This window comes from Oenanthe melanoleuca, chromosome 23 (assembly GCF_029582105.1).
Source record: "Oenanthe melanoleuca isolate GR-GAL-2019-014 chromosome 23, OMel1.0, whole genome shotgun sequence".
NCBI lineage: Eukaryota > Metazoa > Chordata > Aves > Passeriformes > Muscicapidae > Oenanthe > Oenanthe melanoleuca.
Window position 1 is genome coordinate 6,175,420 of NC_079356.1, and position 116,847 is coordinate 6,292,266.

At 51.2% G+C, this 116,847-nt stretch overlaps 4 protein-coding genes and 1 non-coding gene across 20 annotated transcripts; 4 read left to right on the plus strand and 1 right to left on the minus strand.

The window, feature by feature from the left end:
* The first annotated feature begins 1,183 nt into the window (after positions 1 to 1,183).
* FAM76A (family with sequence similarity 76 member A) lies at positions 1,184 to 15,540 on the plus strand. 2 transcript variants are annotated; one of them, XM_056508996.1, is made up of 10 exons: positions 1,200 to 1,314; positions 2,431 to 2,495; positions 3,252 to 3,306; positions 3,867 to 4,019; positions 4,922 to 5,079; positions 5,482 to 5,568; positions 6,379 to 6,510; positions 11,672 to 11,807; positions 12,259 to 12,360; positions 13,667 to 15,540. In XM_056508996.1, exons 1-10 carry the CDS (start codon positions 1,234 to 1,236, stop codon positions 13,751 to 13,753), a joined length of 1,056 nt encoding a protein of 351 aa, XP_056364971.1. In that variant the 5' UTR covers positions 1,200 to 1,233; the 3' UTR covers positions 13,754 to 15,540. The 2 variants fall into 2 exon arrangements, with proteins under 2 accessions (XP_056364972.1, XP_056364971.1); XM_056508997.1 differs by lacking the exon at positions 6,379 to 6,510 and having other exon boundaries at positions 1,184 to 1,314.
* A 4,262-nt stretch (positions 15,541 to 19,802) lies between these two features.
* On the plus strand, positions 19,803 to 26,468 carry SESN2 (sestrin 2). Of its 2 annotated transcripts, XM_056508999.1 has the most exons (10): positions 19,803 to 19,955; positions 20,765 to 20,830; positions 21,577 to 21,771; positions 22,086 to 22,268; positions 22,534 to 22,728; positions 23,480 to 23,630; positions 23,775 to 23,890; positions 24,656 to 24,846; positions 25,252 to 25,396; positions 25,470 to 26,468. In XM_056508999.1, exons 1-10 carry the CDS (start codon positions 19,878 to 19,880, stop codon positions 25,554 to 25,556), a joined length of 1,407 nt encoding a protein of 468 aa, XP_056364974.1. In that variant the 5' UTR covers positions 19,803 to 19,877; the 3' UTR covers positions 25,557 to 26,468. The 2 variants fall into 2 exon arrangements, with proteins under 2 accessions (XP_056364974.1, XP_056364975.1); XM_056509000.1 differs by lacking the exons at positions 19,803 to 19,955; positions 20,765 to 20,830 and adding an exon at positions 21,024 to 21,440.
* Positions 26,469 to 28,095: 1,627 nt separating this feature from the next.
* LOC130262137 (regulator of chromosome condensation-like) lies at positions 28,096 to 92,570 on the plus strand. Of its 14 annotated transcripts, XM_056508949.1 has the most exons (18): positions 64,704 to 64,967; positions 66,644 to 66,864; positions 71,470 to 71,646; positions 72,069 to 72,149; positions 72,862 to 73,026; positions 73,155 to 73,514; positions 76,309 to 76,864; positions 77,474 to 77,697; positions 78,124 to 78,274; positions 78,847 to 78,902; positions 79,816 to 79,877; positions 80,606 to 80,743; positions 81,625 to 81,701; positions 82,244 to 82,629; positions 82,663 to 84,148; positions 84,536 to 84,577; positions 84,947 to 84,996; positions 85,086 to 85,650. In XM_056508949.1, exons 2-14 carry the CDS (start codon positions 66,660 to 66,662, stop codon positions 82,257 to 82,259), a joined length of 2,268 nt encoding a protein of 755 aa, XP_056364924.1. In that variant the 5' UTR covers positions 64,704 to 64,967; positions 66,644 to 66,659; the 3' UTR covers positions 82,260 to 82,629; positions 82,663 to 84,148; positions 84,536 to 84,577; positions 84,947 to 84,996; positions 85,086 to 85,650. The 14 variants fall into 14 exon arrangements, with proteins under 14 accessions (XP_056364929.1, XP_056364930.1, XP_056364927.1 ...); XM_056508954.1 differs by lacking the exons at positions 64,704 to 64,967; positions 66,644 to 66,864 and adding exons at positions 28,096 to 28,148; positions 49,021 to 49,067 and having other exon boundaries at positions 84,947 to 85,650; XM_056508955.1 differs by lacking the exons at positions 64,704 to 64,967; positions 66,644 to 66,864 and adding exons at positions 28,158 to 28,197; positions 49,021 to 49,067 and having other exon boundaries at positions 84,947 to 85,650.
* LOC130262370 (small nucleolar RNA SNORA73 family) lies at positions 84,222 to 84,426 on the plus strand. Its single transcript, XR_008842104.1, has one exon. It is a non-coding gene; the product is annotated as a small nucleolar RNA SNORA73 family (small nucleolar RNA).
* Positions 92,571 to 92,862: 292 nt separating the features above from the next.
* Positions 92,863 to 103,660, minus strand: OPRD1 (opioid receptor delta 1). The gene is made up of 3 exons (XM_056509345.1): positions 103,304 to 103,660; positions 96,726 to 97,075; positions 92,863 to 96,048 (listed from the first exon to the last, which is right to left on the minus strand). Exons 1-3 carry the CDS (start codon positions 103,579 to 103,581, stop codon positions 95,516 to 95,518), a joined length of 1,161 nt encoding a protein of 386 aa, XP_056365320.1. The 5' UTR covers positions 103,582 to 103,660; the 3' UTR covers positions 92,863 to 95,515.
* Positions 103,661 to 116,847: the final 13,187 nt, after the last annotated feature.

Consider the following 116,847-nt stretch of genomic DNA (forward strand, 5'->3'; position numbering starts at 1 on the left):
ACAGAGGTTTTCCTTTCCCTGCAGACACAACCTCCTGCCTCATTCTCTTCCTCTCCAGCCACAATATTCCCACTGCCCCTGCCCTGCTGGTGTCTCCAGCCCTCGCTCGAGCAGGCGGCTCTGCTCCTTCTCACCTCCATTCTCAAGGTGGAAACACCTCCTCCTCCTCCTCCCTAAATTCCTCTGCTCTCCTCCTTCCTTCCTCCAGTCCTGACCGTCCTCCATGCACCTCCACAGAGACCTTCCCTCCTGCAGCAGCTCATCTCCCCAGCCCAGCCCTAGCCCAGCCTCCCACCCTGCTCCCCAGCCACAATCCAGCTCCCCTGCCCCGTCCCAGGCCAGCCAGGGCTCTCCCTCTCACCTTATCCAGCTTCAGCCCTGCCACCACCCCCTTCACCCTCCCTCAGCAACCTCCTCAACCCAGCTCAGCCCCTTCTAACCCGGCCTGGCCTGGCCCAGCCCAGCCCAGCTCAGCCCAGCCCCTTCTAACCCCGGCCTGGCCCAGCCCAGCCCAGCTCAGGCTCTTCTAACCCTGGCCCGGCCCGGCCCAGCCCAGCCCAGCTCAGCTCAGCCCCTTCTAACCCCGGCCTGGCCCAACCCAGCCCAGCTCAGCCCCTTCTAACCCCGGCCTGGCCCAGCCCAGCCCAGCTCAGCCCCTTCTAACCCCGGCCTGGCCCAGCCCAGCCCAGCCCAGCTCAGCCCCTTCTAACCTGGCCTGGCCCAACCCAGCTCAGCTCAGCCCCTTCTAACCCCGGCCTGGCCTTGCCCAGTCCAGCTCAGCCCCTTCTAACCCCGGCCTGGCCCAGCCCAGCCCAGCCCAGCTCAGCTCCTTCTCCTGGGCCAGCCCTGATTTGCTCAGCTCAGTCCCTTCTAACGCCAGCACTGTCCTGGCTCAGCTCAGCCTCGATCCACTTTAGCCCAGCCTATGTCCAGCCCCTTCCCCTGCCCATGTCCAGCCCCTTTCCCCAGGCCCCGCCCCTTTCTCCACACGAGATCTCGCGAGATATTCCCCGTGAGTCGCGTCACGCGGGGCTGATAGGCTGACGTCACCGTGCGCCCCGTGACGCTAACGCTTCCGCGGCGTGGCGCCCCGCCCCCTGAATGACTGCACAGTGACCAATGAGACTCTGCAGGGGCGTGAGTGACGCGGCTCGCGGCCAATGGTTAGATGGCGGGGGCGGGGCCGCATGGGCAGGGCGGGCGGCGGGCCGCGCCTGTCAGCGGGGCGGCGGGATGGCGGCGCTGTACGCCTGCACCAAGTGCCACCAGCGCTTCCCCTTCGAGGCGCTCAGCCAGGGCCAGCAGCTCTGCAAGGTCCAGGAGACGGGCTGGGGGCGGGCTGTGAGGGGGCTGTGGGGGAGGGTCTGGGAGGGAGCTTGTGGGGGCTGATTTGGGAGGAGGCCGAAGGGAGAGGAATCTGAAGGGGGCTGAGGAAAAAGGGGGGTGATCTGTGAGGAGATTTGAGGGGGATGGTCTGTGAGGGGATTTAGGGGAGGTCTGAGGGGTAAAGGGCCTCCTGGAGCATTGTCTGTGAGGGAGAACAAGCAAGGCAGTGGTTTTAAACGTTCTGGGGGCTCTTAGAGGGACTGAGGATAATTGTGGAGCTGTTTGTGGGGAGATCCTGGGAGTATTTATTTATTAAGAGTGGGGCCTTGAGGTGTCTTCCTGGGGTTGGTGGGTGGGCAGAGGGAGGGTGTAGATGCAGACCTGGGAGCTGTGGAGAGGTTTTGAGGGGCTGGAGTGTGGGGCTAAAGCCTAGGGGCTGCTAGGGGAATGTGCTGAAGGGCTGCTTTAGGGGAGCTGTGTGTCAGGGTGACCTGGGCGCACTGCAGGCAGTTTGGAGGTGCTGGGGGTATTTGGAGGCTGTTAGAGTGGAGTTCCTGGGGTTGGTGTGGGGAACAGAGGGGGAGGTGGGAGCTGTTCCTGAGCAAAGGCCTGGGCGGATCTGGGGACATGGGTGTCTTGAAAGGAGTGAGGTGGGTTCTGGAGACGATCTGCAGGGGTGTGGAAGAGCAAAATAGGGGATGAAGTAGGTTACAAGGGGCAGGACCAGGAGTAGCCTGGCATCACTGAGGCTGGGACAAAGCAGGTGAGCGCAGGGGAATCTGGGACAAGAGGAGAGTGCAGGCAGATGTACAGGAAACCGGTGAATAGCTGAGGCAGAGCTGAGTGTTCCTGCCCTGGGAGCCAGGGCACCCCGTGACCCTGCTCTGTGGGTGTGGGGCACAAATGAGCCCTGCTCTGCTCTCAGGTCATGCCTGGCTCACCTGTGACACATGCCATTCCCATCGCCCTTCCTCTTCTCTCAGCATGACTGTGCAGGGAGGAGGTGTTTTGCAGGCCTGGGGATGTGGTCAGAGTGGAGGGCAGCAGGAGATCTGGGGTTTGGGGAGCAGCACTGCACCTCATGGAACACTTCTGTTGTTGCAGGAGTGCCGGATTGCTCATCCCATTGTTAAATGCACTTATTGCAGGACTGAATTCCAGCAGGAGAGGTAAATGCTTGCTGAACTGGGGAGATCCAGGTTTCCTGTAGAACGATCACACCCTGGGAGCTGGAATGCTTCCACACCTTCATTGTGTGCTTCCACACCAGCCTTACCTGTAGATTGTTGCAGTGGAAGACTTGGGGGACCTTTGGCTGCCTCCAAAGGTCTTCTGGGCAAGGTGGAGTGTCTGTAGTGCACTTGGATTACACCTTTTGCTTGGGTTTTTTTTCAGTCAGAGCTCAGGTGCATCTTCCATGAGTTTTCCTCTTTCCTTGTCTGGTATTAATTTCCTGCTGTGTGTCCTTTAGCTGGGCTCTTGTCTGTTTGCATTTTGACAAGTTGTGTAGCTGTCAGAGGGAGGATTGGTGAACCCAGAGCTGTGTGTGGCCGTTGTGTGAGGTGTTGCTTCCTGTGTTTGTTGGACAAATATACCTCTGGCCTCTCCTGTGACCTCCCAAGTGGAGCCTGCCCTGATGCTGAATCACTCATGCTGCCAGTTAGTCAGTGATCAGATCTTGTGTTTGTATGTACAAAAATCTGGTGTCATCTGGGGATGCTTTAATTAAAAGATACTCCTAGTAATGCGACTTTTTGGCCATTTATCTTTAGCCAGGTGGGGACAGGAAAAGCACTTTGGTATCTGAGTCCCTAGAGAAGTTGAATCCAGCCTCATCACCAGAGACACAGCTGAGGGAGGCTGGGATCCAGAGGTTTCATTTTCTGTTGGAATGAGTTAACAGAATGATCTGTCCTTCTTCACAGCAAAACTAACACGATATGCAAGAAGTGTGCTCAGAACGTGAAGCTCTATGGCACAGTAAGTGAGGGGGGCTCAGCCTCTCTTCCTTTCATCTCTCTTGTCTTTATCCTGATGAAATCCCAGAGCAGTTTATGGATTGGCTCAGCTGTAAGAGCATGACTGATCAATAATATGGGTCACTCAAGTGTGAAGCTTTGACTTTTTCTCTTCTTTTAGCACAAAAAAGAGCTTTGCATCATTTGAGGGCAGGAAATGATCTGTTCGATACCTAGTAGAAACAAGACTGTGCTTACACAGACTGATATTGCTGCAGGAAGCAGTGATAAACCTTTGTTTCCTGCTTGTCTGAAATCTGAAATAGACATTTTGATTGGTTCTATTTTGGCATTAGACATATTTCTAAATATTTCACAGCACTTGATAAATGGTCTGAGTGCCATGGCTAAAAACACTTAGCTGGAGACCAGGGATCCAAATGGAGTTTTGTCTCCTGGATCAGTATTATACTCTGCATAGAATAAGGAAGTAAATAAAAGTTTGAAATTATGGGGAGAACGGGAATGAGCAGTGTATTATTGTAGTTGGAAGGCTGTAACAGTTGTTCTTATTTTTTAAAGCCAAAACCCTGCCAGTACTGCAACATCATAGCAGCATTTATTGGAAACAAATGCCAGCGTTGCACCAATTCAGAGAAGAAGTATGGCCCTCCTCACTCGTGTGAGCAGTGCAAGCAACAGTGTGCATTTGACCGCAAGGATGACAGGAAGAAGGTCAGTATTTGTGTAAAAGAAGGCTGAAAAGTTAAAAGGGCTGATCACAGTGATCCTCTGTCCATCTTCTTTACATCCTCTGCAGCATTTCTGACAGGACAAGGAGGAAACACTTCCCCCTGCCAGATGGCAGGGTTAGGTGCAACATTGGGAAGAAATTCTTCCCTGTGAGGGTTATGGGGCCCTGGCACAGGGTGCCCAGAGCAGCTGTGGCTGCCCCTGGATCCTTGGCAGTGCCCAAGGCCGGGCAGGACAGGGTTTGGAGCAGCCTGGGACAGTGGAAGTCCGTGGCAGGGGGTGGGACTGGATGAGCTTTAAGGTCCCTTCCATCCCAAACCATTCCATGATCCACGTCTCTCGGTTGTGAAGTGTTTTTCTAGAGCTGAGCTTTGCTCTGGTTTAGAGCTGTTTAATCTTCGAATCGCTATGTACCTCTGCCAGTTCTTCTAAGAAAGATCTCTTGTATTTGGCCCAAGAACTGGCAGAGGAGCAGAGACCTCTGAATGAAGTGTGAGGTGCTGTCTGGGAGAGAGGTGGGAAATGGTATTTGTCCATAGCCTGATGAGCTACAGGTGTCATACCTCCACCAGGAAACCCTTCCATGTCTTCTGTCCACTCTTTGCTTCCAGCCCCCGAGCGCTCTGTAGGAGGCGTGTCTGTTGGAGGCAAACTGTTAACGCCTATTGTTTGGAACCATGCCGAATAATGGTGCCCTGCTGAGTTCCTGGAGCAGACACCCTGGCAGTTTTGGTCTCCAGTGGCTGCCTGTCCATTTAGAGGATTCTTTTTGAGTCCCTGCTTGTTCATATGTCACATTAACCTTGAAAGTGCTTCTTGTCTTTTCTGTATTTGATTTGTGGGCAGGAAGAAAGACCAAAACTCCTTTCTGTCTCCTGTTCCAGGTGGATGGGAAGCTGCTGTGCTGGTTGTGCACACTGTCCTATAAACGAGTCCTGCAGAAGACCAAAGAGCAGTGCAAACACCTGAGCAGTTCTTCACGAGGCAGCCTGCAGGAGAAGGAGCAGTTCAGTAGGCTCAGCAGTGGCAGCCACTATAACAGGTGACCTTGGGGAGGGCTTTGGGCAGGGTCTGAGTTCAGGATAATCTGGCTGAGTCATGCTTTGCTTTTTTGCAAACCTCACTGTGCTGGTACAGCCTTGTGCTTTTAGTGATCCAACTTACTGAACTTGTACATGATGAAAGTGAAATTGCATTTGTAAAATGTAATGATTAAAGTGCAGGTTTTAAGCAGGAGTTCTTCACCTACATGCTGCTCTGACTCATTGTTTTCTGTTTATTTTTAGTCTCTACTCTGCTACTCTTCAAGGAATGAGTTTTTTATCATTTTAGCACTGGGATATATTGTTTTAATAGGATCAAAGTGGGTGGGAATATTTATCTGCCTCTCTGTCTTAGTCTGAAAGTCATTCAGGTTCTGACATACAGTTTCCTCCTCTTCTAGCCAGAAAACCTTATCCACGTCTTCCATTCAGAACGAAATCCCAAAGAAGAAAGCCAAGTTTGATGCCATATCTGCCAATGGTGACAGGTGAGCCTGTTACATGAGGAAATTGTGGGCGGGTGGTTTTGTTTGCTGGGTTTATATAAGACAGAGTTGTGTGTGAATATCAGGAAGCTCTTATGCTAGAGCAGGGGCCTTGGGCTTTGAGACCTCGAGGGGCTGCCTTAGGACCTGGCAGAGCCAGTGCTGCCTGGAATCTAGATACAGATTTGAAGAGGAAAAGAATACTGAGCACCTGTAGCTGCTTGGATGGAGCAGGATGGAGGTGATGGTTGGCTGAACTCCCCAATGGTCAGGAAAACTGCAGCCAGACCAACGTCATTGTCTCTCTTGCAGTCACAGGGAGAGAGGGGCTAGTGAGGTCTGCAGGTTTTGTGCTTTAAGATCTGTCAGACTGATTTGCAGGGAGAGCCTCAGAGGACAGGAGAAGATTCAGACCCACTTCCTGTGTCCCCTCCAGCCTTTGTGGGAGAGACAAGCAATCAAACAGCTTTGCTTGAAAGGTGGTGGACTCCCCATCCTGGAGGTGTTCCAGGACGGGTTGGATGGGTCATGGAGTAACTTTGTCTAGTGGAAGGTGTCCCTTCCCATGGCAGGGGGATGGAACAAGATGCTGTTTAAGATTCGTTCCAGCCCAAGCCATTCCATGGTTCTCTGATTCTAGGGAAGCATCCGACCCCATTCTGGTGTCACACTTAGTGCTGGATCATGTTGATGCCAGCTGCCTGTGCAGCGGAATGGGAGTCACTAGCAGAAACAGGAGATTGAGGTGGATTTGTATTGTTATGATCTTGTACATGCATATTTTCATTGCTGCCTTTCCTCTCTGATTCTCAGCGTTCCTTCCTCTCCCGAGATGCTTTGCCCCCTTATCCAGAGGGCCCCGTCCACGTTGGCGCAGTGGGCTGCTTCCCAACAGACTCTCGGGGCCCACCATTGTCCTGTTGCTCAAGGCATTGACATCCTGAAGTGAGATCACCTATTGTCTTCTCCCCTCCCTCCCTGGGAACTGCCTCATACACGGGAACTCTCCCTCTCAATGGATCTCTTTCTAAACAGCAGGGATTTGGGAGCACGGACCAGAGCATAGTTAGTGCCAAAGGTGGTAATTAATCAATCACTGCCTGCCTTCAATGTCTCTGAGATCACAGATCTCTCCTACAGATCCTGTTGACACCTTGTTACTGTAAAATGCTCCCATGGGAGAGACCCCATCCCTGAAAGTGTTCATGGCCAGGTTGGAGGGGGCTTGGGGCAGCCTCACGTCGCGGAAGGTGACCCTGCCCATGGCAGGGGCCAGAATGAGATGAGCTTTAAAGTTCCTTCCAACCCAAACCATTCTGGGATTCTATGATTCTGTGAAATAGAACTTTAATAATTTTACAGGGCAGTGGCTCCCATGGAGTGGTCTGAAAGACATTTTATCATCTGAACAGCATTTTCAGTTAAAAGCTGGAACAATTTAAGGATTAATTGTGACTTAGGAGCTGTGGCTGAGTGCAGAGGGGTAAGAATTCAACTGCCTTCAGTGCTGGTGGAACCAGAAGAGAGAGTGGAAGCTGGGCCCTGATAGAACTGGTGCAGCCTGTCCTGGTGCAGCTTTGTTCTGGAGAGGTGGCTGCTCTGGGCTGTGGAACAGCACCGACTGTTTTTATCTCCTCATTAAATCCTGGGCTGAGATCTCACAATTTATTGTAACAGCCCTGCTGGCTTGAAAATACCCAAAAAAGCAAAATGTCCTGTGCTCTGGGTTAGTCAGCTATTTGTTTGGAAAACAAGAGCATGTGTTGAAGGAATCAAGGGTCTGCCTTTTGCTCTCATGTCAGATATTGTCAGTCTGGCTCCTGTCGAGGCTGTAGGTCTTGCCACAGGCTTTTTTTTTATGAGTTCCAGTAACAAACCAAATGTAAATTTATCATCTAAAGAGCTTCACCAATGTGCAGCAGAAAAGGCAAGCTGCAGCTGCCTTAAGTAGACAAATAGCTGCATGCCTTGAGTGGAATAATAATGGGGGTTCCTTAAGTGTGGGTTTGGAGTTGCTGAGGGTTCTGTCATGCACCCCCCAAATCCCTCCCCTTTCATACGGCTATCAGATTGTCCCTCCCAGAGTTACCTTGGTGTCTGGGGCACAGCCTGAGCACGCAGTTAAGGTCTGCTGCAGCACAAGGGTGTTTGCAGCAGCAGAGTCTGGAGTAAAGTGATACAGCCAGCACCTCCTCCCTGCCGAGATCAGCCCCAGCTTCCTGTACTCTGGCTCCTGGCTCCAGCCAAACCTCTGGTGTAGTCCTCAGCTGGGCAAAATTTGGGCATGTTTGAGCTCAGCTGACTTTGGGAACACCTTCAGCCAGGGTCCAGCTTATCTGGAATTACTGTTTCTAGGATATGGTAGAAATTCCTTCACTGTGTCGTACTGAATTCCTTCTGTGTTTCTGTTCACACATTTCAGAGTGGCTGTTGCTCACAAGGGCTGTGATATGTGGACAGGGTGATCTCCAGCAGTCATTCAAAGGGTGATGTTGGATGGTCTGTTCTGGGTGAGTTCTGGGAGGAGCAAACAGCTCTATTGCTGCTGCACTGGGAGTAGTTTTATCTGCCAGTGCCTCACAGCACCTCTTACAGCAGACCTGGCCTTATTAATCCTTCTGTGCTGCCAGTGCCCCTTGGCCTTGTGCTGCCCAGCAGCCAGCTTCACCTCCAGCCCCTGGAGCTGTGCTGGTCCTGACTGGGGCAGTCCTGGTGTCCCTATCCTCTTGTGCCAGTGCTGGCAAAGTGTTTTTATGCTGCAGACTCTGCAGAAGAGCTCACTGCAGTCCATTCTCCTATCACTGCAGGCAAGGTGCTAAACTGTGCTTGTAACACCTGGCAGTGACAGCACTTCTGGCAAGGGGAGGGCAGCGTGCCTCAGGATGCTCAGCAGTGAAGTTCATTTGTAAAAAGATTCTTATTTGCATAGGAGAGTCCTGGCACAGTTTAAAGCTCTGTGACTTGGGCTGTACTGCTCTGAGCAGAGGATGTTTCTCATATAATCCCAGAGTGGTTTGGGCTGGAAGGGACGTTAAAGCTCATCTCATTCTTCCCCCCTGCCATGGACAGGGACATCTTCCACTATCCCAGGTTGTTCCAAACCCTGTGCAACCTGTCTTTGGACACTTCCAGGGATGGGGCAACCACAGCTGCTCTGGGCACCCTGTGCCAGGGATCAACACCCTCCCAGGGAAGAATTCCTTCCCAATATCCCATCCATCCCTGCCCTCTGGCAGTTTGAAGCCCTTCCCCCTTGTCCTGGCACTCCAGGCCCTTGTCCCAAGACCCTCCAGCTCTACAGGAGCCCTTTTAGGCACTGGAATGGGCTCTAAGGTTTCCCCAGAGCTTTCTCTTCTCCAGGCTGAACACCTTCAGCTCACCCAGCCTGGGTTCAGAGCAGAGGGGCTCCAGCTCTTCGAACATCTCTGTGGCCTTCTCTGAGCTCTTTCCAGCAGCTCCACATCCTCCTGAGGCTGGGGGTCCAGAGCTGGAGGCAGCTCTGCAGGTGTTTTTTGTCTGAAGTGAAATGTGGATGCTAGTTTAGTGCCTGGTCTGTGCCTCTTCACGACAGCCTGACTTGAATAGCAAAATCTTTAGGCTTGGCATTTGCTTTGCCTAATTTCTGCCATTTAGCAGGTGTGAAGTTTAAGGTTTCTGTTCCAGTCAGTAGAGAGAGGCAGGTGCCTTGGGAGCAGATCCATTTTTGTCCTCTGTCTCTGCTGAAAAGAGCAGGAGCTCATCATTTCCCTTTAATTAGCGGTGTGCATTTTAGGCTGTTCAAACAGGGAGAGCTCATATCCCCCTGACCCATCTCAAGGGACTGGATCTTGAGTTTATTCAGTTTATTTGTAGAAGAAATGGCTTTTTTTTTTTTTTTTGGTTGGTTGGTTGGTTGATTGGTTGGTTGGTTGTTTTAATTCTTGATCTTGTTTGCTAAAGGAGAGGACTGACTTGTGTTTGGCAGTTTTCCTTCGGATTTTGGAGTCTCAGGCTGCTTCTGTAACATGGGGTTAAAGACAGAGGAACCTTTCATTACTTTCTTGTCAGTCTTTACAAAAATACAAAATAAGAGGGGAAGAATACCTGCTTCTTAATTTAGCACCTTAACACATTTGAAGGGGCATTTTGCAGCAACTGGACAGGAAAATACCTGCCTGGTATATATATTTTATACCCCTCCAGGAGGAGATCTCAAGTTGCCCACTGGTGGATGCAGAACCCTCAGAGCCCCAGGGACAGGTGCTCTGTGACAGGCTGTGACCATCCTGTCCCTTCCTTCTCCTCACGGGGTGGCAGGCAGGGAATTTCTCCTGCTAGAGCTGCTCAGGGAAATGTGGACATCTCCTTGCACTCTTTGTCACCCCAGGGCAGGGCAGGAGGGAAGTGTGCCTGGCAAAGGAATGTTGTGTCAAGGGTTGTTTCCAGCCAGAGGGAATCAGTGAGGAAGTCTTTGTTTTCTGTGGAGGCTATTGTTTTGGGTTTTTTTTTTTTTGTTTTTTGTTTTTTTATTTTTTTTTGGTTGTTGTTGTTGTTTTGTTTAGTTTTTCCTTCTTTCTCTCCTCCCCATCATATTTGCACTGAGTGGGAAATTAAAGCTGCTGTTAATAAAGTGCTTGCACACAGGAAGGTGCTGGAGCTCCCACCATTATTTTGCACAGCCTCCACTTGGGAAAACCGCTGGGAAAGTTTTAAAATGGAGTTGTTCTGTGCTAGTGTGTGGGTCTGGATGTCTCTGCCTAGCACAGAGCTGGGTCCAGTGTGCCTCTCCTCAGGGTGGGTTCTGCTGTCAGCGTGTTTCAGCCATGCAGGGCTCTGCTGTGGGCTGTCTCCTGCAGGCCCTCGGTTCTGAGTTTTCCTCTGGCAGGTTTTCTCTCCCAGTGCCTCAGGGCCATCCTCTGACTCTCCGATCTGGGAAGCTGCTTCTGCTTAGTTTCCCTCTGTGGATCCCCAGCACAGGGGGGAGCAATCCTTTTCCCCTGCCACATCCTTACTAATGAGTCCTGTCAAAGTAGACTGTAGTGCTTTTAATTAGAAAATTGATCATTTCCAGGTGCTAGAGGAGACCCCGTGTGAAGTGGGCAGGAAGTACTCTCTGCCTTAGGGTACAGGCTGGGGACTGGGAAACATCCTGGAGAGAGGCAGAATTTTGGGTGGAGACCATGCCTTCCCCAGTCTGCTGCTACTCCCGGCTTTAGAGCTCGGTATTGACCTACTCTGGAGACTTTTAAAAAAAAAAAAAAGTCAGGCTTTGGGTGACTCTGACAATATATTTGTCTGATAACAGCCAGTCTTGAAGTCACCTTCTAGGTGAAGGAAGCTTTGTTGTCTTATTACTGTTCAGTTTTTGTACAGCAGTTTCAGGTGTGTTTGGCTGGGAGTGTGCTGCCCACTTAGCACAGTGAGATAAAAATCAGCTTCAGGGATGGGACAAGGCAGGGAAAAGTCGGGTGGGCTCCACGTGGCTGCAGCTTGTTGTATGCTGTGCTCTGGCAGATTGCTGTGGCACAGGGCTGCTGTGCCTGCCTGGGGCACTGCGTGTCTGCTGGGGAGCTTTGTGATTTACCAGTGCAGCAGTGACTCAGGCACAGATAAGTCTGCTGCTTCCTTAGCTTTAAAGCACCTGCAGGTGTACAGGTGATGTATGTGCTCAGCTATTTCTCTGATTTATTGGAGAGTTTTTCCTACTCTGAAATAATGAAGCTTCTCCCTAAATTGCTTTATCGTGGCAGAATCCTATTACAAAGTCCAGTATGTGTTTTATCCCTTTTCCTTGTTCAGGACAATGTAGATGTTTCCCTTTTCTCTGTTTGTTGAACTTGGAGGTTATTTGTTTCTCTTTCATGTTCCCTCCTTGCCAGAATATTTGTTTACATTCAGTGGGAAGTTTTGCAGTGCATCCAAGGAGTGCTTGTGAGCAGAGATTTCCAAAGGGATGCATAAAGTTTAATTATCTCTCTGATTGCTGTCTTCTACTCTTTGGTTTGAAAAAGGATCATGAATGATCATTAAATGATTCCCACTCTCCTTTGAGTGCATCTGTGGGAGTTTCCCTGCCTCAGTGAGGAGGAGGGGTTTGTTGAGAGCCTCTCCCTGTTTTTTGCCGCAGTTTTTCTCCTGACCTCGCCCTGGACTCCCCGGGCACTGACCACTTTGTCATCATTGCCCAGCTGAAGGAGGAGGTGGCAACTTTAAAAAAGATGCTTCACCAGAAGGATCAGATGATTTTGGAGAAGGAGAAGAAGGTACAGTCCTTGGCTTGCTTCCCCCCAGCAGGCTGACGTATTCTCACAGTTCAAATTCTGACACAGCCTGGTTTTTTTATCTTGGAGTTAACATGTCTGGCTGTTTCCAGGCTGCTTCCCTTCCAAAGCCAAAGAGGCTCTCTGGACCCACCCAGAGGATCTCATTTCATACAGGGTCATTTCCTGACCACTTGGAGACCTCTGTGTGTGGGCAAGGCTGGAATAAACATGCTGCTGCTTGGAGAAGTGCAGTGCTGGCCCTTGCTGTTGTTCTATGCTCTCAGCCACACAGTTCTGCTCTCACTGCAGTCCCTCAGCACTGCCAGCATGTCTGTGACATCAGGCAGTGTCACACATCTTCTGTAGAGGCACTTTCCGTGGCAAGGGGGGCTGTGGGGAGGGCAGTTGTTGCATCTTCCAGCTCACTTGCTCCTTCCTGGTTTGTGCCCAGATCACAGAGCTGAAAGCCGACCTGCAGTACCAAGAATCACAGATGAGGGCAAAGATGAACCAAATGGAGAAGACACACAAGGAGGTCATGGAGCAGTTACAGGTGACAGCATTTTTTGTTGAATTTGCTGAGCTGTTCTGTAACCAGGAGTGACTGAGGACATTCCTGAGCTGTGTCCAGAAGGGACTGAGGACACTCCTGGTCAGAGCAGTCCATGAGCTCCTGCACACAGATCTCTGCTAATGCTTCTCAGCCCTGTCTTACAGCCTCTGTGCTGCCAGGCAAGCCCCTCCTCAGCTCTGCATTGCATCCTAACCACCATTTACACCTACCTTGCTGCTCTCTACTCGGGCTCACACTTGCTGTGTTGTAAAGTGCTATGTTATGTCCCTTATGGACTAGACAGGAACCATCAAACTCATTTTTCTTATTGCCAAAATCAGGTTTGAACCTGTTTCTCCAGTCTGCAGAACCTTTGTCAGCTCCCTGAACCTCTAAATCACCTCCCTGTGATTTGTGTGAGAAGTAACCAGAGAGAACAAAGGAAGAATTGGCAGTTCTTTTACCCCTGTATCTTTAGTCCAAATAAAGAAGTCCCTGAGCTGATGGAAGCAGGGAGGGCAGGATTCTTGTCATGGCTGTGGAAACCCAGCAAACTATCAGCATGAATAGCTTGAGCCACTGAAGGGATCAGGTCAAAGGGGAAGAAATCAGACACAGAAATGAACTTCGCACCCTTTAATTACTCTGGGTGTATAAAGATCTAAAGCCCCAGCAATGAGAGGTGGGAGGGGATGAGACAAAAGGCTTCTGTTGCCCCTGAGCCCCTCCTCCATGCACACCCGCTCTGGGGAAGTGTCCCAGTGGAAGGCAGGTTTGGGGCCTCCAGCTGCAGTCAGAGTGCTGGTACCTGTGAGAATCCCTTCACAGGGCACGTCCCTCTGCCTGGCTGGAGTGTGGGAATGTGGTGTGCAGGTGCTGGATGTGCTGGTTCTGAAGGTCAAGGAGCATCATATCCAGGAGCAGGTGTGCCCCAGCCATCTCCCTCTCTTGGTGCTTTCCATGTCTGTGCTCATCTCAGGCTGGGACTGCCCTGAACTCTGGTGTCCAGACATTTTCTTTCTGCTTTTCAATGATTGCAAAAGCAAAGTTCAGATCCTCTCAGTGTATTGTAGGTGCCTTGAACTGTTCATATGATTAATTTTTGAACAGCATTGTGGGTTTTAGCATTTTGTCTTTGTCCTTTCTGGTGGGGCTGGGATGGGAGAGCCCTCCCTAGGGGGTTAGAGGTGAGCTTAACATCTGCCCCCCTCTGCACCTGTGTGTGGGATGTCAGCAGCTTCTGCATAGGGATCCCAAGAGCTAATGATGATCCATGACACTAAATATCCATTTTCCCCATCTCCAGGCCAAGAACAGAGAACTCCTGAAGCAAGCAGCTGCCTTGTCAAAAGGCAAAAAGCCTGAGAAGTCAGGAGCAATAACCTCCCCTTAAAGCCAAACCCCCAGCCTGGGAGCTTTGGCCAGCATTAGCTGAGGAGCCTGGGAGCCCTGCTGGATCTCTGGAAGCCCAAAGCTCTGGGTTGTCACTGTCCCCCTGCTGGGAACTCCGTGGAATTCCTGGTGTGTTACCTTTGGACAGCATGCCTGAGTGTGGCTGCTGTGATCCATGGGGAGAGGTCCCAGCCTTCCTAAATTCCCCCTCAAGTACTGTTTGCTGGAAGAAATATTTTCCTAGCCAGTTGCTACCACTGCCAGCCCTTTCCATGAGCAAGTAGGAACCTGCTGCATTAATGGCTCCTTGCTGGTTCCCAGCCTGCTGCTGGGAGGGAATTGCTGTGGCCAGTTGTTCTGCAGATAAAATGGGAGCTGCATGTGGTGGGAGCTGGATCTTTTCTTTCCTTGAACTGTTCCTTTTTCAAAAGAGAGCTGAGAACTCACCAGCCCAACAGATGTTCCTGGAAGGTTGTGCCACTGCTGACAACAGTGATCCAGCTTTTTGAAGATGCTTCCAAAATGGGGGCCATGTATTTATCCTGGAAGATAATTTTGTGTTTTGTTTTGTTTTTTCTTCTTTTCTCTGTCACCTTGGCAAACCAAACTGCCTAGTTTTATGTTTCCTTGTTTTTCTGATCAGAGCTTCTGGGTTGGGAGCTAAAGTGGAATGATACAGCCCCCAACCCATCCAGAATTCCCCTTCCCAGTGTCCTGGTTACATGGTGACCTCTGGGATTTTTGATGATTTTTGTAGCTTGGTGCGATCAAGTGTCTCTTACTCCATTTCTTTACATAGAGAGAATTCAAGGCTCGGATATTCCCTCTCTTCCCCCTTTCCTTGCCCCTTCCAGGTGCAGGGGCCAGGTTGGCTCCAGGAAAGCACTTACTCAGGCAGCGACCCAAGCCAGGGAGTGTCTTTGGGGCACTCCAGGGATTTTTCTCACTGCTGATGCCAAAGCAGCAGGATCAAAGGGCTATGAGAGTTCCTGTACCAGGGATGTGCTGCCACTGACCCTGACAGCCAGAGCAGCTGGGGTGGCTCCCCCTAGGCACCTCTGCTCGGGTGCTGGTGGTGGACAAAAAGCACTTGGAGGGGGAGCACCACACAACTCCGGGCTGGCAGGAGTTCCTCAACATCCCAAACTCCAGACAGGGAGTGGAGAAACATCTCAGGGCTTGGAGAGCCCCAAGCAGGGGCTGGAGGTAGGTAAGAGAACTCATGCTTTTGCTGCAGGGTGGCTGCTCCATCAGGGCTTTGATGAAGCTTTTAACTGAGCTTGTGATTACTTTTTTCATCCTTTTGTTTCTTATTTGTTACTAAAATTGATTTTACTCAAAGGCACTTTTTTGGGATGATGTTGGCTTCTGGCACGGAAGGAGCACGTTTCATTGAACACTGCCGTGTGTTTGTTTTTGGTTTTTCTAAGAGACTTTTGATGTGAAAACAAGCAAAACCAGAAATGGCTACACTTTTTCTGAGTGTGGCAGCTGGAAAAACTCACCCAATTTTATACTTTTAGAAAATGAAGTGCATTGGTGGGAGTTTTTTTAACTGTGGACTTTGCTTTTTTTTCGTTCCCTCAACATACAGAAATAAAAAGAGGGAGAAAGGCCCTGTAAATACTGTTCAGGTGGGTTTTTAATCGTGATCAATTGCTCCTGCCGTCGCGTAGCTGATTTGTAGCACCAACATCGTTTCTTTGTATGTTTGTAATAATGAGATTTTCAAGGGACGCTTTGATTTGTACAAATGATACCTGTAAAAGTGGTTTAAAAAAATCCTCATGCGTGGCTGATACTTTGTTTGCTTTGAAAAGGGAAAAAACCAAACCAACCAAAGTACCTCTCCCTGCCTGGGGCTGATTTATCTCCTGCTCTAGTGTTGGGAGTTAGGGGAAGGAGACACTGTTTTCCCATTGTTTGCTCTGCTCCTACTTTTTTTCCTATCTTTAAATCCTCCCATCAAGCCTGTTGCTAGGATCCTGGTTACTTGGTTACATCCAGCTTCCCAGGACCCATTGGGCTGTGTCTGATGAGATTTATTCCTGATCTCAGCAAGGGGGTGTGACTGGCACAGAGAGACCCAGTCCTTTGGCATGGAGGTTTTCCCTTTTCCCATGAGATTTCCATGAAGAAAATTCAGCTTCCCCTTGTCTTTTTGCAAGGAAATCTCCAGAGGTCCGGGAGTCTAAAGGGGATTTAGCTTTAACCCTTTTCTTTATTCATATCCAGTCCCCTGGAGCACATGGGGATAGCAGCTCCCTCCTACTGCTACTCCCAGAGCAATGGGGATCACTGACCAGTGCGGGAGACTCCTGGATTCTTTGTATCAGGGTGGACGCGTGGAACAAGACTCAGACGCTTTGTAAATGCTAAAAGCTACAGTTGCAGTTTATTATAAGAGAGTCTGCTAGGAGCTGCTCGGCACAGCCACGTGCAGATTAAAGAGATAAAAGGAGGGAAAGACAGAGAAGAGGGAGGGTAGAGAGAGAGAGTTAAGAAGGTAAAGAGGGGAAGAGAAGAGGAAAAGAAAAGAGAACGACTTCCCGTTTGTAACACAATAAATCTACTTCCATCATGACTATTCTGATTCCCTAAGAACCAATCCAATACAAAATACTAATTCTATAGCATTTACATGTAACCTATAGGAATTCTTACATTAGCATAGCATGTGACATTCTAAACTCTAAGATCTAATCTTTGGGTGCGGGTCAGTCTTTTGTGTCTTTTGGCCTTGCCCTCTGGCCAAAAGCATTGTTTAGTTAAGAGTGGATTAGCTTCGGTGAGCCATCCTGTTGTATACCTGGTTATTTAGTAACTAGGGCTTGGTATCTCAAACGTGGCTTTCATTTCAATTTCATTCATGGTTTCTATATTCCCAGAATCTGAGCATTCATATTTGCAAGATTCCTCAGTTTCATCTTCTCCAACAGACCAGTACAAACCAGTACACACCACAGTTTCTAATGTTTATGTTGCTGAAGCCACGTCCATCTGCCTGCAGAGCCGAAATCCTGATGGAGAGCTGGCAGCTCCTGTGGTCCAGGATCACCTTGGGAGTCACCTTCCCTCCACACCTCTGAGCAGTGCAGCTGCAGAGGAAATGAGAGGAAACAGCCTCAAGGTGTGCCAGGGAAGGTTTAGAGTGTATATCAGGGACAATTTTTCCATGGAAGGGGCTGTCCAGCCCTGGCACAGAGTGCCCAGGGAAGTTGTGGAGTCCTGGAGGCATTTGAAAGTCATGTGGATGTAACATTTGGGGACAAGGGTTAGGTGGTGGCCCCAGTGCTGGGGGAGCAGTAGGAATGGATGCTCTTAAAGATCTTTTCCAACCTGATTGATTCCATGATTCTAATTTCCTTTTCCACCCCACAAAAGCTCTGGGCTTCCTTCTTCCAGCCCACAAAGCCCTAATGCTGCAGGTTTTCCCATTGGAGTCTGTAGTGGGTGACCAGCCCCAGTGACAATCCAGCTCCTGATCTTCGAGTGGAGCACATCAGGGAAGGAAACACTGAGACAATATTCCATGTCTTACCTGCCCCAGGTGTTCCCTCAGAGTGTCCTTGTATTGGTCTCTGCTGCCCAAAACTGCCAGCTGGTGAAAAGGGCAGGAGTTGTCCCCAGCCAGCCTCCCTCTAAGGTGACACACCTTGAGCAATTGGCCTTCCCTTGCTGTTCAGCTTTCCTGGAGCACCAGACTTGTCCAGTCAGCAGGATGGTGACCAGGGCACTGTCAATCCCAAAATAATTACCTACTGTTGCTTGTTTTTAAATCCCTGGGGAGATTTAAAAGCCATGTGGATGTGGCGCTTGGGGACAGGGGTTAGTGCTGGGGTAACAGTTAAACTTGATGACCTGAGAGGGCTTTTCCAAACTGAACATTTCCATTATTCTGTGGGATGCTGGAACTGTTTGCAGTGCCCAGCATGGCCTGCCCCTGGCTCCCAGCATGGGTGGCTGGGTGTTCTGCACCAGGCTGCTGGGGGAGCAGGGACACGTTGCTGCAGCTCGAGGCAGCTGCTGTGTGAGAGGAGCACTGGGAGCCAGCTGGAGAGGTGCTGAGGCTGCAGGGAGCCCAGTGCTTGCTGGGTGGGCTGATGAAGGTGAGGAGCAGATGTGGGATCCTGTGCTGCTCCAAAACCTGGAGCTCTGTGCCCACCCGGCGGTGCTGGGCCCCTCCTGCCCCTGCTCCACATGCAGGAGTTGTCTGTGGGACAAATGTCCTCCTGGCACAGCCCTTCGTGTCTTCTGACGGGATATTTTTATATTAAATATTTGGCAGTGTCTCTAGCCCATCTCTTCAGCTGGTTCATTGCCTGATGCACACCCACAGCCCTGTCCCTCTAATAGCCAGAGCTTTTTGGGGAGCAGAAAGGGGAGAACAGAGGCAGCCTACCCCTCTCAGCTCCCCCTGCTTTGCTTGCTCTGTGTTGCCTTTACTGATGCAAAGGAAGAGATGTGTTCACCCAGGGCAAACACAGAGCTCATGACCTCGGGTGGAACTCAGTCATCATGGAATGGCTTGGGTTGGAAGAGACCTTAAAGCTCATCCTTGTTCCACCGCCCCATGGGCAGGCACACCTTCCACTAGCCCATCCAGCCTGGGACCAGCAGCACCTCTGCTTGTGCCCCGTGCCCAGCAGCTCTGGGGTGTGACGGTGCCAAAGCAGAGCTGAAGGAGCTGGACTGGGCTGACAGAGGCTGAAACAGCACCTCTGACCCCAGGGCAGCGAGGGGCCACACTCCCTTGGATCAGGTGAAATGGAGCCCCTGAACTGTGCCTCTGAAGTGACACAAGTGGAAATACAGAAGCGGAAACCTTGAGGTGGCCAGAGGCACCCAGACCCCACGGCTTGGCACAGAGCCGTGTTTGCAAAACACCCTAAAAATAGCCTCAGGAGGGGAACAAGGACAAGGAGCAATGACCAGGGACATCTGAAACTGGCTGTGTGCTCTCTCCCAGCCGGGGCTGGGGCTGTGGGCTGTGCTGTGGTGCCTGTCCCAGCCATGGGCCAGTGCTTCTGTGCCAAGGAGCCCTGAGGTTCCCTCTGCTGGCAGCAGCTCAGCCCGGAGCCAGAGGAGGCTGTTGCCAGGCAAATCCTGAGTTGTTTGTGCAGCGACTCCTGTTTCCTGGACTTTGCTGTGTCAGGCAGCCCCAGATTGGTACCAGTGCTGTGTCTGGGACAGCCCATGCTTCTGTGGGTGGGTTTTTTACTTTCTTTTTCCCTTTTTTTTTCTTTATTATTTTTCTTCTTTTCACTTTTTCTCCTGTCCCTTTGGTAAAACACCAAACCCAGTAAAAGTCAGAGAATCCCAGACTGTTTGGTTGAAAGGGATTCTAAACCCCATCTCATTCTGCCCCCCTCCATGGGCTGTGACATCTTCCAGTATCCCAGTTTGCTCCAAGCCATGTCCACCCTGGCCTTGGACACTTTCTGGGATCCTGGGGCAAACTGGCCAAACTCTGCCAGGGCCTTCTCACCGTCACAGGAAAGAATTCCTCCCCAATATCCTATCTATCCCTGCCTTCTGACAGCAGGAAGCCATTCTCTCTTGTCCTGGCACTCCAGGCCCTTGTCCCAAGTTCCTCTCCAGCTCTCCAGGAGGCCCTTTAGGCACTGGAATGGGCTCTAAGGTTTCCCCAGAGCTTTCCTCTTCTCTCCCTCTTCTCTTCTCTTCCATGAACACCTTCAGCTCTCCCTGTCTTTCTCCAGTACAGAGGGTCTCCAGCCCTCTTTGGAGCATCTTGGCCTCCTGGGCTCACTCCAGCAGTTCCATATCCTTCTGATGTTGGTGGCCCGGAGCTGAGCGGAGCAGACGTAGTTTCCCTCGGCTTTCCTCTCGCTTTAGCCGCAGGACACATTCTCAGCACTCGCAGCGTTCAACGGTCGGGCAAGTGCGGCCGGCTCGGGGTAGATCTGATGTCCTTGTGTTGGGCCGTGCGGCCACGCCCCTGTTGCCATTGGTCAGATTGTCTCTGGGTGATCACGCCCGCGAGCTCCCATAGGCTAAAGCGGCCCAGGGGGCGTGTCCCCGTTCGCGCTATGTAAGCGTGGCGGGCGCGGGGGTCGCTGCGGAGTGCGGGGGCGGCCGGGGGTGTCCCCGCCTGTCCCGCCGTGATGCTGCTCGCCGGCTCGCCGTGCTGCCCCGGGGGGTCGGAGGAGCACCGGGGCTGCGGGGCCCGGCGGGGCGGCCAGGTAAGGGCTCCCGGCTGTATCGCCGCATCCCCGGGCACACGGGGCGCAGCCCGCACGGGTCCCTCGGAGAGGCGCTGGGGCTGTGCCCTGACCCGCGGCCGCTGCCGGGGTCACCCCGCCCCGCCGGCTGCACCGGCAGCTGCCCCGGGCACTCGGTGCTGTCCCGCAGCCGCTCGCTGCTCGGGAGCGGCTGCCGGGCTGCACCTGCCGCAGGGTTTGAGTTATGCCACCGTGTTCCCTCTGTGGGTCTGTGGAAGCGGCTCGTCCGGTTGACCCAGTAACTGAGTGGGCGCTGTGAGAGCAGCTGCCTCTCCAGCCCTGAGGAGTGTGGGCAGAAAGGACCCGAACCCCGTGTTTGGAGCAGAGGTAGCCCCTGTGAGCAAGGGCTCATTTCTGGATTAACTGTGTTAATGAATTTGGAGGAGGGAAATGGTGATGTTGAGTGGCATTTTGTGCCCAGGGAAGGGTTGGTGGCCCTGCCGGGGACCGTGTTTCGCTGATGGCTGTAAGCACAGTGCTGCTGTGCTGCTCCTGATCCCCGTGCCGTCCTGCGAGACCCGCACCCCGTTTCTCCCTGTTTTCCCATGGCGGGGGTGAATCCCGGCTCGGCAGCTGTGTCACCCCAGCCCCGCTGTCGCAGTGTGTCACACAACATCGCCGCCCGGTTTCATCAGGCGCTGCCCGCCTGACGCAGAGGGTGCGGGTGGCCCCTGGCCCGTGCCGGGTGTCCGCCTGAGTCACCCCTTCCGGTGACGCTGCTGGGGATGTTCCGTGGCCCCGGTGACTCCCGGCTATGCCTTCCTTCCTAGGAAAGAGGAATCCAGGCTCCCCGGGAGCTGGCGAGGGGCCCCAGCGTGTTCATTCCCCTGGGAGAGGTAAATGGGGATTGACTTGGGTGGGGGTCTCCTTCACCCTTCCCTGCTGCGGGTGGGGGGACAGGAAGGATTCCCAGCCCCCCAGTTCCTAGTACCTGGTGGGGGTGGGATGCTGAGGAAGGAGGAAGAGGTGGAGAGGGGTCACTGACCCCAAGCAGATCCTGGTAGCATTGTGGGGGAGTCATTCTGGAGATTGGGAGAGCAGCTGTATTTCACCCTGGTGTTTGCCTGCCCTGCCTCAGTTTCCCCACTCATCCAGACACGTCTGTGTACCCCTGTGATGCAAAGACCCACACCCCTGCCCTGCCCGCCCCCCAGCATTCTGCCCTGAATCCCCCAGGGCACCTGGGCGCTATCTCAGTGCCCACATTCACTGTTCCAGATGTTCCTGCTCAGGCAGAGATAGCGCTGTGGTTTCGTCACCACGCTGGGGGCTGACCCCATCTCCTCCCCTGCACTGCAGAGCCCAAACAAACAGCCCAGCGCACAGGCTGAGCCAGACGGGCTGTGAGGGCTCTGCATGGAGCCCCCCAGGCAGGCTGTGCCCCCCGGGGTGGGCAGCGGGGGCGCCCGGCGCTGTCCCTTCCGCAGCCGGGGCGCTGCCAGTGGGGTGAGCATCCCATCCTGGTGCTCTGGGCTGCCTGGTCCCGCTTTTGGGGTGTCTCCTTTTAGGTTAGGGGGATGTTGGGGAGAGTGGGGGCCTACAGCTCACAGCCCTTCACTTCCCTGCTCTCCTCATTCTGCAGATCCCGCAGAAGCGTGGGGACAGCAGCCTGCACCAGCTCCTCAAGGCCTTTGTCTCAGCAGGCAGGGTGGACCACGTCGCCATGGTCATGGGGCTGCACCCCCAGTACCTCAGCAGTTTCTGGAAGACCCAGTACCTCTTGCTGCGCATGGACGGGCCCCTGCCCTACCACAGGCGCCACTACATCGCCATCATGGTGAGCACTGGGCCCTGGAGGCTCTGGGGGTCCCAGCACTCCTCGGGAGGCATTTGGGATGAGCGGCCCCTCTGTGGTCTGACATCCCAAAAGCTTAGAAGCCCCTTTCGGGTCAGCCCACCCAGGGTACCCCAAAACCTTCCCTCCAGGACCCCTGGGAACTGGCATTAATGGTGAGGGGGAAATCCACACTGTCTAGAACTTGTATCCCAGGGAAAATCCTCCAGGATTGCTGTGGGAGCAGTGGGCTCCCTGCCTTGGCAGGGTGGGGTCCCCCAGCAGTGCTGGGGGCTGACTGCTGGCTCTCCCTGCAGGCTGCAGCCCGGCACCGCTGCTCCTATCTGGTGGGCTTGCACATGGGGGAATTCCTGCAGGTGGGGGGCAACCCTGCGTGGCTGCAGGGGCTGCACTGTGCCCCCCAAAAACTCCAGAACCTCAATGATATCAACAAGCTGCTGGCACACCGGCCCTGGCTCGTCACCAAGGAGCACATCGAGGTGAGAGCTGGTGCTGCCAGCACACATCCTCCCCCAAAGTACAGTGTGACCCCAGGGGCCAGATTCCTGCTTGCCTCAAGGTTTAACCCTCTGGGGCTGAGGGGGTCAGTGGGATGGGAAGGGGTGAGTTGGCCCTGGCAGGTCTGTGGGTGAGGCACTTCCCAAACTTTCCTGTATCCCTGCCACTGGCTCGGCCCAGCACCGGGCTGTGGTGGGCGTGCAGCTGGGAGCTGGGGGTCTGTCCAACCCCTGCTGTGTGTCACAGGCCCTGCTGAGGCCGGGGGAGGACAGCTGGTCGCTGGCAGAGCTGGTGCAGGCGCTGGTGCTCCTCACCCACTACCACTCACTCGCGTCCTTTGTCTTCGGCTGTGGCATCAAACCCGAGGAGGAGCAGGATGGGGCCCCCTCACCCCACAGTGACAGCAGCCCTGCCTCTGAGGACAGCATGTGGGGCTCTGGGGTAAGAGGGGTTTGCCTTGCAGGACTGTGAGTGCATCCTGTGGTGCTGGATGCTTCGTGGGTCTTCCCCTGGGAATCACAGATGGCTTGGATTGGGTGTGACCTTAAAGTCCATCTTGTTCCACCCCCTGCCGTGGGCAGGGACACATTTCACTAGACTGGGCTTGCTCCAAGCCCTGTCCAGCCTGGCCCTTAACACTTTCAGCAATGGGGCACCCACGGTTTCTCTGGGCAAACTTTACCAGGGGCTCCCACTGTCACAAGGAAGAATTCCTTCCCAATATCCCACCTATCTCTGCCTTCTGGCAATGCAAACCGTTCCTCCTTGTCCTGTCCCTCCAGCTCTTGTTCCAAGTCCCTCTCCAGCTCTCCTGGAGCCCCTTTAGGCACAGGAAGGGTCTCTAAGGTCTCCCTGGAGCCTTCTCTTCTCCAGGCTGAACGCCCCCATCTCTCCCAGTGTTGTTTCCAGAGCAGAGGGGCCCAGCTCTCAGAGAATCTCTGTGGCCTTTGTTTGGAACAGCTTTTTTTTGGATGCTTTAGAGCCATGCAATACCTTCCGCATCCTCCACAGGACTTCCCCCTCCTTGCAGGCCTGGGGCTAGGTCCTGGGAGCTGCTGGAATCTGGGCAGGAAAAGCCCAGAGGGAGATGCTCATTTGAGTAGCCCAGCGATTCCCCCAGGTGCCAGATCTGGGCTTGGGGGCCTCTCTGGGCGACCAGGGGCAGGGCTGACCCTGCCCTATGCTTCCCCAGGGCACAGATGCCATGCAGGAGGTGGAGATGCTGATGGAAAGGATGAAGCTGCTGCAGGAAAACCAGCTGGAGGAGGAAGGAGTCACACAGGAGGAGATGGCAACACGCTTTGAGCTGGAGAAGATGGAGAGTTTGCTGGTCCCTTCCTCAGGTGAGGAGGTGCAGGGGGTCCCCATGGGCCAGGGGGGCCTGAGGAGGGGGAGAGGGACCAGAATCAGCCTGAGAGAGCAGGATCAGCTCCTCAGTGCAGCGCTGACTCCAGCTGGGCTCATGGCTGCTGCCTTGGTGCCTGTAGATCCCTTGGATCCCTCCCTGCAGTCCAACATCCGCTGCTTCCTGGAGGACCCCGAATTCGGGTACAAGGACTTCACACGGAGGGGGGAGCAGGCCCCCCCCACCTTCCATGCACAGGTGGGTGCCAGCAGTGCCTCAGGTCTGGGGGTGCCTCCTCCTTGTGTTGGGGTTGTTCCCAGGATTGGGGACAGGGGCTAAGGGCTGGAGCTGAGCAGCCAGGTGCTGAGAACTGAGGTGTCAGCTTAGGGGAACACCCCACCTTATGTCCGTGGTTTTGGGGGGTGTTGTGGTTTAATACCAGCTGGAGATGAAACATGGCACAGTTGCTCACTTAGCCCCCACTTTCTTCCCCCCAACCCAGGGAGGAAAATCAAAATAAAACTTGTATGTTGAGATATGAACAGTTAAATAATTGAGAATAAAGCAAAATACAATGATAATAATGATAGTAATGACAATGAAAAGGGAAAAAACAAGTGATGCACAATGCAACTGCTCAGCACCTGCTGACTGATGCCAGATCCCCCCCTTCCCAAACCCAGGTTGGCCCCTTCCAGGTAACTCCCCCCAGTTTAAATACTGGGCATGACATTCTCTGGTGTGGAATATCCCTGTGGTCAATTTGGGTCACCTGTCCTGGCTATGCTCCCTCCCACTGGCAGAGCCTGAAACAAGAGGAATAAAGTCCTTGGCTCAGGATAAACCCACCTTAGCTAAAACACCAAACCATCAGTGTGTTACCAACACCCTTCTCATTCCAAATCCAAAACCACAGCATTGGAACAGCTACTGAGAAGAAATTAACTGTTCCCTGCCTGAGAGCAAAACAGAGGGAGCCCAGTTTCCCCACCCAGGCCCTACCCTGGCGTCCTTTCTCACCAGGATTACACCTGGGAGGACCATGGCTACTCGCTGATGAACCGCCTGTACCCGGACGTGGGGCAGCTGCTGGATGAGAAGTTCCATGTGGTTTACAACCTCACCTACAACACCATTGCTATGCACTGTGGCGTGGACACCTCTGTGCTGCGCCGGGCCATCTGGAACTATGTGCACTGCGTCTTTGGCATCCGGTACATCCCCAAATGGGCCTGGGTTCCTTCTCTGCCTTGGGAGGAGCCCAGGAGCAGCTCCAGTGCCTTGGTCCTGGTTAGAGTGTTGCTGCTGCTGCTTCCTAAGGCAAAGTGATGCTGTTGGCAGGCTTGGCTGAGGTTCAAAACAACCCTGGGAAAGGAGAATTTAGTAAAAAATTACAGTAAGGGTGTTGAGGCTCTGGCAGAGTTTACCCAAAGTGTGGTGGAATTCTCATCCCTGGAAGTGCCCAAGGCCAGGCTGGACGGGACTTGGAGCAACCTGGGATAGGTGTCCCTGCCATGGCAGGGGGTGGGACTGGATGGGCTTCAGGTGCCTTCAGCACAAACCATTCCATGACTCTGTGAATGCACAAGGCTGGGAATAACACATCCTCCTCTCTCCAGCTATGATGACTACGACTACGGGGAGGTGAACCAGCTTCTGGAGCGCAACTTAAAGATCTACATCAAGACAGTGGCTTGCTACCCGGAGAAGACGACCAAGCAGATCTACACACAGTTCTGGAGGCACTTCAAGCACTCAGAGAAGGTGCTGCCCCGTCCCTTCCTCCCTGGCAGGGTGTTTGGGTGCTGCCCCGTGCCTGACTCTGCTCTCGCCGTAGGTGCATGTCAACCTGCTGCTCCTGGAGGCGCGGCTGCAGGCGGCTCTGCTCTACGCCCTCAGGGCCGTCACCCGCTACATGACCTGAGCTCCTCCTCCTCCTGCCTGGCTGTGCAGCAGGGCCAGGGCCAGCTGGTACCCTGGCAATCCGGGAGTATTGTCTCTCTGCTTAATGAGCTGTGGAAGTGAAGTGGCAGCTTCCCTGCGCTTTCTCCCAGGAAAGGGGAGCCCCAAGAAGCTCCCAGTGCTGGGGAGACCCCAGAGTGCTGCCCTGGTCTTGGCGAGTGCTCTGCTGCTCTGTGTCTGTCTGGGGTTAGCCCCAGTGAAGGCAGACGGATGTCTGTGGGTGCAGTGCTGGTGTCTCACCCCTGTGACCTCTCCTGGCACCATGCCTGCCACCGAAGAGCACTGTCCCCCTGCCAGAGAGGGCAAGAGATGTCTTGGGTGTCACCCCTGCTTTGTGGGTCCTGCTGGGCTGGGAGAGACAGCTGCTGGTGGGGTTGCTGCCCAGGCACCCCCTCCCACCTTTCTGCCTCATCCCCTGCAGTTTGGGATGTGAAGTGCCTTTAACCTAAATGCCAGGGCAGGAGCAGGGAAAGGGTTGGAATACCTGAGTGTGTTTTACACCTTTTTGCATTGTTTTCCAACCACTGGCACATCTGCACTGCCTCACCTTTAGGGGCTGAGGTGGAGAGCTGTGCTGGGGCATGAGGCTCCCTCAGCCCCTGTCCTGCTGTGAGGGTGCAGGGTGGGATGGGGTCCCCATGGCTTTATCTGGGTGTACCAGAGCATTTCCAGCAGCACAGGTGGCTGTGGAGGTGCCTGGTGGGGAGCAGGATCCAGGGCCAGCAGCATCACCACTCTTGGTTTGCCTGTTGAATCATAGCTCCAGTTAACTTATTTCTATATTTTTTGGGTATATTAGCTCCTGACTAGGCATGGAAAGGCCTCTGTAACTTTGCTACTAATCTTGTTTGAAAAAATAAAATAGTTTTTTTTTTTTTACTCTTTTTCCTTTTTCATTTTCCCTTGGCCAGCCCAGGGGCTAATCCTGTAGGCATGTGTGGAGTGCAGGGGTCGTGCTGCTCTGGGAGCATCCCTGACTGTCCAAGGGGGTTGTGGGAGGTCTGAGTACTCCCCCTTTGCCTCTGGGGGATAGGCTTGACTTCAGTAAACTCTCCTTGTGGTGACTGTTTCCAGTCTTTCCTGGCTGTGACATCTTCCTCGTCCGGCAGGAATGAGGGGTGACACTCGTCCCACTGTGGGTGTCCCGTGGGATGCTCTGACCCACACATATAGCTGAGCTGCAGCCACCCCGACCCATGATGTGGAGCCAGCACTTATCAGGGTGTGGGCAGGAGCCCCTGGGAGCTGCTGATAAGGTCCCCGAGGAGGGGCAGCTCCTCTTGGAAGGTGCAAGATCCTGGCTCTGGGGCAGCCACGGGGGCCCTGCCCCTTTGAGCAGCCATTTGGGGCTGGAAGGGAGGCTTGGGGCGAGCTTGATGGGGATTTATAGGGCAGAGTCTATTTAGGGGAAAAGAGGTTTGAGGGTAGTTTTTTTTTTTGGGAACTGAGTCAGGAGGACAGGGCTCCCTGGGCTTTGCTGGTTGTGTCCAAGTTCCTGGGGGAGGAAACAGCAGAGCCCCTGTACAGTGCTGTACTTTTAGGGTGTCACTGTAGCACCAGGGAATTTTGTGTGGGGGCCTGGGGGACTTGGGGAGCTGAGCCAGCCCTGGGATCTCCTTTAGCTCCTAACCTGGATCATTGCATCACTTTAACCCCCTTTGTTTTGTCAGTTGGTCACAATTATAAACCAATAAATTCCTCATCTAGTGCATAACCAAAACCTGCAATTTGTGTACATATATATAATTTACCAGCAGCTTTCACTGTTGTCCTGCAGGGCAAGTGTGTGAATAATCCCCCTACCTATAGCTGATATTATGATCCCAATACATGCTATTTGTTTGGTTTTTTTTTTCACTACACTTGTCCTCAACTTAAAATCATAAAGTGTTAGCGGTATTTTAGAAACATCAAAGCAACAGGAAATAATAGTAGTAATAAATAATAATAGTAATAATAATAATCTGTGCTGAAGGAGCCCTTTAAGACTGATGGAGCCCAAAGTGCTTTGCAAAGTCGGCATTCCTGGGGCATTGCTGCTCGCTGGAGATGAGAACTATCCGCGCCCGGACAGAAACCTGGATCCGCGGCACGGGCTGGGAAGGGATAATCGATCCCAGCCGATCCCAGCCAATCCCAGAGCCCGGGGGGACCGGCCCGGGCTCGGCTCGGACTCGCCGCTCGCCCCGGGCCCCTCCCGGGCGGGCAGCGCCGCTCGCTGGGAGCCCGGAGCGCGCTGGACCCGGCGCTGCTGCGACCCCAAACCCCCCTCGCTCCCCGCCCTCGGAGCCTCCTCCACCCTCCCCCAGCACCCCCCACCCCGAGTCCCCTCTTGCCTCTTGGCCCCAAACCCCCTCCCAAATCCCCCGACACCGAGTGCCCCGTTCTCCCCGTCCCGCGGGGCGTGTCCTCCTGTTCAGCGGGGCGTGTCCTCCCGTGTCCGGGGGGCGTGTTCTCCCGCCCGGGGCGTGTCCCCATACCGCACTACATCTTCCGGCATGCCCCGCGCGCAGCTTCCGGCGGCGCGTCCCGGCGGAGGCGGCTGTAGGAGCAGGTACGGACCGACGGACGGACGGGAGCGCCGGTACTGCTGAAGGACCCCGGTGCGATCGGGGAGCGCCGGGAGAGCCCCGCCGGGGCAGGGACGGGCCCGGAGAGCCCCGGCTCGGCCCTGCCCTGCCCATCCCCCTGCCCGTGGCAGCGCCTCGGGACGGGCTGGGGGGCGAGAGGCGGCGGGCGCTGAGGGGAGCCCCGGGAGGGGCCGGGGCCGTGCGGGCGGAGAGGCGGCCCGGAATGGGCTCAGCACGGCTCAACCCGCCTCAAACACAGCCCGCACGGCTCCAAGCGCAGGCAGCGGAGGGCTCTCCCTGCTTGCCGCTGTCCCCTGAAGGACAGTTCGGAAACCCTGAGCGGCTCGGGCTGGGACTACGATAAAACCCGCCTTTGGCCCTGCTGCCCTCCTGTGCCTTGCCGTGAGTGTTTCTAGCTTCTCCAAAGTTCCCTCTGAGGCAGCCCCGCTGGTATTTCTTTGTTTGATCTCTCCTGCCTTAATGTTGACTGAAATTTGAAACGTTCCCGTTCTGCTTTCTGGCTTAATTGTTCTTTCCCTCTGTTTGCACGCAGATGAATTATTTACCTCTGTGCCTTGCACTGGCTTGTGTTTGTCCAGGTGGAGGTAGGCGAGGGCCTGGTGCCCTTCTCTGGCGCTGAAACACTGCAGAAAAGGTAAATGATATGAGAAGGTGCTCAGCTGAGGCTGAAATCAACGATAAAGCTCCGTAAGCTTTAGGATGTTTAAATGCTGCTTCCACAAGTCTAGAGAGAGGAGTCAGAATCCCAGAGTGACTTGTGTTGGAAGGGACCTTAAAGCTGCTCTTGTCCCAGCCCTGCCATGGCAGGGACACCTCCCACTGTCCCAGGGTGTCCCAACCCCAGTGTCCAGCCTGGCCTTGGGCACTGCCAGGGATCCAGGGGCAGCCATAGCTGCTCTGGGCAGCCTGTGCCAGGGCCTCACACTATTGCAGGGAAGAATTCCTTCCCAATATCCCATCTAAATCTCCTTGTTGAGTTTAAAACTGTTCCATTTGTCCTATCACTTTGTGCCTGTATAAAAAGTCACTCTCCTTCTTTTTATAATCTTCCATCTAGTATTGGAAGCTTTTGGTGAGATTTCCCAGGAGCCTTCTCTTCTCCTCATAATTGCTTAAAGAAACCTGGAATTGCGTGAGTGAGTGTTAAATTTGAAGTTTTGTGATGTTCCTGTTTTTCAAAAGGAAGTCCCGTGCGGAATCAGGGGAGGGGAGTGATGAAGTTTCCATAGCCCACTCCTGGTGGGTAAAGGATGTTCAGCTGAGTCAATTTGATGTGCTGCAGAAATGCAAGGGAGTGTAATGAGATTCCTCTGCCTGCTGTGATTTCCTCAGGAATGCCTGATGCTCTTCAAACAGATCTTTTAAATCAACCCAAATTGTTTTTAAGAGTAGACTACACGTAAAATTGTAAGCTTACATGGTTTAAACTACTTGTTGTGCAGGCTGCAAAAAAGAGCAAAACAGAGCCAAAATGAGGCCAATTTTGAGGTATGGGGCTGGCACAGTTACACCAGCTGAGGCTGGGTATCTGCACAGTGGTGGCAACAAAAGCCTTTTCTAACTCAGAGTAGGTTTAAACCTGTCCCTGCCGACAGTGCTGGGAATGACTGCGCTGTTCTGACCCAAGACTACATTTCAAATGTGTCAGTGTCCTTTCACAGGTGATACTCTGTTATCTGATAATGTAGCAGTGTTTTTGCAAGGAACATTTTTTTTCTGGGTTACCAAGAAATGCGCTGTATGAGGGACAGAACATACTCAAGTCCTGGGAGATGCAGTGGGAGTCCTGTTGGGAGCCTGGGGCAGTGCCACAAACAAGGGGAATGTGATTGCATCCTTGTTTTCCCGCTGCTGGATCAGTGATCTGTGATGATACAGCCTTCTACTTCATTCAGCCACTGGTTAATTTGATTTCCAGTTTAATTTGATGACAATTTTGAGAGCCAAATAATTTGTATTTAAACAAATGGCTTCTATTTTGATCAAATTTCATTGTGTTTGGCATGTGTTGAAGCATTACATGTATTAAAAAACGCTGAGACTGCGGTTCCTGCAGGTTTATTAGCTGGTGATGAATATTCAGTTACAAGCTGTACAAAACCTGTGACTGGCCAGGGTGGGAGTGTGGAGGGGCTTAAACAACTGGGTTTTTCTGGCTGGTCTCAGTGATACCATGAGTGAAGAAAGCTGCAGATATCCTCGGGATCATTTGAATTGCCTCAAAACATTTCATTTTTTAGGCAAAACCAGAACTTTGGGCTGCAGGGAAGCTGGTTGGGCTTTTGGGGGCAAAGGCATCATCTTGCTCCTGCATCCATTAAGGTGGGGGTGGAGATGCTCCAGGTCATTCATAATGAGTTCCCTAACTCTCTTTAGCAGCGATTTTATACATATAAGTGCCATGTGGGTTTATTTTCCTGAGTGTGAGAATGCTTTTACTTTTTGCTGGCAAGTTTGGAGCCTCTGGAGAACTAATGGATGTGCAACTGTGGCAGCATTGGGCCTCAGCTTTGTGTCGAGGGGAAAAAAGCCCTTTCAGAGATCTATTTTTATCAGTTAATTAGTAGCTCTCGCTGACGTGTCAGTGCTTGGTGATAACTATTCCAGCTCTTCCCTTCAAAGTGGGGTCATGGTTAGGCAAGGAATGCAGCAGCCAGCCTGGCTGCTCATCCATGGCTGCAGTTTAACTCCTTCCAAACTCTGAATCCAAGGGCACATTCCATGGGAGGAGCTGGTGTATAGGTACACAGAATTTTGTCAGTCTTCAGCAGAGCTGCTTTCCCACTGATGGCTGCCCTTAGTTTTTCCTCTGTCCAGAGGATTTCCTGTATGTCAGTAGGAGCTGTGTGAGGTGTGGAGGTTGCTGTGATTTGCCAGTGGCTGGGTGACAGGCATGGAATCAGAGGTAAAAGGCTGCAGCTCTCCCAATTCTTGCTCTTATCTGCTGGTTTTGAATGACTCAGAACGATCTGTCAGGGTTGGAAGGTGACCAGGCAGAACATCCAGCAATGACACATTGGTATTTTGCTCCTTGAAGATGAGGAATTGCTGTTTTCCTGATTTCAATATGACAAAGCCCTTAATCTGAAATTCTTGTATTGTTCTTTCTGTGGCTTGTGGTGTCACTTGTTTTTGATTCTCAGCTGTGATGAGATAGGGAGGTGAGTGGCAGCTTTGGTCTCAGCTATACCCTGGTTGTCACTGTCTGAGTTTCTTTGTTTATTGGTGACTCTGTTCTTTCTGCTGAGGTTGGGATGGGGGAGGGAGGACTAATTATCTCCAGAGAGAGGCTTTAAATGCTATTAGCCAAAAGAACAGGCTTCATCTCCTAACTTGAATGAATTGAGAAAATAACACAAAGCACCGTGGCAAAGATATGAAAATTGAGAGCAGTCCAAATGGTTTCTCTCTGCTGAACCCTGGAAATAGATTTATCATTTCTTTTTCCTGAGCCTTTGGCTGGTAGCAGCTTTGGAGGAGTGAGGGAAGGGGAAAACAGATTGTTAACTTTATTCTTTTGTGTTTGTGCTTTTGGCATACTGATTCCAGAGCACGGTTAGGGATCGCTCACCTGCCAGCTGAGTGCAGTCGTGATGGGCAATTCATTACCAAGGACTAATTAACCACAGCTGCTGAGTGTCATGGGGTAAAGCAAGGTGCATACTGATGAGGTCGATTTGTGCAAGCCTGGCACTTCTGTGCAGTTGGTGCCTTTTGAAGCACTTTTAGGAAAGATCATTGGACTTTGGTAAAATTAGTGCTGTTAGACCTGAGGGTTTGAAGGGTTTGAACCTGTTCACTGTCAGCTCCAGAAAGCTGCTGCTAAAAGCAGGAATCTCTTGGCTGCTAGTACCTAAAGGTTTTCCTCCAGTTAACCAAGCCCCAAAAGTTAACCCCTTAATTAGAGCTGTGTTGCCACAGACTTAGCTGTATAAAATCCATCCAGATTAATCTCCACCATTGATTTAAACCATAGGCTGCCCTGTATGGGCTTGCTTCATCACCTCACACTTGTCTGTGGGAAGGGTGAACCTCTCTTCATGTGCTTTTCCTTCCTCAGTTCTCTCCCTTAGCTTTTAAGGCTGCAAGGAAGAAGAAATTGGCCCTAATCATACAGAAAAGCCTTGATTTGTAAACTGGGAAAGTTTGGGAGGCACTGACTTGTTTAGTGGGTCTGTGCAGGGATAGAAGCAAGGCCAGGAGGATTTGAGCTGTTCTTTGCTGGCTGCCTCAGGTTCTGTGGGAATGTATTTTCAAAGCTGCTCTGCTGCAATGCTGACAGTGAAAATCTGGATGGATCCACAGAATATCTGATCTTGTTCCTGGATGGATGACCTTGTGCTGATGAGGTTATCTTTATCAGCTGGGACTAAGGAGGAGGAGGATAATTACTGAAATAGTGCTAAGCTGTCAGATTTGGGGTAGTAAATTTGGGCTTTTATTTTTGGCAATATTAAGTTTAGTGTATGTTGCAAACCAGGTGTAATTTACTTCTATGTGGGAAACAGAAGAAGCAGGAAAAGAGCTGTTACAGAATCATGGAGTATGCTGAGTTGGAAGAGTCCAACTCCTACTAGGTTTGTTCTCTTGTAAAGGGTGTTTGTGTGATGCCAGAGGAGAACAAATAATTAGAAGCAAAGTCTTCTTGCCTTACATTTGTTGCTTGGCAGCAGGTGAGAAGTGGCACGTTCCTTGTAGGGTCATGGAAGCTTCGTTTCTCTTGTGCTGAGAGTTAAATTAGTGCTTGTATCCTGCTCCTGACTTACTCTGTGTCCTGCTCCTCCTGCCTGTGGGTCAGGGCCAGAGGGGAGCAAGGTCATAGAATTTTTCATCTTGTTCTTCCAAATCAATTTTTAACAGGCCCACATTTATGGACAGACACACTGTGATTGCAGGTGTCTGTACACAGGATTTCTCCTGACTCAACTGCATCTTCTTAAAGCAGTGTCTGCCTCTGGGTGAAGGTGCCAGATGAGAGTGTCCAGGTCTCTTGGCTCATACTGTTTTCCAGTAGTTTTGGAGTTAGTGATGGTGTCAGGCCATCTGCCTTTTCTGTACCTGTTTACATCAAGGTAAAGGCAGTTGAGAGTGGACCAGCAGTGCTAGAGCAGGAAGGGGAGCTTGAGGAAAACTCTTACCAGGCACCTAACATTATAAAAAGCATGATTTTGCTTTATTGTTCTGTTTCACTTGTCTTATAAAGACAGGATTTTTCCCCTGACTGTGAGGATTAATAGTTCGCAGGGAAGAACTTCCCCTGAACTGGAAGATTGCTCATGCAGGCACTGCTCAGCTGCTGATACCTGAGGTCAGGCTGAATTTTTCTGTCCCTCAGCCAGCGAGGCTGTTTTTTGGGATTAGGTATCCAGTTTCTCTGGGGGTATTGATGGGCTTACACAAAATGCATCTGGAGGAAAAAAAGGGGGGAATTTTCAGATTGAATTAATTAAACTGGTTGTGCAAGGTATCCTGAATATGGTGCTGGTGGTCTGCAAAGACCTCTGTGTGTCAGGCTGAGAAAGTGGGATGAAGGATTGTAGTGAGGCTGCTGGGTCCCCAAAATCAGTGCGACACTAATGATTACACTAATCACTAGTATTATTCCACAATCTGCTTCTAGCCTCCTAATCAAGCCTTCAATCTGAATTTTAATGACTCTGTTCTCTCTGCTTACCAGCTGTGAGTCCAGGGAAATAAGGATGCTCAGGTGGACAGCAGGCCTGGTTTAGATCCCGGCTGTGTTGCTGTCGTGGTGTTTGATGTCAGGCAAGTCACTTTTTCCTTGTTTCATCCTTCTGTCTATCCTCTCCAGAATTACCTGTAGTTAGTGAGGATGTAGTCATCCTCCTGTTTATAGCTAGGGGCACAAATTAATTCATCTCAGCCTTAAGGGCCATAATTAGCAGCCAGGTTCTACCAGTCTAGCCCCATCCTGCTCTGTCATGTGGTGTGTATTCAGTATAGAACATGAATAACAGGAGGAAGTGTTTGAGTAGCAGCTATGTTGGGTAAGTCCAGCATCAGCTGTGTTCAAGGAATTGTTTCCTGATTTTCACCTTGTTCTGTATTTTCTGAATGTGTAATTTGAAGCTTTAACTCTACAGTTTTTTAATTTAAGTGCTTATTCACGTTTCACTCCAGGCTTTTCTGCCTGTGGATCTTGCTTTTTGTATTAAGTTCTTTTGCAAGGGGGGACATTTGAGAGCTTTTTCAGTGAAATAGAAAAAAAGTTTGCCTTGATTCTGCAGTAAATTCCTGCTGCTCTTGGGAAGTGGGGTTTATAAAGCTGCTGTGCTACATTTCAACATGGAAAGGGAGGTCAGGGAGAAACGACCAGAAATCCGCTTCTCCTTTAGCATGGAATTGTATAGGTGATATTCTTGCATGGAGAGCAGCAGTCCTTGCATAAGCACTGGATACATTAACATTTCTAACTAGTAAATTTATGAATAATCTCTTCTTTTGGAGGATTTATTTAGATTTGAGAGCATTAGTCTCTGGGAAAATTAAACCTCTTTTAAATCCACTTTGTTCAGAGACTAGACTGAGGAACTACTGGTGAGCTCTGCCATCTTCCTCCTGCTTTTCTGTGGGCTTGATTGGAATTGCAGTGCAGGGACACAGCTGGTCCAGAGGCATCAGGGCTTTGGTTTTAGGTGCTTTATCCAGTTGTTGCAAAATGGATTTGGAGCCTGTTTGCTGTTCCTGTAAGGGGCATGAGCAGCTTTAAGCACTGTCAAAACCAAGAGAGCCCCTAAAGCAACCAGCTCCAAAGGTAAGAAAGATGAAGTGTTTGTGGGAGCTGAAGTGTCTGGATTAAGCTGGTCTTCTGCATAATTCTGCAGTTTTGGGGGGTGGTGGTGGCTGAAATGTCAGTGCTGGGTGCTGCTGTGCCTGCCCAGGCGTTTCAGGTGGCTGATTCATGGCTCTGTGTATTTAATCAGTTTCTATAGCAGTGAAATCTTTAACGAGTGGGTGGAGTTTGCTCTTAGTCCACTGTGGGTTCACGTGAATGTTGTGGCTAATTCGTTCCTGTGTCCTTGCTGAGCAAAGTCACTTCATAGGGGATAATGTTGAAGGCTATTCTGTGTTTCTGGTGCATGTAATGAGTACTGAAACAGCTTTTTCATTTTAATAGTATTACTATTTTTAATACTATGTCATGGGCATTGCTTTGTCCTGTAATGTGTGGCTGCACTGCTGAGTAAATGTAGAGTAGGATTCTTTATGCTGATGTGAATGTTTATCTTACTACTTTTTGATTATCATTTAAGATAATTGAACCTGTGATTGTAGACTTGAGTCTTCCTGTGTTCTCCACGAACACTTCCCTCAGGGTTTGATATTATCAAGTAATATGTTGGGCTCATAATACAACTGTGGTTTAGTCCTGTTGTACTGAAAGCTCAAATTCTTCAATTCTTCCTTATTTCCAAGGTGACTTTGCTGCAGGAAGCAGCTTTCATTCTTAAGGCCAGCAGCAAGAGGTTTGATTTGCATCCTCAAGGTAACATGGTGGGTAGTGGTTTTGTGTGGATTTGGAGCCACACATTGCCTTGCTCTGGTGTCCTGTGAAATATGTTGTGTTGAACTTGGAGCAGAATGTTGATCCTGGAGAAGGGCAGTAGCTGTTGGGTCCTTCAGCAGGGTGAGAGTCCTCTGGGATGGCTGACAGTGCTGCTGATGAGTTTGGCTTCAACAAAACCTCGTCTGAAGCTGGTGTTGAGGTTGCTTTTGGGGTAAGTGTGGCAGTTTGTTTGCCTGCATTGATCACACCCTCTTCATCCTTGCCCTCTTTTGAATGTGAGCAAATAAAGCTTCCTCATCCAAAATTCTGGTTCTGATGTGACTTGTCACTTGCTTGTGACGACTATTTCAGTTGAAGAAGGAATCTGTTGGGAATGGATTTGGATCTCCATTGAACAGGAGGGGAAGGTTTCCATTGCCAAGAGTCTGTCAGAGATGTTGACTGAACATTGCTGTGTTTAACTCCTGTGTGAGGGGGTCAGCAGCAGCAGGCTGACTTTCACCCATGAGAGTCGTGTGGGTCAGCCTGCTGCTCAAGCACAGCACTGAAGCACTGGGGAGTGCAGTGCAAAGGGAATGCAGTGCATGGGGAGCTGGGCTGGTGCATGCCATCACTGCTCAGCCTGGGGGTGCTATTCCTGTCTCCTCCTGCACAGTGAATAGCTCCTCTTTTGTTGTGGGTGTCCCTTTGAGCTGGAAATCAGAGAGGCTTTGCCTGTTAGGCAGTCTGTGCAGGTAAAGTGGAGGTCCTGGTTTATTTGCCATGTCTGGTAGTGTTGAAGGCAGGAACACTTTGTTCCCTGCTGTTGATTGTAACAGTTTGGAATGCGAGATCTTCTAAGCTTTATTTTGTGAAGCTTTCTCACAGCTGCAGGCTTGATCCTGGAATTTAGTGTCCCTACAAGCTCTGTATTCAAGAGGAATTCTTTCTTGGGAGGCTGTGTTTGTGCTGGCTGATGGGAGCCTGGCTGAGCTACCTGTAGTCATTGTCTGGGTTTGCAGTAGCCATTGTGGGGTGAAATGTTTGCTGCCTTTCAGCAGAGTGCTTTTCAAATAGTCTCATTCAATGCACCCAGATTTTTTAACAGATGGGACAGATTTCAGTAAGCCTGGGCAACCACTATTGTTTTGCAAGGTGAGATTTCTGTTCTGATGGGCAGGAGAATTAATAACACTGTTTGATTCATACCAATCTGGTTTTGGCTCAGATTTGGATATTTTTTTTTAAAGGATATTAGCATTTGTCTTCAGAGAAAGCCAAGTTGAAAGACAGAAGATGACAGCAGCAGTTCCTGCGCTGTTCTGATAGGATGAATGAGTCTTGTGCATGGAGATCTCCATACACTTGAGGGGACTGGGAGAATTGGTCTTGGGCAGGGTGATGATCACTGCTCAAAAACTCTTCCCTTGTGCTTGATGTGCCAAGAGGGATAGAGTGGCAGCAGGGCAGTGCAGCGTGGATAGGAGGGCTGAGCCATCCCACAGCTCCTGCAGGGCCACAGGCACCAGGTGTGCCTCAGTTCTGCAGTGATGAGCAAGGGCAGGAATCCATCCTGTGGGCAGCCATGTCCTCGTGAAAGTGTTCTACAGATGGCCAGACCTGCAGAGCAGCACAGGAACCACAGGCAGGGGAGCAGCGAAGGAGATGTCAGTGTCTAGTGCCCTTGGAGCTCGGTGTGCACTGCAGGAACAGCCTCTGGTGCTGAGTGGCAAAGGCAGCAGGATCTGAGTGCTCAGCAGGCTCTGCTGGCCAGGCCTCCACTTGCCTAGAGCAGCCCTGTTCCTGCTTAGAATCTAGGGCTGCCCTAAATGCATCCACACTTGAAGGATTTCAGGGCAGGCCCAGCAGGAGTGAGCAAGGCAGAAATCAGGCTCCATTTTAGTGTTTTATTGCCTGCTCTTGCGCTAGCCCTTCCTTTGCAAAGGGGTTATTTCTTTCCTGCAGCATCGCCCTGGATGGAAGCAGAGTGTGCAAGAAAGTGAAAATCTCTGGTGATGACTGAGCTATTACATGTTCAATTCAATAATCTGGGGTAGATTATGGGGGGCATGTGATGCATTAGTCAGATCTTGGGATGTGACGTGCCAGTGGAGGGATGTGGTCCCCAAAAGCCAGAGAACACCTGTGTGTTTTAGCAGATTGCAGTTTAATTGGGCTAGGGGTGAGTCTGAACTGTTATTGTGGCTGGAGGATTGCTGGTTCATGTCGTGATCCCTTAACAAAACAGCTCTGGTGGAGGCAGCCTCTGCCACTAGGCTTTGTGTCTCAGCAGCACAAAGGCTGTGCTGGAAGCAGAGTGGGTGTCTGTGCCTGGTGTGTCCATCTGTGCTGGCTGAGAGCAAGCTGGAATTTGGAAATGCTTTTAACTGTGTGGGGGGAGCAGGTGGCTTTTCATCACGATGAATTGTTTATTCCGGTGTAGATTGGGGCAGGGTTTTGTTGCCGAAAAGGGGAGGAATGAGGGGCAGAAAACATGGAACTGGTTAAACTGGAATTCCTGGGTAGTGCCTGCCCTTGAGTTATGATCAGCGAGGTCCTGCTTACTCAGAACCTAGGGCTGACAAATCTTGGTGCTTTGGGATCAGTCAGTGCTTTAGGTTTCTGCTTCTAGGTGTGCTGGAGGAGTTTGGGAATAGTTTTGTTCTCTCATAAATAAAAGTCTTGGTTTGTCACAGATGCTGAGATTATGCAGGACAGGTACCCCTGGGCTGCTGATCAAGCTGGCTCAGACAGGAGAAAGAAGGGTGACACATTCCTTCCCATGCTGTTTGCAGCAGCAGCAGGGACGGAGGAGCGGCCAGGAGCTGTGGTTCATGGCAGATTTTTCAAGGCTCTTTGGTGCTGGCAGCTGCCTACGTGTCTCCCAAGCCCCCGGCTGTGAGGGCAGACACCACAGCCCTGTGTGGGGCTGCAGCTGCGAGCATCCCAAAGCTGGAGCTGCCCAGCAGGTCCTGTGTGTTCAGTCCTGTCCCGTATTCTCCAGCCACTGCTTGTGGCCCATGTGACAAACTGAAGAACTGAACTGGATTCAGAGCAGCTGCTTCTGCTCCAGGCTGGTTTTATCTGGGCTCAGCTACTCCATGACATCTCTGGTGCCAGTGGAGAGGAGGGAGGGCAGAGCTGTGGAACCCCAGCTTTCACTGTCTGCCGCACGAGGGTATTTTGGGGATCCAGTGCAGGTGCTGTGCCTGCCCTGGAATTGCTCCCTTGAGGAAATTTTCAGCTTGAGCTGTTTTGCCAGTTTAATTCCCTTTCCAGAAACCCTGTTTAGAATTTACCTGGAGTGCTGCTGATGTGGGTGGAGGGAGTGGGGGTACATTTTTAACTGTTCCTGGTTTCAGCACCTATCAAAAGGTCCTGTTTGCTGAGCAAACCAGTAGTTTCTGGCTGGTTGATAACTGTACTGGGGAATGGGGTCACAAAACGAACCTGCTCTGATGTCCAAGGGCACAGCAGCTGAATACAACACAAGGGCTGAGTCTGGTGTACAAAAGAAGTCACCAGAAAGTGTCAGCTTACAGTTCAAACTGCTTATTTTTTTAAAGAATTATTTTGTCTTTGGATTTTAATTATATTCTGACGCTGCTCACAGGCTCTGTCATAATGGATTCCTCTTATATAACTTTAGGAGGTGTTTGTTATTCTTGATAGTTCTGAGGTTGGATTCCAGGTGATCTGACAAACCACTCATGTGTGCTGGTTCCTGCACAGGGAAGGGCTGGGATGTACCTGGAGTGCTCCTAAGGCATTTTGTGGGGGATCCTCTGCTTGTGAATCAGGGGCTCCTCATGCTTGGCATGCAGAGCCAGGTCAGCCACCCTCCTGCTAACACAGCCCATCCCAAGGAATTTCCTCAGCTCCTGTGCCTTGAGAATGTTTGAGACATTGATGTTTTCTGTGATTTTGAATCCTCTCTGCTCATTGGTGTTATAGTAATTCCTTTGATTTAATATTTAATTTGCACAGTTTTTCCTGCTTGCCTTCCTGGCCCAGGTCAGCTCTCCTGCCTGCAGGGCACAAGGAGAAATTTGTTGCTTCAGTTGGGTGTTTTTTTAACCATTGTTACTGTGGAAGGTCCTTTTGTGGCTGAAAGAAGCCCTGACAGCTTTGTTGAGCTCTTAATGCAGCTAAATGTGTTGGCTGGAAAATGTAATTTCTGATGGAAAGTTAGAGTGGCACCAAGAGAACAGAGCTGAAACATTCCTGTTCCTAGGGGAGTTCCAGGAGATTGTCTTTAAAATTATGCCACTTAAGATTTAATTAAAGATTTTTTGGAGGAGTATGTCAGACCAAAACCTAAAAGATGAGTGGCCATGTGTAGTGGAAGGTGTCCCTGCCTATGGCAGGAAGGTTGGAAGCAGCTGATCTTTAAAGGCCCTTCCAACTTCAGCCATTCCACAATTGTGTCCCTGTTTGAAACCATCTGGAAGAGCACTGGGAAAGGCACAGTTTCCATCTGAGATCAAAATCAGCCTGCAGCCCAGTGGGGGAGATGGCTGCACTAAGCACCATTGCCAGGCAATCAGTGGTGCTGCTTCATAAGCTTTGTGAACAACCTGAGAGCTGCAAAAGATTTTTGTTTTTAAAAGAAAATGTTCTCATTCAGGACCTTTATGGGCTTATTTTCACAATGGGATGCCCAGGGTGCGAGGCCCCGCCCCCAGGGGAGGACGGCCAGGGTTAGGGTTCGGGTTCGGTCCCCCGTGTGGAACACACCACTCTGCAGAAGCTTTCCCTGTGCACAACTTGCTCTCTGTCTACAAAGCAGTGCTGTGCCCTATCTGCCATAGCTCCACTCCTTCCTCCCCCAGGAGGGCATCTGGAATGAGCTCAGGAGCTGCACAGAGAAAGGCAGACATCCAGCAACCTCCCCAGGACTCGAGAATGCACAGCTTTAATTTCAAATACCTGAGCTGTTCCCAGTTAAGAAGTGTTGACTGTGAGTTGATAATGACACCTACACAGCACAGGTTTCCTGTATCTCATTTTTTCCAGTGCATTGCCTTTGAGTGTGGAATTTGATTAGAGATGCCTGGTTTATGTGCTGGAACGTGCAGCAGGGAAGGCTTGGAGTTTAATCTGATTGCACAAACCCTCTTTATCCCAGTTGGGCACTTGGGTGCTTTGAGAAAGACCCTTATGGCAGGATTGCCAATTCAGCTCTGCTGCTGCAGGATTTTTGGGAGTTCAGGTGAGCTTTCTAATAATTTCAGGGCTTTGATGGTGGTTAAGCCCATTCCTCTCACTTCTTAAAAAGAGGTGAAAAGAAACACTTCAAATGGGCTCTGCTGTGGCTGAGACCAAAAGTGGCCTCCTTTCGGGGAGGAAATGGTGGTTGCAAATGAAATTGTCTATATAGTCATAGTTACAGGGGCATGACCACAGCACCGAACGAGTACTCAGCTGCATAGTTTTTATTCAAAGTTTGGTGAAAATGGAAACCACAAAATGAAGGCAGAGGTGGTTTGAATTTTACCCCAAAAGCCAGAGGTAAATAAGTAACCCTGTGATTTTGTGCCTTTTGGGGGTGTGTTACAGAACTGACACAGGTTATTTTAGCTCAGATAATATGTGCAGCCCTCAGTCCTCAGCTGCTCTCTGCAGCAGTGGGCCCAGCAGGAGATGTTTGCTTGGCTGTATCCAAACAAGCTCATCTGGATCCTTCCTGGCAGGCAGGCGCAGAGGACTGAGGCCATGTTTGCTTAGCATTCATCAGGTATAAACCATGGAATCCTGAGATGGTTTGGCTTGGGAGGGACCTTAAAACTCATCCAGTTCCATCCCCTGCCACGGGCAGGAGCAACTTTCACTACCCCAAGCAGCTCCAAGCCCTGTCCAGCCTGGCCTTGAGCACTGCCAGGGATGGGGCAGCCCCATGAGTTGAAATTCCCTGTGAGGTGTGGTACAAGAATGAGCTGCTGTGTGAACAGGTATTTGCAGACCACAAAGGAATTTTAATTTCTGACAAGCCCTGTTGTCCTGAAATCAGTTGTGCAGTGAGACACAAGGGAGATGTGTCAGTTCCAGAGCTGAAAGCAGTGTGGTGCTGCTGGGGCTGGGATTTCCCAGGGTCTGCACACTGATCTCAGTTCCTTTCGGAAGGGAGCCCTTCTACAGCTCTGTGTCTAACTTGTGGTTTTTTGTTTTGGTTTTTTTTCCCTCTTTAAAGTAACGCTGAGATTAATTTCTTTGTGGCAATACAACAAGCTGGAAAGGATGTGGATGAGAAACCCTTCTACTGGTCACCACCATTCTGGGTTGGTTAAGGCACTCAAGCTTATTTTTGGGTTTGAATATTAGATGGTAGTGAGCATCTAGTGTTTAACGTGTTGTGCATTTTTAAGACCTTTACAGGAAAAAAGGCATCTCAACTTCCTGTTCTTAACATTCACTGGTCTGAGAAATAGGGACCACACTCCTGGTTGTTTCCCCTTTACACTTACATAATCTTCTCTGAAAGGTGATTTGTACTCGAGGCATTTCCCTATCTCCTCTGTGCTTTCAATTAGTGCACCAATTAATTTATATGGGCCTTGTGATTGGGCTGTGGTCTGGGTTTGCAGAGGCCCAGCTGGTGTTTTTGTAACTAACTGGTGATGCCCCAGTGGCTTCAGCAGTGATAAAGTTCATCCTAATACAGATTTGAGTAGTCAAGAATTCAGTTTATCTTCTACATTTTGGAAAGAGGGAGAAAGAGAAAGTACAGCTTAGATTTTGGGCAATTCAGCTCTGCACTTCAGATACTCATTGTTTTTTGTTTTGCTGAAGCAGGTGCTGGTGGAGCTGGTTCCTTAAGTCCCACAAAATGTGTGTGGTCCTGGATAACTGGGATGCTCTCAGAAACTAGTTTACAAAGACAACAGTTCCCTTCCTTTTCTCCTTTTGCTGTTCCCACACTTTTCTGGGTAACAGCAAGCTACAGGAATTGCATTTTTCAGTACAGGAATCTGTTAATACATTTTGAGCATTCACATGTATCAATAGATTAAGTGCTGTGTATTTATCTTGTGGGCGTCCAGAACTTCTTCAATCTCCTGGGTTTCATGATATTGAGCAGCTGATCACAGGATAGCCATGCCTTGCTACTTCCCTTTGGATCCTCCCACTCCTGTGTCAGCTTCCACAGCAATAAGAGCATCTGTTCTCTGCATGAATGGGCCATTCTGCTTTAATTTTACCCTCTGCTTTTTTCAACAAGGTAATTTTGGTCTAAGACAAGCCCATCAGCCGCTTCAAGGACAGTGAGGATGGAAGCTGATTTGCTCTACTCATGCTGCACTTTTTTCTCTGCATGTATCTGCACCTCCAGAGTGGTGGATCAGCTGTGAACAGGTCTGGAGGCAAATCAGAGGTGTTTCCCATACTGAGAGCTAAATAGAAATAGCATTTGTCACTGGGGGCTGGTGCAGAAGCTGTGTTGTGTTCATGTGCCATGCTTTCCTATAGGCTGCTGCTGGCTTTTTGTTCAAGGTTTGGTGAATATGGCTCCTTCAGTGAACTGAAACACCTGGGAGAGGCTGGAGTGGCCTTTTCAGACTTTGTATGGTCTGTTTCAAATAGAAGTATGGGAGAACTTGCTGTGCTTGATTTATGAGATGAAAAAAGTGTCCGTGTCCTACTGTGGAGGCCTACATAAGGTGAAAGTTTCTGGGACGTGGAGTAATGCAAGTTTTAATTTGCACTTGAATTGCTTTACAAGAGAAATTAATCCCATCTTGAGAGTGGGGAAATTAAGATGAACAAAGGGCCTTGTTCAGTGTCCAATGTTCCCCATCCCTGCAGGTGCTCAGGGAGCAGCAGCATGTGGCACTTCAGTGCTCTGCTCTGGTGGACGAGGTGGTGACTGGTCACAGGTTGGACTCAGGATCCTGGAGGTCTTTTCTAGACTCATGGATTCTTTGCTACTCAGAGCAGTAACGATGCAGGGTCTGGAGTCCCACTCCAATGTTCTGCACAGCATGGCCATGAGTATTTTTAAGGTTTACTTTTGCCCAAGTGTTGGAAAAAGCCACTCACCTTCCCCTTGGCACAGCCCTGGAGGATGCAGCTCCCTTCCCTTTCCAGTTCCTCCCTGGTAACCTTTTATTTCTGTGCCACCCACAGGCAGCTACTGAGCTGCTGGAAAACATTTGCTGTTTGCATGGGGAGCCACTTATCAGATGTTAAATCTGTGACAAAAAGCCGCTGCTTTCATTGACTGTAATATCAACTGAACTTAGGTTTTCAATCCTGGTTATTCCAATTTTCTATTTAAATTGCACATAGAGTTGTTGTACTATTGTCTGATTTTCCCACTTCTTCCACAAAACCCATTCCTTGTTGCTAACCAGCTGCTGTGCTCCTGCTCAAAGCCATTGCTTCCCAACAAGTGCAAAAATGCTTTTAGTGTTGGGGTCCTTGGAAAGAGAGGAAAACTGCTGGGCTGTTAATTAGTGGGGCATCCCATTAATTGATACGTTGCTAGATTAGGCTGCAGAACTGGATTTAATCTGTGTGGTTTTACTGAGGAGGAATATTCTGATTTCCCTCCAACTGACCCCTCCACTGCTCAGTGTGTGATTAGAGCTAACTGGGTCAGCTGAGGCTGCTCAGGGGATTTTGAAACCAGCACTTGTAGTTCCAGCAATTTGCAGAAACAAACAAATTATGTTCAAACCATATAACTGAAGGACATGAGCAAACCAAGACTTTTGGTGGAGCTGGTTTGTTTTTAGACAGAGTCAGAAAAATATATGAGCTTTTTGGCACCTACTGACTTGAGAAGGGGCTTGTTCATCTCTTCCCCTTTGGCATGGTCGATCTATTTAGGCTTTTTAAGAATTTCCCTTGTAACACTTAAACTCCAGTTGTGCACCCATGCTGTAATCTGTCCCTTGGGAGCACAGTTTGGTGCTGTTGAGGTATTCTGCTTTGTAGAGGAGAATTTTAATATTATTTACCATGCTCTTAATCTCACTGCTGACAGATAAAATGAGTTTCTTTAGCCCTCCCCCTGAGGACCTGGTGGAGCTTCATGGCCAGCAGACCCATGGCATTAGGTGGAGTTATCTCAGCTTTGCAAAAATCCGCTCATCTGCCTTTCGGGAAGGAGTAATTAATGGTGAGAGAGTAAAATGTTGATTTTGTTTTTGAAATTGCATTTATAAAAAGGAATGGGCAGCCAGATCCTGGGCTAGCTGGGGAGGGTTTGTAAGTCTGGCCTTTGAGAAATATTTGCTGGGGACAGTTCTGGTGGCTTAGATCAACTGGAGTGGTTTGGCAGATTAGGGAGGAAGACTCAGGATGTTCTCTGTGGGGTGAAGAGGAGGCTGCTCCGTGCCTGGCTTCATCTCCCAGCTGGCCTTACTCCTGGTGTCTGCTTTTTCTTGTTTTGATGGTGGGCTCTTGTGGGCAGCATCAACCCTCAGCTGGGCTCTTGTCACCTGCCCCAGTGGGAGCCTTCTGGGTGCTGCTGCAGTTAGTGGCATTTTTTAGGTAGTGTAAAGCAAAGGGCTGAAGTGGCATAATGAGTGATAATCTAATATTTGTTTATTGGCTGTTCCTAGCATCATATTAGGTCAAAATAAATAATCATCTGGGAGTTGTCAGGTGAGCTTGTTTTAATTTCATGGGTCATGGTCTGTATTAATGCAGGACCATGTTCCTCAAGCTATGGGTGTGTGTTAACTCTTCCCTTTCCCTCCAACTGGTGGATATAGCTCCAAACCGTTATAAGAGCATCCTTTCTCTCCCCCACATATGCTTTTTTTTTTTTTTTTTTTTTCTTTTCTCCCCAAGACAGCCTTGGGTTTTGTGTCTCATTACAGTAAAAGCCCTGTAGTAACTGCCCAGCTGCTGTCATGTCCCTCTCTGGAATGGTGATTTAGAGCTGAGCCAGCATGGAAACTGCCTTTCCATGCCTAAGACAAGCCTGTTGGCATCCACTGGGAGAAGTAATGTGCCACTTCTGCTTGGAAGAGTTGTCAGTTTTCTAGTCTACTTGGGAGAAACAACCAACATTGGCTTAGGTTTCAGCTGGACTTTTGGAAGTATGCTGTAGTCTTTTGAAGGAAGCTGTTCATGTTACCGGAGGTGAGCAGTGAGGACAGAAGGGTCCAGCTAATGAGCTTCATTCTGAAGGAAGCTGAATGCTTAATGTTCCAGAGGTCTGGGTGAGGAATGAAAATGAGACAATGAAATGAGGAAAGGGCGAAGGTGTAAAGGGGTGTTCAGGAAAGCTCATGGATTTGATTGCCCAAGGCTGGAACAAACAGCGGCACCTTGGGGTGCAGCTTCATGGTGGTTTGAGCTGGGGCTGTCCAGGTTCTGTTCTTCCCTCTGGGCTGCAACTGGGTCAGCTCTGGGTGCTCCAAGAGCAGCTGGATCGGTGCTGGTGTGAGGAATGGCCGTGGCAGGAGGTCTGGAGTCTGGAATTGGGTTTTGTTGCTGTGGCAGGATCTGGCAGAGCTGGGAAAAGACAAAACTCCCTGTGCAGCAGGGAATGTGTTAAGACTGAAGAAATAGGGTTGAAAACACTCCAAACAGTTTTCTATTGTGTGCGGATTAGCTGCCTGGCTGGAAAAAAGCCATCACCTTACTGCGGGGAGTTCAGAGCCAGGTCAATGGAACAGGAATATATTCTTAGAGTGGGAGAAAGCTGTGAAGTGTTTGAAGTGTGGAGGCAGACAAAGAGGGAGGTTCTGCTGCTGCGGTGGCCAGAGGAGCAAGGGGCAGGGAGAGTCCTGAATGCTGGAAGCTGCTGAGCTGGGCCAGCACCAGGGCCCTGGGGAGGCAGGAATTGCACCCAGCTCTCAGGGAATGTGGGAACCCTCCTGACATGGGTGTTCATAGGAGCTGGGGCATGTCCTGCTAGAGGAAATGAAAAATCCAAGTTTTCTCAGAAGCAGGTATCTGGGAAACCTGTGACAGGGGATAAAAGCAAATTTCTGTTCTGTGGAGTGGGTTATCTCAAATATGATTCCAGAATACATCTTCCCAATGAGCTGGTGGTGGTTAATGCTGGCAGCAGGATCTGCGCTGCATAATCCATGTCTTTGGTGAGAATTCTGTTCCTCACTGCAGGAACACGGAGTGAATTGCTGTTCCTTAGTGCAGGCAGAGCTGTGCTCCTGCTTTGGCAGCCTCTGGCAATGCTGCAGGAGTGTGGACTTTGCTCCTTCTTCCTCTACCCTGGCATCAGTTTTTCCCTGCAGTGTGCCTTTTGTGCTTGCTCTGTTAATAACCAGACATTGTGGATTCGGTGTTCTGCTCAGGCAGATGCTCCCAGCACAGAGTGAGGTGCTTCCAGCAGTGTGTCAGGCAGGGACAGATGTCCCTGCTGTGCACTGGAGTGCCCCGCACTGCCAGGATTGGTATTCCAGGCACAAATGTGCCCCTCAGAGTGCAGAGCTCAGCACAGCCTGTGCAGGAACACCCTTGAAAGGCAAATTTAACCCAGCTCCCTGGTGCCTCTGGGGAAGTGGGAGCACTGCTGTCATTTGTGCTGAGATTCAAGGAGACTTTGAGGTGGCAGTTTCAGTTTCCTTTCTCCTTTCCTTTCCCAGAAGAGCTTGCTTGAAAGGACAGGCAGGGATGGGGGCTCTTCTGCTTTCAGTGGGGAGCATTCCCTGTCAGGAGACTGGGCTAGGTAAGGGGCCAGGCTCTGCTCCTGGGAGCAAGGGGCAGGACAAGAGGAAACAGCCTCAAGTGGTGCCAGGGAGTTTTAGGTTGGATATCAGGGAAAATTTCTTCACCAAAAGCCGTGAAACAGGTTGCTCAGAGCAGTGCTGGAGTCACCATTCCTGGAAGTGTTCAAAAACATATGGATGTGGCACTTGGGGACATGGGTTAGTGCTGGTCTTGGCAGTGCTGGGTTAATGATTGGACTCAATCATCTTTTCCAGCTTAAATGAGTCTGTAGTTCATTCATTCTGGTTCTTGCAAGTGGTGCCCTTGATGCAGCACATGGATGCACCAAACAATGCATCCAGATGCATGTGAAAGCTGTGTTTTAGCAGTGTTAGTGGGGCAGGCTGCAGGGACTCTGAGAGTGTTTCCTAAGTGACTTGTGGCTGTCTGCCTCTGAAATCCAAACCTTCTGATGTTCCTGATCCACTCATTTACTGCCCAGAAGCCTGGGCAGATACTTGTTCTCTTCTCTAAGCTGTTTAAAGCTGTGATCCCCAGTTACGTTTTGAGGGTTTAATGGCTCTGTTGAGGCGTTCCCCCCCCATTCCAAGAACATCACTGCAGTGGATTTTGCGCTGCATCAGAAGGAAGTGCCTGCAGCGTGGTTGTGTGATCCAGAGAAGCATTTCCCCCACACAGCTGAGCAAAGCAGTGAAAAGCCCCTTGGCAGAGCTTGCGTGGGTGCTGTGCTGTGGTTGTCTCTGCTGACACTGCAGCCTTGGGGTGCTCCAGTGCTCCTGAACAAGCTGAGCACATGCTGCACAATCAGCAGGCTGTCCCACGGGGATGACAAGCTGATCTGATGTTAAACTAAAGCCACCAAACTGTGCTTTGCTGCTGGAGCAAAGGTGGTGAGTTAGCCTGGGCTTCATGGGAAAAAGGTTAGGCTGAAGTGGGCTGTAGATAAAGGCTGGCTTGGACTCCTTGGCACTGGAAATAACCTTATTTTGTAGTTCTTCCCCATCACCCCATGCTGTTCCTTCTGGCATGTCCAGCTGAGGTTGTCTGAGTTTGAACTGCAAGATTTTGAGGACAGAACCTCCCATTTTCTAAAATACTGAGCCTGTATTTACTGCACTGTGGAATTTGTCAAAATCAAGACACATAATTTCCCCAAACTTAGTTCCCCTGGCACCTCATTTCAGAACTTTCTCCAGAGAAAAACTGGCTTTTTTACTAAAATCCTGGTTCCTTTTTTTTTTTGGTCTTTTTCTCCCTTCAGTATGTTCAGAAGTGCCTTGATGCTGTGTGACATCTGAAATGCTTCCTGTGCTGTGCTGCCTTTTTTAGATAAGCAGCAGGCTGTTCCCTTTTACAGCAGGCATATCCCTTCCTGAAGAGGCAGATGTGGAGTGCTTTCCCTGGGAACTAATATTGCTGCTTTGTAATTATGGCACCTTAATTTAGTTTCTCTTTTCTTTCCATCACGGCACATGTGTGATTAGAAACTTCTGATGTCTTCAAAGAGAGGTGACAGTGTCACACTCTTCCTAGTTTGGGGCAGGATTTCTGCTCTAGGTTTCCTCCATGCTGGTTTTGTGTAGGCTGAGCAGAGCTGATAGAGAAATAAAACCAAATCTGAGCTTTGCTCACACTTGGAGTTTTAATTGGTGTGTTGACTTTGTTTCCTCTTTTTGCAGGAGTTTCTCCAGACACCAGAGTACAAGAGGGATGGAAGAGAATGCTGGTGAGTACAGCCTTGGGTATCTTGCCACAGCTGATGGACCTGACCTGTCCTGCTTGGTTAAGCATCATAAAGAACCTGATTACTTTAAACTTGGTGTCTTCATTTCAAGTGTAGATGGTGATTAGAAAATGATGTAGTTTGGCAGATGCATCAGCTGCACTTGTACTGTGGTGTGGACCAGATCTGACTGAAGCTCTGTACATAAGGAAGATCTTTTTCAGACTCTCCCATCTGAGAAACCTGGAATGCTGGTCTCTTGGCGATCCCGAGTTCTTGAAAACAAGTAACATCCCCTTTCTTAATAAGGAAGAGGTCAGAAGCAATGAGCTGGTTTCAACAAGGCACGTGGCAAGGCATAAAGCAGGATCAGCTCCTGGTTGTTCCTGTTATTCTGTATTTATTCCTTTAGGCTGCTCTATGTTGCAGAAGATACAGGATTTTTTAAATTAATTTTTTTAAAATTAAAATGTAAATCTCATGCTTTAGGCAGTATGTAGTGCTTGCCCTGAAGCAAGAAAATCCATTGCTGGTAGGTTTAACTGATGCAAGGATATGGTTGTAACTAAAACTCACAGATTTTTGGCTTAGAGATTGCCTTGAAGAAGTCTTCCATCTGTTTGCCTAAAATGGCTACAAGAAAGGAGTTAAATGCCCATTTTTTTCCCTGCCATTGACATGAGATTTGCATGAAACCATTATCTATGCAGCATATTGACCTCACGTCTTCTGGACTGTGATACTGCAGTTGGTGATTCTCACCTGTAAATAATATTTCTAGGTTATTCTGTGCAGTCAGGGGGTGCTATCCTGGAAACTTTGGGAATGGTTGTCCTTGTCAGCAGGGCAGTGTTCTTGCTGAGGCAGGTGAAGGCCAGTTTTTGGTTTCATACAGAGCTGGTGTGTTGGAGCCCAGTGGCTTGGTTGGGTCTTGCAAGAGTCCTGTGTTAAAGACAGAATAAACAGATGGATCTTTTGTTACAATTTCCTTAAAATTCCTTTGCTTTTATGGATACTCATTCTCCAAGTGCTGCTAAGCTCAGGACTGGGTTGGTCCCGGAGATGAGGTAAGATGGAGCTGAGCTCAAGTCCAAGTCTGTGCCCTTTGTTCCCTTCCAGCCTGGTGCTTTGGATGCATTGCTGTCCTTCCCTGGTTGGACGTTAACTGCACTCAGTGCTGCCTGTTTGAGCTGCTGTGCTTGGAATGGCCCCTGGGAATGCCCAGGGAAGCATGAATCCTTCTGAGCTGTCACGCTTTACCAGCCATGTGTGGGTGGCGGAGCCTTCCTTGGCTGACTTCCTTGGCTAATTAAAAATGAAATTTGCTATTGTCTTCAGATTTCAATTCGTGCTCATCCCTGAGGACGAGTGGAAGGCAGGTCTCCAGGCAGCTGCAGTGCAGTTTCAGAGCTGTCCATACGTGGTATGCAGCTTTACATGTGCTCACAGCCCTGCCTTGAGTCAAGTGTAGAGAAGAATACACAGAAACTCCTGGCAAATTTTGGGACGTGGCCCTGAGTAAGTGACTGTAGGTTAAGTTCCCACATGTAGCCTTACATTGAAGGAGAGTGGGTTTGGGTTGAATATTAAGAAGAAATTCTTCCCTGTGATGGACTGGAATGGATTTCCCAGAGAAACTGTGGCACCCCCATCCCTGGAAGTATTTCAGGGCAATTTGGATGGGGCCTGGAGCAGGCTGGTCTAGAGGAAGGTGTCCCTGCCCATGGCATGGGGTGGAATTGGATGAGCTCTGAGGTCCCTTCCAACCCACACCATTCTGGGATTCTCTGATTTTACATTAGTTCTCTGCAGTAAATTTGGGACTAGGTTTGGAGCTTTTTCTTTGCCAAAGGATCGTGTTCTATCTAGTATTTAATCTGTCTGTATGTCTGGGAGATCTAAAAAGCAAAATATTGAAGTGGAAGCTTTGTGCTTGGCAGGACATGTCTCACCTTATGCCCATGGTTCCTTGAAAGCTCTGCTGCCCTGTTGGACTGACTCCAAGGTGGGAGCAGACCTGCAGTTCACTTGCCCAGTAATGAGCAATCATTAATGGACAGGTTCAGAGGGAGCATAGAATGCCTTTGCATGGAAATTTGTTGCTGTTGGGTTCTTTGACCTCCTGTACTTTGCTCTCTGTTGACAGTTTCTGCCTGTGCTTACACACTTCCTCTGCAGGTATTCAGATAGGAACCTTCCAGCCCCTAAAAGGTCTAAATCTCTGTGGGACCACTGTGAAACATTAAAAGAAATTAGTGAAATGGCCTTTGCACACACAGGCTGTTACCCAAACCTGCTTTTTTAGAAAGCTCCTGAAATACAAAGTTTATGGATGCTTTAAGAATCTTCTGCAGCTACTGCTTTATTCCATGCTGACTTTCATCCTCTTTATCTCCTGCTGTGCTACTTTTTTCCCAACTTTTTTCCTCCTAAAAATATGAATTACTCTGAAGTCCTTCACCTTTGTGCACACAAAGAAGTAATTTGTTTTAGCATCTAAGCTGACTCCTGGGTTTATATGCCTCAGAAAGAAACCAGTGTGATCTTAATCTGCTGCTTCTGGAGACTTGGACTCCAAATATAGTCTGAGTAGAGGAAAGGGCTGAAAACATGAATACTTGGTTCTTATCCCACCAGCTCTGCTGCTTTTCCCCAGCAGGATGCATGGCTGCCTGCCTGAATCCCATCTTTGTCCCCAAAATTCAGAGCTATGCCTTCAGGTGCTCAGAGATTTCAAACCATTATAGGAGCCACTACAGAATCATTGAATGGTTTGGGTTGGGAGGGCCATGGGCACACACCTTCCACTAGACCAGGGTTCTTCATGGCCTGTCCAGCCTGGCCTTGGGCACTGCAGGGATCCAGGGGCAGCCACAGCTGCTCTGGGCTCCTGTGCCAGGGCTGCCCACCCTGCCAGGGAACAATTCCTTCTTACTATCCCACCCAGCCCTGCCCTCTGGCAGTGAAGGCATTCCCTGTGTCCTGTCCCTCTGTCCCTTGTCCCCAGTCCCTCTGCAGCTCTCCTGGATTCCCTTCAGGCCTTGCAAGGGGCTCTGAGGTCTCAGTTGAAGCCAGGCTGGTGGAGCTGGCAGTCAGTGCAGTGTGTGCTGGGTTTGATGTGCACTCAGAGCATTGCAGGGCTGGCATCTTTGCTGTCACCAGCTCAGGTCTGCTGGAGAAGAACAGCTGCTGCTAAGTAATGGAAATCTCTTCATAATGTCCAGAACAGAAGGATGGGTTTTCCTTCCAGGAAGACACAGAAGCTGTGATTCCACTCAGATGCTGAGTGTTGTGCAGCAGGAGCACAACTCTGTGTGATACAGCAGAAGAACCAAAGTGGCCAAAGTGCCTGAGCTCAAATCCTTAATTACAGTTGATGTGTGCAGGTAGAAAGGCAATTTCCTAATGTTCTTTAGGCAGGTTACCAGAGGCTGGAGCTGATCTCAGTGGAAAGCATTTGACTTTTAAACAAGGTGCAGCACAGATCATTTCCTTACCTACCTGAAAGCATTACTGTAAATAAGTCGAGTGCACTTGAGGGTTTAACAAAATACTTTGGGACATTATCCTGGCAGCCTTTTGTTCCTAAATTTGTTCTAGTTCTTCGTATAATTAATGTGTGAGTGCTGTCAGGGTGCTTGGGGCACTCAATGTTGGTGCTGTTTTTCTGCCTGCTGTATTTGCAAGTGGTTCAGCTCAGCCATCCATCTAGGTAGGGTGGCATTTCTGAAAATTAACACCCAGTAATTCCTCCCTGACCAGCTTGAGGAGGTGTCTGAACTCTTTCTGCCTTTCCTTCCTGAGCTACAAGCCAAATGTTTGACAGAGATTATTTGCTGACCTCGTAATTCTGTGACACCCTATTTTGAGTGACTTTTGGAGCTGTTGTGCTGAATGGGCTTGGAGTTTGTGCCCCTGTCTAACTGGGGAAAGCAGAGGTTAATTCTGCTGGTTCTGCTTTCCTGGCCGAGCTGTGGATGTGCTGGGATGGAGATGTTCCGGCCTCCAGGCTGGTTGGAGCAAGACAGCAGCAGAGGTTGATGTTGAGTGAGAAATGTTTGATTTGGAGGCACAAGCACAAGAAATGCTTCATGATAGAACTGAACAATCGTCTTCTGTGTGAAGAGATAAGGACATGCAATCAATCCTCTGGGTGATTCAGGGTGACTTGCTGTGAAACGGTGAGTGTGAAGTTCCCCTGGCTCAGTAAGTAGGGCATGGAACAGGGGAGGAGGTTTCCAGAGTTTCTAGTTTTCTTTTCTAACTTGTTGGACCTTAAATTCACCTTGCTCCTGGAACACTGCTTGTAAATTCTGTCCAGGGATTTTAATAGCTGAATTTATTGGGATTGGGAGTAGAAAAGGAGCCTGCCTGGAACCAGAGACAAGCAGGTTTAGTATAAATGTGATTTTTGCTATTGCTGTTTCTTCACGCAGGAGCAATGTGTCCAGGCTGAGTGGCCAACCTGGCCTTTTAAAAACAAAATACTGAATGTTCTCATTCTCTTGCTGCCTTTGTTAGCTGAGCTGTTGGCTGGACAAAGCTACTCCCAGGCCCTCAGGCTGGCCCTGAGGTGCAGTCCCAGTTCGAACATTTGGATGTTGTCACTGCTGACATCACTGCTTTATCTGCTTGGTTCTCCTTTGTCTTGGAAAGGAGCCCTGGCTCAGATTGCTGAAGGTGTCTTTTGTCTCCTGAAAAAACAGCAACCAGAGATAGGAGGTGGCTTTTTTACAGGTTGGACCTGTCCAGCTGTGTGGAATGGGTGGATAACTGTGACTTGCTTGGTTCTTCAACCCAGCCTGGGTTTGTCTCATTTTGTGAAGCAGAGATTTTAGGATTTCAAAAGGATTTACTGTCTGGATTATGATAAATTTGTATTCCCTGGCACATGAAGAATAACATTTATAGGAGTTGCTAAATTCCGTGTACAGTTGTGTTCAGTCTGAGGGTGCTCAGGCTCTGAGCTGAGCTTTGCAGATGCAGGCTCTGCCATGGATCCTGGTGCCTACTAGAACTAGTCTAAGGCTGTGTAAGGTCGACCTTTGTACATTAGTGTAACTCTGCTGTGCAATTGCCATTTTTGTGCAATTTACCATAGAATCACAGAGTCCTGCAGGTTGGAAAAGGCTGCCAAGATCCTCAAATCCAGCCTCCCCCAGCACTGCCAAGGCCTCCCCTGGCCCTTGTCCCCAAGTGCCACATCCACGTGGCTTTTGAAGCCTGCAGGGATGGGGACTCTGCCACTGCCCTGGGCAGCTGTGCCAGGGACTGACACCCCTTTGATGAACAATTTTCCCCTGTATCCAATCTAAACTTCTCTGGGCACAGCTTTGCACTGTTTGCTCCTGTCCTGTCCCTTGTGAGCACAGCCCGACCCCCACCTGGCTGCATCCTCCTGTCAGGAGGGACCCAAGCCTCCTTTTCTCCGGGCTTCTCAGCCGCTCCAGACCCTTCCCCAGCCCCGGTTCTGTCCCCGGACCCTCAACGGGTCCCGGTTCGGTCCCTCGCGCAGTGTCCGGGGGCTGCAGAGCTGCGCTGTGACCGCCAGAGGGCGCGCCGGACCGGGGAGAGGGGAAACGGGGAGAAGGGGAGAGATGAGAGAGGGACGGGACAGAGGAGGGATGGGAAAGGGGGACAGGGGAGAGATGGGAGAGGGGGACCGAGGGACACGAGAGAGAGAGGGGCAGGGGGACAAGGGAGAGATGGGAGAGGGACAGGGGAGAGAGGGACAAGGGACAGAGGGGCAGGGAATGGCTTCCCGCTGCCCGAGGGCAGGGATGCAGTGCACAGTACAGTGGGACGGAATCCTTCCCGTGAGGTGCTGATGCCCTGACACAGGGTGCCCACAGAAGCTCTGGCTGCTCCATCCCTGCAGGTATTCAAGGGCTGATTGGACAGGACTTGGAGCAAACTGGGATAGTGGACGGTTGCAGGGAGTGGAACAAGATGAGTTTGAAGGTCCCTTTCTACTCAAACCATTCTAGAATATTGTGAATTGCGTTTCTGTAGATTTTCCCGTCCCCTTTTTGGGGGTAAAGAGACAAACCGTGCTAGTGCAGCCAAGCGGTGGCTGTGGGCATTGCCTTTCGTAGGCAGTGCAGTGGGGTCTGGTTTGTCACCATGTGAGCCTTAGTGCCAGCATAACAGCACTGGCCTAACTGCTATAGCACAGTGTTCTGCTGTACTGGAAAGGTGGAATTTAATGGTGTTCTGCACTCCATGAGAAAATCCCCGATAAAAGCACGTCCCAGTTCCTGTTCTCTGTCCCTCTGCATGGCTGGAAGCAGCTCTGTGGATTGTTTGCTTTGTGTGCTTTCCCTTTCCTTCCCCAGCCCCGTTGCTCCAAGGGACTAGTTTCCAAGGTGAGGTGGCATGGCTTGGCAGGAAAATTCCTCCTGGGGATGCCTCTGCTCTTAGAGAGCTGATCAACCCCCTCTCCCTGGCAGGGCAGAGTTAGGCAGGGATCTGGGGATGAACCTTGATCTTCCAGAGGACTCTAACAGCCTTTGTCATCTTTTTTGTTGAAATTCAACCAAAATGGTGAAAAGCCTGCCCTCCTCCCCTCCAGCTCTTTGGGCTTAACATTAAATCTTGGAAACTGAAGTGGTGATTAGGAAAGTAAACAGAGTCCCTTCCTGCAGGGAAGGCAGGAGTTTGTTCTGCCCAAGCGTTGTGGGTTGCAGGGGTTAAGTTACATTTTTGCTTTGGGAGAGGAAAGGAAAATCTCTCCGAGTAATTAACTTAAGATGCTGATGCTAATGAAGGGGCTTTCAAGGCTGGGACTCGTGGGGGGGTGATGGGGATCCCCTGCTGAATCAGTGACATGAAGGTTGTAGGAGTGATTCTGCAATTATTAGGCTGAAATGATGTTGAACATGAAGCTAAGCCTGTTATCTCTCAGATACTGAGCAAATGGAGTGCTCTGGGTAACTCTAATGGGATTATGTGAGTCAGTCTGGCACCCTTGCCCTCTTCAGAGCTTTTTCTTATGTTCCTTTTCAAGATAAAGTATTGATCAGGCTTCTGAGAGTTAGTGCTGGGAGCTGCTGTCTGGGGCAGTGTGTTGCAGCAGTGCTGGGTTATTTTTTTTTTTTAATGAGTTTGACAGTGAACACCCTGTCACCTCTTGAAGCCATTCACTCCTCCACAGCAAGGATCCCTTAAGCCCATCCCTAAACAGATGTTTAGGAAAAGAGCTGAAGAACAAGGACAAGTTTAAAGAGACTTCCCTGTGTCACGTCTTCCTGGCGTCAAGGCGCTGCCATTGAGTGAGATTATGCTATTCTATGATGGAGACTATTCTGGGCTGTCATATTTGTAAAGAGTAATTAGTTTTCTGGCTTGAAAATTGCATTTTGCATCCATGATAGTCTGTGGTGATTGCTCCAAACACAAGTAACTGGTGGGGTGCTTAAAAGGGATTATCTTGAGCTTGGTTTTAAGCAGTTGGATAAATTGCAATGTAACCATTGTCAGGAAAAGCCAGGAACCAGAAGGATCCTGTAAGGAGGACAGAGGAGCTGTGTTCAGTCACTGGCTGTGGCCGTTAGAGATGGGCTCGTTGGCCTTGCTTTCTTGCAGGTTTGAATGAGCTGGAGCAGTGCTGGTGTTGTCACTGCCAGGCCAAGCTCCAACAGTGCTTGGAGCAGCAGCACAAACACAGACTCGAGACAACCATGTACAGTGAAGAGATTAAGCCCCACACCCCAGTGAGAACAAGAATTTGGGTTTCAAAGTCATGGAAAATATTTTTCCTCTGCTCATTTAGCACTAAACCAGGCCTCTTGGTTTCAGCATCACCAGAGTGTGGAAATGATCCTTCTAACACCCACTAAATGAGCAGATGTTTTTATGCCAAACCAGAAATTTCCATAAATATGGGAAAGTTCTGATATTAAAAGATCAGTCAGCTTTTAGCTTCCAAGCTTTTTTAAATTTTTTTTTAAGGGCTGATCTTGTTAAGAACAGCAGATTTTTTTGGTGAGGTTTTATTTTTATTCTTTTCTGTTCCCTTGAGGAAGGTGAGAATTGCTTTGGAAGATCCAAGGAGCTCATTCACTGCAGAAACAGCCTTTAGGGTTGCTGATGACAAAGTGTCTCGGCTGTCTCAGAGAAGGCACCAGAGGATGTGGTGGCTGGTCTAGCCAAGGGGCCATCTGGGATTTTGGGCCAGTTGAAGTGCCCAGAGGCCAGCAGCCTTGCTGTTGATAAAGTGGCAGATTTCGATGGCATGGCACTAGCCTGTAATTCCAGGCACCTCAGGGGATAATTCTTACAGCAAAGAAGTCATCACTTTCCACAAGCTTTTTGAGCTGGGAATTCAGCACAAGAAAAAATTCCTCATTTCAAACCCAAAGTGCACAGAGAAACAATTTAATATTTGTGTTTATACACCATAATTTTTGTGTGTCACATGCTTGCTCTAAGGTATCCTTGCTATAACTGCTCTTGAAGAATACTCTTATTGGAGCCACTTTTCATTCCTGGAATGTGGTCTGATACAGGAGCCACACACAGACCGTTGATAAATTAGTTAAACAAGATTTTTTCCACTGATTTTCTTAGTGATTTCTCTTTGAATTACTTGTAGATCTTGCTCATTCTTCCTGCAAGCTGCAAACCCTTGAAACCTGAGTTTTGATGCTGCTCAGTCTGGCATGTTCTGCATTTTGAGGAGGCAGATTTAGGTGGGGAGTTCCTACTGGTAAGATCTTTCTCCCTAATCAGCAGCATTCCCTTTTCGAGCATTGGGAGGAGCCTCACGGAGCCAGGGGATGTGGAGTGGAGCTGCTTGGCTGTGATCTCTGCCATCGCAGCATTCTTTGATCCTAGCCTGTATCTCAGGGTGCTTAGCTCAGGTGTGAGGCTCCCAGAGACTGCTCTGGGCAGGAAAGGGGTGAATGCTGCTCTGGAATCACCCTGCATCTTTCCTGCTGGTGAGTGGGTTGTCTGCAGCCAGGTGAAGGTGGGACTGCAGCTCCCATTAGCCTGGCTGCACACTCGTCAGACACACTTGAAATAGTCCTGTGATAGAATTCTGCAGAATCTTTTTGGGAGGGCAAGTCAATATTTGAGGAGCTCATTCTTGCTGAGCTCTGGGCTGTCCCAGTGGGAGGGTTTGAGCTGGGGCTGTGGTGGGCTGTGCTCACAGCTTTAATTTATTGTATTTGGTTCTGGTCTTCGCAGTGTAAGAAAGACAAGAGGCTGCTGGAGAGGGTCCAGGGGAGGGCACAGAGATAAGAGCTCTGGAGCACTTCTCTGATGAGCAGAGGCTGGGGGGATCTGGGATTGTGTGAGCTGAGCCCCCTTCCTGCCAGCAGCAGTGCCTGTGGAGGCTCAGCCCCACGCCAGCCCTGCCAAGGGGGAGCATTATTTGAGTCTTGCAAACAATCTTTACTTTTGGTGTGGTGCTGCCTGCTCCTAGATAAGGCTGCTGCTGGTGATCTGCAGACACAGCATGAAGGGAATGAGGTGAACTGAGGAATCTGGGAGTGTGTGGAAGGTTGTTTCTGCAAGAGGGGGAGCAACTCAGGGAGAAATGGCTTCCTCCAAGGTTAGGATTAGCTGTGCCTTCAGAACTGTTGGTCTTATCTCATCTCTTGACATTTCCTTTAATTATATGAAACTACCTTGACACTGTCAACAATTCCCATGGCATTGTCCCTGCTGGTGAGTCAGTGTGATTCGTAAACAGGGTTTGGTTTGGGGGGCCCAAGCTCTATGGTTTGGGACTCAATCATCCTGTCTGATTTCTGTGCCTTCTTCCTTGATGGCCCTTGGTGCCTGTGGCTGCCACGACCTTGTTTTCCCAAGTTCTCTTGGTGCTGGCAGAGAACAGGAACTCTGGGGTTGGGATTTCAGGATAAGCCTAAGGGGGCAGGTGGAGTGCTCTTGTTTTGTTTTCAGCTCCTTGGGGCCTCCATAATTCTCTCCCCAGTTCCAAAGGGGAAGAAGGGGATGTTACACACCGCAACCCCAGCACCGCTTTGTTCACATTAGCAGCAATGTTGTACTCATTGTGTTCTCTTCAGCTGCTCAGAGATGCCTTGGTGGGTGAGCAAGAGTCAATATTTGGAGTTGAGCTTCACTCTCTGATGGCTCTTGCCTGGGTGTGACCTGAGGTCTGTTTAGGGTGGCCCGTGGTAGATCTATGAAACATAAATTGGGCAGATGCACTACTATGTTATCTTGTTCCTTAAATAGAGAATAGAGCTTGTATCAACATGAATCACAGAGTTGATAAACTGGAATGGTTCCTTTTGGAGTTGTCTTCTTGTATTGGGCAAATATTTCTCCATGTTGTTTCCAAAGGCATATTTGTGCAATAGAAGGAGGTCAGACCTGTAATTACCTGTTAGATTTATTCTGGCAGAAATGGCTTGTAAAAACAGTACAATTGAAAGGAAGCTTTTAAACCTTCTCTCTGTGTGTGAGCCTTAAGCTGTGGTTTACAGTTTCAAATTTTATGAGTTTTCAGTTGCAAGGGTACAAAAAGTGTTTTCCTTGCTAAATTTAAGTGCCCCAAGTGAAACTGATCCGCCCTTTTTATTTAATTCCTGAGCTGTGGCAGGGAATTTGGGTTTCTCGTCCAACTGTGTCTGCGGGAGATGATCAGAAGCTGAGGTTGTGTGCCAGACTTGCCTTGCATTTTAATCAGGAGCTCCTTGCCTAGTCAATAATTAAAGCAGAGCAGGTGCGGTGGGGAAATTGGGTGTTCCCCAAAAACTAAACCAAGGCGCTTTTGTAAGTCTGTGTGAGCAGAGCCAGGAGTGAGGGTTGGTAGGATGCCCTGGCACTGCCTGGCTTGTGCAGTAATTTGGAAAAAATGTAACTTCAGACTGGGGAGCTGGAGGTGTTGAAGGATAATTTGGATTATTGGTGCGGAGTGGCTGCTGCAAGCCTGTTGGGTTGTCAGAGCAAAGGTGTTTTTGCTGCAGTTTCAGCTTTGGGTATGAAGAGCAAATGCATTTGCTGAGATTTGTGTGAAATGTTTAAAATAGAACTTTTACAGAGGAATCTTGCTGCCTTTCTTTTCAGTTACTGTGTGGGCAGAGAGGCTTGCAACTGAAGTTGGACATCTTGAAGGATTAGAGGTAGGAAGAGAAATTTGAGATAATGAGTCTGTGGACCTTGACCTATGCACTGAAGACTAACTTAGAGTTAATGTAGTCCTACCTCCTAGGGTTAATTGCAATTTAATCTGAATTTAGAGGCTTCATATTTACTGATATTCTTGCGGTTAACTTGCAGCTTCCAGTGTTGTGCTTAACAGAGTTTGTCCCATTGGTTTTATAAGTGCCACAGATGTATTTTCTCTGCTGGGGGACTTGTTAATGTTGGGTAATGTCTGCACAAAGCTGCAAAGTCTTACGAGTTAGGTTTGTCCTGTGAGGCTGTTAGTGCTGGATGTGATTGCAGCTGCTCAGGGAAGCTGTGCTGGGCACTGCTTTGGAAGGAGGGGAATGTATTTTGGTTTTCTTCATCCCTGTGTTTTGAATTGGAGAGCCTCAGGTGATGTCAGTTTATACATTTTTCTCTGAGTATCTTGAGTTTTTGCTGCAGGAGAGGGTTAAACAAGAGTTAAGCTAAATGCCATTCCTGTTTCTTCTCTAAACAATGCAATAATTAATGTAATTTTCTTCTCGGTGTTTTTGCTTAATGCATTCCTAATAACGTAGCTGGAAGTGGCAGATGGGTATCCTGTCTCTTAATGCCTCCCTGTTGGGAATGTGCTGATGCTTTGCTAATGCCTGATGCTCTGCTGGAATGTGTCCTATATGTGTGCTTTCTTTGGCTTCTGACCAGACTTTCTTTTAATGCTGCTTTAAGGTGCTCCAAAAAGTTGTTCTTCAGCTTTGGAGTTTCCCTTGCCTCGAGATGGCAAAGCCATGAATCACCATAGTGATCAAATTAGGGTTAGTCAAGTTAGCCAAGATGTGACTGAATCTTTAATTTTGTCAGGATGGCATTCCTCAGCATTCCCTCAGTAGTAAACAAGAAAATGCTCGGTCTGTGTTGTAATTGCATGGAGTGGTGAGGAGGCATTGATGGTGAGACTTTTCAGTACTGGCTAAAACCTACTTCCAATGGAAGTTGCATTTCCCCTGGAAAACAAGGCTGGGGGGTATTTTTGCTTTAGGCTCCTCTGGGCCCAAAGCCCAGTTTAATTTAGGATTTTTAAAGCCCCTTGCCTGTGACAATGAAGTGATTCCGTGCTGTGAGTGCAGGGCTTTTCAGGCGCATGGCCTCACCTTCCCAAGGTGGGGCTGGAGGTGCTGGCACTCAGCTCCTTGGCACAGCAATCTCTTCTCCAGCCGTGCTCCAGCATAGTCAACATCTGGACTGCTGTGGGACACTGCACGCTCACCTTCCCTGAGCCACCTGGGTGGTGGCACCGGGTCCCTGCTGTCCTTGGTCTGGGGTGGAGCCCGGTGCTGACTGCTGGGACTGGAATGCTCTGGAAATAGGAGTTTCCCTCTTGGAAATGTCACAGGAAGTGTGAAGGAAGTCATGTGGAGCAGGAGCAGTTCGCTCCCATTTGTCTCACTGGACCATCAAAGTCTGCAGGACCCAAACAATGTGATGCCAGCTGCCTTATAAATAACCCACTTTCCACTTGCACGCCGGCTTTTCGTTCCCTGTGAGGAGAAGGGAAGAGCTCACCTTGTGCTCGTTTGTTTGGAGTGACTCCTGCCCATTCCCTCACCATGCTGCCCTCGTTAGTAGGGTATCAGTTAATGGGGTATTAATTACACTCAGTGTCAGAGCACTGCTCTCTAGGCAGCCAGAGCTGTGATGTACACATACAAGATTTTTTCATTTTCTTGTTCTTCCAAAGCTGAGAACAAAAGCTGTGGTGAAGCCAAGCTGATGAGAGGGCTGGGGGAGCTGGGCTGGTCCAGCCTGGGGAGAGGAGCTCGGGGATGAGCCAGTTGTGCCTTTCAGTGCCTGCAGGAAAGGGTGGGAGGGACTGTTCACAGGGGCCTGCAGTGAAGGGGAAATGGCTCCAAACTGACTGAGAGTGGGCTTAGATGGGATTTTGGGGACAAATTCTTCCCTGTGAGAGTGGTGAGGGGGTGGGATGGATTTCCCAGAGCAGCAGTGGCTGCCTGTCCCTGGAAGTGTTCCAGGCAAGGCTGGACAGAGCTTGGATAACCTGGGATAGGGGAAGGTATCCCTGCCCATGGCAGGGGGTGACATGAGGTCCCTTCCCAATCAAACCATTCCATGGTTCCATGAAACGCTTCCAGAGCTGAGATGCTGCCCCTCTTCTGCTCCCTGCCAGCCCTCCTGTTGGGCTTGTCCCCGCAGGAGGACTGCAGTGCTGCATTTCCTGCAGTGGAGGAGCATGGTGGGCAGGTCCCTGCAGGAGGACTGCAGTGATGCATTTCCTGCAGTGGAGGAGCCTGGTGGGCAGGTCCCTGCAGGAGGACTGCAGTGATGCATTTCCTGCAGTGGAGGAGCCTGGTGGGCAGGTCCCTGCAGGAGGACTGCAGTGATGCATTTCCTGCAGTGGAGGAGCCTGGTGGGCAGGTCCCTGCAGGAGGACTGCAGTGATGCATTTCCTGCAGTAGAGGAGCCTGGTGGTCTTGTCCCTGCAGGAGGACTGCAGTGATGCATTTCCTGCAGTGGAGGAGCCTCCCAGGCTCTGCAGCCTCTGCTGACGCTCCGATGAGCTCTGGAGGAAAACGCCCAGTGTCACTGGTTTTAAGCAGCTCCACTGGCAGCGATGGGATAATGCTCCAGTTCTTTTGGGTGTTCCTGTGGCTGAATCATGGAACACAAATGTCTGAGTCACCACGGGTGAATGTAGCATTTCACGTCGGTGTGAACCCAAATGGGAGCAGCTCTGGCTTTATTAGAGGAGCTAATAGGGGCCTTATCATGAATTTCATTAGATTTTAAAGTGAAACAATCCAGAAGAGTTCCTTTCACAATGTATACAAACAGATAATTAACGTGGAAATGCTAAGGGTTTAATGGGATGCTGGGCTGGATGGAGAGGAAATGGAACTTCAGAAGAAGGTCGTGTACCCCATATTTGAGTGTTTGCTGCCTGCTTTTTTTATTTCAGCCATCTGCCTCTCCTTAAATCACATAAAATTTTCATGTGACTGGCATTTCATCGGTACTATATTTTAGAAGGAAATACTGAAGTGACTATCAACTGTTTCCCATTTTGCTCTCCTTTAGAAAGCTCTTTGCTATTCCAAGTTTTTCATCTTAAAAAAAGTCATCACCTGTCCCTGAGGAGTGAAACAGTTGCTCTGGTTTCTTCAGGTTGCTGTGCCGTAAAGTCAGATGACCTTTCTCATTATTATGGGAATTTCTGCCATTTATTACTCTTTCTTGCTTGAAATGTGGGTTTTCCTTTGTCCTGTGTGTCCAGTGGGACAAGGTTGCTTTATTTTTCCCCAGTGGTGAAACAAAGCCCTCTGAAAGCAGAGGGTTTTCTTAGGAGCTGCTCTCATGCTCTGGCCTCAGGCTGCAGTTGAGGCAGAAACATTTTTTGGCATTCTGTTTTCTGGGACAGAATTTGCACCTTTCCTTTCAGAGGTGGAGCTGAAGGATGGACTGATGGGTTTTTCTGGCCATGAGTTCCCTTGAAAATAGCAATGCTGGTGTTATTCTTGGATTTGTGCTGTTTTGTGTATGTTGTCAGCTGTTTTCTGGTGGGGTTTTGCTTTCTCTCCCAGAAGAAGAGAGAGTTGTGGCTGGTACTCCTTTTCCTTTTCCCCCGAACTAAGTTTAAGCTTCTGGTTGCTTAAAAATATTCCTGCTCCTCTGTTGTAGAGTGTACAGGGAAAATGAACTGTAGGTTCACAGAGAAGTCCTAATCCAAATTTTTATGATAAATTAAGGAATCCAAATGGACATATTTAAGCTTTGGAGATCTTTTATTGTGCAGTAGATTGCTGAGGGGGATGTTTATTACCTTAACCATCAAGCTGTGACACATGAATAGAAACAAAACTTTTACTTTCCTTGTTAAATTTAAATTTTCCATTGTTAAATTTAAATTACGTGAGAAGACACGCTTCCTGGTAACTTTAGTGGAGAGGGGAATGGCATTAAATTGTATTTTTATTATATATTTGGCTAGATGCATATCAGCTCAGGCTGCCTTTGAAATTCCCTTTGCTCAGGGGTAATGCAGCTCCAAGCACTCAGGGAACGGCGTCTGTCCCTGGGTTTTTGTTTAGCTGGCACAGGTAGGCTGTAAATTCCTTTAATCCCATTTTGGGAGGTGAAGCCCCTCGGTGTGCAGCCGTACACGGCTTCTCCAAGCCCACCCTGAGATTAACCCTGAGCTCCCCTGCTTGCTCTGGGGGTCGGCGTCTCCCCGGGTCTGTCTCTCTTTTGGGTTGGTGAAGGGGATTGGGGCCGGGTTATTGATGGGGATTGCGCAGTTTTGGGGCTGGGTCGGTGATCAGGATTGGGGCCGGGTTAGTGTTGGGGTTTGTGCAGTTTTGGGGCCGGGGCAGTGTTGGGGTCTGTGCAGTTCTGGGGCCGGTCGGCGATCGGGATCATGCACTCAGGGGCGGGGCGGCGATCGGGATCATGCACTCAGGTGCCGGGTTGGGGCTGTCTCCTCCCCTTCCTGAGCTCGCCTTGAGCTCCGCTCTGGAATGACAGGCATTTCTGCGGGAAGGGAGCGGACACGGCGCGGGTGTTGGAGCCCGATGCCAGCCATGGGGGCCGGGGGCAGCGGGACCCGCGCCGGCCGCTCGGACCCCGCGGCAGTGGCCTGAGGGCCGGAGCCGCGCTCGCCAGCTCGCCCTGGTGCCCAAGGGTGGATTTCTGAAGGGCTGCGGTGCTCCCAGCGCTGACTCCTCTCCTCCCTGCGCCGATCCATGGGGCAGCCGCGCTTCTCCCGGCCTGTGACTCCAGGTGCTTTCGGTGAGTGATGCGGACCGGGGACACACACGGGGACACGGAGCTGCAGCTCCGCAGGTGGAACCGAGCTGGGAGGAGTGGAATGTGGAACTTGTGTAACCTGCGCCCAGCTGGGGAGAGAAACCAGAGAGTAACTCCGTTTCCTTCCTTTCTCTTACTTATTTCACATGGAATCACTGTGCAGCACGTTCTCTGATCTTCAGACAGGCTCCACGCCTCTGTTTTAGGGACAGCCTCTGGCTGCCGTGGATTCAGGGATTTTCCCTTGGCGAAGCACTTGGGACAGTTCACCTGCGTGGGGCAGTCAGCCCCGAGAGCGAGCCTGGAGCAGAGCCACCAAGAATTGCCTCCTTGTGGTTGATGTTGCCCAGCTTTGGGGCAGCTGGGGCAGTGTCAGGGGGAGAAGGGCTTGGCCATCACCTCCCTGCTTGTTTTGGCTCTCCACTCGGAGGTATCTCAGTAGCAGGCTGCAGGAAGCACAGCTGTGTTGGGCTGTGGAGCAGCCCTGGTTCCCAGCGCTAGGGGGTCAGCGTTACCCCAGCTCTGCCATGGGTGCTGTTCCAGCACTGTGGCTCTGTGTGAGGAGACTTTGCACGTCCTGCTGTTGCCTTTCTGTCATTCCCATTTGCTGTTAGCTGCCAGGGTTCAGTTGTTCACCCTCATCTATGAAGTGGACTTTTTTAATGTTTAGAGAAGGAATTGACATTGGCAGACAAAGACACTCTCAAGATACAGACTGTTATTTTCATTATTTTTCATGCTGTTATTTTCATAATTTTTTCACTTCTATAACTCTGACCCTATCAAGCATTTTTAGGGCTCAGATGAAACCAGTGATTCTCTTCCTCACCACCAGTTCATTCCACCTTGTTTTGTTGCTAAAAATAAGGTGATTGAAAGAGTGGAAGGGAGAAGTAAAACATCAGTTGTCTTTGTGCTGGGGAGATTAACAGTGTCTTCTGCTTGGATTTACTCCCTGTTAGAACCTGGTCAGTCTTGGGCTCTTTCCTCATCAAGCACCAAGACCAGTGGTAATTTCCAAGGGAGTGGGCTTGGTGTAATGATATTGTGCTTTCTGGAGGCTGGGGTCAGCAGACCTGGTGTTTCCTCAACTGCTCATTTGCTCTCTGAAGTATTTTTTCATGGCACAGCTCTCGAAGTTCCTACTGATTAAATCTGGAACTTGAAGAGATGGTTCTTGCATTAACTGTGGCAGGATGCTGTTAAGGAGAGTCCTGTGAAGATTATGGTAATTAGAAACACACAAAACATAGGGGAGCCGAGGGCTGGGACTATTTGAGGCTGTTTTGTGACCACAACCTTTTATTCCTTTAAGGTCGGGATTCACGTCTTACCTGGATGATTCGGGAAAACACACCCCAGGTTTTTAAAGCTGTTTTAGGGACACTTAGAAACATTTACCTAAAGTGCTTTTTGAATACTTTTAACAGCATTTCCTTCAAAGAGTGTTTGCTTTTTGAGTTGTTGGTGTTTGCTTGGAAGCTTCTGGGATTCTGGGGTGCTGTGCTGGACACAGCAGAGTGGGAAAGGAGGGAGTGGGGTTGCTCTGCAGCCTGTGCATCCTCACTGGTGGCAGCAAGAAGATTTGAGGCAGTGCCTTGGCGCTGGCTCGGGGCCCTGGTGGTGCCACTGGAGCCACAGGTCCTGGTGTATTCCAGGCGCCTCAAGTGTGGAATGAACAGAACATCCTGCAACACTTCCCGATGCACCTGTGCCTTGCTCGATGGCAGAACTTCAGGGAGGTTCCTTAGGGAAGGAAATCAAGGTGACTGTGCAGAGTTGCTGCCATGGCACTGTACCTACCTCATCTGCCCCAAACCAGGAATGCCCAGCAAGCTCCTTATGACCAGAAACTCCTGGGATTTGTGGAAATCCCGCAGTAAGTCCTACAAGAAGAGATGGATCAGCTTCTGGGTGAACTCGGGATTGTGGATGGAAGGAATCTGGCCCAAGCTCACTATTTAGACCCTGTGCATCAGAGGTGCCTCTATTTGCTGTAACTACAGGTATCTTCCACACTGGCAATGATCCTTAGTGGCAGGAATGTTTTTTATTATTCCTCTTGGTTTCTGAGGTTCCTACTGTGCCTGTTTCCAGGCTGGCAGTGCTTGGCTCTACAAAAGGGTATTTTGGGGCTTGACCTCCTGAAGATGGGGATTAACTCTCCTTGCTGACCTTGTGGCTTTTCCTCTCCGGCCCATGGTTGTGACCATTAGACCACAACATTTACAGGTGGGGTTCTCAGGGCCAGCTGGGCCCGCTGAGTTGTCCTGTGTGTGTGGCCATGGTGTGACCATGTGTGGGGTTTTTAATAGACCCCATGAATCCTGGCTGCACCAGTTTAACCCACTGAGAGCAGTGGTGGAAGTGAAAGCTTTGCTCTGTTTAATGGGAATGGCAGCCCCAGGCCTGCCAGGACCTTTGGGAAGAGGTGACACATCACCACAGCCACCTGCTGAGGGTGTGAGAGACCAACTGTGCTCCTTCCACTGAAACAGTTTCTGTTTTGGGGGGAAGAAAAAAAAAAAAAAAAGACTAGGGTCACTCAACACCACAAGATGCAGTGGAAAAAGAGCTTTTTTTTCTGCATGAAATTTAACTGCAAGACTTCAGCAAAAGCATGTCTTCAGGCGAGGGTTGTAAGGACCAGCTGGCCAGGCAAACCATAGGGAATTGCATCCCAAGCTGCTTGGCACTGCTGGAGCTTCCTGCCTTCTTGTGTGCTCAGGCTGTGCCAATTTTGTGACGTTTTCCTGGATTATTTCAGTCTAAACATTTTGGGTTAACACAAATCTGCTGTTTTAAACAACTCAAATTCACCTGCTTGTTTGGATAGCGTGGGATGAGAACAGCTGAAGTGTTTGGGAGAGCAGATCTGAAATGGCAGGAGGCAGCCAGGGCATCGCACTGTCCCTGGCCCAGCTGCACTCTGAGCCCCAAATGTTCCAGGCCATTCCCCAGGAGCATCAGGCAACATGCTGAAGTTGCAGCACATGTTTTATTGCTGATTTTTCCTCAAGCAGGGCTCTCATGGGACACTGAACACAGCATCCAGCTCTCAGGGTGGGAGGGACTGCTACTTCCAGAAGGGTTAAACGCAGCCGTGCTCCAGCCTGGGCTCACTGTAGGGACCTGCTGGCTGGGAATCTCCTGACCTTCTCATGAGGACTCTGCTGGCTTCACCCAGGGTTGGGTGACCTCATTTAACCTTTTCCCCGTGCATTTAAAATGGGTTTTCCAGCCTGGCACCATGGTGAGGGTGAGGCCGGTCCCTCTCTCATCAGATTCCTGACGCTTCCCACCCTTCCCTCAAAGTCGGGTTTCTTTTTTTTTTTTTTTTTTTTTTTTTTTGCCCTGTTCGGTTCCCCTAACACTGCTGTGGTTCCTTCCCAGTTTCCCAGTGCATGACTCTCGGATAAGGAAAGGTTTCCCCCTTGCATTGCAAAGCAGCTTAAGGACCCTCGTGTACCTTGTGGAGCAGAGCAGGAGGAGGCACAGCTTCAGCGAGGTGGATTCTCTGTCTTCACAGGGAAGAGATGTCCTCTCTGCACCATTTCATGGAGCTTTGAGCTGGAAATGCTCTGGAATGGGTGGGAGGGTCCGTTTTGGAAGGGGTGTGAGCACTATCTAATCTGAACAATCACTGAACAATAAGGTTATTTGCATGCAGATCTGTAAATCTCACCTCCAGCTGCTGATCCACCTGCTCATTAGTCCTCAGTGTCATAATTGCTTCCCAACAGACTGCTTTAAATGTCTGTGTCCCTGTGGTAATGGGGATGGGAAAAGGAAGAGTGCTGTGGAAGGGTTCTCCTGTCACCTGCACAACAGGACAGAACGAATCCTGGTGGGGATGGGGAGGGATTGCTGCCCTGGCTTCAGTATGAACAGTGGGCTGGAGTGGTCTCAGAATCTTCACTAACATGTCAAGTTTGATTCTACACAGAGCAAAAGGGTGCTGGAAATGATTTGGACAGTTCTGTGTGCCTGTCTCCCCCTCTTGCCCGGCTGTTTTTGGGCGTGGAGCTGATAATGCACCACCAAGTGTTTCCGTGCTGGACAACTGTAACACGGAGCAGGGAGGCAGAGAACCCAGAGATTTGCTCTTGATGTGCAGGTCTTGTGAAAGCTCCTGTGCTCACCTGCGTGGCTGCAGTTCTGGCAGTGAAGCTCCACCCTGGGAAGGTATTTGCTGTGACAGCTGGGCTGCAGGAGCTGCTGCCAGGAGCAGTCACATGTGGGTTCTCCCCACGCTCTGCTCTCAGCTGCTCCTCCCTTGGAGGTACTGTGCTCTCCTGCAGTTTTGGCTCGTCCTTCCATGTCCTGTGCTCCTCCCTGGCTACTCCGAGGGGACTGCGGCAGGGGAATGCTTGTCCTTCTCCTCACTGGGAACGAGACATTCCAGGGTTCTGAGGGCTCTTCATTAATCCGTGGACCTGGTGGTTGAGTTCTCTTTTAATAACTTCCTTTGCTTAGTGCAGCACTCTGACATCTTGGCTGGTATGAGTGACATTGTCAGAGCCACTCAGGGAAGGGGTCAATACAAGGCAGGCTTGGTGCTGCTGCCTTCAGCACTGCTCTGCTTGGAAAGGTGAGAGAAATGCCTTTGATAACACTTGGGCTTCAAATTCCATCTACAGCCTGTGCTTGGCAAGTGCTCCTGCCTGCCTGGGGAAGTTTGGGAATGCTCTGTTGAGCACAGTGAATACCGCTTGTTAAAATTGCGTGTACAACTCCGGGGCTAATGCTCTGGTCTCTGAAGAAAGTGCCTCCAAACATGCAGACAATTCCTCTTGGGTTTCTGGGAGCTTGAAATGCCTTTCTGCCCCCTGTGCCCCCTTCCAACCCCCCTCCCTCCATCCCTGCAGAAAATCACAGATTAGTGCTGCCATGGTGTATGTTATTTCCCATCCAGTTTCTCTCTTGTTATGAAGTCAGGGTTCTTGTGGGTTTTTTTTGTGTTTTTTTTTGTTTTTTTGGTTTTTTTTTTCTTGTTATTTAAAAGCATCTCAGATGCTGAATTGATCTTTCTTTTGCAAACAAATGTTGTCTGGCATCAGCTTTTGACTGGTTCAGAGTGAGGGACTTTCTCTTACGGGGCTGATTTAAACAAAAGTACAACCAACAAGTAAACAGTGGCTCAGACCTTCTCTGGTTTCCCTCTGTTGTTCACTTCGCTGTGTTTCAGTGATCTTCCATTTGTTTGTTGAGCCCTGCAGTGCTCCTGTCTCTAGTGCTGAAGCTGAGGGATTCTGGCTCTGGAAATCCTGCCATGGAGTGGGCACCAGCTGGCTTCACTTAGCTTGTGTGCACTGATTTTTATGTTTTTTTAGTTTGTTTGTTTTGCAGGCAGTGCTAGATTCTGCTCTTTGTAAGTGGTCCTCTGTGTTCCATCCCAAAACATCAACATCAGGCAAGGCAGGATCAACAGTCCCCAGATTAGTGTTTTGTGCTCCGCTTCTGCTTCAAAAGTGTTTTTGTTTCGTTTTTTTCTGGTTTTTTTTTTAGCTGGGGGTGGTTTTTTTTGGTTTTGGTTTGGTTTTTTTCGTCCCTTCCCGCCTCCATGTGCTGTTCTCCAGAGACTCCTGTGCAGAAGGTGGAGCACAGGCCTGTATTGTGTCACTTTCCTGTGCAGTTGTTGCTCTTGGCCAGCTTTGCTGCCCGTATTTATAGAAGGGAAATCAGAGGGGGGGAAAATCAAGCACATCCAGCTGCTGGAATGGCTCTGGTGATTTTGGGGTCCAGACAGTTGTGAGCTTCAGCTCAGTGGGCTGGAAGGTGCTTGTGTTTGTGTCCAGCACCTGCTGCTTCCAAATGGAGATGAGAAAATATAGGGAAGTGGTTTGCATTCATGGGCAAAGCTGTAACACTGCAAAAATAAATGAGTATGTAGCTGAGACAGCGGGGGGAGCTCAGCCTGGAGAAAAGGAGACTCTGGGGGACCTTCTCCCTCTCTCCAGCTCCCTGACAGGCAGGTGCAGCCAAGTGAGGGTCAGGCTCTGCCCCCAGAAAACAAGAAACAGACCAGGAGGAAACAGCATCAACTTGTGCCAGGGTAGGTTCAGCTTGGACATCAGAAGGAATTAATCCATTTGAAGAGTTGTCAGTCCGTGGCACAGTCTGTCCCTATCCCTGGAGGTGTCCAAGGAAAGACTGGACACAGCACTCGGTGCTCTGGGCTGGTGACAAGGTGGGGATTGGATTCAACAATCTTGGAGGTCTTTCCCAGCCTTAGTGATTCTCTGTAATCTTTGTCTCATCAGGAAGGCTCTTACCCATTTCCCTTTGCCCTGTTTGTGTTGAGAAGCCCATTTGTGTCTCCCCAAGCTGATGTGAGGGCTCAGTGGAGCCACAGACAGTCTTGTTCCCTTCTTTGCATGAACCTGTACAGCCATTCCCAGTGGGGGGTGGGTTGGTGGGACTTGGGAGCTGTTAGCTGCAGCACACAAGTAATTCTTTATTCTTCTCCTTCTTTTCTGTGCAGCTGAAGAGGTGGATCACGCCCCAGGTGATGCCAGCATGGGGGTAGATGTTTTGGAATCAGGTGACACCACACCTCCTACAAAAAGGAAAAGCAAGTTCTCAAGCTTTGGCAAGATTTTCAAACCCTGGAAATGGAGGAAGAAGAAAAGCAGCGACAAATTCAAGGAGACTTCAGAAGGTAAAGTAGCAGAGGCTGGGTGGGTGTCCCTTCTTCCATCCATGTGAGAAGGGCTTGCTGTCACAAGTCTGAGTGCTGACACATGTAAAACCAAAATGGGACTTTGGTGATCAGCTGGCACCTGCAATCTCTCCAGAAACACCTTGCCATGGAGCTGTAGTTTCAGACAGATTAATTCCTTTCTTTCAGGGAAGCTCCCCTAGCAGCTGTGGGGAGGGAGGTTTTGCTCCATGATCAGCAGTGCAGTGTGAAATGCAGGTCTGAACATGCAGTTCCTCCTCTCTCCTCTTAATCCTTGCAAAACCAGTGAAATTTGAAGCCCTTTTATTTCCTCTAGAGAATCTCTTTAAAAGAAAAAAAAAATCTTCTTGAACTTCAAGCTTGCTCTGTTTTCTGAGTGCTATTTTTCAATTTAATATCAGTTTTAGAACGAAAGATTTCTATGCGAAAGCCAAGAGAGGAGCTGGTAAAAAGAGGGGTTCTGTTGGAAGAGCCTGAGCAGGGTGAGTGTGCAAATTAACTTCTCCTGTCTGTGTCTGTGTAGCTGATCTTCCTCTGGCCAAACCTCACCCTTGGGAGACAAATCTAAGGGCTTTCTGCTGAAGTGATTGCTGTCTGCCTTACTCTTCACAATGCTCTCTCTTGTCTGTTTTCCCACCTGGGAGGAAGGCAGCCTGCTCAGGGAGGAAGATGGTGCCACATTCAGGGTAGAAACAAGGAAAACAGAGGTGCTTCCACCAATCTGAAGGCTTTATGAAAGTCTGTAGTTGCACATGCAGTAGATGACTTTGCTCCTGATGGGCTCTGCATTGCAGCAGGGAATTGGTGACTGCTACTTGATGGAGGGTGGATACAAAAGCTGCTGGAGATTAATGACTTCAGTTACAACTTTTTGTGCTGCAGCACAACAGTGGTCTCACTAACTTGTAACACAGGAGAAAGGGCAGAACAGGGAGAAGAAAAACCCTTGATGGCATACAGTGCTGTGTGATTTGTTGATAATTGACTCCTTGGTAATGAAATCTAGGGCTCTCAGCTCCACCTGGTTGGGTTGTTGTGCTGTCCTGTGCAGAAGGCGACTGAAGCCCAGCTGTTTCAGAAGCCATAAAGAAGCTGAGATGGCTGCATGGTGGTTTAGTCAGCTCAGCCACCTCTCCTCTCCCCTGCCTTCTGAGTGTTTTCTCTTTGCTTTTCTCTCCTCCTGTCCTCTTTCAGATGGTGAAGAGCCAGAGAAGCTGAACCCACCTGCACTGAAGAATGGCCACACTGTCCCCATTGGGGGCCCTGGGCTCTGTGACTTGCCCAGCCGCGAGGAAGAGGCCACAAAGACATCCAGCCTTAGGAAGCCTGTTCCAGTGGAGGAGCCAAAGAAGAGGCAGGGTAAGAAACCAGATATGTGCAAAACCAGGGCTTCACATTCTCCTGTAACCGGTTTTGAATTCTCATCTGATCCTTCCCATTCTCAGTAGGCCCTACGGTGCCTTAAGCTGAGCTGCCTCCCTTTGCAGGCTCCTCCAGCAGCCACCCTGGCCCTGAACTGGAACCACCTCAGGAGCCACATGTTCCCAGACAACCTCTGCTTCCTCCAAAACGACCTCCCTCCACATCCCGGGAGGCAAACGAAGTGCAGGCAAAGGATCCAACGCCTGCCAGCAGTACTGCAAGAGCTGTCCCCTTCAGCACAGCCCCCACGGCAGCAAAGACAGTTAATTCCACAGCTGCCCCTTCCCCAGCCCCCAGGACTCTGCTCCCTGCTCCTGCCAGTGCCAACACTACTGCTCCCAGCAGTGCAGCCAGCACAGCTCCTGCCAAACAGCCTCCCGTCCCTCCTCCCAAACCCAGCAACAGAAACAGCAACTCGCTGATAGGTAAGTGACCCATAAGGTGGTTTTTGTACCCTGAGATGTTCTGGAGCCACTGCTCCAAGACTCTCTTCCGTCCATAAGGGAAGGTTTTTAGTTCAGTCAGAATGTCTGACTATCTTTCCTGAAAACAGTCCAGTTTGGACTCCAGTCTGTCAGCGTGTAGCCAGGACACACGTGTTTGGGAGCAGTGGACCTTCAGGGAGGAATCCCTGTCTGCCTGTTCTGTCAGCTCTAAAGCAGTGTCTGAATGTTGGCGCTTCACTGGGGGCTGGGATTCAGCTGGGATTGGGGAATGGTGGATGAGATTTTGCTTTGTGAGAGTGTGGTTAGTGACAATTCTGTCTTTCAGCTGCTCTTGGGAAAAAAAAGCAAACCAACAAACAAACCCAAAAAATCCACATCACACCAAACAATGTCTGTCCTGGCTGTCACTGCCAGGCCGTGTAGTTTCTTAGGGCAGAGACCAAGAGCTGCCAGGGATAATTCAGACTTCCCTGATTATACTCAGGCACCTCCTCTAAGATCTGTGGCTGGGCTGTTGACATATGAGTCTTGTCCCTATGTCTTGTCCTATGGATAAATCAGCTCAATTGTAATTTGAACTGAATCTTCCCATTTAGAGAATTAAATGTTTTCATCTCTAAGCAGAAGATTTAGAGAGTTTCTTAAAGCTCATTTAGTCTCTGTTCTCTGTGGGAGTTCTGGAGATCTTAAAAATGCAACATTGAGAGTTGGGATGACTTCATGCAGCGATGGCCTGTTGGCATTTCAGGCAGTTCTTTCACAGACATCTCCTAATCTTTGGACAGGGTTAGCAGAGGTTAGCACAGATCAGGAGGGAAGCTTCTGGGAAGATCAATCTGACAGGTCTGCACTGTTCATACAGAAACTGGAGGTGTTACCCAGGTGTGGTTTGAGTGCTGGATGTGCAGGTTGCCATCTGAAATAGCCTGGGCCACTGCTTTCAGTGTGGGCGGGTGGTTCTGCTCTGCTTGGGGCTTACCTTGCTCTGGCAGGTTCTGCAGGTGACCTTGGTATGGTATTAACAACCCCGTGTGCCACACCAGCTTGATTAGTCTGGCCATGCTTGAGGACTCCATGAAATGCCTTCTTGTTTTCTTTAAGCTGCTTGCACACATTGCAGGTGGCATTTGAAATGCCCCAGCGCTAATGGCAGGAGCTACTTGTGGAACAAAAAATGTGGCTGGAACAGCAGTGTATCCAACGTGTTTAGAGCCATCCTGCCTCTGTGCTGGGAGCATGCAGGGGAGGAGAGAGCCAGCAGTTCTCTTTTGTCTCTGGGTGTGAATGCAGGTGTGAAGGAGGCTCCACAGCCCTGGGCTGGCATGGTGGAGCTGCCGTGGTGCTGTGAGCCTTGTGTTGTCACTGTTGCTGGACAGCAGGAGTGGAATTGGCTTTGTGAGCTCTCTCTGCTTCTCTGGTGCCTGCTGTGCCTGCAGGGCTCCTCCTTCTGTGCCACTGTTACAGCCTGAGGCAGGGGAGGGTGTCACTGTGTAGGTCGCCCCTTTGTGCCCATGATGCTCATTCCCTGAGCAGTTCTGGTGTCTCAAGCAGCAGCTTCCTTCTGCCAGCTCCTCACTCTCAAATTTTGCTCTTAGCCAGAGGTGCCTCAAGCCTGGTCCTTGCCAGGCTTGGAGCACTGTTCAGGAGACACTGGAGTCCCTTGGGCAGGAGCTGAGGGCACTCTGTTTTGCACAATCTGGCCCTTAAATCTACAAAGGGAAAGTCTAAAAATGCTAAACATCTCACAAATGTGCCCACCTCTCTCCGGTTATGTGGCTTTATCTCTCCCACTTGCAGCACCCTCTCGTGGTGTCTGCACCTAAGATTCTCCCAGTTCTGTTTGGGGACATCCCCGTGTCGCCATCACCTGCTCCAGGGAAATGTGCAGCAGGTCTCAGCCGCTTTAGGCAAAGCCTCTACAAGCCCCAGAAGCCATGGATACATGGATGTTAAAAGCTGCAAACTCCTAAAGCAAGAACAGTCTTTACTGGTGCAATTTCTCTAGGAACGGGGGGAGGGTTTTGAGGATCTTGTGACTGCCCACTGCAAGCATTTTTCATGTCTCTATTTCTTCATTTCTTCTCCATCAAACAGCAAATATTTAAACTAATGGCTTTAGGTATTTTTGGAAGTTTTTCTAGTTACTTTGTAGTGGCAGGTGAGTTTATATGGGGCTTAAGGAACAGAGTTCAGAGGGAGTAAAGCACAACCTCATCCTGTGGAGTTGCTGGCAGTGCGATGTTCTTGGGCTGGGTCTGATGAATAAATACAACTGGGAGGAGCACACTGCTGCCTGCAGCTGTGCTGATTTTTGCCTCTGAGCAGAAAGTAAGATTTTAAGACTTTGAGTTCTTTAATGTGCAGGGAGCTGTTAATACAACTGGAGTCTGGGTGTCCTGGGTGTCTTGCATTCCTTTATGCTGTAAATACAGCCATAAAGTGCCCACATAGCTGCATTCCTGGGCAGGTTCCTGGGCTGTCTTTCAAGGGCTGGTGCCATTTCTCTCTCTCTCTCTCTCTCTGAAACAGCAGGATGTACAAACCTGTCTCAGCTTGCTCATTTTTGGCTGCTCTCCCAAGTCTTACCTTTGCTGCTGGAAGGACACACCAGAGCCTTGCAACTGGCTATTTCTGATACGATATTCCAGTAAAAAGTAGCAGAGAATGCTTAATCCAAGGATCTGAGTGCATTGCTGTGCTTTTTCCACGCTGGTAAAGGTTATCTGGAAAATACCCTGTTCAACATGGTGGCTTTTGTGATTTTTGTTTTCAGCGGAACTTTCCCAAGTAATGAGCAGTGGCACAGCCTTGTCCAAGCCCTCCCCTCCTCTGCCCCCGAAGAGAGGCGTGCTGCCCAGCAGCCCATGTGAGGCTGCACCCTCCAAGGCCCCGAGCGACAAGGCAGTGGCAGCAAGCCGGCTCCCAGCAGCAGCAGCAGCTCCCCCCTCACCGCCGCTGCCCAGCCACGTCCCCCCAGAGTCCCCATGCCTGGTGCTGCCCACCTGCACTGCTGCCCCAGACCCACTGCACTCCCTGGACCTGCCCAGGGAGACTCCTCCTCCTCCTGCTGAAGACTTCAGGTCCGTGGAAGTGTCGAAGAGGACGGCAGAGCAAGGCTTTGGCGACCCCACTGCGTTGCCTCGGCTGCCCCCGGTCCCCCTGCACATCCGCATCCAGCAGGCTTTGGCCAGTCCCCTGCCCGCCACGCCGCCCCCTGAGGGCTCCCACAGGGCTCACTCGCTGCTCTTCGAGAGTGATGCCTTCGGAGAGGATGGTGGCACCCTGGGCAGGACGAGATCCCTGCCTGTCACCATCGAGATGCTCAAAGTGTGAGTACCTCCCTGTGTGTGTGTGCTGCTCTCCCAGCTTCTGTAGCACTGGTGGTGGGCATGACTCTGGAAAGGGCTTAGGTCTCTGCTGAAACCATTTTCTCTGTTGGCCAAATCTGTGTTTCAGGCTATTAAGAGCCAGTGCATGTTCCCCATGAAATTACCCTGGTTTCGGGATTTTATTGCTCACAAAGGGAAATGGGTTCCAAACTACAAACACAGGCTGATGCCAGGAATCCAGGCCTGGACTGTGTGTAACTGTACCAAGACCAAATAAAGTCCTGCATTCCATCCATCTGTGGCCTTCCTTAGACTTTCATTTTGCTAAACATAAGTGGGAAAAGGACTGTCCTATGTTATAGCAGAGCTGAATCTCCAAGTCACAAAATAGTGGGGTCAGAGGGCTGTTTTTGGTTCCGCAGAACTTGCCTCTGTCATTTCCTCGGTCAGAGCCCCCTGTGCTTTCAACAGAGGGGACAGTGCAGGATCCTCCCCTGGCTCTTGCACCTCTGGGCTTCCCTGAGGAGAGCTGAGGACCTATTGATTCTAGGGACATTCTGCAGCCCCTGTGCCATGTGTTCAGAGGTGTAATACTGTGCTTCTCGTTAGTCCAGACGATGAGGAAGAGGAAGAAGATGACCAGGAAGAGGAACAGAACTCGGGTTCTCGTGTGTATATTGGAGATGTGCCATCTGTCACAGTCATCCCCAAACTGGTACCCCAAGTCCTCCTGGAGGAGCAGGAAGGAGACGAAGGGATGAGCGACTCTGACTCGGAGGGGCCCATCCTGTATAAAGATGATGAGGATGAGGAAGATGATGAAAGCCAGAACAGTAAGGCTTTGACATTGCAGGTGGCTCTTGTATTGCTCTCGTGTCTGGCTGCACTGAGATCTGGATCAAAGCACTGCTTCCCACAGTACTTCAAAGCAGCTGGTTGCTGGTTGCATGATGTAGCACATGTCCTGTGCCTGGCTTTTTCCATGGCTCTGCAGCCAAGTCTGTGTACTCACCTGCTGCGTGCACCCCTCAGCTGCAGCTGGCTCCTGTGACAGCCTGTGCTGCCCCAGCCCCTCAGGTGGGACAGCACTAGGGGAGCATGTGGTATCACACAAGTGCTGGCCGCTGCTGTGCAGCGAGCACAGAGCTGGGGAAGAGAAGGCCAGAGGACAGCTGTCCCTCAGGGAGAGCACAGGGCTGGCATTGCTGCGGCAGGCTCGGTAGCCTCCAGCTGCATCCTGCTGCTCTCCCTACCCACAGGCATGCTGGCCAACAAAGTGAAGAGGAAAGACACACTGGCTATGAAGCTGGGGAGCACAGCGACACCACAGGAGGAGAAGATTGTCTTCCCTCGGAAGAGCAAGGAGGAGTGGAATGAAATCCGTCAGCAGATTGGGACAACACTGATCAGGTACAGACAATAATGGTGCTCAGTGTGTGCAGGGTGGGACTGGACAAAGCTGGTGCCTTGTCCAAGCAGCTTGTGCTGGAATAGGGTGAATGGTTGGGCAGGGCTGGGAGGTTGAGTATTGCTGTTCCTCTGCCATTCAAAAAGCTGGGAGTTCCTCCTGGAGTTGGACAATATCCCCCTTGACAGGCCCCTGTTTCCAGAGGCTAAGTGGACTGAGAGGGGAAAATCTCAAGGATTACAGACAAGTAGAACACAGATGGTAGAAAAGATGTGGATGGATGCAGGGTGGGTGCTGGTGGTGGATGAAGCTGGTGACAGCCCAGGCTCTGCTGTCAGAGCTCCTTGCAAAGCTCCTTCTGAGCTGGAGAGCCCATAGCCTTTCCCAAAGCAGTGCCAGTGGCTGAGCAACTGTTTGAGCAGAGCACAGCATAAAACAGGGCAGCAGTGATCCTCCGTTCTGAATGAGCAGTGTGGAGGAGGCTGCCTAGTGCACTGAAACCAGGCAGTTTTATCCTTCATCTGCTACTGATGAGTGACCAGATACATTCTGCACTTGTAACAATTCTCTTCAGGCGACTGAGTCAGAGACCAACTGCAGAAGAACTGGAACAGAGGAACATTCTTCAGCGTGAGTAGCACTTCTCTGGTGGTCCTGAGAAATACCATAAGTTTGCCTTTAACATCTTAATGTATCAGGTGGGGATGGTTTTAAATTGAAAGACATTTAGATTAGATGTTAGGTACAAATTCTTTCCTGTGAGGGTGGGCACGCCCTGGCACAGGGTGCCCAGAGCAGCTGTGGCTGCCCCTGGATCCCTGGCAGTGCCCAGGGCCAGGCTGGGCAGGGCTGGGAGCAGCCTGAGACAGTGGGAGGTGCCCCTGCATGGCAGGGGTGGAACTGGGTGATCATTGAGGACTCTTCCAACCAAACCATTCTGGGATCATATGATTATGGACAGAAATCTGTCCGTTGCCTGCCACCTCAGAGAAGAGTGTATGGGCTGGTTCAGACTCTGCTGTTGCACATCAAGGACTGGTAAAGGTGTTTTTGGGCTGTATTTTATTTGTGTTCCAGACATTACAGCATTGCATGATCTCTAAAGCAGCAGTGCATCATGAAGTCAGGACTGTTTCTCTTGGCCATATATTGCTCTGCAGAAGTTATAAATAAGCACCTCGAGGAAATGGGAATGTCAGTTCAGGAAGCTTCCATTTAAAATATTTATCTGTGCTGTTATTTTCTTTCAAACTATAATAGCTTTGTGAAGGAACGAGCTGCACAGTGGCTTGGGTGTATTTTGGTGAAATGGCCATTAATCTTTGACATGAATGACTCATTGGTGCTGCGTTAGGGGCATATTTGCCCCTGCCAGTTCAGGAGGTGGCACAGGGTATTGAGTTGTACTGTGCTCTCTGCCTGTCCTAAGCCTTTAGATCTGTACATAATCTGATCCAGCTCTATACTCTCCTTTGTTCAAGCCTAGAAAGCACTTTTCAAAGCCTGATGCTTACACGAAATGTGTTTCTTTTCCCCTTGGCAGCGAAGAACGAAGCTGACCGTCAGGCAGAGAAGCGCGAGATTAAGCGGCGGCTCACCAGAAAGGTACTGCAGCTCCCACAGCATGGCCAGCTGGCACTGGGCACGGGGTGGGCACCATGCTGGGGGGAGGCACAGGGCTCTGGTGCAAGTGTCCCCAGTGCCCTCAGCCTGCAGTGCGTTTGGAATGTGGACTGTCACCCACGGTGAGCCCTATTTGTCAGTGACAGATCTGAGCTGGCAGTGAGTGTAAAAAGCGAGATGCGAATTAAATTTGGCACCTGACACTTGAAAGGTTTGCTGGCCTGGCTGCTTTAACACAGGCCTTCTTAGCAGGCTCCCTAAAATCCATTTCTGAAGTAACAGCAGTGTGGGAGCTGAGCAGGGTAACAGCTGTTTTCAGCTGTCACATTCAAGGTACTTGTGATTGTTGCTCATGGCTGGGAGCAGCTTCCCCAAGGCCTGTGGGTGTGAGGTGTGGGTTCTGCCATTGCTGGCGCTGTGTTTAGGGGTGGCATGCAGGGCTCACCCTGGCAGCGGCTGTTCCACACCCCTCATGTCCTTCTCCATGGCAGTGTGGCTGGGTTCTGCCCTAGCCTGGCTTTGTGATCCCAGTGGCAGTGTCCAGTCTGTAAGAGGTTTACCTGTGCCCTTGCAGGCTGCGAGCAAGATATGGTAGTGTCTGTGGTTAAAGCACGGTGAGGGAGCTGGTTTTAGTTTTGCTTGGGGTGCTGAGTCCTGGATGTGCTTTGTGGACAAGGCTCAGACTAACCTTTGTTTTTGCTGGTGTTCAGCTTAGCCAAAGGCCTACAGTGGCAGAGCTGCAGGCCAGGAAGATCCTGAGGTTTAATGAATATGTGGAAGTAACAGATGCTCAAGACTATGACCGGCGAGCAGATAAGCCATGGACAAAGCTGACACCAGCTGACAAGGTAACAGTGTCTTGTCCCCAGGTGGGAATGGGAGTCTTTGCCGGGTGTCCCATGCAGAAGGGTGTGAGCAAAGGAGATTGGCTCTGTTCCTCTGGCTTCACCTCTTCATCTTTCCCTCTGCCGCCCCACCTGCGTCCCTTCCCTTGCTTGTGCTGTCCCAGCTCTGCTTCCTGCTGCCTCATGGCAGGGTGGAGCCCAGCTGGGCACAGTCTCAAGACCGGCATGGCTTTTGCCTCAGCTTCTGAGTGATGTAAGAATCATACAATCGTGGAATCGTTAAGGTTGGAAAAGCTCTTGAAGATCATGGAGTCCAGCTCTTTACCCAGCACCACCATGTTCACCACTAAACAGGTCCCCAGCTGCCCCATCTGCACATTTTTGAATACTTTAGGGATAGTGATTCTACCACAGCCCTTTCCATGAAGAAATGTTTCCTTGTATCTCATCTAAACATCCTCTGGCTCAGCCTGAGGCCATTTCCCCTTGTTCTGTCACTTGCTACCGGGAAAAACTGACCCCCAGCTGTCTTGCCCTTCCTGTCAGGGAGTTGTATAGAGCAAGAAGGTTCATCCCGAGCCTTTTCTCCAGGCTCAGTCCCCCCACCTTGCTCAGCTGCTCCTGGTGCCCAGATCCTTCCCCAGCCCCATTTTCTTTTTCTGGACACACCAAGGATACTGGATGTTGGTCATGGCCATGCAGTTCCCTGCAGGCTGAAGAAGCTGGCAAGGAACCATCTGTCATTGTCCTCCCTCTGGGCACTGCCCAGCCCTCATCGCAGAGGGGCTGATTAAATTCAGGTTGGTGTTAATGGACTGTGAAAGTCGGGGTGGCTGCTGCAGTCTGACCCTTTCCTTTCGAAAAAAATCTCCCTCTCTGTGCAGGCTGCCATCAGAAAGGAGCTGAATGAGTTTAAGAGCTGTGAAATGGAAGTGCATGAGGAGAGCAAGCAGTTCACCAGGTGAGAACGTGTTAACTTAGAGTTTTGGTCTTGTCATAGCTGTGCTGCAAGGACAGTGCTCAGTGACAAAACACTAAAACCTTAGAAAAATTATTTGTGCAGCACTTGGAGATTGAATGTCCCTTTCTGTCTCAGTCCTGGGGGGTGACTGGAGCAGTAGCGGACACAAAGTGGATTGTTTTTCCTTAAATTGGGGCTTCCATCCTGAAGACTCAGTGGCCAGTGTCTAGTTTGAGGTGTATCTGAAACTAGTGTGAGGCTGCAGCTGGGGCTAGAGATACAAGCCACAAAACACCTTGCTAATGAGTTACCTTGGACATGATCTGTGGAGTCACCTCTGGATCATGGCCCAGGGATTCCTTTCCTTCCAGCTGTGTAGCAAAGTTGTGAGCAGAGCACAGGAGGTGAAATTGTTTGATGTTAACAGTTTCCCTGATGGCTGAGAGCTCTGAGATAATTCAGTTTACTCTCTTTAGCCATCAGTAGTGCCCAAGTAACCTGAGTTCCAAGGATAACACTCAGATTTTTCACTTGGCTTTCAGATACCATCGACCATAATATTCCAAGGAGGGAGCAAGAAACCCGGGAATGCTGGAAGTTTTCTGCACCCTTCCCTGAGGCAATACAGCGAGGGTGGAACCTCAGCTCTTCCAAGATTTGCCTTCCAGACATATCCAGAAAAGGGCTTTCGGCCAGGGAAGGGGAATCCTGTCTGAATGTAGCATTTCACTGGAACAAACACATCTTTTATGCCATCAGGCTGGAACTGACACTATACCTCGTGTGGCTCAGCAATAGGACTCTGCCAGGACCTGCCCAGGGGAGTGACTCCTTCCTTCCCAAGTTGTACAGACTTGTCTTGGGGGTGCAATTCCTCATTTCCACCTCCTTTCCATCAGGAAGGGAGAAAAAAAAAGGCAGCTCTAATGTTGGGAAGCTGAGGAGAGCATGTGCTCAGAAGCATGTGTGTGTATATTAGCTGTGTACAGAGAATCCTGGCAGACAACTGACATGGCACTCGTTATTTTGGGGGGGTTTTTGCTGGTTTCTGTCATGTCCTTAATGCCCTGAATCACTACTGACTAACGGTTTGTTGTCCTGGAAGGGAATTGTATAGATACTAACATATGCTGCATCTTTTTGTAAAAAAAAAAAAAAAAAACAAAACAAAAAGAGAGAGAGAGAGGAAAAAACCCCAACAGATGTATAGAACATTTGCTCTGCACTCTCTCACACTTGCTGTGATCTTAATAACAAATCTTGAGGTATCTAGGCTTGTTAAACAAATTACAAGAACCAGGAAAAATTACTGTTGCCTTTTTAAAACTTTTTAATTTGGGGAAACTGGGAGAGTAGTCAGTTGTTTTTATTGTGGCTTTCTCTCAGATGTTTTTTACTGTCCCAAATCAGGGTTGAAGCTTGCCTTTTTCTCATTTTTACAGCTAAACCTACTGGAAACTTGATAATTTCACTGTGTGGGTTGAAAGGAGAGGAAGAATAGGTTTAAAAAGTGACCTTAAAAAGACAGTATTTCCCTTCTGAGAGAAAAATTATTCCTCAGTGTGGGTTTAAAAAAAAAAAAAAATCTGGTAGGGCCACTGCTGTATTATGCACAAAACAAAACTATGTGTGAGATGCCACTTGTGCAGAGTTTGAGGTGGGGAGGGAGAGAAGAACTTTGTCTTGTTCACAGACCAATTTGGCAACACGCCGGCCACGGCCCAGCGTCCGCTGGGGGCTTTTCCCTTACAGCATCCCCTGTACAGCCGCCATTGCATTGTATATCAGTCTCCTCGGCAAACAGATTTTAATTATTAAATAAAAGTATTTTAGAATTTTTTTTTTCTTAAACCCTGATCGTGTGGTCGTGTCTTTCCAATTGCTCTCAGCAAGGGCGTGACTGGCGGCTGCGGGGGTTGGGGGTGGAGGGCGAGTGCCGCCATGGCGGCGCCTCCCCTCAGACCGCGGCTTTTCGCGCCCTTCCGCCTGCGCCAACCGCGCTTCCGGCCTCCGCACGCTGCGGCTGGCCCCGCCTTTTCCGCCGAACGTAACCGCCTGTGCCCAAATATGGTTTGTCCTCGCCCCTTCCGCAGGACGCGAGAGTGCACTTTAGCCCCGCCCCCATGTCCTATAAAAGTCGCCATGCGGCGTGCTCCACCCTCTTTCACCTTGGGAAGCCGTAGGATTCGTAGGTATGATCCACTGGACTTTTTTCTTTTTCACCCTTTCCTTGCTTTGGCGTGAGGAATAAGCGGCCGCGCGGCGCCGCGCCGGTAGCGGATGTCTGCTGCATACCTGCTTTAACGTTGAAATACGTCGTGAGTTTCTTGTGGCTGTGGGTGCTGCGGGGTCGCCCCGCGCCGTCTCAGCCGCCCCTCAAAGCCATTTCCTTTCCTTACAGGTTCCCCCAAAGCTTGTTAAGCTTGGTTTGTGCAGTTCGCTCCAGCGTGAGTATCCGTCATGTGTCCGGGACGCGCGAGGGGGGCGGCCAGGATGGTTAGAAACGTTTAAAACCAAGTCCCAACGTGGATACCCGGAGAAGTCGCTCTCTCTCGGCTCTGTCCGTGTGGCGCACGGGAGCGCAGGCCCTCAGGCCCGTGACGTACAGTCCCTTTCCACGACGTTGGAGAACAAGCCGGGCCTCGAGCCTGCAGCCTGCATATTCCTACTGCTTCTCTGAGCCCTCGGGCCGTTACAGAGGAGACAAACCATGCAGGAAACACTGACACGCGGGGTGCGAGGGGAGCGCGAGCGGACATGGGAGGAAGAGGCAGAAATAGAAGCTACCGAGCAAATCCTTAACTTAACTTGTTTTTTTTTTTTTTCATTTCCAGTACTAAAGTTGGAAAAGTTTAAGTGGAACACGATTGTCGAAGGTAATAACTGCGTTTAAAATTTAATAGTGAGTGCAATGTACCTCTTCTCCTTAAAATGAAGCATTTCATTTCAAGTAAATTTCAGCTGTTTCAAAGATGTTTACAAAACAAAAAAAAATTATAATCCAGATATAGGTGGTGATAATGAAAGTTCAGATCGCAGGTTCCTAGCTTATACGATTGTGTTCGATTTTGGATAGGAAAAAAAAAGATTTCTGAGTTTCAGGGGGAAAAAAAATCCCGGTCATTAATCTTATCAGGCAGGAAAAAAATATCGCTAGACTTAGTGAACTTAAAGCTCTGTTTGCGTAATGTGGGACACGAGAAAAAAGCGGGAACAAAAGTCTTTTCTTTCCTAAAATATTGCAGAAACTTCTGGGTCGAAATGGCAAAGAAAAGTCTGCCTTCAGTGGAAGAAGGTGAGTATATTGGAGAGTCTGCTCAATCAGGTGGGCAGCCATATTCCAGCTCTCTTAGTGCAGTAGTTGTAATTAAAATGTGGCCACAGGGATCAAAATGCGGTGGAACCAGGAATGGGTGAATGTGGTGGTCTGCTAAAGCATGTGCCTGGAGCACCAAAAACAGAAACGTGTGTGCCTGGTCCTTGGTGGGACCTACACTTCCTGGATTTTGTGGAGCAGGGCCTGGAATTAGGCCCGGTATAGGTAAGATGCATGGGAAGGAAAGAGACAATGCACGGGGTGTGGGATTGCTAAAGTGCAACTACAAGGTCAAGGGCAGACTTGTGGGGTTGGCTGGTCCAGGAAGAAGGAGCTGATTTCGGGATGCTTGAAACTGGTGAGGCTGGGGAAGAGGGGTGCTGGGATAAGGGATGGATAAGAAAGGTGTGTGTTCTGTGCATTGCACTTAACAGAACAGCCTTCCCCATCAATTCGACGTTGTGGGGCCAGGATATTACAGGGAAGGTGGTACTAAAGTGGGTGGATTATGGGATGTGGGTGGAAGCATCAGTCCATGTGTTTAGGCCCTGAAATACAGCCCATTCTCTCATGTTGGTAACTAAATCTGTACCTGGCTGCAGGAGACAGCTCAATAAACGGAACTTTATTTGGCTTGGTGTGTGTTTTTGTTGAGTGATCTGAACGTGAAGAAAAGCTTCATGCTCCTGGTGGTGCCTCTCTCTTGTGTAAAGTGTTCTCGTGTGCTGCTGACCGATCTCGGGGTTTAAAGGGATGGGAATGCACTGTGACGGTTTGGGCAGGATTATGAGCAGATCCTACCTTCAGTCCAGGTTTGGCTCATCTCGGGGCACACAACGCTTCACGTCATTAATGGCTAAATCGGGATGGGCTAATTAGGTTTTTTACCCGGGGTGGGGCTTATGGGGGAGGGAGATACCACATCTTGCATTTTTTTAATGGGGGTGGCATTGATGGGAGGGTTTGGGGGGTTCTGGTGTGGGTTGGTGAGATCGGCACCAGCAGTTGGCCGGTGTCCGGCCCTGCCGTGAAGGATCAGGGAAAGGTTCGGGGAATGGCTGTGTGTCTGGTCTTCAAATAAGTCCCAACACGAGCCTGGGATAAATGCTCGGTGTGATGCCTCTCAAGTGGGCTGTGGGTGATCCCCTGGGGATCAGGGCCTGGAAAAAAATCAGATGAGACTTCGGTACCACCTAAGATATTAATTGGGAAGTTGATTTTATTAGTCAATTAGCGCTGTTATGGCCAAATGCAGGCCTCTGGACCCGAACAGCAGAATTAATCAGTAAAATAAGGGCGATTCATCCCATTGAAAGGGAATTCTGCTGTCTTCAGTTAAACAGACGTTTAGTCTGGTTCCTTATTCACGAGTAGAAGTGTATTTTCCAGTCGGTTGCTGGATTTCAGTTTGGATTGCCATTTTTTGCAGCAGCTCTGTTCCATCACAGCTGGCCGCGTCTCTGGAGGTTAGAAGCAGGCTGAGTTACTGGCACGGGGGCCAACGTATTGCTACTGCGTGTCCTTATATCTTCCTGTCCCCGTGTCCCTGTGTCTGTCCCCTTGTCTGCGTGCTTGTTCCCTTGTCTGTTCCCATGTCTGTCCGTCTGTCCCTCTGTCCTGTCCCCGTGTCTGTGTCCTGTCTCCCAGTCTGTCCCCTTTCCCCGTGTCCGTCCCCGTGTTCGTGTTCCCTGTGTCCGTGTCTCTCCCTCTGTGTGTCCCCGTGTCCGTTCCTCCCAGCCGCCAGGGGACGCAGTGCGGCGGGTCGGGCGGTGCGGCCCCGCGCAGGCGCAGAGCGGTGCGCGGTGGCCGGCGGGCAGTGCGGAACGCGGCGGGCCGGGCGGCGGGCGCGGGCGGGCCAGGCATGGGGCCAGGGCCGCGGCCACGGGGAGCCCGGCGGGGCCCGGGTCGCCCTCGGCGCGCCCAGCGGGCTCGCACGGAGAGCTGCCGGCGGCGGGAGGAGCGGCCGGGCCGGGCCGTGGCCTGCGCGGCCCTACGTGAGGCGGCGCCGCGGGGAATTTGAAAGGCGGGAAGGGGCGGGGGCGGCGCTCGGGCCGTGCGGAACGAGAGGGGTTGCGGGCGCGGCTCGGCTCCCATTCTCCCCTTTTCCCCCTTCCCCTTTTCCCTCTTGTCCTTTCTTTGTCCCTTCCCTCTCTTCTCGCCTGCCTGGACCTGAAATCAGGAGAGGTTCACAATCTGCATGAGGTAGAGAGTATAGCTAAAAAACACAAGGGAAAACTTTTCCATTTTCCTGGAGTAGGAGAAGGAATCAGTGTTCAAATCCCAATTCAAGTCACCAGTCCCAGGTGGATTTTTAAGGTGTGAGGGGACACCCCAAACAGTGAACAAACAGCCCAGTGGGCGACCCCTCACAGGCTCTTTTTGGTGTTTAGATTCCAAGATGCCAGGAAAACGCAGTGCAAAGAACCCTGTGTCAGAAGGGTCTCCTGAGACAAAGAAGGTTAAAGGTAAGAAAAATCCCTAGGAATTTTCCTTTTTGCCAGGGCTGATTTTTACCAGGAAATTTGTACCCCCCACATGTTCTTTCTCCCCCTCCCACCCCACAGTCAGCCATCCATCACACCGCTCCCAGCCTGGTCTGGTGCTGACACTGGGCCAGGGCAATGTCGGCCAGCTGGGCCTGGGTGAGGACATCATGGAGAGGAAGAAGCCAGCTCTGGTCACGCTGCCGGAGATGGTGGTGCAGGTGGAAGCTGGAGGGATGCATACGGTGTGCCTCAGCCAGACAGGAAAGGTGAGTGCATTGAGTTCTGGGATGGGTTCTGGAGCACAGGGTAGGAATCAGCCTATGTTCCCATATCTTGTTCCAACTTTGGGGGTGAACATGGTCTCAGACAGACCACAGAATTTTAGGGTGACAGAAGGAGGACCTGGAAGGAGCCTGCAAGAGAATTGGAGAGAGACTTTGAATGAGACGTGGAGTGATAGGACAAGGGGAATGGCTTCACACTGGCAGAGTAGATGGATGGCGCTGCCATTTTAGACGTGATATTGGGAAGAATTTCTTCTCTGTGAGGGTGATGTGGCTCTGGTACAGAGAAGCTGTGGCTGCCCCATCCCTGGAAGTGTTCCAGGCCCAGTTGGACAGAGTTCAGAGGAACCTGATGTAGTGGAAGTTGGTCCTGCCCATTGCAGGGTGTGGAATGAGATGAGCTTTAAGGTCTCTTCCAGCCCAAACCATTCCATAATTCTGTGATAAATCAGCCTGGTGAGTCTCTGTCCCTGACTTCATACTCAGCCTGTTGGCCTCTGGGCCCCATCCTGAGCACTTGAACCCAATGTGCAGATCTACACCTTTGGCTGCAATGATGAAGGCGCCCTGGGGCGCGACACGTCGGCCGAGGGCTCCGAGACGTCACCTGGGCCGGTGGAGCTGCAGGAGAAGGTGGTGCAGGTGTCGGCCGGGGACAGCCACACGGCCGCGCTGACCGAGGATGGCAGGGTCTTCGTCTGGGGCTCCTTCCGGGTATGCTCGCTGCTGGGGGGCTGGCAGCCCCACGGGGCTGCTGCTCCCCTGGCTCATCTCTGTCTCTGTTCCCTCAGGATAACAACGGAGTGATCGGCTTGCTGGAGCCCATGAAGACCAGCTCCGTTCCTCTTCTGCTCCAGCTCAAGGCGCCTGTTGTTAAAATAGTTTCAGGTGAGCAGGGCCCTGGGGTGTGCAGGGTCAGGCAGGTACATGAGGCTGTTACAACCCTTGAGGAAGGTCCGTGACCTTTTCCTCCCTCTTGGCTTGGTCTGAGCCTGCTGCAAGGGTGTACTTGCTCATCTCTGACTCTCCAGAGAACAGACTTTGTAGCCCAAACAGATATTTTAGCCCAAACAGATTCTCATATTGAGTTAATATTTGACCAGTCTGATGTAGAGTGCCTTCCAAGAGTGGCCTGAACTGTGACCCCGTGGGGCCAGTGCACTTGCTTTCTAATGAGGCCTGGGGAAGCTGAGCACAGCAGCCAGGGAGCTTGTCCAGGGCCCAAGGGAAGTTGGGGCACACCTGTGTCCTTACCATCTTCCCAGAAAAACTACTTTTGGATTTGGAATTCCTGGGATCAAGAAGAGGGAGGTCCTGCAGTTTTAGGTGGTGGCACAATTGGTGTCAAGGTATCCAGTGCAGTAAACAAGCTGGGACAACTGGAGTTTACCTGTGGGATCTCAGCCCTCAGGGCTTGCTGAAGTCTTCTCCATGACTTCTCTTTCCTTCCTGTCCCAGGAAATGACCACTTGGTGATGCTGACAGTGGACGGCGACCTGTTCACGTGTGGCTGTGGCGAGCAGGGCCAGCTGGGCAGAGTGCCAGCGCTCTTTGCCAACCGAGGAGGACGGAAGGGGCTGCGTGAGTGCATTTAGCATCCTTTGGCTCCAGCTGTGCCCTTTTGCAGAGCAGCAAAGGGACCCGGTCCCTGACGCTCAAGGGCTTATGTGTCATCAGTGACCTAAATGCAGTGAGCCAGATCCTTAGATGCAAGGAGGGTGTAAATCCTTAGTCCTTGTATGACACCTTGTCTCCTGCCCCAGAGCGGCTGCTGGTCCCCCAGCTTGTCCCTGTCAAAGGCAAAGGGAGAAAAGGCAAAATGCGCTTCCAGGACGCTTTCTGCGGGGCCTACTTCACCTTTGCTGTCACACGGGAGGGACACATCTATGGCTTTGGCCTCTCCAACTACCACCAGCTGGGTGAGCTTCGCCTGTGTCCCTCCTGATCTCCTGCCAGTGCAGTGCTGCCCTGGCCTGCTGGGGGAAGCTGCTGGGTGCCCTGAAGTCTAAAGACTGGATGCACTGCAGCTGGAATTGGGGGTGGGGCTCACCCTGCGCAGCTCTGGGCTCTGGGTTTGGGTCCCAGCCCACGTGCCTGCTGGGTTTGAGCAGAAATTGCATTTGGGGCTGGGGGCTGTGTTGGTCTCTGGTGGGGTGAGCCCCAGGGTAGATGGCTCAGTGCTGGAGCCTGGCCTAGGCTGTCCCTGCCCATGGGCCTGACCTGCCCGGGTTTGTGCGTCCCACCCTGCAGGGACCCAGGACACCGAGCCCTGCTTCTCCCCGCAGAACCTCACGTGCTTCAAGAACTCCACCAAGTCTTGGGTTGGGTTCTCTGGCGGGCAGCACCACACAGTCTGCGTCGACTCTGAAGGTGAGTGACGCTGTGGTGGGCAGGCTGGGAGTCACACACAGCAGGATGGGGGGATCCCATCCTGGGATCTTCATTCTGGCCAAGGAGCTGTTGGAACGAGGGTCATGTGCTGGAGTCCTCCAAGCTCTCAGTGTTCAAGGAAACAAGGTTGATGTAAGATTGCAGCAAAGGGAAGCTGACAACAGGAACCTGGACTCAGTTGTGAACTCTGCTCTTGGCACCTATCCACCTCATTGATTTTGAGGAGCTGAAAGGTCTCTGCCCCTTCTGGATGGGTCTTGGGGTGTGGTATGGAGCAGTGATGCTCTTTCAGGAGTCAGACCTGGGAAAAGGGTCCCGCTTTGGCCCTCCTGCAGCTTCTGCCCTCCTCAAGTCACCTCCCATGTGTGTTCACTGTGCTCCAGGTAAAGCCTACAGCCTGGGCAGGGCAGAGTACGGCCGGCTGGGCCTCGGGACAGGGGCAGAGGAGAAGAGTACACCCACAGTTATCCCAGAGCTGCCCAGCATCACCTCGGTGGCCTGTGGAGCGTCAGTTGGTTACGCTGTCAGCAGTGATGGTGAGCGCTAGGTGTGGGAGCAATGCCTTGTGTCCCTTCTTCATCCCACCCTGCACACCAGCACCACACACTGGGACTGGAGCCATGTCCTGGTGCCAATCACCTGGGGGCACCTGGGCAGTGGCTGCTAAGATGTGCTTGTGGGCCTGTGGCAGCAGGGTTGGTCAGGTGGTGTTCGCCTGGAAGGGGTTGTTGGCCTGATGATCTGTGATGATCTCTTCTCTGACTCTGTTGCTACCAGACCTCCGTGCTCTGGTGCTGCATCTGCCTGTGTGCAGCATTTGCAAGGAAGGAGGGTTTGGAGTGGGCTGTGGGTTTAGTTTTCTCCCGCAAAGGGATGAAAGTTCCTTGGCTCTGTGGTGGAACATCTGTTTGAGTTGCAAGTGCTCTTCCTCTTCCTGCTGTTTGTGTTTTGGACTCACAGAAACTCACTGGGTGCGAGGTCTTCTTGGGTTTAGGTGCTGGCTCCCCTTTCCACTGTGCAACCACTTGGAACTCAAAGCTTGCTTCAACTCTGTTGCAGGGCGAGTGTTTGCCTGGGGAATGGGCACGAACTACCAGCTGGGCACTGGGGAGGAGGACGACGTGTGGAGCCCAGTGCAGATGACTGGGAAGCAGCTGGAGAACCGGCGGGTGCTGGCGGTGTCCAGCGGTGGGCAGCACACCGTGCTGCTGGTCAGTGAGAGGGAGCAGAGCTGATGGAATGGCGCTGCCGAGCCCAGCGGGAGCCCAGCACCCCAGACCCCCACAGCTCCTGCCTGGCTTGGGGAGCCCATTGCCTGAGGAGCGCAGGGGGCTCGTGGAGCAGCGCCTGCATAGGTGCCCTCGGGTTCTCCCTGCCAGCAGTTGTCTGTTTTCCCGTGGGGCCCGGTGCTCTGTCAGCTCCCCGGGTCAGCTTGGTCCTAAACTGATCCCAGTTCTGTGCCTGGATGGATTATCCACTTCTCGTCTGGTTTTTAAATATTTCTTGGCCCAGCAGAGCCGAGGGTCTCATTCTTCCCTCTTGAATCAGGTTTGGGTATCAGTCTCCCAGAGGTCCCCGTGTTCCCCATATCTAGATGCTCCTCCACCCCTTCACCTTAATATACCTCTCTGGCCTGGATGTGTCTGCTGCCCCCCACCCAACCCCTCCCGAGTCCAGCAGGAATGTGCCCACGAGGTTCTATCCTCTAACCCAGAACTTGTGGTTGCTCTGGGGACTGTTCTGCCTAGTGAGGGAGTGCTGCTGGATGATGCCCAGCACACTGGAAAAGCGAAGGGGGAATTCCTGCCTCCCATCCCTCAAGTATCTTAAGCTGAAACCCCCCAGGCAGTGAGACCAGGAGCCCACTCCCCATGGCCTGGAGCAGCCACCTCCAGCACTGCTTTTTGCAGTCCTAGCCACTCCCTCTTTGCCAACGCCTTTGTAAACCCAACCAAATCCATCCCACGGGTGGGGACACTTATTTAATTTTTTCTCTTTCGCTTGCTGAGGAAGGAGCTGCATTTGCTGTTAGGGCTTGCTGAGCAGACACCCAGACCCCAGCTGTGCATGGAGTTGCTGGTAACAACAGGATTCCTCCTCCCCGTCGCCTCCCTGATCCAGCCGATCTTGCTTCCTGTGCCCAGCCCCCTCCATCTTCTCCTTACAGGAGGTGCCTTCTGGGTGCCTGGAGTGAGGAGGGGTCTGTGAAGAGCTGAATCATAGCAATAGGAGCGAGGGTTGTGGCTGGGGAGTGGGGGTCTGGGATTATACAATGGTTCCTGAGGGGTTGGACTTTTTTGAAAAAAGAAAATGTATTTTAGTTGATTAATCAAGGCAGAAAGGACAAAAAAACTTATCTTTTAACATTTGGAATAAACTGAGTTTTGATAAATCCAGGCTTTTTCTGTGCTTTGGAGGTGTGGGCAGTTCTCCTGTGGGCTCTGCCGTGGCTCCTGGAGGCAGTCGGGATGGTGTCCGGTTTTGGGGACACTCGGGATGGTGTCCGGTTTCGGGGGTGCTGTGTCCGGGTGTCGTGTGCAGTGCGGGGCGCGGCCGCCAGGTGGTAGCAGGAGAGCGCACCGGGAGCTGTTGGGCGGCGGCGCCGGGAGAGGGGATGGGACAGAGAGGGACAGGGGACAGGGGAGGGGCCTGGGACTCACAAGAGAGCTGGAAACTGCTTCTTATCTCCGATTTTATGTTACTTTATTATTTTAATTTTTAGAAAGCAGTGTTCCTGTACAGAAATACCACTGTAAGGCAAAAATCCCAAGGGTTGGAGCTGGAAATAATGGCTGAAGCACTGTATTAGGTGCTATGGATCTGGCATATTCAGCTCCAGCACACCTGGAGCAGCTGCTGTGGTGGGAGCTGTGATGGGAGGCCTCGGGGCCACTTTAATTTCACACAGCTATAGACATACATACATACATATTTATATTTGTATTTATAACAGTACACAGAGAGTTCCCTCCGAGCAGCCTGGCTGCACCATGGGTAAGTCTGGGCAGGCAGGGTCTCCCCATGCTCTTTCCCTGGACTAGGATTTGTCCCCATTTCCAAGCCCAGACGAGGGGCTGGAGGAGCTGGATTTGAGGTGGGAAGAAGCTGAATCAGCCCCCAGATCCCTGCTGGGATGCTGCCAGGATGGGATGATTAAGGTCCACGTCACCCCATATGCTCTGGTGTGCTGCTTGCCACCCATTTTTCCCAGGAATATTCTGTTTTTCTTTAAGTCAGCAAACCTGAAGCTCAGGAAAGCCATTCTCTTTGCCTGTCCCAGGCTCTGAGCTCTGTCCAAGCATGGTGGCATTTTAAAAAGTAATGACTTGAAGCATTTAAACTGCTTTAAGGCCATGGCAGTCACATTTTCCAGCAGGCTAAAAATTTGCAGATGGAAAAACAAAGGCCTCCATGAGCAGATGGGCTTGTGGTAGCAGGGGGTGAGGAGCCCAAGTGTGGCCATGCCAGTAGCCCAGGACTCTACTCGTGCCTGCAAAGGGATTCTGAAGAGCTGGAAATGTGCAGCTGGATCAGCACTGAGCAAGAGGCGTTTTCCTGTGGCACATTGACACCCCAGTGGACAGTGCCACCCTGTTTGATCACTTTGAAAAAGAAACTGGTTTTGACTGCCTTGTGGGCTCTGTCTTTCTAAGGGGGAGGGCTGCAATTCGCACAGTTCTGGAGAAAGGCAATGGCTTTTATCAGCCTAAATTGGTAGAATTGTCTGGAGAAACCAGACACGAGCCAAGCTCTGCATCCAGCCCGGGAGCCCCAGGTGCATCGGTGCTGCTTCCTCCAGCTGCACCAACTCATTCTCTCAATGCTGTCACCGCTTCCTCTGAGCATCCTCCTCCTCGGGCTGGTGAGCAGCTGGCAATGACAGTGGGAAGTTGAGAGGAAGGAGAAGTGGTGGCTCATGAAAGTGGCCCGGGGCTGTGGGGGTGATTGAAGCCATCAATTATCGCTCAGTTGTGGGTCAGGAGGTCCCTGGAGGGTGGCTCTGCAGGATGCATTGGGAGTTGAAGTTCAGCTCTGCCTTTGGAGGGATGCTGTTCCATCCAGACGAGAGCTGAAATCCTCAAATCTCTGCCTCCCATGAGCTGCGGGTCCTTTCTAGGTGCCTGCACAACATTCCTGCTTGAGGAATTGTGAAAGGGAGGTGGTATTTTTGAGATCTTCTGAAAAAACAAAAATCCCATCCTATCCCTTTTGTCTCTGGTATGGAAATCTGGGCAGTGCTGTTCATCCTTCTCCTGATGGGCAGGGCAAGGACAGCCTTTGGTGCAGCCTGTTATTCCATCCTAATTACTTTAGCACTGTGAGAAACAACTCAAGTTTCCACAAATTACTCCCTTAATGGGGTTCTTCTTGGGCTTAATGACTTCATCAGTTCCTTGTCACTCTGGGAATTTGATATTGGCACATGGATATGGGAGTCAGCTTCAGATGTGCCCTGCTCCATCCCCTGGCCATATCCATATTGCCAGCATCACACCCATGGCCAGGGCAGCCTTAGTTGCAGTCAGAGGTCTCTAAATAATACAGGAATGGCATTAACAGTAGAAAGCTTTCTCTGGGACCAATGCCAGTTTGAGGGACTCCAGGAGAATTTTTACAATGGATCTGGAGCTTTTTGAAACCAGTGTCTCTGAAGTGGCATAAGTTTCTTTCCCCATCTCCAGTTGTCTTTTGGACACAGCTCAGAGGGGGAAGGAATGAGGCCCATGATGTAGCAGAGGAAATGACCTCCAGAGGATTAAGCTGGATATTAGGGAACATTTCTTCCTTGAAAGGGCTGTCCAGTAACCATCACTGGAGGGATTTAACCATCACTGTGTGGATGTGGCTCTTGGGGACATGGGCTAGTGGTGGCCTTGGTAGTGGGGGAAGAACAGTAGAACTTGATGATCTTGGCGGGCTTTTCCAGTCTGAATGATCCTGTGATCACCTCCTGGCACAGTTCCCTTCTGCCATGTGAGTTTTTCCCCTCCTGTCATGGTGTCCTGATGTGGTGTCATCCTGGCCTGTGCAGGAGGAGAAGCACGTGGATGTGGCAGTTCTGGTGCCCTGTTGGAGGGTGACAGCCCCTGCTGGCTGTTGTTGGCCTCTTGGTCCTCTCCCTACATCATTTGATGAGTCCCAATTCTCCCGTTTCTCTTTCCCAGGACGAAAAAATTTTTGCAGTCAGTCTGTATGCCAGCCCAGCAGTTTGCAGTGCCCGAGCAGCGCCCAGGCCCCGTCCTGCTACAGCTCTGTGGAGGTGACCTGGGTGAGCTCTGAGCGCGGCTCATGTCCCCCGCGCACCCGGCAGCCCCACTGGGGGCTGCCCCGGCCCTGTCAGGCGGGCTTGGCGCCGGGCTCGGCGGGGCTGCAGGTGGAGACCAGCTCGCGCGTGGTGCTCCGGGCGCGGGAGAAGCCACTCGGCTCCGCGCGGGCGCGTGCGGGCAGGCAGAACTCGCGGAAGCACCGCTTGAAGTTCTCATCCAGGAAAGCGTAAAGGACGGGGTTGAGGCTGCTGTTGGTGTAGCCCAAGGCGATGCAGAAGTGCAGGCTGGCCACCACATAGGGGTTCTTCTTGTCTATGTCCACCAGTGTCCAGACCATGACGAAGATGTGGATGGGCGTCCAGCAGATGATGAAGGCGGCCACCACCACCAGCACCATGCGCGTGATGCGCCGCAGGTTGCGATCCTTCTCCTTGGAGCCCGAGAGCAGCCGCACGCTCTTCAGACGCAAGATCATCAGCCCGTAGCAGATGGTGATGACCAGGATGGGCACCAGGAAGGCAAAGATGAAGACGCATATCTTGGTCACGGTGTCCCAGTAGATGGGAGGATCAGGAAACTGGAGAGTGCACAGGACCACGCCATCTGTAGGGGAGAGGAGGGTCCAAGAGGGAGCTGGAGGAGCATCTGCTGAGAATATTCTGAGAATATTCTGAGAATATTCGCCTTCTGCTCAGTCATGGCCTGCTAAAACCCTAGGGAGATGCATTCCTACCTGCCTACTCTTGGCAGAGGCTCCCCAGGAGCTCTGTCAGACCCCTGTCCACAAGATACTGAGGGGATGCAGTGACCCTGTGGAGCCTCCTGGGCCATTCAAGGCCAATCCTGCCCTCTCCCAACTCCCAGGGTGGACATCCCCATGTCACCCTCCACTGAAATCTGTCCACTTCCTTGAGATGCTCAGAGCTTTCTTAGCTGCCAAGAGCCAGCGTCCCCACACAGGAGCCATAGATCTTAGTGTGGGCCACTTGGAGGCTTTGCAGCAGCCCTGGGGTTTTTTTAGGTACCTGATTTACGTCCCAGGAGGTGGGGAGGGGCACTGGTTGGACTGGAGGTGAGGGATTCCTTATGCTTAAAGGGAAGGGAGGACAATTTCTGGGGCAGTTTCCAAGATGGGAAATGACACCATGATGCTTTTTCCAAGACAGAGCATTTATGGTGTCATAGAGAGGTACCCACCACTGAGCACAAATCTGCTACAGGACCAGAGGTCAAGTTTGCCAGATCCCCACTGGGATGGACGTGTCCCCAGAGACACTTGCCTTTTGACTTGGTGACTGCCATGACCATGATGGGCACCCCGATGAGGGAGGAGAGCACCCAGATGCAGACATTGATGATCTTGGCTTTGGCCGGCGTGCGGAAGTCCAGGGCCTTGACCGGGTGGCACACGGCGATGTAGCGGTCCACGCTCATCATGGTGAGGGTGAAGATGCTGGTGAACATGTTGTAGTAGTCGATGGAGAGCACAGCCTTGCAGAGCAGCTCCCCAAAGGGCCAGGTCTCCAGGAGGTACTTGGCGCTCTGGAAGGGCAGAGTGCTGGTGGCCAGGGCATCAGCCAGCGCCAGGTTGAAGATGTAGATGTTCGTGGCTGTTTTCATCTTGGTGTACCTGGTGGGGGGCAGAGAAAGGATATGGTCCAGCTGGTCAGGGCGCTGATGTGGTGAGGGGGGCACAGCCTGTCTGCTCACGAGTGACACCCGTTGTGATGTGTCTTGGTGCAGCACCAGCAGGCTCAGCGGCTTTCCATGTGCACTCTGAGGAAGGAGCCAGCCCAGGGGAGCCCACCGAGATGGCTGGAGGGATGAAACACCTCTGCTATGAGGAAAGACTGAGAAAACTGGGATTGTTCAGCTTGGGGAAGAGAAGCTTTGGGGTGACTAATTGTGGCCTTCCAGTCCCTGAAGGAGCCCACAAGAAACACGGGGAGAGACTCTTCACAAAGGCCTGGAGTGACAGGCTATTAGATGGGATATTGGAAGAAAATCCTTCCTGGGAGGGTGGTGAGACCCTGGCACAGGTGCCCAGAGCAGCTGTGGGTGCCCTGGAAGTGTCCAAGGCCAGGATGGACGGGGCTTGGAGCAACTGGGATAGTGGAAGGTGTCCCTGCCACGGAGGAGCTTTTAACCCAAGCCATTCTATGATTCTATACTTGTGTTCTTGTGTGCTGAAGTAATAAAATCACAGAATCCCAAAATGGTTTGGGTTGGGAGGGACCTTAAAGCTCCTCTCATTTCACTCCTCAGCCATAGGCAGGGAGCCACACACCACATCCTGGTACCTGAGGAGGGGATGACATCCACACTGCTGAGCTGGGACATGCCAAGCATGGTTTGGCCCCTGCCACAGTGGTTTTCTTGCACCTGACCAGGGAGGTGACACTCATTCCACACCTGCTTTTATCCAGAGGAATAAAGAACTTTCAAGAGAACTCAATTTGCCAAGGAGATTGATTTGCTCCATTTCCCTGAACCAGTTGCACAATGTCCTTTATCCCCTCAACCCTCCTCCGTCTGATTTTCTACCAAGTAAATTGTGATTATCCAGCTTGCTTCCCTGTCAAGTTTGCTTGCAGAAATTGGATCGATTAGCCCCGGAAAGAGGCCATCTGGAAGCAGCCTAATTAGCCAGGCTGGAGCTGCAGAGCCTTTGGGGAAGCCTGGCTGTATCCCCCACGGCATTTGGGAAGGGCTGCCTCTGCTTCTGGTTCTTGTCACAGCATGGCAAGAGAAATGCCTGGTCCTTCGTGTCCAGACCTTTCCTGAAGGGATGAGGCAAAGCTATGGCAGATGCCAGAGCAGCAGGAATGTGTGTGTGTCCCAGGAGCATCCAGTCCTGCAAGTGCTGGACAAAGGGATGCTTTTAATGTGTGGTGGCTTGGAAATAGATACTGAGGGATAGATGGATAGATAGACAGATAGATAGATAGATAGATAGATAGATAGATAGATAGATAGATAGATAGACAGACAGATAGATAGATAGATAGATAGATAGATAGATACTTGGAAATAGATACTGAGGGATCTGCTGGGCACTCCCAAAGGGCAACACGTGGGGTGGGAGTAGCTCTGTGGAAGACCCTGCTCTTTGCAGGGTTTCTGCAGCAGCTCCAGCTCTTCCTGTGCTCCCTTCCAGTAAATCCCCATTTCACAAAGAGCATCCTCCCCACAGCTTTTTTAGATGTACCCTAATTAATTCACTAATGCCAGGGTCAGTTTGCACAAAACCATCTCTGTGCATGGCTAAACCTGCCTGCAGCAGCAGCGGGGTAAGGCACGGAGGGGGGAGATGACCCCTTTGCTGCTGGGATGAAAAGATTGTTTTCCTTGGAGTACTTGTGAAATGGATAGAAAGAGACTTTTCATATGTGTGAGAGGGGTAAGGCAGTTTTAAACTGACAGAGGGCAAGTTTGGATCAGATATGAGAGTGGTGATGCCCTGGCACAGGTTGCCCAGAGAATCTGTGGTTGCCCCATCCCAGAAAGTGTTCCAGGCCTGGCTGGACAGGGCTCGGACCACCTGGCACAGTGGAAGGTGTCCCTGCCCATGGCACAGGGTGGAAGGCAATGGGCTTTACGGTCACTTCCAATCTAAAGCATTCTGGGATTCTGTGACAATTAGCACAGCTTGTTCCATGTTGAGGGCACATGGAATAAATTGCGGGGGGGGATTGATGGACTCCCATCTCTGGGAGTCAGGGGTCAGGTCCTGCCCTAGCTGGAACCCAGGGCAGTGTCGGTGTGGGGAAAACATCCTGGGATTCAGGGTGGTACCCAATCCCTTCCCCTTATCCTTTCTCCATGTCAGCAGGGTCAGGAGAGCGTATTGGTGGGGACAGAGACCCACCAGGTTCCATTGTTGATACAACTGGGAACTGGAGCTGAAAAACTCATTTCTCTCGGAGAAAATAGAAAACAGCAGCTTAACCCAGCTCCCAGCTCCAAGAGCATTCCTGTCTCCTACACCATGGCTGCAAATGGCAGCCCATTGCCCAAGGGTGGAAATATTCAAGCTGAGCTTTTTTTAAAAAATTTAAATATGGCATTAAAAATGTCTTGTCCTTGAAAAGTCCTTTTCCATTCTCTTTAGTGTTATTTTCCAAGTGCTTTTCCAGAAAAGTTTCCCCCCAGGTTAAATAAAATGCTGAGAATTTGTGGCATTGTCAGGTTTTGCCTCTCCTATATGAACAGTCAGTTCAGGTAGATTCATATGTCTGTGGTCTCTGTTTTTTGAGTAAAATGGTAAAAAAATCTGTTATTCATTCCATGCTCTGCCAGATGTGCTTGGCTGTGCTGGGTAAGCACTTCCCAACCCCCTGCCAGATGTGCCAGGAGTGGGGAACATGAGGGCCAGAGCTGTCACACATCCCCAGGCAGGATGGGGCTGGTGAGGACAAAGCAGGGTCAGGGATGAGTGGGATAATGGGGATGACTGGGATGATAATAGTAATGTCTGGGGTGATGGATTGACTCTGATGATGCATGTGACTGGAATGATGGGGATAACTGGGATGAGGATGGGGATAACTTGCATGATGAAGACATAGCTGGCTTGACTGGGATGGTGGGAAAGACTTGGGATGGTGATAGGGATGACTGGGATAGTAAGAATGGCAATTTAGCCTCCAGCACTGGGGTTTTGGGGCAAGATTCAGCTCCCTTCAGATTTGGGCTGAGGTTTCAACCCCCTGCACAGGGTGAGGCACACATCCTGGGTACCCTCCTGAGCTGCAAATGAAACTGCTGCTCCAAGAAAGAGGTTTATTGTCCACATTACAGCAAACCATCCACTGCTGCTGATGGAGCTCCCCAGGCTGCCAAACCCATTGCAATTAAGTGAGTGCCTTGATTGGGAAGTGATGCACTTGAACGGAAAAATCTGGGAGGCAGTGATGGAGAGAAGAGGGGAGGGGATGGGGCAAGCACAGGGCAGCTCTGCATTCCAGTCTGACTCCCAAGTAGGGATGCCCTCTCCAAACCTCTTGGAAAATAAACAAGTGAAAGGAAAGTGAATAATAAGTGAAAGAAAAACTCCTGGAGTTGCTAAAAGCCGCCGCCTGAGAGAGCCTGGCTGGCCAAAGGCTGCACCCAGCTGTCCCTGCAGCCTAGCTGGGAGCTGCCGGGCTTGGTGGGGATGAGGGCACTTGCAGCCCCGAGCTCACAGCTGCAAATTGCTTCCAGGAGTATTTTTAAAAGCACCTGACAATGCAGTGGGCATGGCAGGGCTGGTCAGAGCTGTGGTGGGGAGGGGGATGGGTGTGCTGGGCTCCCTCCAGGTGTGCAGGTTTGGCTGCTCTGGAGAGGGGTTTATTTGGAGTTGGGCTGTGCTTGGCTCATGGTGTGTCCATTCACAGAGCTAAATGCCAGGGTCCCGTGTCTGCATCTGCCAGCTCCTGGCACTAACAGGCTTTGGGGCAAATGCAGTGTGGTCCCAGGAGTCCCTGACCCCCAGGATGTGCTCCCAGAGTACCTGGACACCCTTCCTGGACCCCAGGGGCACTGAGAGGTGGCACTCGGAGAAGAGCACAGGGCAAATACCCAGAATCTCCCTGGCAATGAGGTCCAAACCTGAGCCGATCCCTTCTCACAGCCCTTTCTTGCACAGACACAGCTCTCCCCTAGGCCTGGCCTAAACCCTGTCAAAGTGGAGTGACCCTGACAAGGAGCCTGGGGAACTGCAGGTGGCTTTGGCCATGGAAGGGGTGAAGGCATATGTTCCTGCAGCCTCTCTTGTCCCAGGGGCTTGGAGGGTGGTATCTGCTCATTTCATGGGAGATATTCCCCATACTTGGAAGTGTCCAAGGCCAGCTCAGACAAGGCTTGGAGCCACCTGGTCCAGTGGAAGGCAACCTATGGCAGGGTAGTGGAACAAGATGATCCATAAGGTCACTTCCCACCCAAACCACTCTGAGATTCTGTGTTTAGCTCCAGCATCAGTTGGAAAATGGGGGCCTAGAAGGGATGGGATCTGTGGCTGTTAGGCTTGCTGAAGACTGGCTAGCATGCAGTTACTCAGGGAGTAAAATAGGGAGGATGTTGTTTGCACATGAAATCACTCTCTTTAAGATGCCTTCCCTCTCTTCCCAGAGCAGAACCAGCTGGAGGAGGTCTAATAACACTCGTTCCTCACCCTGACATCGCTCATGGCATCTGTCTCTGCCGCAATTACCTCAATTTGCTTTTTCAGTCCAGGGCTCATTTTTAATGCCACTACGAGCGGATGAAAAATCCCATTAGGGGTCAGGTTGGGTCAGTGAGGTTCTGCCCCCTCCCACTCCCCATTCCTCACCCTCTTGGGTGGTTAAAACTACCCAGCAGAGCCCTGCAGAGACTGGAGAGCAGGGGCAGCAGAGCCTGATACCAGGGCAATGGGCACTCCAGAGTGGCTCATGGACATGTTTCCTTTCAAGGATACTTTCCTTCCCTCTGGTGAGTCACCACATTTATTTGTGTGCAGGCAGTGCCAGGCTGTGCTGACCTCCTGTAACAATAGCTATGGACTGAAACAGATGGGGAAATGAGTGTGGGAATGGTTAAAAAATGTGACGTTGTTTAAATCCAGCCACGAGCTCTGGTTTGGCTCTAGGGTTTTGGCCAAGCTGGGGTTACAGCACCACCTGGGGCATTGGGAATTGGAATTACCCCACAAATTCTGGACCTACTGGAGCAAGCCCCCTCCAAAGCAGAGGCACCCAGTGAGACCCTTCTGCTCCCTCCTGCCAGGCTGGAGGTGCTGGGGTCTGCGCCCTCACAGAGTGTGGCTGCCAGCACAGCCCCATCTTTGCTCTGTTGGGGGTGGGGGGGCCTGGAGAGGAGCGCTGTCAGCCCACACTGCTGCTGCTGCTCCTGTGCTCTGCAAGAGTTGCCTTTATGGTCGCATTTTCCATGTCAGCCCATCTTACCCAGGCAGGACTAACCAGTGTCTCGGACAAAGGGACTGATGAGATTTTGTACCTTAGCACAAATGCCTGGCTGGATACAGCAGCACCTTGCCATGCCCCACCTTTAAAATGGGGGCCATTTGGGTCGTGTTGCTTGTCCTGGGGTGTGAGACCCCGCAGACCCTTTCCTGAGGGAAAGCCTCACCACAGGTGCTGAGGTCTTGGATGAAGCCAAAGCAGGAGTCCTGGCTGCTGGAGATGGTACCCCACATTGAGGGGACCAGAGGGAGCTCAGCTGCTGTGGGAGATGGTGCTGGGCCATGCGGTTTCTGCTCTTTGTTAGAGAAAAACACAAGTCAGGCAGCTGCAGGAGGTGCTGGCACAAGAAGGAACTGGGAATGGGCTGGGTGGGTAATTCCCACGGGTGGAGTGGGGTGGCAGCAGTGGGACCCCACCAGCCGCTCAAACAGGGCAGCTCCCACCTGGAGGTGACCAGCCCTGCGCCTTCTCTTCCCCACAAAGGACAAGGGGCACCGCTTGGGGTCGGGCTGTGTCCCCCCATTCCCACTCCCCCCACCAAACACAGCCCCCTTGCACTTCCCGAGCTGCTCCAGGCACGCACGGCCTCTGCTTTCAGCCCTCGCACAGCCCCTGCACCCCCCAGGAATGCACAGGTACTGCTCACACACATCATACATCACACCCCCCAGGAATGCACAGGTACTGCTCACACACATCAAACTGCCGGGAACACCCCACTCGCTGCTGCCTGCGCACAAGCAGCCGGTGCACACCCAGCCTTCCTGCTGCTGGTTCACACCCGGGGCACGCTCATTCGGTGTTAGCACCTCACGCCTCCATGCGCTGCCCGCTGTCCCCGGCCCAGCCCCGGTGCTCTCGCTGCCGCTTCCACCCCGCCCCTCGCCCCCCGGCCCCTCGGGCAGCGCCGCACTCACCTGACGATGCCGTACATGACCAGCACGTTGCCCAGCAGCCCCACCACGCACACCACGGAGTAGAGCGCGGTGATGACGATGGCGATGAGGATGGATGTCGCGTTCTTGGCCCGCTGCGGGACCGTGTCGTTGACGCCGTGTCCGGGCAGGGCGGCCCAGGCGCTGTCGTTGCCCCAGGGGTTCGCAGTGGCAGTGAGCAGAACCGAGGGCAGCTCCACGGTCACCCCCACGGTCACGTCCATGTTCACATCCACGGTCACCCCCACGGGCAGCTCCATGGCCCGCGGGCGGCCGTGGCCCAGCAGGAGCCGCCGGGCGCATCCGAGCCAAGCGGGTCCGAGCGCCGCTCCGGCCGGTGCCGCCGCCTCCCGCCCCGGCCGGGGAGCTCTTTATAGCCCCGCACTGGCCCGGGAACGCTTTATAGCCTCGGTGTTCCCGAGCCACGTGGGGCCGGGGGCAGCCCTGCCCACCCGCCCATTCCCCGCCCGCTCCCTGCTTGCGATTCTCCCCCTTGCTCCCTACCTGTTCCCCCGTCCCCGCCTTCTTCCAGCTCGCTCGCTGTCTGCCTTTCTTTCCTTTCATCCTTGTCTTCCCTCCACGGTCCCGTTTTCGCAGCATCCCTGCCTGCCTCTCCGCCATCCCTGCCTGTCTCTCCCCATGTTTCCATTCCCCCCCACAGACGCGTCCTTGCGTCCCCCTCCTCCCGCCCCCAAGCCTGTCGCTCTCTCTCCCCATCCCCTCCAGCCTCCCCTCCCTGTTCTTGTCTTCTCAGCCCCTGTTTAACTCCGCTCTCCCCAGTCCCTGCCTCCTTCCCCATCACTCGGTTCCTTACCTGCACCCCCTCTCCCCCATTCCTGCCTCTACCTCACCTCCCTAATTGCCTTCCTAATCCCTGTCTCCCCCCCAGCCCCTCCCGGTCCCTGCCTCCCCCCATGCCTGCCTGTCGCCCATCCCCGGAGCCAGCCAGGGTCCCCTGACTGCAGGGGGAGTGCGATAGATTCCTGTGCTGTGACTGTTTCGGGTTTTCTTTGTCTGTAAGAAAGCAGGGGGACAAACAGCCCCCTCGTCCACAAAGCAAAGCCGGGCCGTCTCCAGTTCCCCCTGCCCTCTACTCTTTCCTTCTCTCCTTCACTCTCCCCACCATGTGCCGTGGGGTTGGGGGGTGCTGGATGGGTCTGGGGGCACTGAGAAGGTCTCAGAGGATGTTGCAGGGGGATTCAAGAGGGATATTGTGGGATGAGGGAAGGAATTGCAGGGGTGCTGGGTAGAGAATGATGTGGGAATACTGAGGAGGGATTTGGGGAGCAATGTTGGGGGAATTTAGGAGGAATGCTTGGAAGGGAGTAAGTAGGGATGCTGGGGGCACTAAAGAGGGTTTCTGGGAGCTTAGGAGGGAAGCTGTGCGGGCTAAGGGATGTAGGGAGATGTTGATCGTGCAAGTACAAACCCAGCAACAGCTTAGCAGAGCTGGGCTTTGTGGGAAGCTGAGGGTCACCCTCCCATTTCCAAGGATCCAGCCTTCTTCTGGCAGGCCTCCCCCCTTTCAGGGTCTGCAAAGCTGAGAGGCAGGAGCCTTATTTTTCCTGGAGCCCCACTTGAGGTGGAGGCTGTGGGTACATGTAATTGGTGTGTCCCCATCTCTTATTTGCTTTGGGGATGGATTAATTAATTACCCTGTGCCCTTGGACAGTGCTGGCTCAGACAAAGAGGATGATTTGCTGCAGTTTTGGGTGCATTTGGCTCCGGAGGAACTGAGCAGGGGACATAGGACATGCAGGAGAGACCAGCAGTTTGTTCAACCCTGGAGACGGGGTTCTCAGTCTGTGCAGAGCTCTGCCAGCATCAAACTCCTGCAATGCTGAAGCATCCAGACATTTCATCAAGAGTCTCATAAAAATGCCCCAGAGGGAATGAATGGCTTTTCATTCATCCTGTGGTTCAGATGGCAACCAGCTCCAGGGCCGCCGAGTAGGGGCAGGAGCAGTGTGCTGTGGGTTTCTGTCCCCACAGTGGGAGGTGGCGTGGTCCTGGCTCTGTCCCACAGGGCTGGTGGGATGGGTAAAGGCAGAAATTGAGACCACAGGGACGGATTGAACCTGTGCACCTTGGGTCCTGCGCTTTGGATGCATCAGCCTCCTTACCCGGAGGGTGCTCCCACTCCTGCAGTGGTTTTACAAGCCCAGGCAGGACAGAGGGGGATGTTCTGCACCTCTGTGTGGTGCAGAATACAGGATTTAAACACCTTTCTGGGTGAAAACAGACTCCCAGACCCAGAGCAAGGTGTTGAGTATCTGCTGTGCCCAGGTCTGATGCAGCCCAGTTGCTGACCTCTCCCAGTGGGAAGGAAAACATCAGGTTGGGGAGTGTAAAATAGCTTTTAGCGTGGCTGAGGAGCTCTCTGGAAGAGAACTCATACCTTCTCTTGGCTCCTAGCATGGCCAGAGCCCCCACACTGACCCTTTTCCAGTGGGTAATCTGCAAAGGACTAATCATCCTGGCAGGTTCCAGCAAACATGTCCTCTCAGCTCAGCTCCAGCATTTCTTCAGAATTTTTTTTTCAGCTGGAATGTTAAAAATAAACCCAGTGGTCACATAAAACCAATGGAAAATCTTTAAAGGGCTTTGCTGCTCATCTGCTTGCTCTCAGCTATTGCTGTTCCAGCAGCCAAGCCTGGCTGCTGCCGTGGATGGAGTTCCCAAAATTGGGGAAACTGAGGCACGTTTAGGGGCACAGCATCACCCTAATGCAATGCAGCCTGGCGGGTCTGGCAGGTCCTGACCCCCAGCACTGCTGCTGGGACTTCTCTCTGCATCCTGAGTTTGATCAATGCTACTTTATCTTCCCTGTGAGGGTGTGAGGCACTGGCACAGGGTGCCCAGAACAGCTGTGGCTGCCCCTGGATCCCTGGAAGTGTCCAAGGCCAGGTTGCACGGGGCTTGGAGCAGTCTGGGACAGTGGAAGGTAGGACTGGATGAACTTTAAGGTCCTTTCCAGCCTGAACCAATCTGTGATTCTGTGATCTTGGATCGAGTCCCACTCTCCTGTGGGGATTGCTTCTATTGAGAAGTTCTGTGTGGCAATGCTTTAGCTCTTATTTTCTCCCCACACCCTGAAAAATAAATAATATATCAAATTGAGGTGGTGAGAGCAATGCTGAGGCTGTTGAGGAGCATAATTCATGTCTCTCCTTTGCCTGGTGACTTAAGGTCCATCCAAGGGGATTTACAGCTGGAGCCACTAATGGCAGTGTTTTGATTTACTCAGAGACTGCAAACTTGACGAAGTGCATTTCACAGTGAGAAAACCCTCTCCTCTGGAATTTATTAGTTTTAATCAAAATGGCATAAAAATAACAGGAAGGAGCCATGAATCTGCTCTAGCTGGACTCGTCAAAATCCATGGCAACCTCTGGAGGTTAATGGAGGAGAAAACAGGGGAGATTGTCCCTTCCCTTCCCTTCCCTTCCCTTCCCTTCCCTTCCCTTCCCTTCCCTTCCCTTCCCTTCCCTTCCCTTCCCTTCCCTTCCCTTCCCTTCCCTTCCCTTCCCTTCCCTTCCCTTCCCTTCCCTTCCCTTCCCTTCCCTTCCCTTCCCTTCCCTTCCCTTCCCTTCCCTTCCCTTCCCTTCCCTTCCCTTCCCTTCCCTTCCCTTCCCTTCCCTTCCCTTCCCTTCCCTTCCCTTCCCTTCCCTTCCCTTCCCTTCCCTTCCCTTCCCTTCCCTTCCCTTCCCTTCCCTTCCCTTCCCTTCCCTTCCCTTCCCTTCCCTTCCCTTCCCTTCCCTTCCCTTCCCTTCCCTTCCCTTCCCTTCCCTTCCCTTCCCTTCCCTTCCCTTCCCTTCCCTTCCCTTCCCTTCCCTTCCCTTCCCTTCCCTTCCCTTCCCTTCCCTTCCCTTCCCTTCCCTTCCCTTCCCTTCCCTTCCCTTCCCTTCCCTTCCCTTCCCTTCCCTTCCCTCTTACACAAGTGATGCATGAACGCTTGCAGAGGGATTTTCCAGCTTCCTCTCCTCCACCTGAGCTGCTGCCATCATTCTCCAGGGGCTGCTCCCACCCATCCTAACTCAGAAAAACAAGTGGTCAGCATGATAGGGGCACCAGGATGGAGCTCCGCTTGTGGTGAACCAGTTTGGAGGGGCTCCATTGGCATCTGGCTCCCCCCATTTACAAGGATGAGCTGGGACATGCACAGAATCACACCTTGGGGAATTGCAGCAGAAAATGTCACTTTGTTTTCTGTAGATCTGAGATGTTTTGGGGCTTGGGAGAGAATGGACCAGATGCTCGATGAGCATCAGCCCAATTGCACTGGTAACCACTGAGCTGCGAGTTCAGGCTGCTCCTCCATCTCCCCAGGGCTCATCACTTCCCCTCCCTCCACAGACAGCTCCAGATAAATCAGCCTTGAAGAGGAAAATGGGCTGATTTGTGTGTTTTGTTTTCCCATGTCAACATATCTGAGTGTTTTCATACCTTGCGGGGCAGCTGCTGCAAAGAACAAAGCCCATCCGTCAGGGGAGTTAAAATTAGATGAGATTCTTCTCTGCCTCACCATTCTGCATGGGTGCGTGTGAGGTGGGGGTTTTGCAGCACTATTTCCTCGGTATTGTGTGTGGAGAGGCTGTCCCTCAGGGCAGGGTGTCTGCACCACTGAGATGGCCACAGAGTTGGGTCCAGAGGCTGGATGGAAAATCTCTGCTCACCACCTTGCAAGCAACAATCCCTCTCCCAGAGGTTGGGGATGTCTCAGGGGTGATGCCACCAGTACCCCTGAGATGTTCTTGGCGCCTGAGAGGGGCTCAGGCTAGTGACAGTCCCAGCCTGCCCCAAACCTGCTGCTGCTCCCACCCGAGGCTGGGGGCAGCAGGGCTCCTTGCAAATACATCTGCTGTTTCATCCTTTTTCATGAAAAATGCTTCCAAAGTGATGATTATTTCATCGGAGGGGTTAATGAGCCCTTTTCCTTCAGGCAGGCTCATGCCTGGCTCGCGGCAGTGACAGGGACAGCGATAGTAAATGGCTCGTGGGTACCACTGCTGGCAGTGAGGGAAGGATGGGCATCACACCCCATCCCTGGGGCACTCAATCCCCACAGCAGCCTTTTTCGCTGATTGTTACTGATTTGGATATTTTCACCATCCCACTGCCCCCTCGGTGCCGCCTTTGTGTGACGATGGAGGGCTGAGCGGGGCTGGCAGAGAGTCCCCGGATTTCGGGGAGCCCGAGCTGTGCCCCGCTGCCAGCGCTGCCTCCATCCCTGCGCGTCGGGAGCACCAACAACCCGTGAGTCATCCCATAAACGAACCAGCCAGGGCAGGATGCTGCTCCCTGACACAGCCGGGCTGGGAAAAGAAAGCTTTTTACTGCCGGTGGAAGGAATTGGTGTCAATGTGGCACCTGGGCTTCCCAGGGCTGCGTTTTCCTGAGCAGACTGAGACACGGGGACTCTGCGCTGGTGCCTGGTCCTGCCGTGCTGGAGGGCCCTGTGCACACGGGCAGACACACGTGGAGCACCATAGGGACAGGCAGGAGCACTAGGTCTGGGTTTCCCGAGGGATAAGCTCTGTGTTTCTGTCTCCTGTGAGTCTGACAGGAGCTTTGCCAGTGTCTGGTACTGTACCAACAGCATGGGGGTTACACCCATGCCAAATGAGGATTAAACCCCCCGGGGCACTGTCAACCACCCTAACCAGGGAGGAGGCAGGCTTCTTTCTCAGCATATAAATGTCACCTTTTATGCAGCTTTTTAGCTCAGAGCCACAGTGCAGGGGAGATGGTCCTGCCATCACCTGCAGCCCTGGATGCCAGTGCTGGATGGGATGGACGTGTGGCTGCTCAGCTCATTGGTTCACCTCCTTGGAGGGCTCTGCAGATGCTGGGGAAGAACTGGGTGTTGTCTTTGATACTGGGAATCCAGGTCAGCTGCAATCATGCTGCTCTCTAACTGTGCCAAATCACAGAGCACATCTTCAGAACCTCTTACTCTGGACTCAGACCTTGGGTTTTCCCTCCCCTTTTTCATGCTCCTGCAGAAGTCCATGGGATGATTTGGTTTGGGGTTGGGAGAGGACAGGAAACCTCCTTTCAGTGGAAACCCTGGTAGAAAAGCACATGAAGGTTTGGATCAGGTTTGGTTTGGGGCTGAAGGACTGAGTTTTAGGTGATTTGGACTTGGAGGCATTGGGAACTGCAGAAAGAGCATCAACTCCCACCAGCTCTTCGTTCTTGTGCCAGTCATTCCCTGCCAGCAGCCCAGATCAGGGAAGTAATGGCATGGGAGCAGTGGTGGTTACAGGGTGTTTAAAATATGTTATTAAGGCTCTTTTCCTGGTTATCTCAGAGCTCTCCATATCCTGTGCTTCGTTTGGGCTGTGCGGCAGTACAGGGACCAGTGTATCCCCTCACAGCCTAGGCTCACAGGCAGCAGGTCCTGAAATGATGGTCAGATTCCTGACAGACTCCTGGGAGGTTTTGAAGATGCTCAGCAGGTTCTGAAAGCAGGAGTTGTTCAGGGAATCTAGCTGCAGCATCCATCACCTGCATGGCTTTGGTCCTGGATGTCTGGAGAGGTGATGGATGGCTCAACATTGTGGCAGGACTCATCCCAAAAAGCTCAGCAAACCTCAGGATTTTTTTCTTGATACTTAGACTGAGCTCTTAAGGGCTCAGGAGCTGGATCAGCCAGAGCCAGGCTGGGTGCAGCTGTGGCAAGAGAAAGAGCAAAGCTCCTTAGTCACCAGCTGCCTGCTTTCCAGCAGGCTCTTCCCTGTTTTGTCTGAGCTGGATTGCCAGCAGGAAAGCCAACAGCATCACTTGTTGGCTGGTGATGAACATTTGTGGTGATGCCATCTCTGATGCAGCTGCCTCCAGGGATTCCTCCTCCAGCCCTTTGTCAGAGCTGGGGATCTTGCTTTGCTTCAATTCCCAGCGTGGCACCAGCGGGTGCCTGCTCCCATCTGTCCTGGCTGCTCCCTGGGGAGCCCCCGGGGGTCAGAACGCCCTCCACCATGGGGACACGGATGGTGGCTGCCCAGTGCTGTATTTTTCCAAGACAGCCACCTGCTTCCCTCTCTGATTCCAGGGGCAACGCCAAGCCATGGGGCAGAGCCTCTGCCAGCACTGGGAGCCTCTGGAGAGCAGCTGGGATGGTGCAGCTCTTTCATGGTCATGGTAACACCCAGGAAAAAGCAAGAGACACCAGTGAAAGGAGCTGAAACCCATCAGTGCTGAGTCTCAGAGGAAATCTCTGGTTCTGCTGTTACCCTGCCATGAGAGCACCACTGACATCCCAATGCTGTGTGTTTTGGCCATCCTGAGGGTGGGCTCCAAGTCCAGGATGAGTAGAGGGAACAGGAAAGAGCCGGAGGAAGAGGAGCAGTGACAGCAAAGGCTGCTGTGCTCAGCTTCTCCCAGCAGCTCCCCCTCCTCCAGCCTCTCCAGCCTGCAGAACCTCAGAGAGCTGATCAGAGAAGGCGATTTCCCTCCCTCTTCTCTTTCTTCTTCTGAAAGGCACAAAAACCACCCTTTCACCCCCTTACATCTTGAAAACGTGCTGGGATCTTCCTCCCACCTGCTGTCCCACTCTTCCTCTCTGAAAATATTCCAGCCTAGCAGGCATCCAGGATCAGACTCCAGCCACGTCATGGTCCCCTTCCTGAGTGCTTCTGCCTTGGAAAGACATTTTCAGGGAACATCTCCTCTCTGATTAACAGATTGGGGTAATATTTTTTCTCAAGACCCTTTTTAGAGCTGATAACCTGCTGGGCTCAGCTGGGCTGTCCCTGGGGAGCACTTGGCCAGCCTGGCCTGTGGTTAAATGAAGACTAGTAATAAGGAAAAATTGAAACTGGTGATTTAATGATTGGAACTGGTTTTCTTCCACAGCTGTCTACCTATCTAAATACAGATAAATATTTTCTAAACACAAGGTGCCAACATCCCTGCTCTGAGATGGGTGAAGCAGCTGAGAGCCAAACAAAAGGATTTAAAAGAGCAGTATTAAATAAATTATGTCCAATGAGAAAGCCTTAGGCTGAAGGAAATGCTCTGCCAATAGGTACTTATTCACATGGAGAGGAAAACAGCTGGAAACAGATTTTTTTCCTCTCTCCCAAGGTTTTGGCTTCAGGAGTTTGAGGGAGTGGATATTTCCTGCTGCTGGGTTTGGTGGAGGCAGAGCCAGCCCTGGCTCAGGGAGGTGTTGGCTTAGATAAAATGCCGATGATTTAAAGAATTTTGTTAATCTTGATTTTTAACTTGCCCTTCTTGGCTTGCCCCCCCATGGCACGTAGGGAGCAAAATTTGGTCGGGGTGGCCACAGCTAGCAGGAGCTGTCCCCCTGTCCCACCCAAGGAGCAGCACACACACATCCATAGGGATGTGCAGAGTGACTGGGTGCATCAGAGCACATGCTGCCAGGGGTGAAGGGAGGCAGTGTTTGCCCATAACCACCTTCAAGGTGATGCTCCAACATAAAGAATGGATTTTTCCCATCAGCCTGATGGAAACACCCATCCTCCTCCCTTCCACTTATAATTGCACTCCATTAACAACTTGAATGTTCTAGGCTAAGTATTCCCATTTTCCCACAAATGGGGCGCTTCTTGCCCACCCGTGGCTGTGGGACCAGAGCTGAGGGTGAGTGCCAAGGGGGCAATTTTATTCCTCACTGTAACCAAGATATCTTCTCAGCAAAGCAATTTTTCATCTCGCCTTGTGTTTTTACCTTGCCCGTATCCAAGAAGAGCTGGGATCCTTTGAGGGCTAGCATGACTCACCACAGCAGAGCTGTGAGGGCATCAGCATGACTCCTTCCTGGGCTCTGCATCGCCCACTACCAGTAGTCTTTACACTCCCAGCATCTTTCCTGCCCCGAGGAAATGTCACGTTTACCTGCAGAATGGCCGGGCAGAGGCAGCAGGGATGGGGGCTGGACCAGGAAGGGGCTGCAGGGTCAGAGGGATGCGAACACACACACAGAGTGTCCCCCAGCGCAATCAGTGTGGCAGTGTGGCACTCGTGTACCCAGTGCAATGAGTGTGGCAGGGTGGCACCTGTGTTCCCAGTACAATCAGTGTGGCAGTGAGGCACTTATGTCCCCAGTGCGATCAGTGTGGCACGGTGGCACTCGTGTCCCCCAGTGCAATCAGTGTGGCAGTGTGGCACTCGTGTCCCCAGTGCAATCAGGATGTCAGTTTGGCACTCATGTTCCCAGTGCAATCAGGGTGACACTTGTGTCCCCAGTACAATCAGTGTGGCAGTGTGGCACTCGTGTCCCCAGTGCAATCAGTGCCCTCATCCCAAGCTACAGCTGAAGTTGCCGCCCTTCCCTCCTCGGTGACTGCTCCGTGTCCTCTTTCCTCACATTCCAGCACTGGGGCGGCTGCACTTGGCTCACTAATTACAGCTGTACCCAGACCAACTTTGCACAGCGCTATTAATTAGCATTTGCTTCCCTGATGGCTGCTGACCCTGCCAGAGCTGGGAATAAATTGGCTGCTATGGGTAATGGGTTTGCTGCGAGTGGCCAGTGCTGGTGGCACAGCTCCTGGTAATGGCATCCTTACAGGATGAGCTATTAATATTCTCATTTTGGGAAGACAAGGCGGTTTGTTGGGAAAATGTGGCCCTCGGTGCCAGCTGCTCTTGACTTTCAGCCTTATGGAGACCTTGGGGAGAAAGCAAAGAGCTGAAATAGTTGGATTGTTCAGCTTGGAAAAGAGGCTTTGAGGTCACCTAATTGTGGCCTCCCAGTACCTGCAGGAGCTGTCAAGGAAGACAGACAGAGACTATTTACAAGGGTCTGGAGTGCTAGGACAAGGGGGAACAGCTTTCCACTGCCAGGGATGGCTGGGATATTGGGAAGGAATTGTTCCCTGGGAGGGTGTAAGGCCCTGGCACAGGGTGCCCAGAGCAGCTGTGGCTGCCCCTGGATCCCTGGCAGTGCCAAAGGCTAGGTTGGACAGGGCTGGGAGCAGCCTGGGGCAGTGGGTGGTGTCTCTGCCATGGCGAGGGTGGGACTGGATGGGTTTAAGGTCCCTCACACTCCAAGAATTCTGTGATTCTATGACTGTGAAAGAGGGCAGAGATATGGCTGGGGAAGAGCTTGGGACCTGCCCATCCTGCCCTCCTGGGGCATTTTTCTTCAATAAGTAACTGACATGAGGCTGGGAGACTGGGATGATGTAAAACACATGGAAAGATATTTTGGGGACATAACAAGCAAATCTGGGTTAGAAAGTGTGCAAAGATAATTTTTCCCCTGCAACACAAGCCCTGCCCAGTCCACACATTTAGATGCAGAGGATCATGGAGTAGGGATGAGCCGGAATATCTCACTGAGCCCCCCCTCCTCCTTTTCCCCATCACCTTGGGTGCACTACCTGCACTAAACCTGTCCTAAATCACATTAATCTGTACAGCAACCGCCCTCCCCCCATCCCCCCTCACCAGCTCTGTCCTCCAGCCACCAACACTTCATTATATCCCTCAAGATTAATCCACAGCTCCTAATTGCCGAGAACCCAAGAGCTCCTAGCAGGGAGGAAAAAAATGTGGCAGGCAAAAACGCCAAAGTTTTTTTCCCCCTCTGCAATATTTAGGTCAACCTACTGATCTGGGAAGCGCAGAGATGGGAATTTGTGTGGTTTGAGGGAGCTGGGGTGTTTACAGCATTTATTGGGGCTTTTTCCCTGTCCTCTCCTCCATCCTAGCTGTAAGAGGGAAGAGTGTGTGTGGTTCCCGCTGAAAGAGAGGAAAAATAGTATTTTGTGGAGAGATTTTTGCTTTTGATGGGGGATCTTTGCTCAGTTCTCCATGTATTTAGCTAAAGGAGATGAAAAAAAGGTCTGTGCCGAGATGTGTGATTTAGGAAAACTTAGATCAAAGTGCTCTGCAGATTCAGCAAACCTCTCCGGCCAGGAAATAAAAGGGCACAGGGTTTTTCTTTAGAAAAAGTATATTCTGTAATTTTCCATGCAACAAATTTCACTTTAGAAATAAATGTCTGGGTCCAATTTGGGCTCTTTTGATGCTTTTAACCATCACAAAGCCTGGTGTGCAGAGTTGCAGCCATACACCTTGACAAATTGTTTCCTTCCAATGGACTGCAAACACTGAAACACTGCAGATGAAAACCGATTTTTTTTTTTTTTCCAGGAGAAACATCACAAAGCAAGTACCCAGCCAGCTCAAATCCATGGCTTTGCTCCAAGTATTTTGGCTTGGCTGAAGATCCAGGTTGGATCATGTGGTTGTCCTGGGCAATCACTAATTTTTTCAGAGCCGCTCCAAAGCAGCTGAATCACTCAGAACAAGACAAAATAATGAAAGAGAAAGGAAATTCCATTTGTATCCCAACCTGAGGCTGGAACCAGAACTGGGAGGCTCAGCAATTTTTTCCTTCTATTTCAGAGCTATTTGTGTGTCATTCAGTTCTGGGAGTGTCCTGCCAAACACCCCTGCCTGGTTCCTCCGGATGTTTAAGGACCAGCACAGCCCTGCATCCTTTGACAAGCCCCCCCATGGAATCCAGACCCACAGCCTGGCAGCGGCCACCTGCCCCTGAGCCTGCAGCAGAGGCAGCACCTTCTGCTTAGGAAAACCAGTGCTTAGGGGTTTATTAAAACCAAAAGGTGAATAAAAAGCCCAGAGTTTGGAAGGCTTTGGCTGAGCCACAGCTCAAAGGAAGTGCAGCTGCTGAGGTTTCCCAAAGAATTTAGGGTCTCTACAGCTCTTGCTTTCATTTAGCATCAAGTGCCAGGCTGGTGCAGGGCCTGCTCTGCTTTTGCCTTCTGTGATTTGGGGAAGAGCTGTTGGACTCCAGGTACTGGGGGCACATTGGGCACCTTTCCAGGGTCACCAAGGCACAGGGAGTTTTTGGACTCCTCCCAACCCACACAGCGCCCTCTGCATCATTCCTGCCCTCCCTAAACCACTCCAGTGCTGTGTTTTCCTGCTCTTCAAAGGAAGTTCGCCCAGTTCCTGAGCAGGGCTGTCCCCTTGCCGTGTGCCCACCGCTCTCAGCGTCACTCCCGTGTCACCACCCCTGGGAGAAGCTGTGATGAGGAGGTGGGATGGATGGGGGGTTGGGTGGCTGGTTTTCCCAGGAGATCTGAATCCTGTCTGCCTGAATCATGCCGAGAGACTGCGGCTGTCACCAAATAAATATTGTGAGTGGATCTGGGGTCTGGGGAGGCAGGAGCGCCTGTGAGGCATCATTCATTACCTATTCATTACCTATTGATTGGAAGCCAGCAAGGGAAGGGGCAGGTGGATCTGCTCAGTTTGTCACAGAGCCTGCCAGTCATGGAAACATGGAATGCTTTGGACTCAAAGGAACCTTAAAGCCCATCTCATTCCACCCCTGCCATGGCAGGGACACCTCCCACTGTCCCAGGCTGCTCCCAGCCCTGTCCAGCCTGGCCTTGGGCACTGCCAGAGATCCAGGGGCAGCCACAGCTGCTCTGGGCAGCCTGTGCACAGCAGGAGCACTGGGACCCACAAAGAGAGCTAAAGACGGGCTCCAAACCTGCTTTAATTCAGTTCAGTTCAGTTCAGAGACACGAACCACCACCACTACTCCATTCCTTTTCAAGAAGCCCAGGTGCTTGGGAAGCCCCGAGGAGGGTCAGCTTTCCTGGTGGTGGACAGGACATGTCACCTCCTGTCCCATCCTTGTGCACAGGGACCTGGCACTGTGCTTTGGGGGTTGGTGACCGGGCTGGGTGCAGTTATAGACTCCTAAAGTGAAAGGATGGGGAAATGGGGTTGCCAAGGAAACCACAGAACAGCAAAGTGCTGAATTTTTTCTCAAGGCTAGAAAAATGCGGGGGAGAAGGGCAGCAGCAAAGCCCCATGTTGCGGGTGAACTGGGGGGCCTGGAGTATGCGGGGGGGGGTGGTGATCCCTGGGCAAGCCAGGATTGCAAAGTAAAACTGGCCATGGGCCAGCTTCTGTGCAACAGTGTCTCTGAGCTGACTGAGGACAGTCCCTGGTGAGGGGATGTGCTCTGGCAGCACCAGTAGTAGCTGTCCCCTTGCAGGGAAGCCTGGCTAGGGTTGGACGCTCTCTGGGGTTGTTTAAGGTGTTGAAGGTTGGAGGTTAAATGTAAAAACTCCATCAGTCAGAAGTCTGAGCACCTCATTGAAGTCACCTGGAGGGATTTAAAAGATGTGTTGATGTGGCATTGGGCGCATGTGGTTAGTGGCGGGCTTGGCAGTGCTGGGAGAGCAGTTGGACTCAATCATCTTGGAGGTCTTTCCCAACTGAAAAGATTCTGTGTTTCATGCAGAGACAGGCACGGAGAGGCAGGAAGAGGCACCAGCCTCTGCTGAAGCTTTAGAACATCCAGACCTGGAGCTTCGGGCTGGTTGAATCCAGCCCTGGCAGCAGCTGTGAAGGGACTCTCCATCCCTGCAGGGTCCCGAGCTGCACACGGGGCTGGGGCTGCCGCGGCCGTCCCAGGGCTCGTGTCCGAGCCTCCTGCTCGCAGTGCAGCCTCTGTTCCACCTCTCCAGCACTGATGAGAAATGAGAACTGGGTGCCCACTGCCG

Excerpts from the sequence above, each read along its gene's own strand:
- LOC130262137 (XM_056508948.1), top strand. The coding sequence starts at position 66,660 with ATGAACAGAACATCCTGCAACACTTCCCGATGCACCTGTGCCTTGCTC. Across the intron at positions 72,150-72,861 it reads GTTGGAAGAGCCTGAGCAGG|ATGGTGAAGAGCCAGAGAAG; the intron begins GTGAGTGTGCAA and ends GTCCTCTTTCAG. Across the intron at positions 73,027-73,154 it reads GGAGCCAAAGAAGAGGCAGG|GCTCCTCCAGCAGCCACCCT; the intron begins GTAAGAAACCAG and ends CTCCCTTTGCAG.
- FAM76A (XM_056508996.1), top strand. The coding sequence starts at position 1,234 with ATGGCGGCGCTGTACGCCTGCACCAAGTGCCACCAGCGCTTCCCCTTC. Across the intron at positions 5,080-5,481 it reads AGTGGCAGCCACTATAACAG|CCAGAAAACCTTATCCACGT; the intron begins GTGACCTTGGGG and ends CTCCTCTTCTAG. Across the intron at positions 6,511-11,671 it reads CAAGGCATTGACATCCTGAA|TTTTTCTCCTGACCTCGCCC; the intron begins GTGAGATCACCT and ends TTTTTGCCGCAG.
- SESN2 (XM_056508999.1), top strand. The coding sequence starts at position 19,878 with ATGCTGCTCGCCGGCTCGCCGTGCTGCCCCGGGGGGTCGGAGGAGCAC. Across the intron at positions 19,956-20,764 it reads GGGCCCGGCGGGGCGGCCAG|GAAAGAGGAATCCAGGCTCC; the intron begins GTAAGGGCTCCC and ends CTTCCTTCCTAG. Across the intron at positions 21,772-22,085 it reads GCCACTACATCGCCATCATG|GCTGCAGCCCGGCACCGCTG; the intron begins GTGAGCACTGGG and ends CTCTCCCTGCAG.
- OPRD1 (XM_056509345.1), bottom strand. The coding sequence starts at position 103,581 with ATGGAGCTGCCCGTGGGGGTGACCGTGGATGTGAACATGGACGTGACC. Across the intron at positions 97,076-103,303 it reads GTCATGTACGGCATCGTCAG|GTACACCAAGATGAAAACAG; the intron begins GTGAGTGCGGCG and ends GCCCCCCACCAG. Across the intron at positions 96,049-96,725 it reads GGCAGTCACCAAGTCAAAAG|ATGGCGTGGTCCTGTGCACT; the intron begins GCAAGTGTCTCT and ends TCTCCCCTACAG.